General features: G+C 33.8%; 2 protein-coding genes across 3 annotated transcripts; one reads left to right on the forward strand and one right to left on the reverse strand.

Moving 5' to 3' along the window:
* The first annotated feature begins 14,124 nt into the window (after positions 1 to 14,124).
* LOC149530934 (ras-related protein Rab11A-like) lies at positions 14,125 to 48,246 on the forward strand. Of its 2 annotated transcripts, none has more exons than XM_089811445.1 (2): positions 14,125 to 15,044; positions 47,536 to 48,246. In XM_089811445.1, exons 1-2 carry the CDS (start codon positions 14,818 to 14,820, stop codon positions 47,981 to 47,983), a joined length of 675 nt encoding a protein of 224 aa, XP_089667571.1. In that variant the 5' UTR covers positions 14,125 to 14,817; the 3' UTR covers positions 47,984 to 48,246. The 2 variants fall into 2 exon arrangements, with proteins under 2 accessions (XP_089667571.1, XP_089667570.1); XM_089811444.1 differs by lacking the exon at positions 14,125 to 15,044 and adding an exon at positions 45,628 to 46,254.
* Positions 48,247 to 76,649: 28,403 nt separating this feature from the next.
* LOC149530935 (uncharacterized) lies at positions 76,650 to 81,346 on the reverse strand. Its single transcript, XM_089811259.1, has 8 exons — positions 80,997 to 81,346; positions 79,194 to 79,338; positions 78,924 to 79,092; positions 78,441 to 78,711; positions 78,066 to 78,331; positions 77,748 to 77,963; positions 77,425 to 77,533; positions 76,650 to 77,297 (listed from the first exon to the last, which is right to left on the reverse strand). The coding sequence occupies exons 1-8, from the start codon at positions 81,145 to 81,147 to the stop codon at positions 77,233 to 77,235; spliced, it is 1,392 nt and encodes a 463-aa protein (XP_089667385.1). The 5' UTR covers positions 81,148 to 81,346; the 3' UTR covers positions 76,650 to 77,232.
* Positions 81,347 to 144,179: the final 62,833 nt, after the last annotated feature.

Below are 144,179 nucleotides of genomic sequence, written 5' to 3' on the forward strand. Positions count from 1 at the left end.
TAAGACCCTAGCAAAATCTCCACCAAAGAGAACAACAAGGGTCTATTTTGATACTTACTTCCACCAAGCCAAGGAGGCAAAGAAAGAAACTAAAGCTTGATGATGAAGATGATGATGATGATGAAGATAATACTCTTATCATCTTTCTCAAGAAGCCACCAACTACCTTTGAACAAAGACTAAAGATATTAAAAGAAGGCAGTGGAATGGCAGATTTTCAATATCTGAAATATGAAACAAGAAGCAAGGATGAGTAGAAGTAGATTGAAGATGCAATAGTTGATAAGATGGAAATATGAACCTTTTGAACTTAGAGGCCAAGCTCTTGAAACCCTACTAAAGGTTTTCTCTCACCATTGGGCTAATGTAGTGAAAACAAAAAAAGACATCAAAGAGAAAAAACCATAAGAAAATTTATGCCTAATCTCTCTAACAAAGAAATCAAGGAGGCAATGTCTAATCATGAAGGTAGACATACTCCTAGATTTAAAGTTTTCCAAATTTTGTCTAATAAAATAGAAGATGTTGTGAAGTCCACACAAAATATGTGGAAATTAATTTTTGATATCAAGAAGGAGAACATCTAGAGATTCAGACAATTGAGGATTATGATGCTGAGAAGATTGTTGTAGAGGTCATGGCATCACTTCCCTCCACTCCACCTAAGGAAACATTTGAGAAATAATTTGTTGAGTTGAACACAATTCAAAAAATTAGTGAAGTCAAGACTATCACACCTTCACTGACCTCTCTCCTAGAGGTAACCGAGCAACAAGCTCCGATAGTCTTAACCGAGCTACAACAACAGAAGGACTCAGTTGACAAAGGTAAAGAAATAATCCCTCAACAATCAAGAGAAAAGGCCAAAAGAAAACTATTGATGACATAGATCTAGATGAGGAGATTGTGATCCCAATCTAGGACCAATCCAATCTATCTATTGAAAAAATGGATATTTTGGGAGAATTCTGGAAGAAAAGAGCCAAGCAAAAGATGCTAAGGGCTAAAAGAGATAGAAGCAAAGTTATGGAAGATGTGAAAGAAATATTTGTGGATGCTCTATCTATAGTGGTAAATGATAAAGCCCTTATCATTGATCAATTAAATAATATTTTTCATAAGTTTAATGAGGACATTGACGGGCTATTTAAACTCCTTATGAAAGTTGAAAGGAAGTTTGAGAACAAAGTGCTGAAAAAAATAGCACTGAAGATAGCAATTAATCAAGTAGAATTATCTACTTTAATTTATGCATTAAAAATTAATGTAAACAATGTTCTATTTTTATTTGTAAAGTTAAGTGATTCCACTAACTTTACCAAGGAAATAAAAGAGAATTGGCCAAAGTTGGCATGGACTTGAAGGATAGTGCAAATTAGTTGGTACTCAATCCAAGCTCCATTTCCATTCATTTTGCAAAAAACCATATTTTTGACAGATCTTCAGGCATAATTGCTAAGGGAAGAGGCTTGAATAAGAGCAACATTGATTGATATAGAAAGTATGATACTTTCCCACATGGGCACCATGTAGAAGAGAATGGATCATGCAAGGACATTAGTTAAAGACATAAATATATTAGTTGCAAATCACATGCTTGAGTTATCAACAGAGCTTCAAATTGATGTACACATCTTGAAGGTGCTACAAGATAATTGGGACAAGACTATATCTATAATTTGAAGGTACACCATGATTTTCTTTCTTATTTTGGTTTAACCTTGTAAATTTTTGGCATTTGTAACAAAAACAAGGGGGAAAGTATACAAGGATAAAAGTACATTATACAAGGGGGAAAGTATACAAAGGAAGTATATGTACATACTTATACACATGAAGGTGACAATATGTACAGTATGAAAGATATGTTAAAAATAGAAAAAATAAAAACAATTTTGAAAAATAAAAAATAGAGCTTTTGGTTCAAATTGAGTTGTAGAATCATCAATTCAAATTGAGCTATAGAATAGAGCATATTCAAATGGGGAGTTTGATTGAAGAAATTTTGATTTCAGATCTTATGCATGATAAGTGTTTTTGTCACTAACACCAAAGGGGGAGATTGTTAATCTCATGTCAAGATATATTGTCAATTAATGTCAAAACACTTAGTCATAATGAAAGACAGTAACTGAGTTACCAATCTACAGTGTTAACCAACCTCATAAAGGAACCAAGCTATCAATGTTAACCTTGCAAAATGTAAGCAATGTCAACTGAGTTGACGGTTCCCACCAAATTGTAGTGTCAACCAAGTTGATAGTATCTATCGAGCATTAGTGTGAACTAAGTTAAGAAGAGTATTCTTGTTCCAATATAATGATCAAGATGATAGAGTAGTTTGAACTGAGTCTACAGTGTCTACTGAGTGATTAGTATGAATCGAGCATCTAGTATCAACCAAGTACCAGAGCTAGCCAAGGTGATAGTGTTGTCCGAGTATCTTCAACATTGCTTGAGTAAGCCATTGGACCCAAGTCACAACACTAGGCCTACTTGGTAATTATTTTTGGAATTAGTTATCTTGTAGCCAACCTATGAAGGAATTATTTGGATGGATATAAGTATGAAGTATTTTGTTTATCCAAAAACATTAGCAAAAATGGAAGAGCAAATTGTTTAAAGGCTACAAGCATTCCAAGGAAAGGAAGAGACTCATCTATCATAGTTAGGGATCAATTTACTTCAAAGGATCTTCATCAGCAATTAGACTTGCACATTAGAGATCAATCCACTAATTCATCCCAATAGGTGCATCAATCCCAAATCCTTTCACCTGGTGGACCTAATAGTCTTTTGTAGAAACTCCTAATAGAGTGCATACTTAATTGTATTGTATAGATCCTTTCACAAGGTGGACCTAAAAATCCTTATTACTCTTAACCGAGTAAGATCATAAAAAGTGATAGATTATCAGCCTTAATAGGCCAACTTTATTACTTTAGTAGTGAAGCATTGTGGGTGTTATCGCTACCCCAGTTTTACCTTCTACTTGGAGGGTTTTTGGGTTACCAAATATTGTGTTATGGTGTTGTTACTTTACCGCTTTATGTTTCTTGCAAGCATGTAGATTAGACAACTTAACAAAGTGGGTTAAGTAGAAGAATTTTAAGTGGTTCTTGATTCATGCCCACCCGCCCCCCCCCCCCCCCCCCCCCCCGGCCTCCCCACCCTCTCAGTCACGTAGTTTGCATTACATTTCCAATAAACAAGTCCTAGTAAATAGTGAAGCAAAACACATTGATCCCTCTAGGTATGTGGATCCTAAAAAAATTATTGTTGCAACCAAAGGAAAGTTGAAGATTAAAGACAAAGCTTGTGGAGAATACTTCATGTCTTAAGTATTTCACATTGGGAAACTACCACTTTCCCCCAAGTCTTATGGTAAACCATAGCTACTCCCAAAAAAACCATTTAAGATCAAGATACCAAAAAACCCCTCCATGACATTCGCCAATGGATATGGCTTGCATAAGGAACATATCTATGAGAACACATCCTTCTAGGTTGAAAAAGTTAAAGAAGGACAAGAACCCACTCCAATATCTCCTAACAAGTATGGACCTGGGTTTACCATCATACATAAAAAGGGATATGATGGACATAGAGACCTTGGACCCCCACCCCCAAAAGAAGGAATAATTGAGCCCATTATTGCAGCAAGACGAAAAGGTCCTCGTTTGGGCCTCGGATTTAAATCATTGCGAATAGGTCCTCTTGGTACTAAGGTACCCTCATGTGAGAATGTGAATATTTCCAACAACAAAAAGGCACCTGAGGATGCCTAGCTAGAAACTACTAATCCTGATAGTGTGTATGCACTTGACTATATCTTTGTTGATCTTGATAATCTACCCGTGGAGGATTAACATATTACCAAAATTCCACCTATATCCTAAACTCCTCATGAATCCTAGATTGATATACGTTGGGATCCAAGACCTCCCATTTTCGAGCACGGAACCAATGATATTGATGAACCTAATGTCCATATATTTACCCTTGACCAAATCTTGTTAATTGCCAATGATGAAATCCTTTTAGTTTAACTTGAGTAATAGATTAGGACCAACGAGGGCTATCGAGCTTTGATCAATTAAAAAATGATGAAGCTATTGCAAAATTCTTTGAGCTCCACAAATGCATACCACATGGTGACCATAAAGCATCTTTTTCCTTTGAATTAAACACTTTGGCATATTTTGGGGAGTCAACTCCATCTTCCACTCACAAAAATGAGAATTTTAAAAAATGAAAAGAAAAGGTCGAGCCTGTTGAAAATCAAAAGGCACCAATAGACTATTAAAAAAGTAAAAATAAAGGACATATCCAAGGGTACAAATGCCTCTGAGGTGTCTGAGGTTGGAATATTGGACATAGCCCCATTTAATGAGAATCCAACCTTGCTAATTGAGATAACATAAGAGATCAATCTGGGAACACACAACAACCCTAAGATCATACATTTTGCCTAATTATTGAAATAAGAAAAGGATGAATTTTTCAGATTCCTTCTACAGAGATAGATCAACTTCATCAAGTCTTATGCAGACATGTTGCGATTAGATCCCAAGTTAGGTCTTCACCACTTTCCATTAAAACTAGGGACTAGACCAATAAAGTAGAAGTTGAGAAAAAAAAAACATACTCAAGTAGATCTCCTTGTCAAAGCCAAATTAAAGAAACTATTGGATGCAAGGTTCATAAGACCTATTGACTATGTAGAGTGGATTTAAATTTGGTACTTGTAAATAAACACTTTGGGGGCATTAGAATATATACAAACTTTTGAGACCTCAACAAAGCATGCCCTAAAGATGACTTTCCATTTCCCAACATAGATATTATAGTAGAAATGATAACTAGCTATGAGATGTTATCCTTGATGGATGGCTTCTCAAGATACAATCAGATTAGAATAGCCCCTGAGGATTAACACAAGTCAAATTTTACACACCCTTGGGAAACTTACTGTTGGAATGTCATGCCTTTCAGACTTAAAAATGTTGGAGCAAGATACTAAGGAGCCATGACTACTATCTTCTATGACTACATGCATATACTAATGGAAGATTATGTGGATGGTCTACTATGTAAATCCACCAAAAGAAGAGATCACTTGGGCATACGAGACAAAATTTTCACCAGAATGGAAAGTTATAAGCTCAGATTGAATTCGAAGAATTGTGTTTTTGGAGTTGTTTCTAGAAAAATCCTAGGATACATTGTTTCTCAATGAGGCATTGAGGTTGATCCTGAGAAAGTAAAAGCAATGCTTGAAATGTCTCCCTTGACTACTCCAATAAAACTAAGAAGCCTACAAGGGAAGCTACACTCTATCCATAGATTCATCACACAACTAGCAGATAAGTGTCACTCCTTCCAACATCTTCTACATAAAGGATTAAACTTTTAGTGGACTAACCAGTGCAAAGAATCCTTTCAATTGCTCAAAGACTATGTCTTGATCAATCAGTCTTGATGACTCTTATTCCAGGAAAGCACTTCATCTTATACATATCAACTATTGAAACTCCACTAGGATATCTCTTAGCATAGAATGATGAAAAAGGAAGAGAGAGAGCCATCTATTATATTAGAAAAACACTTGTGGGATATGAACTAAACTATTCTTTGATTAAGAGAGCATGTCTGGATGTGGTTTTTGTAGCTTAGAAACTTAGACACTCCTTGTTCCATCAAAGAATAATACTTGTGTTTAGAATTGACCCACTGAAATATCTACTAAGTAAAGTTTCTCTCATAGGGTGCTTAGCCAAATGGATTATGATCTGTAGTGAATTTGACATCAAGTTTTTGGATAGAAAATCAATCAAAGGGAAAGTGATAGATGATCAGTTAGTAGAATCGTCGACACTAGTTAGTCATCCTATGTTAACAAAATTTCCTAATGAATCCATCTTTAACATGGAAGTAGATAATGAGTAGAAACTACACTTTGATGGCCCACACACAAGAAATGATTTAGGAGTTGGTATCATGTTCATCACACCTCGAGGGGATATGATTCCTAAGTCATACTAGATAACATTTGATTGTACAAACAACGTAGCAAAATATGAGGCTCTTATAACAGGATTGAAGTTAGCTATCCAATGAAACATACAACATCTAAAGGTATATGGTGATTTGCAACTAGTCATCTGATAAATTAATGATGAATATGAAACTAAAGATAAGAAATTACTACCATATAAGCAAATAAGAGATTTCTTGAAGTCTAAAATTTTCATAATCACTTTCCATCAACTTCCAAGGCTAAATAATAAGCAAGTTGATGCTATGGACACAATTGCTTTAATGATTGATATGCCACATAATACTGAACATTATGAGTTCTTAGTAGAGCAACTCTTTCTCCCTACATTCGAGCTCTCTCAATTAGAGTTTGTGTGTAAAATCATTGGTTCCAATTCTCCCTGGTACCAAGACATTTATGACTACTTACATGCCCAAATCCTACCACCTGACCTATCCAAAAATAAATGCAGAGCCTTTATCTGACAAGCGCTAGATACATCATCATCAATGACACCCTCTATAAGAGATCCTTTGACCAAACTCTCCTTAGAGGCCTTGATTTACAAGAAGATGACACTTCCTTACATGAGGTACACAAAGGTATATGTGGAGTCCATTTCAATGGTTTTATTCTAGCCAAAAAGTCGGTCAAAGTTGGAAATTATTGGCCCACTATGGAACAAGATGTTCATAATTTTGCAAAAACATGTCATAAGTGCCAGATACATAGTAATTCGATTCACATGCCAGCTCAAGAACTTCAACTAGTTATTCTCCATGGCCCTTCTGTTAGTGGGGATTTGATCTCATATGGTTGATTACTCCTTCATTTGATGACCACAAGTATATTCTTAGTAAAACTAAATATTTTACCAAGTGGGTTGGGGTCATCCTTATAAATTATACTACTGGTAAGAAAATTTATTCTCAATAATATCATATGTCATTATGGAGTCACTCTATCCATTATTATTGATCATGGTAGTTCATTCCAGAACATCGAAGTTGATAAGCTTTGTGATTAGTATAAAATCTACAATAGATTATTTAGCTTTTATCATCCATAGGGTAATGGCTAGGTTGAAGCATCTAATAAGACTACAATCAAAATACTCCAAAAGATTGTCAAAGACTCTGGGCAAGATTGACACTTAAAATTGAATCTAGTTCTTTGGGCCTATAGTACTAGTGTTTGTGTTGCCACTGGTGCAACACTGTACTCTCTAGTATATGGCATTGAGGTCATCCTCCTAATTGAAGTCAAAATCCTATCACAGAGAGTATCACTACATGACATTTTTTATGATGAAAACAATAGGGTATCCACACTACATGAACTTGAAATTCTAGATGAGTAGAGAATAGCCTCTTTAGTTCACTTGCAGGGTTACCAAAACTGACTCAAAAGAAGCTATAATAAAAAAGTAAAAGGTCATCATTTTGAGATCCATGACTTGGTTTTGAAAATGAATTATAAAACTCATCATCACAAAATAAATCCAAACAATTTTGAACCAAGTTGGGTAGGACCCTACATTGTCACTGCAACATTTGAGTTTGTAGTCTATCAGCTTGCAATACCGGAGGGTGAACCTCTGCCAGTCTCAGTCAATAGAATGCACATCCACCAGTATTACACATGATTTGTTCAGGACACGTCGAGTTCACCAAATGTAGGACTAGAAAAAGGGCGAGAATGCATAATAGAGGAACCACAAAACTCCATGAAACTATGCAAACAATCCTAGTCTACCATGAAAACCATTGAAATAAAGATGCATAAAAAAAAAAGCATAAAACTCATGAAATACCCATTCAAATAATGATCCCATGTTCTCCTTTCTTCTCCATAATATCGATAGTGTCGATGTAGGTCTTGATATTGACAATATGAACCTACAAAATGATAGCAAAAGGATAATGATATGATGACAAAATGGCTATGATAGCAAAAGGATAATGACATGATGAAAAAATGACAAGATAACAAGAATACTAGGAGAATGTGCTTTGCAATATAAGTGCAAAGACACTCAATTTATAGGATTTGAGAGCCAAAATGAAAAACTGGGAGGAAAAGTATGCAATTGATAATTATCATAGTTAAATTGCACAATTAAAAAATTTTCCATGATTAAAAGATTAAAATTAGCAAAATGTGTCATAAAATGGCACATTATGAGAAATTGTAAGGGATTTGCATAGAAATGTGAAATAAATTTTGGTAGAAGAAGTGGAAAATAAAAGGGGAGGTGCAAGAAAAGGAAAAGAAAGCACAAGAGTTGAAAAGATGAAGGTGAAAGAGTGGAAGTTAGAAAATAGGAAGTGGAAGCACAAGTAGTGGGAAAATGTAAGAGTTAGGATTTTTGAATTTAAAAACTCATAAATCCCTCTAAAATGAAAATTAGAATTAAGAAATTGGGAATTCTCAATATTCATGAAAATGGAACAATTAATTAATAAACATTGATTAATTGAGAAAATTAGTAAAGAGTAGTTTACAAGACGAAATGGATTAAGTGATTAAGACATGGGAATAAACCATGGGTTATTTATCACTATAGGGAAAATTAATAAAATGATTGACCAAAATGATGAAATAAAGCAATATAACCCTATTGGATCATGATACAAAATGTAGATCAAATGTGATGAAATTGGATGGATCAAAGCCATGATCAAAATAATGAAATAAATGATGTCGGATTGATTGTCACAAAAATGATGACTTGTCAAGGACACTTGACAAGGATTGGAAAAATATGATATTTAACGAACATTGCAAATTCCATGAGATTGATCAAAATTGATTGATAAGATTGATCATAATAACATCAATAGACACAATTATTGCTATTAAATTAATTAAACAAGGACATGATTAGACACTAAAAGACTCAACAATGTCAATAATTGAGTTGATGACAAAGGAAGACAAGGCACTAAAGGACATGATAGTGCTAATGATCGAATTGATAAAATGATGATGCATAGTTGATATTGGTACTTTATCTTGACGATATTTTGATTCTAGGGATCTCTTCATTTGTTATTTAAGTAGACAAACACTCTTCAAAAAAGATTTGATATTGACTTGGGGTTACTACACTAATTCCTTCACATTAAGAACTCTATTGTTTGATTAAGGGTTTACTCTTTCTCAACCCAAGTACTCTACTCATCTTCTTGCCTAGTTCTCTTTGAATGACTACAAGACATATCAGGATCCATTTCTTTCAAGAGTTAAGCTTGAGGGTATCTATTCTTCAATATTGGTTGATGCTACTTTGTATTTCCAATTTATGTGTAGTCTCATTTATTTGAATCATACTAGGCTCAAAATTATGTATGTGGTTAGCATGGTTTCAAGGTTTATGCAAGAACCTCATTAACTGCATTGAAAGAAGAAAATGTGATTCTTTCCTTATCTTTAGGCACTATGAGGTTTACAATTCACTATAAAGATGTAACACATATTGATTTAGTTTGCTATAGAAATTTAGATTGAGCACATTATGGTCTTATTAGTTGGTCCAACAAAAAAAAAAAAATTATCACTTTATCTTGTACAAAAGCCAAGCAGCAAAGATTTTTAAATCAAATAGTGGGGTCATTTGGCTTTAGGGAAGTTTCACCAAGTTTGGCATTTCCTTCAAAAAAATATAGTCATATTTTGGGAAAATCATAATACTATTTAGATGTGCAAGAATTTAGTCCATCAATCATATGTATTTCATCTTGAAGCTCATTCATGGTCAAATTCAAATTAGTTAATCTTTTATCAATCTTCAAAGTAGGTTAAGATAATATTTTATCCATTGGTGGGTGGGGGTCGTAGTCCTCTTCCTTTTTCCTTATTTGGAGGGGCATTTTTTTCCATTAGTTTTTCTCCTTTTCTTGTAGAGATGCATTGTACTTGGCTACCTTATCAAGTCGTATTGTTGGCACCCATTCTTTTATCCTAACCTATGTTGTGCTTAACCAAGGTGCAAGTCATTTTCACAATATCAATTGAGAGACATTTAGGAAACTTATGTCATAAATTGTTAATTATATACATATATGACGTATTAATAGTTCACACGATTTTTGTTTTTTTTTGAATTAAAAAGAAACCAAAACAAGGGGGCAACCCTTACAACAAACAATTTGGCATACAACCAACATATTACCACTAGACAAAATTACCCCCTACTATTGCTAATCCAAGCAAAAACAACACCCGAAGTTTTGTTAAATTTTTTTTACCAGGCAACTTACTACTATTGCTTGAAATAATACTACTTAAACTATTAAAGTTTATAAACAAAGGCAGAACCACCTCAAACCACACTAAGTTCAATAACTAGCAAACCATAAATATGAGAAACCAAGGGGAGCAGGCCCTAATTGGGCTTCTTCTCACCCTTCCCTTTAAGGAGGATGTTGGCCCAATCCTCAACCAGGAAGTCAAGAAACATTTTGGAGTCTTCATGAGTTAGGTCTCCCTCCTGATTATCCTTCAGCAGATGCAGAGTAGTGGTCGTTGCATGTGTCACCTTGATGGTGAACTTTGCCAAAAAGTCTAACTCTTTCCTCCAGAGTGTGCATTCTCTCCCTCTGATCTTTGTCAGCCAGCTTGAAAATCTCCTCAGGGACCTCCTGCTTACCTCTCAGATTACCTTCCACAATGTCCTTGTCAATTTCCTACAAAACTGGGGGGGTTAGAGATAATCTTATATTTAGGTATAACCCTAGTAGGTGAAGACATCGTCATAGGGGAGGGGGCTCTTTTCGCCATATCAGGGAATTGGTCCTTTATGAGGTCCACACACCCCATAGTAATTGAGGCCGAGACATGGGTCATCTCCTTACTTCCTTTAGTCACACCACTTGACCCAGACCTTGAGAAGTTTGAGACTTCCACCTCCTTTTCCTCATTATTCCCCACACCATAGTTTGAAGTCTTATGTTTTATTCATTGTTTGGGGAAGATGAAAAAGGGGGTTAATTATACTGTCCTCCATCCGAGGTTGATGTTTTGTCTTTACCAATTCCAACTGGCCCTGTTACCCCCTAGGATTGTGGAAGTTGATATCTCGGCTCTTTATAACCTCTGCTCCCATCATATTCCTCTAAGAATTATCGACCCTAGAACCCCTATCCCCCAACCTTCAGCTAGTGGGTCCCCTGAGGAGAAGAAGATTCTCCCCCGCACCCAGTAAAACAATAAAAACAAAGAAAGGGAAGGGGAAGGAGTTGGAAGACTCAGAGGATGAGGTGAGAGGTGGTTGGCAAAGATCTGGAAGAATTGTGTAAACTAATGCTAAAAGGAAGTTGAGGTCCACGACCTCGTAGGAGGAGGGTTCAGATTCTAAGGAAATGGCTCACCCCAAACAACAAATAAAACAAAAGATGTCAAACTATGATGTGGGGAATAATGAGCAAAATGAGGTGGAAGTCTCATACTCTTCAAGGTCTGGGTGGTGTGACTAAAGGAAGTAAGGAGATGACCCATGTCTAGACCTCAATTACTATGGGGTGTGTCAAGCCAATATAACACCTTTTTAGTTACAGGATTGGACATCCTTTACTACAAAAGTACTATGCTGATCTTCATTAAATATCAATTTGGGAGCATGAACTTGAGATGTTGTTTGCAATATGCTCTAGTTTTCGCTAAAAGTCACTGCTACTTTGAATACAATAACCATTAAGGAAATCTAGTTTATGAAAAGGAAAGACAACTATCAAATACTTGGAAGGAAACTTTAATTACTTAACTCTACATCTATCCACCTACTGCTTCAGGAACAACAGTTCTAAACTTAACTTAGAAAACTGAGTCTAACTCCTAATTACTAAAGTAAACTCCACCTTCCATGTGGGCCCCCACAAAAGAATGAAGAAAAGATTAACTCAGACGAAAGTATAAGAACTCAGCAAAGTCATGTATTCATTCAAATATGCAGTATTACATTTGCTTGGAAAACAAGATGTCTATCGACTCTATCAATTTGCTTACTACTCGACCTCATAGACACAGACAAGGTCTTATTTAAAAGGAAGGGAATAATAGACTCCTACAATTATGACTTCCTCATGAAGGATAGTTCGTTACAGCTCAAGATTTATGCAAGCATGCAATCATAAAAACATTAGTTATCTCCTTAAATTCCCATAAATATAGAGCATAGCGGATGCTAGATCTACTCTACTATTTGACTTAAACAGCTTCCAGGAATCTAGTTATCATGTAATAGTTCCTTGCATGCTCAACCGATCACTTTAATTCTTGCTTTCCCGCTTAGCTGCTTGATCAGGTCTTGCTTATTATTCATTAAAACAGGTCCCTTCTAGTTTTGTCGCCAAGTCTCCGACTGCAACAGTGCCATAATATTTCTCTTTAATACCAACAATTCCTTAACGCTAGTCCTTCATAGTTGTTTTGATTGATTCCAACTTGGCTTGGATACCTGCGGTCAACATTAAATACACACAAAACTTCTTACAAACATTTATTATATTTATTAATTTATAATGAAAAAACATTAATATTCAACTAACAGTTTTTGCAATCTCTTCGGCTGCAAGAAGATCTACCCATGCCAAACATTCATGAAGAAAGATTTTTACCAACAAAATGAACCCTTTTTTAGATATAATTCCAATTATCATTTTTATGCCATATATTCATACCTTATACATCAAAAGGACAAAATACTATACTTAAAGGATGATAAAGTTTAGTATGTTATAGACAAATGTTCACAAAAAGGGTAAAAAAGACATCTATTTCTTCATGTCATCAGGGTGTGTGGACCTCACGCAAGACCAATTCCCTGATATAGTGGAAAGAGCCCTCACCCCCACCCCCCCACCCACCATGACGATGTCTTTACCTACTAGAGTTATACCTAAAGATAACATTATCTCTAACCCCTTGGTTTTGCAGGAAATTGATAGGGACATTGTGGAAGGTAATCTGAGAGGTAAGCAGGAGGTCCTTGAGAATATTTTCAAGCTGGCTGACAAAGATCCGAGGGAGAGAGTGCACGCCTTGGAGGAAAGAGTAACACTTTCGACAAAGTTCACCATCAAGGTGACACACGCGACGACCACTACTCTGCACCTATTGAAGGATAACTAGGAGGGGGACCTGACTCATGAAGACTCCAAAATGTTGTTTGACTTCCTAACTGAGGACTGGGCCAACATCCTCCTTAAAGGATAGGATGAGAAGAAGCCCAATGAGGGCCTGCTCCCCTTGGTTTCTCATGTTTTATGGTTTACTGGTTAGTGAACTTAGTGTGGTTTAAGGCAGTTCAGCCTTTGTTTGTAAACTTTTATAGTTTAAGTAGTACTGTTTGAGGCAATAGTAGTAAGTTGCTTGGTAAAACTTTTTTAATGATCCTTCTGGTGCTGTTTTTGCTTGGATTAGTAGTAGTAGGGGTAATTCTGTTTGGTGGTAATCTACTGGTTGTATGCTAATTTGTCTGTTGTAAGGGCTGACCCCCTTGTTTTGACTGCTTTATAATTCAAAAACAATGAAAAATAGTGTCAGCTATTAATACATTATATATGTATATGTTTATATAAGCAATCCTTCACCTTATCTTTTACTATCAAATATAAGAATTTCTCTCTTTCCTACCACAATATAATATCTCAAATACATTTATTCCAAGACATTTTTATTTGAAATACTCTTTATAGATATTTGTCATGAGGTGGGTTACAACTATGCATTGATGGAAGCATATAGCAAGGATTAAGAGTCAGTACCTTTATCATTTAGAAAATCATTGACATTATGGTTGAACAAGAAATTTGCTGGAGTCTATAACCACTTCACATGGTGAGGTCCACTTGGGAAGAATTTTTTCTCTCTCAAAAACAACAGACATTATGATAAGCCCTAACGTTTTTGGATGTCCGTGAATCACACTCACACCCCACATAACACTCATACTGTATAATGCTAATGCAAATTTTAAGAAAGAATGATATCTACCACCACTCAGTGGTTTAATAAACAGCGTGGGCTCCATTATTATTATTATATTATATTTTTCCCTCTTGTCTATGCAGCATAAAAAATAGCTATCATGAAAATCCGTTTCATGTAGTTAGTGAGTAATTAAAGTTTAATTTATGGTTCAGCTGAAGATTGTTTGATAGGCTATATAATCAGCGGATGGGATGCTTACCTGATTCTTCGCAGAACTTGTTTCTGATTCTCCGCAAATAAAAAAATTCTGTTTCGTTTACTGCATGTTAATTGGAGTTAAATAAAATCGCTCTTTACTGTTGCACAATATTTTTGGTAGTGGTTGGAGTGGTGAGGCCCTGCTGTACCGCTTAAATTCGCTTTTTGGAGAACAGATGTACAATTTTAGGGTTGAGCAATTGAATCTTTTATGCTGAATTTTCTGGAAAAATCCGTACATATCGATGCTTTTCCCGTGAAAATCGGTGAGCTTTCTTTTTGGTGGAACAGACTCTAAATTTGGCGGTATTTGTGACGTTTTCGTAAGATACTTCCATTTCTGCATAGAGCTTTGAGAATTTGCAGAAATGTTAAATGTGTGCTTTCGGGCATGTTTTGTGATGGATATATAAATCTTTAGTAATTTTGGCTGCTGATCGTGTTTCTGGCGAATAATTTAGCTGTATTGTTGAGATTGCCAAAAATTTGAAATGTTCTGAGGTTTATTTATCTTTTGGCGGATAATTTTGGAGGTTTTGCTGGTGGAGAGTACTTCTGGGGGTTTTCTGTGGTTTGTGTTTTCAAAGATGGCGAGTGCATATGGAGATTATAGTCATAAAATTGATTATGTGTTCAAGGTCGTCGTGATTGGAGATTCTGCAGTTGGAAAGTCGCAAATTTTGTCGAGATTTGCGAGAAATGAGTTCAGCTTGGATTCCAAGTCGACAATTGGAGTTGAGTTTCAGACGAGGACGCTTGTTATTGAAGATAAAACCATTAAAGCACAGATATGGGACACCGCCGGCCAAGAGAGGTTAGTCATTTTCTTCTAAATTATCAGGTTTTGTATGATTTTTCTGCTTTCTTAAGCTGTTGATTTGTGTGAAGATTTTGAAATTTTCATAGGCTTAGAGTTGTTTTTAAGGGTTTGGAGGAGTATTTTGCAAATTTGAACATGAAAGCAGATTGTTGATGTAAAATTGGCGATCTCGTTTGTGTAACCGCACTTCCAAATGTTTTTGGAAAGCGTGTTTTTCTTTTCCTTCCTCTGTTGTCTGGTAGTAGAAAACTTTTGACAGGTTAAATATTTAAAAAAAAGAATTCACTCCAAATTCGCTATTAAGCTATACAGGTTATGGTCACGGCTTTAAACTAGTAGATTAATCGTCTCACAGTTGCTACAGTGGCTCGAACTTAAGACCTACGGCTGCCAAGTAGACAGAATACTAGTACCTACCCTTACCAGCTCATTGGATAAAAACCGCCCCAATTCTAGCTGCATATTTAACCTTAAACAATTGAAACTCAAAATAAAATTTAATTGTGAAATTTTGTGTAATTAATAAATATGTAGACTCCTAAAGAATATTGGAAATTTGGAATAGTATTTGTATTAATCTGATTATATGCTTATATACAGATAACATCCAAAAATAATGTTGAAAGATTGTATAATTGCTTATATAAAGATAATAATAAAATGATGATATTGCTACTAGGATTTAACTGTGTAGTTTTTGAGTCAAACTCATTAACCCATCTCTCGTGAGAATAAATGGAACCACTTAGGACTCATTGGATCTAGGTGATGCTTGAGCAGGCTTACCCTGGGTCCCATGGGGGGGCGCTTGGGTTTTATATTTAAGGAGTTGGAGGTCCCATGATAATATTTTGGGGGGGCTAAAGCTTAATCTCGAATCTTTTCCTATTAACTAGGAGCCCTTACTTTTTAGTTGAGTGGATGCAAAAGAGGGCGGGAGGGCTGGAAATAGCCCCTACTGTTTAGGGAAGAATTCTGCCACTTGGTAAGAACCTACCCTTCATTTTCCCTCCAAATTGAAATCATCCTACCAAAAACTCTAAAAACAACAATTTATATTTTTAATATTTCCTTCAATTTAGGAGCTAATTTTTTTAAGCAAATTTAAATGTCATGCCCATGAGACCGCTCCCATTTAAAATATTTTTAAGCAAGCGGGTGCCCATGGGACCCAGCCTTAGGTTGGGGTCCCACGGAAGGGGGCTTCCTATAAAATAGAGGGGAAGCCGCTCGCTACTTTTTAGGGAATATTTTAAAGCTAGCAGTCCCCCAAAATTTAAGGAAGGTATGCATTAAGAATAAGTTGAAAATTTAAATTCTCTCTAAAACAACATTTTAATTAAAAAACTAAAATTTAGATTATTGACAAGTGAAAAAACATTCCTAAGCTGGTGGGGCTATTTCCAGCCCCACCCCTTTTTCATTGGCTTCCTAGAATTTAGGGGCTTCTACTTTTTAGGAAAAGATTCTGATTATATTTTGCTCATGAGACCACCCGCTTGCTAAAAAATAGAGCTTAAGCCCCCCTCATGGGACCACACCCTTAACTACCTCTATGGTTAAACCCATTCTGCTTGCAACCTCATTTGCAAAACTTTCAACAAATGTTGTGCTTATAAACCATTCATTAGAAAGCCCCTTAAGCTCATCAATAAAATGAGTTTAATTATATAAGTATATTGTAATGTAAGATTTTTCTCGTTTGTTTACTATTGATGTTTAACGTGACTGATATCTTTTAGTCTTATTTTGAAATGTTATCTACAATTTTGAATCACCATAGGGAGTGTTGTTTGGTTATATAAAAAAAGGGTATTATGGTCAATCTAGTCTAGTGTCAATTTCTTTTGAGATGTTATGTGAAAAGAAACCAGTCCTTATTAGCATCCTTCCAATTGTGAAGTGAAAAAAATAAAATTTGGCTTGCTCGGTGGCAAAGCTAATTTTATAGATCGATCCATTTGACTTCTGATCTTTAATTTTTTTAAATTCTTGTTAATTAAAATATTATTGAATATATTTATTTATTTCATTTTATCTATGAAGATATATTAATGTATATAATGTGTTTTATAAGGTAGTTTATTATGAATTATTTGAGTGGTTGATTTAATATACTAATATTAAGATAAATTATTATAAATTATAAAATTTTATTGTTAAATTAATTTATAGTTAAATAATAATAATTATTTTTTATTATATATTTGATTTTGATAAAAGATAATAAGTATGAAAGATATTAATATAAAAATTCACATTATTATGTCTCTATATAAAATAAAACAAAACATCTTATCTTAATTTAATCTATTTGAAAATTTTATGAAAATAATCTTATTATATATATATATATATATATATATATATATATATATATATATATATATATATATATATTCAATTATTTGATATAGAACATGAAAAAAGATATATCTATATTTTATATTATGAAATTTTTGAAATCCTCATATTATAATAAAATATCTTAATTTTGATGGTAAAATATTTTTTATCATAATAATTACAATCATATCATGATTTATTATTAGAATAAACAAAGATAAAAACATATTTCTTATTTTACTTTATATAAAATGTAAAACTCTGGAATAATAATTTTTCTAACATAAAAAGAATCTAATCTTGTTCTTTTAAACTTTAAAGCCTTTTTTTCATTTAACATAAATATCTAATAGGGACTTTTACACAGAAATGACTACACAACACTTTAAATATATTAAGATATCAATACTCTTGATATATTATAAATACATTATACAAAATGATAAACGCTGAATACCCTTTTCCCCGTTACAGAACTTGTTCCAAATGCCCTATGTCTAACAAGCTACAATCAGTTAAACTTGCATGTCTTCAATAATTTGAAGATTTAGACTTTTTGGGCTGTAGCAGAGGGCACCAATGATGGCTTGCATATTCATAATGTTGTAACAGAAGTATCTTGGGCCTTCCAAAGTATAATTATGGAAGGCTCTGAGGTTTGAATGCTTTTGCCAGAACAAAACTAGATTGTCATTGTGGTCCACAATTCATACGGTGGTTCAGTATGCACAATAAAACTTTTGGCATTATTAAAATAAAGCTGTTTTTGTATTCATCAATTTCCGTAGGCAGCATGGAATGATCTTCCCGCAAATATTATTATTATTAAATGGTACTTTGGGTGGACCCAAAAGCAGTGAACAGCATACCTAAGTTTCGTGTTCCAGAGAGGGAGGTTCGAGGTACCATAATTTGTGTCGGTGGACATGTGACTGACAACCCCTCCACCATTTTTACATGGTCCAATGTCCTGATCTCATAAAAAGCAATAGATGCTCCGTAGAGAGAGGTTATCTTCGGTGAGTGGGACTGGGGAGATTGGGGAGGTTATACAACTAGTTATAGAAGATATTTTATATTTATAAAAATCTTAATATTTACACGATATCATCAAAGTTTATTTTTAATTTTTAAAATATCTTTATCATACTTATCACTTCTAGTTGCAAAAAAAAATTCAAGTCACATAGAGAGGTTATCTTAGACGAGTGGGATTAGTGAGATTGTGGAGGTTATACAACTAGTCAAAGAAGATATTAAATATTTAAACAAATCTCAATATTCACACGATACCATCAAAGTTTAATCTATTTCTTTAAAATATCTTTATCATGCTTATCATTCTTAGTTGCAAACAAAACTCATGTCACATAAACTCTTGGACTGTTATTCTTTTTTTTTTTTTGTAATTCAGCTATGTTTAATACAAAAAAAAAATTAAAAATAAAATAAAATAATAAAATAGTCAAATAATGACTATACAAAACTTTAGGTTTCCTTTTGTAATAATTTAATTGATTCTTTTATGTATATTGTTTTTCCCTTTTTAAGTCAAAAAAACAACATGTGATTTTGATGAGTAGTTTCGTATCTTATCATTGATTATAGTTAAATTATTTAATGTTAAAAATACAATATTTAAAAAAAAATTATGGGCAGTATCTTTTTGAGAGAAGTAGGGACCTTTCACAAGGAGTATCTATATTACTTAATTTTTTTTGATGTGTAGACCCAAAAAAAGAATGACTGGTATAATAGACTATAAAATGACCTTAACTTTCCTTTCTTTTGTAGAGACAATATATCTAATTTTACTAAGTTTTCTTATGTCCGCTTTTACTTAAATAGTAAAATAGGTACCAATAAAAATGTATGGAAGTTTTGAAATGTAGATAATGCATTACGTTATTTTTATTTTTATTTTTTATCCCTAATACGGCATTGGCCTTTTCATTACAAAAGTAAAATTTATTATATGAATTCATAATTAAAACTATGAGGAGTATTTCCAAAGTTAAACATGACTAAAAGTTTTAGAATTATCCAATATTAAAGGTTTGTGGAAAATAATTAAAGTCTTAGTGCCTAATAAAAGCCAATGGATATCTCTAAGACGTTACTAGTTGTTTCTTTATTAACCCCTATTTTTGCTAATTCATCTGCTCTCTTATTACCCTCCCTATAAATGTGGTTAATAGTTAAATTATTAAAGGATTTACATACGAGAAGATCTTTGGAATTAAATCTCTAATTAGGAGTTGACTGAGGTCTTAATGCATTAATGGTGATGGTTAAATCTCCTTCAATTTCTAATTTACGAATACCCATTTCCTTGCATAGCTCCAATTTTTCAACTAAGGGCAAGAGCTCGACCCAATTAATACATTACATAATTTTACTATTGAATTGAAGTTTACTTATAAAAATTGAAAAGTAGAAGCAGTATTGTTAAATTAATTATATATTTTTTATGGAGGTCATCTAAGGGGCGAGGGCGTGATTTTGACCTTATTCATTTTTTGATGTTAGAGCCTTAAGAACATTTCAACTTCACCAATACACCAAAGACCCATTGATAAATTAATTAAATAATCTTATTTTAAAAATTTAATTATTTGTTGAAAGACATATTTTATATTTTAATATAACTTATTTGATAATCTTATTGTTTTTATGTATAAAAGAAAAATGTTTAATTAGTATAACTAGTGAGGGACATTTTATTCATCTTGATTACATTAATGAGTAAGATTCAAATTTCATAGATATTGTATAAAAGATGAGGTTGGGATTGTGCCTTGCATGCCCTTGGCAAAATAACATACCTCAATATTTTGTTCTCAATGAATTTTTTTTCCAATTTAAATATCAAAGTTATAAATGAATCATTTGAGATATAAGGGATAAAATTGTACATGTTTTAACTTTGAGATTTTGTATTAAGTTAGTCTGTGCAATTGTCAATGTTTAATTGATACACATAATTTGAATTTTTTTTGTGCTTGAATTGATTCTTATCTATCATTTGTCATTTCTACACAATTGATAAGTAGGAGATATTTTCATAGTAAGTCAAATTGTGATATTGCTATCAGGATTTAACTGTGTAATTTTTGAGTCAAGCTCATTGACCCATGTTCCATGAGTAATGATTCACACAGAAATCCATCTCTCATGAGAATAAATGGAACACTTAGCACTCATTGGATCAAGGTGATGCTCACAAAGGTGAAACATGGGTCAATAAGTTTGGTTGATAAATTACACAATTAAATCCTAATAGCAATATCATAATTTCTATACAAGTTTGTTTTCCTTGCCTTAGTTATATCACAATTTATGCATATCATTTCTCTATTAGTGCCTTAGTTATATCATATTTGCATTTACATGATGACATTAGGATGTAATTTAAATTTTATTTTATAACAAGGACTTGATTGTCATTGAACAAGCTAAGGACTGTGTCTTGTCTTTAGGCAAGTTCTTTTATGCTTTAATGTACAACAAAGAAACAATATTAGAAGATAACAATGAGAAAATCAAGATGATTTATGCTATTTAAAGGCCTAAGTACACTACCTTGATCAATTGCATTATGAAAGTTGATCCACTAGAAAAAAATACTAAATTAATTGGCAGATTTTAAAGCTTCTATCATGTCATTTTAAATAATGCCTAAGCTTAACTAACTTCATTCACAACAATCATTTCCCAGGGTAATATGTAGTAATTAATTCTAATTAGAGAACATTTATTTTGCTTTCAGTATCATAGCTGATATTTCTTTAAAAACTTTTAGGTACACCAGAGAGTTGTAGTTTAATTGTTTGAGAGAAACCGGTGAGGGTGATGATATTTCACTTGATAGGCCATCTAGCAAGATGCGAACCCTTGGATAAGATCGAGATAATGTTTTAGAGATTACTTTGCTAAAAAGGATATCAATATATCTTGATACTCCACTTAATAAACCTAAACTCTATATTTGTAAATGACCCACCACTCCTCATAATTAATTGGGTTGAATAAGTGTGCTACTACTCAAACATACATCTTTCAAGCCATGCAATAGGAACTAAAGCGAATTCCTTGAATCTTACTAGGGGAAAGGACTGACTAGTTCAATATTTGAAATACTTTTAAAATTACTTGTTGATTTAATGCCTAACATTTCTAACAAAATTATACCAATAGTTTTTTTTTTATTGGAATAAGAATCAAAATACATAGAACTTTATAGTAGTAACATCAACAAAATAGCTATAATAATAGTGTTACAAAATCAAAAAGAGGACAAAATTTAAACATTGATGTCGAAGACATCATTACAATTTATGAACTAAAATTAGACATAATCATGGCTCTATCATCACAAGTAGAATAAAAATATCCATGGGACAACAATGAAGATGCAACATATGGTAGAAGAGTTGTTTGAAATGGAACAATTGTATAATAGAACATGAAAGGAGTGTTTAAAGTACTTGCAAAGTTGCTAAACGAAAAGAAAATTTATGCAAGTCCACTAAATACCCCCTTTTTTATGTGTCTTTCCGTCACAATCTTAGCCTTTAGTATCTCCATTAGAATTAGACATGTTTGGTTGCCCAGTCAATTTCAAATTTCCATTTGAGAATAGAACCTTCTTCTCGAGCTAGGATAGAATAATTTATGCCTATACCTTGATGCCAACATCTATCCAACCATTAACATCGAAATCTTACCAATGAGAGTTTAAAGAAACAAGTTCCTCCTTGGTAAGATTTTAGATTATGATGGCTAGATAGATGCCATGTACCTTGATATCAATATCTTCTAAATAGCTGATTATGAATGTCATTTGAGTTAGAAGGTTGTGACAAATGGTTTGAGTTTTGATTTGGTGAAAAGAAAAGGAGTGTGATAAAGTAGCCAAAGATCTAAACTTCCAAATTTGTTTGAGAATGGTGATGTGACAATAATTGGATACCATATGAGCACTTGATTATCCCAAGAAGAGAAACTTTCCAAGATCAAGGAAAGTGGAAAAGGGCGTGCAAGAAGGCAAAACATTGTGATGGAAATCCAAGGCTAAATGTTAAACCAATAGGTGTGACTTTAACGTCTTTAGTGTTGATGATGACCATTTGTAATTGAATGAAATGTGTACCTTAGATCTAAAATGAAACAAAACATGTGATTTCGCATCAACACAATAGTAAAACAAAACATAGTGCACATGTATTGGTCTCAATGTTTTTTCAACCTTTTTGGATACCTCAACTAAAACATGCTTGGGGAAAGGACTTGATACTTCCAATGACTATGATATTGGTTGTTAATATAATATTTATATTTGATTCTTATTGGATAGGCAAGGAAATTAACCCTAACCACTTACAGAACATGAGAAAACATAGGAAATATCAACTCCAAATAGAAAATCTCAATGAGGGCCACCAATACTAATACTAACAAAATCATCAAAAAAGGATTACCAAACCATATTATCTAATTGACCATAGAGATAAAATGAAATGTTTATTGAACTACCATCTACTAGCACTATTCTTATCACTTCGAAATATTAACATTTAAAACTATACTAATAGTCAACAAAAGTCCTAAAATAGATTAAAAAACTCCCTCAAGGAGCTACTAACAAGACACAACCAAGTAAACATGGATTAATATTTTGAGTTATAAAGAACCTTGATTAGGCTACAATATCTTTCCAACTCCCGAAATGTAGTTGTTCCAGTGTCGAACTTCCCTTTCTTGCAGATCACCAGACATTGCTCTAGTATTACTACTTGCCTTCTTTAGTTGTTTCCTGATCTTTGACTTGTCATTTGTAATGCCCATCCTAACCTTGTTCATGATATTGTTTTTAATATGGATGACAGAAGAGAAGGCTTTCTCGATTGTGAGTCTTTTATCATTTAACCTTTTTCTAATTGGTTGAGCCTCTCAATAGTTCCCACTAAAGGGTCCTCATGGGCAGTGCCATCTTCTAAAATCTGCATGTCTTGATTCCCTTCATCAACATCAAGGGTCACTACAATATCATTAGTTTATGTTAGGAACAACAAGGAAGCACTCACAAACTAAGGGGGGTGGGGAGGGCGGGATGAATCAATTGTGGGATAAAACTTGATGCTTCAAACAATTCACCAACATAAGATGAGCTTACAATTGAAAGATAAATATTGACGCACAAAAGATAATAACAACATAACACGTAACATCATTTTTTATTGCGTGAAAATCATGTTAGGGAAAAACCCATAGTGGGAATCAAACCCACAAGATAATGTACTCGCATGAGTACCCTATCAAAAGAAGAAGGGGAATGCACATTCATTGAAGCACATTGCTCAAAGATGCAAAAGGGCAACAAACTGAGGGAAATGACCTTGAGATTACAACAAGGGAAACAACACTAAGATGGACTACATTCCACTGTGGACAACAATCCATTGAATTATGAACTAATTGATAACATCTCTGATATGACAATACAGTTCTAATGAAGTACATCAAATCTCTATCTCAACAACATATTCCACTTTGATACAATCATGCTTGTACACTTTCCTTCCTTGAAATCACACACTCTCATCACACTTTATCTCAAGAATGATTTAATCTTTATGTAGATTACAAACATGTCCTTAATTGCAAAGATGAATTACAATTAACAATGTGATCCAAAATATGTGGACTAAGACATAGCTTAGGACGTAAACAATTTATTTCCAGCATGCCATGATCCATTAATCATGCTCACAGTCTAGTACAACAAACTATCGCACCAAATCAGCTAAGAGCACACCAACATGCTTGAAGAATTTTTTTGAATTTGATTACATAGCTCAAAGTGATTCACAGCAAGTATACGAGACAATTAAGAAATAATAACAAGAATTTTGAAATACCACATCAACAACAATAACATCCTTGCCTTAGAATCCATGAACAACTTTGCAATGTTCACCATGAACATCAAACATAAATATCTAAAATCAACAAATAGTGGCTTTCTAGTCTCTAAATTGTGAACCATTCCAGCGGAAGACACATATCCAAGTCTTAAACACACCCCTAGCCTAACTGACTAAGAGGGTTTACAAGACCCCCTATCATTGTAATCATTCTTCTCTTACGATAGATACTATTGCCCCTACCATAAACTTTATGTGAAAGTGACCATAGGTAGACTGTAAATAACAACCTCAAATGCTAAAAAGGGCTTATGCAAGAAGAAAAACATTGTTGCTTCATTCTTCAAGGCAATAATTACATTTCTAGGGAAAGTAAATATCTTTGTATTGTGAAGGTTTGGCAAGTATATAATTGAATGTCAATTTGCTAATCACCACTCTTGATTTCATATTTCACATAGGTGTCTTGCATGTGAAAATAATTATTAATGGCCAAAGGGAGCCCCCCTATAAGGATCACCAATGTGTAATACATTTGGGATGAGGATAGTAGTCAATCAACATAAATAAAAGTGTAAATGCCATCTTTTTAATAATTGTGATGCTCGATTAAACCATTAATGACACTATTCATCCACTTAAACCATATAATCTTAAGGATCCGACTCATTATCCACTTATGTTGTTGATTGATAGTCTACATCATCATTACCATCTTGCTAAATGTACACATTGGAGTGACTTAATGTTGACCTAACTTTTTTTGAAATACTTTTGTTTATATTTGATGGGACAAAATCTTTCTTCCAACAACTTCAAGCTTGAATGTTAAGGCCCTCAGTAGCAATGAAGCTGACTACCAGGTTCCCTTCTAAATAGATATGCTAGATTTAAATTGCTAAATCCCTTAAGATTTCTCAGGCACTCACTCATAAGAGACCTAATCTCCAGAGGACATATGACTTCTTCTTTCAAGACATCAATTATCAATTTTGTGTCTCCCTCAACAACCACCTTGTTAAAACTCAACTCCTTAGCTATCTTTATGTCCTTCCAAGTAGCGTTAGCTTCAAGAAAACTATTAGAATTAGTGCCTTGATGAATAATTGTGCATTAAATAAGCCTTCCCTCATGATCCTTGAGTATAGCTCCATCACCATCTTGGTGTGGGTTACCCTTAGAGAAATTATCAAAATTATAACTTTATCCATCTCAAATTATTGAGATCTCCACTGCGTATTCATTTTGCTTAATTTCCTTCACTAGTTGATATTAGTCATGTCTTTGTAAGGCCCTTGATTCATTTGAGCGTCATTTCTTGTAGGTTTGGCATAGTTTTAAAGGTCCCAAAGGAATCAACGTTTATATTCTCTATTGTATAATGTGTAATGGTCATAACTACCACTTTGCTTGACTGTGAAATCTCTCTTAAAACTCTATCATTACACTCCTTTCATATACCCCAAGTGACCATAGGAGGAATTTGTCTCCAAAGTTCTTTTATTACAACATGTTTGAAAGGGTGGAATCTTCAAGAATCGATCAATTGAGATAGGGAGGGAAAGACCCAATCCACTAGAGTCAAGTATTTTACCAAAGACCAAACCTCCAATGCAAAGGGGTAGTGAAAGAATAAGTGGTCTATACTCTCACTATTTTGATAACATAGAGAGCGCCTATTGATAAATTGGAAGTCTTTTTGGTTAAGATTATCCATAATCAAGCTTTTATTATGAGCAACAATCCACCATGAATAATTGATTTTGGAAATGAGTTTAGGAACCCAAGCCTCATTCTAAACAAATTAAAGAGGTCGGTGAGGAGCCAAATCCAATAAAAGGTAGGTTGATCTAACAAAATAATCTCTCAAGGGATTAGATCAACATGCCCATTTATCATGCCTACCTTGATCATGCAAAGAGTTGTCCCCAATTTACTAGTGATATCTTTGATCTTTTTATCCCAACTACTACTTGCCTATCTATTTGAAGAAAGCTTATCTTTGATATCAATCCAAGAAGGAATTCCTCTATTCCAAACAATATAGTTTTAGACTCTCTCACCAAACACCCTAATGCAATAGTTGTTAAGGCCTTCTATATTACATAATGAAGAGAAACACTCCACCCACTCCAAACATCATTCCAAAAAATTGTGTTATTCTCATTAGCAACAATTTTATCCACTCCTCTCTTTAACAACTCCTTACATTTCAGTAAATTATTCCAAGTGATAAAGCTATTTGGCATAACCTCATTGTATATGGAGGCTTAAGGGCTAAACCCATTTAGATATTTGGCACTTAAAATGACCACTTGGTCCTTAGACCCTTGAAGAATTGGCATCAATTTTAGATAGGAGGGACTTATCAAAGATTTTAAGCCTTCTTATACCATGACCATGTTGGAAATGTAATGACAAGCAAGTGACGAAGAGGGGGCGAGAGGGGAATCAAGAACCAATTAAACTTTTTCACTTAGATTACTTCTATCTTACTTCTTAGATTGTCTACTCTAATTTCAAGCACAAACATAAAGTAATAAAGAAGTCAATACCATTAACACTTTGACACAAAATTTGGTAACCCAAAAACCCTCCGAGGAGAAGGTAAACTAGGGTGCAGATGATGCCCACAATGCTTCACTACTGCAATAATAAAGTTGGCCTATTAGGACTTACAATTGATCACTTCTGGTGATCTACTCTATTAGGAGTCTGAAGGACTGTTAGGTCCACCTTGTGAAAGGATTTTACAATACAATGAAGTATGTACTCTTTTAAGAGATTCAACAAAGGACTGTTAGGTCCACCTGATTGGAAGATTTGACTGATGCACCTATTAGGATGAATCGTCAAGATGGTCTCTTCTTTGTAATTTGATTTGTTGAAATAGACCCTTTGAATAATATGATCATCTGACTGTGATGGATGAGTCACTGCTCTGCCCTTTATACTGCCTTATAGCCTTCTTACTTAATCTGCTCCATATTTGCTCCCTATCTTCATATATGTCTCCTATTATACAACTTATATCTTAGACAAACTAATTTGTCTTCCTTATATACCCTTCAATCAATAACTACATGCCAATTCAACTCACATAAAAGTTATCTTCATAATAATCAAATCATCCCTTAGGTCAGCCCAAATAGATGGCCAGGCAATATTGTGCACTTGATCTTATGTTGATGCTTAGGAAATACAGTGAGCTCGGGTGACACAGTTTATTGGATGCTCGGATAACTCTGTGATACTCAAGTGATACATGAGTAGTCTGACTTGAACTAGTTAGCTCGATTCAAACAAAGAATTTGGCTAACACTGTGAACTCAGTTCACACTGGGAACTTGGTTTCCATAGACAGCTTGGATAACTTGGTTTATATTGTGAGCACGGTTAACATAGTATATCCTTCATCTGCTCAGACTACACTAAATTTTTTTCTCTGATGGAAAGCTCAGTTGTAGTATTAACCAACCTTCCTAGATAGCTTAAGTGGTTTGTCACTAATTGACAATATGTCTTGTCATAGGATCAACAATCTACCCCTTTGGCCTTAGTGACAAAACACTTACCTTGAGTAGTTCTGTTAGCAATAAAAAAAAAATTGATCAAAAAGAATTTCTATCAAACTCCCCCTTTACATTGTTAGTATAACCACAGACAGAAATAACAATTACATGGAAAAATAACCAATATCAAAAATTAGTAAATCACAGAAGATAACACAAGACACCAAGATTTGACGTGGTTCACCCAATCTCTGGGCTACGTCCACCAAATAGTGAGTCCAATATTATTACTATCCAGTGATTACAACTTGATTGCAATCTGTAATCGTTTACAACTCAATACTGCCACAAGAAGCAATTATCGCATCACACCCTATGAAAAGCCCTAACCCTAAGCCCTTTTTATACAAGTATTTTTGTCGCTTTAGGGTTAAAATTAGTTACAACATGTCAGCCATAAAATGTTGAACCCTGCGGAGGAATTATGGAGTATGTACAATACTTCTCTGATCAGTCACCACAAACTAACATGCATGTACTTGGTGTTGCAACTGGTGTTATAACTTATTTGAATGTGGATTTTTCAAAATTGTTTTTGTTTGCCTATACATCTGATCATATATATTTTCTCTATACATTTCTCTTTCATACATATTTCCCCTTTGATTACATATTGTATTTCCCCCCTTGTTTGCATGTATAATTTCCCCCTTGTTTTTGTTACAAATGCCAAAACACAGATTTACAAGGTAATACCAAAATGTGTGAGGAAATCATTATGGACTTTCAAAATTAAAGACATAGTTCTATCCCAATTTTCCTATATTACCTTCAAGTGTGCAGTTCAATCTAGATTTCAGCTGATAGCTCTATCATGAGATCTACAACTGAGAAGTTGGTGTCATGTAATAATGTCTTTGCATGTGCAATATGTCTCTGCATTACATCCATGTGAGGAAGTATCATACTTTGAATATCTGATATTATTGCCCTTATTCTGGCTTCCTCCTTCAACAATTCTGCCTGTAAATCTATCAAAATTCTAACCTTTACAAAATGACTTGAGTTAGAACTTGGGTCAAGTGCTGACTAGCTGGCACTGGTCTTCAAGTCTTCATCAATCTTGGTCAGCTTGTCTTTTATTTCCTTAGTGAAATTTGAAGTATCACATAATTTTGTAAATAAGGAGACAACATTATTTACAACTCCTTCTAGAGTTCTAATAAGAGTGGACAGCTTCGCGTGATCAATAGCAATTTTCTTTGTTACATTCTCCAAAACTTTATTTTCAAATTTCCTTTTTGCCCTTTGTAGAAGTTTTTCCTGGCCATCTATGTCCTTACTGAATTTATGTACAATATCAACTAATTGCTCAATTATGGGGGCTTTATTATTTACCTCTATTTGCATAACGTATATGTCCTTGATGTCTTCAAGAACCTTTCCTCTTCCTCTTTCTGCCTTCAATTTACTCTATTGTGCTATCTTTCTCCATAGATCACTCAAGATCTCCATCTAATCAGTAGAGAGATTGGATTGATCCCAATTTGGAATCACAATCTTAGTATCAAGGTCAATCTCATCAAAGATCTTTTCCTTTCCCTTTCCCTTTGCACTAGGAGAAACTATGATTGCTTTAACATTTTCCTCATCCTTCTTCCCTTCTTCACTCGATTGATTCTTAGTTTCTTCTTTTCCTCCTTTGTCAACCTTGTCTTCATCCTTTGGTTTCTGCTTAATTAAAGCTGTCCCAGAGGTAGACAGAGTCCACAACTCGGTTCCTACTTGGGTGGATGGAAGACTATGTTTCTTCTTCTCCTTATATTTTGTACTTGATGGAATGATGGCTTGGCTCAATGTAGAAGGTAGAGAGGCAATCACTGAAGCTACCATCATCTCTGTATCAAACTCTTATATAGTTTGTACCTCTTGCTCTTCATCATTCTTTATTTTACCTTCTTCCTCAAAAATAGTTTTCCACAACTTTTTTGTGGGCTATACAACATATTCAATATTATTTGTCAAAATTTGAAATGCCTTGAACCTAGGAGTCTGCCCGTTCTCATGATTTTTCATGGCCTCCTTTATTTCTTCATTTGATAAGTTAGGCATGATGCTTTTCAAAGTTTGCTCTTTGACGTCCCTTTCTATTTTTACAACATCTTTATGTAATTCCTTTAATAGGACATTAGGGGCTTGACCTTTTACCTCATTAGGGTCATATCTCCATTTGGTCATCTTTTCTACTAAAGCATCCTCTATCTGCTATTGTTTGTCTTTGCCTTTGGATTCATACTTGATGTATTTGAATCCTACCATACCACTTTCTTCTCTTAAACTCTTCATTTGTTGCTCAAAGGTTAGTGGGGGCTTATTTAGTTGGGTGATAGGAGTGTTATCTTCATCATCATCATCATTCTAAAGTTTCAGTTTCCTTTTGGACTTTCTTGTATTTGTGATCATAGGGGTAGGTGCCTTCTTGGGTGCTCTTATGATCACTTTCCCTTTCTTCTTTGGAGGTTCTTGTTCCTTTTCTTCCTCTTCCTGTTATTCCTGTTCTTCTTCTTCTTCCTCATCTTCACCTTTTCCCTCAATGAGCATGAAAGGGTCTTCTTTCTTTTCAATTTCTTCTTCAAGGTTTCCATCCTCTTCTTCCCTCTTTTGAGGACATGAGGAATATCTCTAGAGATATCCTAGTCTTGGCTTCATCATAAGTACCAAAATATGTTGCCTAAGGATCAACAAGCTCATTTAGAAGAGTCCCTTGTATAATCTATATTTACCTCATGTCGTAAGGGGTTTACCCATGCAATCCTAGGAATGACTGCTTGAATGTGAGTATTATCACAATCAACTAAGAAACAAATACCTTGAGTATATTGCTCAATCAATTGTTGAGGTATTTGATACATGTTCTGCATCTTCTCCTTGAAATTCGGAGAGTATGCATCCATGATACCATCAAAAGCTTCTCTTAACTCTTCTATAAAATCATTAATCTAATAGATTATTGGTCTATCCTTACTCCATACCACACTATCCTTAGATGTAAAGAACTTTTGAACATAGAAAAATAAACAAACAAGGAGAGATCCAAACTTACACACATTCTTCTTTGATGCCCGAATGCTCTCCATGTTTTTACCTAATTGGCTCAACTGCAACTCGGCAAGGTTGAAGGATAGATTGTTCTTCACCACTTTGTAAGCCAAGTCAACTACTTCACAGGGAACACTGTTTGACATGCTTGAGCTGTAGATCTTGTGTGTTATGACATGAATCCAAAATTTGATCTCCATGTCAGTGACATTGTTCAACTTCATTCCTCTATCATCCCATTCTACTAGGGTCTTCTTGGCTAGTTCACCACAAGCTAGGGTTTTAGTTGTTTTGGGTCTGTCCAACATAGGGTAGCCTGTAACTCGGTGAACCATCTTCTTAGTGATCTTTATAGGTTGCTCTAACTAGAAAGACGTTGTGTACCCTACTCAGAATTTATTTGATCCACTTCATGTGAAAATTGCGCGACATATACATAGCATGTGTTAAACCCTTGATTTCCAAATGTCTATGTTTTGGCTTCAGTACTCCATTCTCACATAGTGCATTATAAGCTTCGTTCATCTCAAAAGAACCTAATTCCTAAATAATTTGATGATAAAATGACCTAATATCATTAATCAACAATATCTTTGGAGGTATAGCTGAGTGCACTCCCATTGGATCTTTTTGCTCAACCATTGTAGGATGGAGTTTGAATTTGGGTGCCTCATAGACTGCATTCTTCACCAACATCTATGAACCCTTCTTTGCCTTCGCGCTAGAGTTGGATGCCATACTGCTTGATGAAAGATGAATTCGCAACAACTGAATTTTTTTTCTGCAACTTCGCTCTTTAATCACTGGGTGGCTCGAAATCACTCTGAAATCTAGATGCAAGGTAAAGAAATAAATCCTCAATTTTGCCTTTTGTCAAAAATTTCAAAAATTTAGGGCCTCTTAAATGCATCGTACAGTGGTAGGTGAGACAACTCAATTAGAACTGAATTCTAACTTGTCTTTGTTCAGAGATAATAAGCAGCTCAGTTACAACTAAGTTGTAACTTGGTTAAAGCATAACTCCTTTACTTGACCTTGTGCATCTTACTATGTTGATTTGAATGTTCTTTTTGCACATCTGGAACTGGTCTAAGATCCTCTTGACTTCTCAGTTCCAAACATCTCCTTGACTACCTAGTTGGATGTGGATGCTTCACCCAACTCATTTGATTTGATGATAATAGCTTCATTGTTTTGCCTTGTGCTATCCTCTAATTTCCTTACCCATTTCTAATTCCTCCGAGTTCTAATTTCTTCAATCTTTGACTTTCTTTTGTTTTCTTCACCATTATTTGATGTATCTCTATTCATACAATTTCTTGCCAAGTGACCTATTTTTTTGCATACATAGCATCTCATATTGGCATTTCTTTTTCTAAAGTGAGTTTCTACACAATTTACTCCAATGTGTCCATATTCTCCATAATGATGATATCTTCCCCATGTATTGTAGTCCCAACCAATAAATGCTCTTTGTCTGGTTCCATTGTGTTGAATGTTTGACCTACACTCTGAAGATTTGTGACCTATTTGTTACATGTAAAGCAATTCCCTTCAAACTTTGATTTGGTTCTGCATTTATTTGCCTTGTGACCATACTTGTTGCAATTGTAACAGTGACCTTTGAACTTGGGTTGCATAACATTGCTCCAACAAACATTTGATGTATGACCCATTTTTCCACAATTGTTGCATGTGGGCCTTTTGTTCTTTTGTGCTCCATGCTGTGATGATTCTCCTCGATTAGTATACCCTAAGCCAGTAGTGTCTTTGGGTATATTCAAGGTTTGTTCATACAGTTGATTCACACTTTCTTGTGATCTCAATCTTCTTTCATTTAGTTCATTTTCAGCCCTTAGTTCATTTTGGAGTCTCTCATATTTTGCTCTTAGATTGGTGAGTCCTTGATTGGCATCATCTAGCTAATCTATCACGTCTGCTTGATGTTGAGATAGTTTTCGAACTTCATTGGTCTTTTCTTCTAATCTTGTAGCAAGTAGTCTTCTGTCTTCATTTGCCACTTATTTGTCATATATTGCTTTGTCCTTTTGTTCCATGACTTCACATAGCCTGACAGAGTGACTTTCTTGTTCTCTTTTCAATTTTCTTACTTCTTGTAGATTGACATTTCTCACTAGTAGATCTTCTATGGTTGCATCTGGTTCTTCTGAACTTCTTTCTTTGTGAAGATCTTCTATTCTTTCTTCTATGTAGAGATTGTCATTCATCTGTATAGTGCCAATTCCTTTCTTTTTTTCACAGAGTGGTGAGTTGCTCCTTGAGTTTCTTGACTTGTTCCATAGCCATGTGTAGGTCCAATTTTGCATTGTCAATAACTTTCTCTAACTTGTACACTTCCATTCCCATTGATCGTTACTCTCAAGTTGTTAAGCCTCTTATAGGAGAGCTAGGCTCTGATACCAATTGTTGGAAATGTAATGAAAAGTAAGTGACTTAGGGCGGGGGGGGGGGGGGGGGGGGAGTTAATTAGGAACCAATTAAACTTTTTCACTTAGATTACTTATGCCTTACTTCTTAGATTGTCTACTCTAAGCATGAACATAAAGTAACAAATAAATCAACACCATTAATACTTTAACACAAGATTTGGTAACCCAGAAGCCCTCCAAGGAGAAGGTAAAACTGGGGATCTTCTATTATTTCTTTTATGCAGAGATTGTCATTCATCTGTATAGCCAATTCCTTTCTTCTTTTCAGAGAGTGAGTGAGTTGCTCCTTGAGTTTCTTGACTTGCTCCATAGCCATGTGTAGGTTCAATTTTTCGTTGTCAATAGCTTTCTCTAACTTGTACACTTATGTCTCCTCTGATCTTTACTCTCAAGTTGTTAAGCCTCTAATAGGAGAACTACACTCTGATACCAATTGTTGGAAATGTAATGACAAGCAAGTGACTGGGAGGGGGGGTGAATCAATAACCAATTCAACTTTTTCACTTAGATTACTTATGCCTTACTTCTTAGATTATCTACTCTAATTTCAAGCATGAACATAAACTAACAAAGAAATCAACACCATGAACACTTTGACACAAGATTTAGTAACCTAGAAACCCTCCAAGGAGAAGGTAAAACTGGGGTGGGGATGACACCCACAATGCTTCACTTATGCAGTAACAAAGTTGGCCTATTAGGATTACAATTGATCACTTCTGGTGATCTACTTTGTTAGGAGTATGAAGGACTATTAGGTCGACCTTGTGTAAGGATTTTACAATACAATGAAGTATGTACTCTATTAAGAGATTCAACAAAGAACTGTTAGGTCCACTTGGTTAGAGGATTTGACTGATGCACCTGTTAGGATGAATCAACAAGATGATCTTTGCTTTGCAACTTGATTTGTTGAAATAGATCCTTTGAATACTATGATCACCCGACTATGATGGATGAGCCTCTGCTTTGCCCTTTATACTGCCTTGTATCTTGCTTACTTAATTTGCTCCATATTCGCTTCTTGTCTTCATATATGTCTCATATTATGCAACTTATATCTTAGACAAACTAATATGTCTTCCTTATATACCCTTCAATCAATAACTACATGTCAAGTCGGCTCACATAAAAGTTATCATCATAATAATCAAATTATACCTTAGGTCGGCCCAAATACTAATGCTTAGGCAATACTATACACTTGATCTTCAGTTAATGCTCAAGCAATACAGTGAGCTCGGGTGACATTGTTTATTAGATGTTTGGATAACTCTGCGACACTTGGGTGATACAAGAGCAATCTGAATTGAACTAGTTAGTTCAATTCAAATAGACAACTTGGCTAACACTATGAACTCGGTTCACATTGGGAACTTGGTTTCCACTAACAACTCGGATAACTCGATTTATATTGTGAGCTCAGTTACCATAGTATATCCTTCATCTGCTCAAGCTACACTCAAATCTATTCTCTGATGGAAAGCTCAGTTGCAGTGTTAATCGACCTTCCTGGATAGCTTAAGTGCTTTTTCACTAATTGACAATATGTCTTGTTATAGGATCAACATACCACCTTTGTTTTTGGGTAAACAGACATTATTCCAACTAGCTAGAGAAAGGTTTTCCTTCTCCTCCTCTCTAGTCCAAATAAATTTCCTTTGAAGTTTTTCGATTTGATCAACAAACATGGGAAAGAATTTTGAATATGGAAATAGAGTAAACAAGAATGGTTTTTAGAGAAGCTTTTAGGATCTGAACCTTACTTGCTTGACTAAGCATTTTCCCCTTCCAACTAGCAAGACTTTTATGAAACCTTTTAATTATTCAATTCCAAAAGGTATTGTTGAGAGCTTTAAAGATTAAAGGGAGACCAAGATAGGAAGTCCAAATATTATCTATTGACAACCTATAGTATTCTTAACTGTTTGAGCCAATCTAACTTCAACATTAAAAAGGTCTTTCTTTTGATGTAGTTTATGAACTAATCTGAAGCAACAACATAGTCATTAAGCACATTGTTCCAATATTTAACTTTAATAATCAAAGTCGCCCCAAAGAAAATGGTGTCATCCACAACTTATTGATGAATTTCAATAGGTAAAGAGAAAGCGACCTTAACCCGTTTGATAATACATAGATCACACAGTTTTTGAGTTATTCTTCCCAAGGTGACAGCTGTAAGAATGAATAGGTAAAGTGACAAGGGATCACCTTGTCTTAGGCCTCTACAATAGGAAAAGTATCCATAGGAGAGTCATTCACTAGGACAAATCAAGAAGGGGTAGTAAAAAAAGCCTCCAAGATCTTCAAAAATCTGTCTTTAAATAGGGCTTGGAAATATCAAGTTTAAGAATCGTACTTGACTTATTATTGTATTTTGCATAAAGTGAATCAACTCATAAGTAATAAACACAACATCCATTATTTGGCTTCCTTGAACAATTATCTTTTGATAATAAGAAAATAACTTATTTAATACCACTTTAGGTATGAAGACCACAAACTTGGACAAAATTTTGTGCATGGTATTATAGAAACGAATAAGGCGAAATTCATGCATGGGTGAAGCATTTGTGTTTCTTGGAATCAAAGCAATGAATATTGCATTAATCTTTTAAAGAAGTTTGCTAGATACAAAGCTTTGGTCATATTTAAGATATATTCTTCTACAATATCTCATTGGTCTTGAAAGAAGGCTAGAGGGAAGTTGTTGGGACACGAGGCTTCTCCTTCATGGTAACGAGTTAAGCATCTCTTTCAAAATATTGTAAGAAATTAAGTTGGGGATCATGTGTAAGACCTTATATATCTTGGCTCTATCAAAGTCAATATGTTGTTTTGGGTAGGACAAGGAGGAAACGACCTTAGCTGCTATATCCTCCTCTTTAGTAAGAACATCACCATAATCTATTATTAGTTTCATGATCCTGTATCTTGTTTTTTGCTTCATAGTTCTAGATTGGTGGAATAATTTAGTGTTATTTTCTACTTCCTTAAGCCATTAAATCCTAGACCTTTGCATCCAAAAGACTTTTTCTTTTTTAGAGATTTAAACATTGGGAACTCAACTCTCTTTTCTTAGTGCAAATATCCACATCTACTTGTCCTAGCCCCATCTGATCCTAGACTTCCTTAAGCTTAGGATGAAAAGACTTTTTCTTTTAGAAGATATTTGCAAAGGAAATTTTATTGCAACCTTTCACCGTATCTTTTACTATTTCTTTTAGTGTTTAGGAGACAACAAACATTAGGGTACCATTGTAAGGAGTATTCTACCATTCATCACTCAAATATATAAACTTTGGATGTTATGACCACATATTTTTAAATCTGAATGGGAAAGGTCCCATCTCATCTTATTATGTCTAGTAAGGAGAATAGCATTGTGATTAGAGCCAGATCTAGGAAGAGCATTAAGAGACAATGTTGGAAGGATATTCCAATTGTTATACAAAAAATTTCAAGTTTGACTTGAATCAGATGATCACCTTTTCTCCTATTACTCCAAGTAAACTTGACACTTTGTAACTCAATATGTATTAACTCAATAATAGATAAGAAATTGGCTAAATCAATCATGCTATTAGAATAGTCCTCCTAACCTACCAACTTCTCTGATGGAAAAAGTGGGCAATTTAAATTTCCATCTATCATGCATATTGTGATTTTTAATGATATCTACTTGATCTTGTCACAAAATAGCTCCACTTTCTAGTGTCAGGGACACACATCAATCAAGTTCCATTCATTTGTCAAGATAATTTCTTCCATTTGAACTATGATACTACTTCTATTTCTAAACATTAGAGGCCCACAACACTTCATGGAATTATGGACAACAACCAAAACCCAAAGGCGTGATCAACATCATAAACCAAAAAATGGGTAGTAGTGCAAATACTTTTTATAATTTTCTCAAAAAAAATTGTCATATCAGATTTGTGAATAAAACAGATGCCAAATCTATTTTTCAATCAAGCAACACAACACATGTTATTTTAGGAGGTGTATTGAGCCCTCTTAGACTTCAAGAAAGAAGTTTCATTAAAAAACAAAAAATTACTCGAGACAACATATTCATGAATTGACCAATGATTTCATTTTTTTTTTAACCCTAAAAAATTCTCAAGGGTTTTTAATTTTCCACTTGTGACATGTCTTGTTGCTTCTTTAATTCCCGGAGCTTTATTGGAAGGCATCCCAACTTTATTTTCTAATCCCACATCTAGTTTTTAGTCTTCTTTTGTTTGTCATTAACTTGGATCCAATCACTTTCCTTTTCTCTTCCCTATTTGGAGAAACAAAACTTAGTATAGCAAGAGATTCTTTTAAACATTTGTTGTAATACTAATACCCATATATGTTGATTTGATGCCTACACTTGATTTAATGATTAAGTTTTAAAGCAATATTGCATCAATAGTGGTGACTTTGAAGTTGCTTGCTATATTTGTGATGACTACCCATAATTGAATGAAATACACCTTAGTTCTAACAAGCAACCAACCATGTGATGTCATGGCCCAACTCACATTAGCTATGATGTGTGGGTATCCATTTCATACATCACCTTTTTTGGGGTTGTTTGGACTTGGAAAAAAAGTATGTTGATGTGACATATCATGGGAATCTTAGTTATAAATAGGAGACTTGCAAGTAAGTTGGAAAAAATTGAAAGTGATTTTAAATTTTCATAAATTTGATAAGGGCAAAGATAAATTGCTCATCTATTAGATCTTCACCCTAAAATAAGACTGTTTAAAAATGTAGCCCTAGCCCTAGAACCTTAATTATAAATATAAAATGTATTACATAAATATTATAGAATAAACAGAAGTGAGATAATATTTTCAGAACTAAGGTGCACAAAAGATCCTCCTTAATCATGTATTACGAAAATCACCTTCTATTGTAATATTCAGAAGTTGCATAGCTGAGGTCAACGCTCACTTGCAATATATGCAAAACAGTTGGCCTTTTAAGTGTTCAGCCATCCTTGCTCCCAAATTCTTTTTGCATTTCCGTACATGCTTATGCTTTTCCCGTGACAAACTGTCAGCTTTTCCTCGAAGCGGGATTATTTAGCTTTTGCTGGGTACTGGCCCCTGGGTAATTCGGGACTTGGAAGGGTTTGCTCTACGAAATTTATAGTGGTGTTTTTAAATTATGTTTATTATGTGAATAGTGGAGACTTACCGAGATTATTGCTATAAAGTTGACAGGACACAAGTGCAGTCTGTTTCCTTTGTTAGAAGAATGTTGGAATTTTCCTTACGTATGGCCGACAAGAGTAATGCTTCCTTTTATGAAATGATTTAAAATGACGACGTTTTAGATACAATAAATCAGGCGTGGAATTTGACAGTCGCCGTGCATATTCATAATAAAAATTGATTGTCAATTTTTTCGATCATTTTAAATTTAAATATTCTATAAATTAGAAAATAAAAATATTATTTAGTAATATATCTAAAATTTTGTATCAGTAACCTATAATTATAAGTTAGTACCATATACAAAAATTTCGAAAAAACAGATTTCTAAGTTCATTTATGTTACTTCAAGAGATTTTTTTAATTTATTATATTTTATTTTAACAAGATTCTAAATTAATATAAGTAAGCATTTATCAAAATAGAAACATAACTAAACATAAATAAAAAAATATAAACATCTATAATATAAAATAATATATATTTATCATAAATATATATTATACATATTATAAAATCACATTATTAAATATAATATTAAGTTACCTATAACAAATATTGATGGTTTAATAATAAATTTACTTGTCATATTGACGAGTCTCTAAAAAAATTAGCCTATCAAACCATACGGTCTTACAAGTTGTTATCCTATTATATACGGTTCAAAAGTGCAGAAACAACCAATACGACCATCAAATTCCAAACCTGTTATAAATTAACATCCACTAGTTAAGAGAGAACATTTTTTTAGACATGCCTAATGCAAAAGCATTTTAAATTTCATTTGGTTTAATGTGTGTATGGGTTTCAAAGGAAGTGCCATGGCAAAGATCACAATGCATATTGTCAAAATTGAGTGTGGCGGTTGCTTATAAATCAAAAGTAATATGCATCATCGGTAGTAGTTCATAAATTGTTGCAACCATGTCTTAGATTTGAAGTCATCCTCAACCAACAAGACATATGCATATTTGGTGCTTGTTTATATTAGGTGAAAATAAGCTTGAATTTCATCAATGCTTTGGTCATTTTAATACTTTTTATTTTATATTTTAAGAAAAATACTGTTAAAAAGGAATGTAAAATTTTAAAATATTTTTTGAAATATCTAGTAATCTTTTATATGATAGTGACACATCATTTGGTTCTACTTGAAGCACTTTTAATTCAGAGTTTTGAATCATTTAGGCCACAAAACAAGGATCTCATCCCCACATCTATTCATACTTTCAAGTTGCACCCAAACATAATTTAAATCTTGGTGGCTACTTCACCAATGAAATCTTACTACACATTACAAGATAAAATAAAAATTTCACAATCTATCTAAATCAAATATATAGTTTTTGGATTTAATTATGTAGTATTTTTTTTCTCTTCATTGTTTCTCTCTTGCACCTTGATGATAGATCATGTAGTCCAAAATGTCCATGCAAAAAATAATATACAATGAAATCCAAAAACTATATATCAAAATATAATTATAAATTTTAATAGTATATAAAATAATAATAAACTTACTAAACAAGTTTCAAAATTCATATGTTCTATTTTTCAATTTTTAAAAATTAATATAAATAGAAAATAAACAACAAAGAAACATATATAACATATACCAAAAAAGGGTTCTTCCCAAATATGTGTGTGCTCAGTTGCAATAATGAGGAATTAGTTAACCACATTTTCATTCATTGTCCTTTTGCTAGGGATATTTGGTCTCTTTTCTTTAGTAGATTCAATTTGGATCACTGATTCTCTAGTCTATTTTTTAGTCTTCTTCCTGGATCTAATGTTGACGGAAGCAATGAAACAAGTGGAGGAAGGTCTCATTTTTTTGTATCTAACATTTTGGTTACAAACATTGATAAGGGCATCCATATGTGTGTGATTTTTCCATCAGGGTTTGTCATCTTTATTTTGTTCTAGAAATATTTTAAAGAATTTGGTTGGAGATAGGGAAGAGTTCCAACAACAAAATGTATTGATTTGTAGATTCACTGAAAATTGGACAAAACTATGTGAATTGTATTCTTGTACTTTTTAGAATTGGAAAAATATTTGGAAAAAGTTATTATATCTCCTACTATCAAAGGTTTCTATATTCTTGAACTTGAATTTCTAGGAACGAAGGAATGGGTGTTGGAAAATGGAATATGGGTTTTTCATGGCAATTTCCTTTGCTTGAAATCATGATATCCCTCATTTGATCAATGACGTAAGACTTTCTCAACTGTATCTCTATGGGTGCTTCTTCCCTATGCATTAAAAATTTGGAAATTTGATTGTTTACAAGCCATAGATAATGGTCTGGGGAAATATCGTTGCAACTTAAGACAAGCTATTAATTATCATAACTCTATTTGTGCATGCATTTGTGTGGAAATGGATCTCTCCAATGACCTTCTAGTTGGGATTTCTTTGAAGGTGGGTGATCTTCGTTGGATTTAGAAAATATTGTATGAAAAAATTGCTTTCTAGTGCAAGAATTGTTACTCAATTAAGCACATTGTGTCCTAGTGCAAGAAGTTGCATTCTAGAGGAGGATTTCTAGAAAAAGGCTTATATGGTAGATTGGGGTAGATCATGATCACTATGTTGTCCCTCTTGGTTCTTTGTAGGAAAATGCAATACCTTTGGATCCTTCTGTCTCCCCTTTGTGTACACCAAAATCTTCTAATGTAAAGTCTCCTCCAAGCTTGCTCATTTCTAATTGCCCACACGTTTGATATTGTGGTTTTCAATGTTGTTCATACTTATAAAGACGATGTTTCTAATAATATAATTAATTCCTCTTCAACTCTTTCAACTTCCCCATCTCCACGGATCAACCCAATGATTTCATGCTTGGGAGGCTATAGTCCCTATAGAGAACCAATTTTCCTCATCTCAAAATGAGCACAAATGGAGAGATTTTTTGAGCAATTTGGAGGAAACTTTTCTTTTAGAGGAAACAAGGGACTAAGTACCAATGATTTGCCTTTTGAAGAGTGTGGGGGATTAGAACAAGGTTCCTTTTCTAGTATGGCGTATATGAAGTAAAGTCAAAAGGATTATCAGGATGCTTGGCACTGTAGGTAGGGTTATTTACCACTTTGATAAGAAACGGTTGGTAAGTGTGGGAACAATGAAAGGATCAAGTTTACGACCATATTAAACTAGTAACTTATGATAGGTTAAACTATAGCGAAGGAGCATTGACTTGCCATTTAGTAGGATCAATTTTATAGATTGCTCTAGAGATGAATGGATCTAGAATGTGAAATTAATCTCTACATTTTGCCTAAAATAATTAAACATAAGAAGTTGAGAATTCAAGAAAAAAAATGATAATTTAGTCTTTTGAAGCAACCTTGTAATGTGATACACCTCTTGAGAACTTGTTCAATATTCTTCAAAATCTTTAGGGTCCTTGTGATTAAACTATTTTGCACCCAATTAATCTTTTCACCTCTCATCAAGAATCTTTTTATGTCTTCCTATTTATTGCCTCTGGGCAAGTTCTAAGGAAATTGAGACCTTGAAGGGGAAGGAAAATAAGAATTGAGATTAGCTTGATAGTTACATTGAAATAGAGGCGCATGACATTAACTAACTCATCTTTCCAAGAACTAACAAACTCTATTGAGAGGGAAAGGTCATATTCATTTATAAATTCAATGTATTAAGCTAGGTTGCCTTTTTGGAGGATATACAAGACTTCCTAATTATTCTTTTGAGGCTCACAAATTTTGGGCTTCATTTGAATCAAGTATCTACCTATTGGGAATGTGTAAAAAGCATAGTGAAGTAGAACTTCCAAAGGTTTATTAACTTAATTGACAAGTAAAATGATTAGTTAGGATGAACTTAGTGAAGTCCACAAAAAAGACATTTCCCCTTTAGAGGATATAAGGGACATAACATCCAGACTTTCATTTTGAAGAGTGTGGGAGATTGGAACATGTTTCCTATTCCAATATGGGGTTGTTTGAACTGGAGGTGGAAGAGTTATCAAGATTCTTAGTATTGCAAGTGAGTTTCTTTCCCAATTGGATGAATAAAGGGTTGATAAGTGGGGGAGCAAGGAAAGATTCAGGGCAAGGGCCATATTAAACTAATAAGGATGATAGATCGAGCTTTGGGAAAGCAGCACAAAGTTGAACAATTGGCCATAATAGTTTTTATAGATTGCTTTAGAGATGAATGAACCTAGAATGCAAAATTCATCTTTACATATGCCTAAAATGATTAAATAGAGGAAAAGGTTGAGAATACAACCTTTTGAAGTTTCTTCCTAATATGACATACCTCATGAGAACCTCTTCGCTATTTTTTAAAACCCTTTAGAGACCCCTGCGATTAAATCCATTATAGAGTCGATTGATCTTTTCACCTCTTTAAAAACATCTTCATGTCTTCTTGGTAATTCCCTTTGGCTTTTTCAGGTAAATTTGTGACTTCAATGAGAAGGCTAATAAAAACTAATATTATCTTAATAGTTACATTGAAACAAAAGACCTTGACATTAACTAAAGTTTTTAAGAATTGGAAAACTCTACTAAAAAGCATAATTATATTTGTTCATAAACTCAATGCATTGGACTACATTACTTTTCTTTAGGATAGATGAGACTTCCTAGACATTCTTTAGAGACTTACAATTTTTGGGTTCCATTTGAATCAAATCCCTTCTCATGGAGAACGATCTAAAAGTAGCGATGAAGCAACAAACAAGCACAAAGAGGTAGAAATTCTAGATAATTATAAACCTTATCAATAAGTCAAATAATTAATTAGGATGAATTCCTTTATAATAATAATATAAGGGAATGGTGAAGTGACCCTTCCCCAAAACAATCATAATTAAGTGGCTTATTATATTTGTGAGCCATTATCACAAGGGAGATTTTTGTTCTTGTCTCTGACATCAGGGATGATGAAATATTTGATTTCATTGATAATCAAGGAACTCATTCATGCTTTGAGTTCAAATTTAGATTAGTCCAAACATTGATAGTTTGGGAGCCTAGTCTACCAAAAAGTTAATTGATGTGTTACCTTCATAAAGACATGCTAGTCTTCTCAAAGCTCATTATATTTTGATGAGATTATTCAATGAGGTCTCAAGAAATAGGCTCTAAGTGACAATACCATGCAACATTGTGATTACTTTTTTTGACTCTCCTTCAACAAGGACATTAGTTGATCCTTTTCGTTTAGCTAGTTGTATACCATAGTAGGTTGTTACCACCTTAGGGAAGGTGGAAAACTTAAATCCCAAGTTAACAACATAAGAAGAGACCAATGAACCCATCCTATCCCTTACGATACCATCTCCACCTACTTGACCTTGGTTCACTTTCGTAATGTTAAAATAGGAAAAAAGATAGTAATTTAAAAAGTTAGTTATTTGTCATTTATAATAAAAGGTTAAGATATAAAATAACTTCTTAAATATAGGTCCAATAAATATAAGTATCATATGTTTTAAACAAATTTACATTACATTATAATACATTTTATTTTGTATTTTAATTGATTTCTCTCTTTTTTGACAAAAATCATTCACAATATTTTATAAACTCAAGACTACAGTGTACAATAACGGGATCTTGGATTAGAGTGCAATATACAATTAGATCAACATGATATCACATCACATGGCTTGGTTTACCAAAAAAAAATCGTATTAATCCTTTTTTTTACAACTATTTATTAATTTGTGGCTCACATGCCAAATATTTCAAATTACAACCACAATCACATGCTTAGTAATACCTCATAGATCATTTGGGGATAAGGGCAACTACCACAAAGATATAAAATAATTGTAAGAGTTTTAAAGAAAGATCTCTACATTTAGGCATTTTGGATTTGTATAGTGTGTTTGATATGTATGGAGAACTTTTTCTTCAGTAAAAGTTTGACTCTCGTCAACATGAATGAGGAGGTTTGTCTTATGTTAAAAAGAATCTTTTTTATAGTTTAATACAATCAAATTCAAGAATATAGATTAGAATACAATTATACACAAATAAAAAAATATATCAAAAAATATATAAATTAGATTGCATGATTCAACTTACTCCAAGCAACTTTAGAATAGATATCAATTACACAATCATTAGAACTTTTGTAATCACAAATTCACACTTAATTCCAAAAATTTCAACATTAAAATCAATTAATATTAATATAAAGAATTAACATAATTAAGACAAAAAATTAATACCTATTCAAATCACTTGACCATAAAAATATATATCTTATATATAATTAGTTAGAGGAAGAATACGAATAATTGAGCTTGTGTATATTTAAAAAAAGACATTTGTTTAATAAGCAAATAATAAACATTATAAGGAGAATGAAACAATATTATAAAATGATTACATTTTAGCCCTTCCACAGATTTAAAAATATCTACATAAAACTTTATTAAATACTTCCAAACTATTGTTTTTTAAAATTTTAAAAAATTGGCAAAATCTAATTTAGTATTTAGAATATACAAACATACAAATTTAACTATACTAAATCTTAATATACTTTTTCTAAACCCTAAATAATTGTGAGCAAGCACTTTGTTTTTTTGTCGGATAAAGAAACTAACGTCACTTTAAAATCCATTCAGGTATATTTTTTCTTTTAATACGTATTACTAAAAAACTATGTAAAAGAAAAATTATTTTATATTTCAATTCTAATGACCCCCAAATGTTCTCTTCCCAAATACTGTAAAAGAACTTTAATCAATGGAACAACGTGGGGAGGTCCACCTTACTATTACATTGGGAATCTGTGTAAACCCCTTCACACTCCATCTCTCGAATTTTAAGGCCTTCAGTAAAAGGTTCCCGAGTAACCGGACGTGTAAGGTGCAGATTCATTCCAGAGAGATTGGAGTGGATATACACCGTCCCGTACAGGGAGCCTGACCAGAAATTTGAGCCTCTTCCGGCAATTCCAGATTTTAATGAATCGTACTGTGACCTTTGGTTACCAAATTTGGCCCACATAAACTTGATCCCCTAGCCTGTTAATAATGGTTTCTTTCTTCAAGCGCTCTACCGACTCACTCTGGGAACATGCTCCACTGGTACCGCCTTTTTAACTTGAACAAAAATCAATTAACCGTTTGATTTGCTCTGGGATCGGATCTTCCACGCTATAATTTCCTTGAATTACTCTTCTGGGTAGAAATGGCTATCTTTTAGGTAGAGTGCTTCAAATTGGGCAGAATTTACAGCCAGTCTTTTGGTCGAATCCCAGCCTGCGAGCTCGCTGTTCACTTTTTGGCGGAATTTGACCGTGGGTTATTGAAATTATTTTGTGGGGTTTTCAGATCGCTAAGTTCAGACGTCATTTGTAGAAAAACTTGAAGCTCTTTCGCATTTCTGTCATACTCAGGGTTGGGATTTTGGTGACCTGGAGAGGGTTTAGTAGAAGATGGCCAGTGGGCATGGAGATTATAGCCATAAAATTGACTACGTGTTTAAGGTAGTTGTGATTGGAGATTCCGCGGTTGGAAAATCGCAAATATTGTCACGGTTTGCAAGGAATGAGTTCAACTTGGAATCCAAGTCCACAATTGGAGTTGAGTTTCAGACCAGGACAGTCATTATTGACGGGAAGACTGTTAAAGCACAAGTATGGGACACAGCCGGTCAGGAGAGGTTTAGCACTTCTATACTTATCACCTTTTTATTTGCAGCAATGCTTTCTTACGAAGCAAAGAATATTGAAATAAGCAATTTTCTGGGTTATTATTTTGCTCAGTAGGCCTATAGTGTTTTAAGGGGTTGCAGTAGATTTGATATTTGAAAAAAATTTAAGGGTAAAAATGCAGTGTAGTAATAGATATATCGCTGACGATTTAAAAGTATGGATCCTGAAAAGTGCGCTTTTGATGAGATTGTTGAGTAGCATTTTTTGTTTTCCAATTGTTGAGATTTGTTGTAGATAGCAGGTAGTTCTTGCTGCTTAAAGTGCATTTTCGAATCGGATGGTTTGTTTATAGTGATTATAATAGAATAACGATCATTCCAGTATATAGATGATCTTCATCATGAAAGGCATTGAAGTTCTGAGATAAACTAGTTCTTGGTCAAATTCTAAGTACCCTTTGTTTTAAAGTATTGGGTTTTGTTCTCTATCCTATCACTGCGAGCTAGGATTCACAGTTTTGACAGATGGACGATATAATCCGTTTACAGCATTGTAAAATGTCATTGCGCTGATCTGTTATGAAGTACTTTCTGATAATAAGTCGCTTTTCTGTTCCCTTTTTCTTTCTCTTTGCAATAAATTTATAGCATTTTGCAGAATCTGGAAGTTTGTTTAGTTTCAAGGTTCTAATTGTTCTTGAGTAAATTTCAATCTTGTGAAGTACCCTAAATGCAAACCTCTGGGCTCAGCAGATGATATAATGATGAGAACACCTGTTGACTTACTGATAGAAACTAATTTGTCTTAAACCATGTTAACTATAGGATACCGGTGAAGCTATGCATTATTAGGGGCTTTAATTTGTCTGAATTTATTAATGGTCTACTTCAAGAGTGTTATATCCTAAACAAGAAAAGAAGTTATAAAATGTCCACTCATTTGGTACAGTACAATACTGTAAATGAGATTCATAGCTGACTGCTTTGTCACTGTCTGTAATGAGAATTTCCATGAGGTGAATCTTGTTATTGTATAGTGTGGAGAGCCTATAGAACCTTTTTCTCTTTCAATTTTGGCAGAGATACAAGTATATGCTTTTTAAAGGTTTCCACAGGTTTAGTTACAACAATGTAGATAAAACCTGAAGTAGACAGTTGGCAAAGCCCTGTAATCTGAATTTTGAAAGCATAGTGCTTGCAGATAAGATTTGTAGCGTACTTAGTCAGCATTTATCTTCAGATTTGAATATCACGTCTCATGTGGGTCTTGTTTCCTTTCGTCTGGAACAGATACAGGGCAGTTACTAGTGCCTACTACAGAGGCGCTGTTGGTGCAATGCTGGTATATGACATAACCAAGCGACAAACCTTTGATCATGTGGTGAGATGGCTTGAGGAGTTGAGAGGTCATGCAGACAATAATATTGTTATTATGCTGATAGGAAACAAATGTGATCTTGCTGACAAACGGGAAGTTCCTACAGAGGATGCACAAGAATTTGCTCAAACAGAGGGTTTGTTCTTCTTTGAAACATCGGCACTCGAAGCAACAAATGTGGAGGCTGCATTTATGACAGTCTTGACAGAAATCTACAAGACAATAAGTAGGAAAGTTCTCACCGCAAATGAAGAACAAGGAAATGGAAATGCAACTTCGTTGACTGGTACAAAAATTGTTCTTCCTAGCCCAGTGGAAGAGATCAGTGTCAAGAAAACTAGCTGTTGTAATTCAACTTAAGTATTCGTTTTCCTACTAGAAGTCTCAGCATACCATCATCCATATATATTGGCTTGCATTTCTGTCCTCCTTAAGGCAGAACCTACTTTCCAGAAAGTATCTTTATTTATGATGCTGATTTTGGTTCTATTTTTTTGTTCTGGGGAAGTCTCTGGTCCTATACTGGTGAGTTTGCATTGTAATTTGTTGTATTCGTCTGTTCCGCTTTTGTAAAGAGTTAATATAAATTTTAGTACACAAGTTGAAATACTTGTAGTAACAAATTTCCACTTGTTATTGATGTTTCCTTGGTTGCTGTATTGGGCATTATTTAATAATCCATGTATTGTCGTTAAAGAAGACCTTATCATATTTTCTTGGACATAACTTGAACGTTTCAGATCTGATGCATCATCCAGGTGTAGGGACTTATAGGATCTTCTTCAGATTGTAGAATCTTCCCTTTGAACTGTCAAAATTGAAAAAGTTTACTGTTCAACAAGATTGGTTTTGTTTTTATGTTTTAGTAATGATTTTTAAGGAACGCACTTTCCTGATTTTTACTTGAGATTTATCTCCAACTATGCAATATGAAAATTCTAATATATATCATAAAGGGAATTCTAAATTAGTAAGATATCCCATTTCATATTTACGATTGGCACAAGGGCAATAGGTTATTGTGAGGAAATATTCGCCATGAAATTATTTTCGTCCTGTTAAATCCAAGTGGTGAACAATCGAGGATACACGAGTTCTACCTATTTAACTCTAGCTACTGAATGTTGAACGATGTTTTGGAGCTTTCTGTGGGCAAATAATCTACCTTGAAATTTTCCAGGCCCCTGGAAAATTTTCCCAAAAATTAGATACTCGCGTAGGTTTTTCACATATTTACCATTTCAAACAATGCCTAATAATGCGAAGAAAGTCTAAAAATCCCATTTTATGCATTTTTCTCTGTTGTTGTCACAAGTTCATCGTTCATTCATAACCAATGTTGTTGCCCCACTGAGGTGTGGACTTCAATGATGCCGGAAGAGCATCCTTGAATTAATGGTAATAATCCCTGATTTTGTCCACTTCATCATAAACAAAGCTGGTTTAATCAAAACGCAGATCTCTTGTTAGATAGCAATAACATTTATGCAGAAGGGGAGAACTATGTTGCTGCCTTTGTCACCGGATGGTACACTATGGAGTGACAAAATGCTGTAAAACTTTGACATAAGGTGTCTTAAAATTTTCATAAATATGGATTCTGGAAAAATAATGCCCTAATGTTTTTAATAGATGATTTTAATAGATTGAAATTTATTTCAGATTTTGGATGAGGTTCTGTGGAAACTTTAGTGCCAACTGCCCCAAAAAATCCAAATAGAAGATTCACATAAAAATCCAGGGTTTCGGACTACGGCTATCGACCCATTTTGTTAGCAGAATGTTCTTCGCACAATTGAACTCCCTCTTCTATTATTCCGGTTTTAAGTTTAGTTTTCCTGTTTTTGAATTGTTATAGCTATTATATTGTAAAGTAAGCTTTTGAGTAAAAGGCTGTGTATTTTTGCTTCGACGTTCTGCCATTGTCTTTGACAAATTAACAAAAAGCTTAACATTAAAAATCATTTCCTTAACATGAAGGGCAACAATTGATGGCCTCCGTAGGTGGAATAGAGAATTGGAGCGATCGAATATTTCTCTGCCATCAAGATAAGAGAGGAATCGGCACAGGTATTATAATTCGTGATATTGGCAATGTAGATCTTTACAATTGCATTGCTGTGAACAAACATTTTGAACTAGTTGGTAGGTTCTTTTATTAGTGATTTGCACGTACAGTATTTTCTCTGTTATGTCCATATAGTATATGGGAACTAGCTCTATATTCTTGCGAGCAAGAAATATGAATTTATTGACAGTGTAATTCTACAGGTCATGAATTTTGGCTTGGGTATAAATACCACGCTAGATGAAGATTTTCTGTTTTTACTAACGTTTAAACTTCGTCCATCTTTTAATTTTGGCAACGGGGTATCAATCCTGGATGAAGAAAGTTAATCGAAATCGAGTTCTTTTATTGTCGATTATGGCGTTCCTAAAAAGAGGTAAAAGAGAGTCGCATGGGATGACTAAATTTGGTAAAGTGGTATAACAGGGCCTCAATTTAGTTATGAGCATATAGTGGACTGTAGAGAAGTATAGTACTTTGCATTGTGAAAGGTTTTCATGGATGAAGAAATCTGAAAAGAGGTGGAAGAGGGCCTCATAAACTGGTTTAGCAGTAATTTTAGACTGGATAAGGATAGCATTTGTACTCATAGGGTTGTCGTGGATGAGTTGATATAAAGAGGTGTGGTAGGTATATAAGGTAAATAATAGAAGAGAAAAAGTGAGGAGGGCAAAATGAATTAGAATTGAGCGACAGCAAGATGTTTGTGGTCGATGAAAAGGCAGAGTCACATGAATTTTGGTGTGAGGGTTAATATAATTCACGTGAACTTTGGTAGGAATGTCAATACAAGTCATGATCAAAAGAAAAGGAGAAAAAAAGTTATATAGTTCTTAATTCCATAACCAAACATGCACACCATTGATAATATTTGATGGATTTGATGGTTAAAGATTGATTAATAGAATCGTTATGGTGAAAATTATTTTAAAATGTCATTTATAAGTATTCTAGTCATGTCCACCATAATAGGGTGTACCTACCTAGATAATTAGGAAAATTAGGGTTGCTATTAGTATTTAAATATAAAACCCAAACCTTTATTCATTATATTTACAATCAAACACGAACAAATAAAATATTGATTTTTCTCAATTTTGAAGATTGATAGTTTTTAAAATTTCAAAAGTAGTGAAGTATTTAATGAAGTACATCAAGTTTTTAAACATGTCAATCAAATGAAAAATTAAGGTTCACAAATAATCTTAATTTTGAACATGAATGCCCACATAAGAACCATATCATCTTGGTAATGTTTTAACATTCTAACTTTTAATATAAAGTGTCACTTCATTAACTGATTTTTTGGTAGATAAGACATTTATTTATCACACATGTTATAAGATAAATTTACCTCTTTAATTTTTTTTATAAATATGAAAAGTAGTAATAAATTTTATTTATTTTTGCATGATATATGAGTTTAGAGATTAAATGTGTTTGGTCTTTTTCTTATACATTTCTTTCCCTAACACCAAAATCTAGTGCTTTTATCAATTATGATTTTATCTTTTTTTGATTGTTTGACACATTTATATTTCAAATAACCTCATTCATATAACTAAACACATTTTCCTCTTGACACATTAAACATCATCACACTTGTAGTCTTGTTGTCATCTTATTCTCCAAACATTACCATGCATAATCAAATTTATGCCATTGAATAATTATTTTTTCCTAGTTTATGATTTCACTTCATGCAAATCTTATCAATCCATGGATGGTCATTTTGAACAATTTTTTCTTAATGGTAAATAATAAATCTTTGCATCTACAACAAAGTGCACTTGAAATGCCTAGGCCTTTCTCCTTTTCCTTCATGTTTTAGCGGTGAACATTCATGTCAAGTGTCACCAAAGAGGGTACCTAAAAATCTTTGTGCCCCTTTTTTTTGTAGAGCCTCATTTAAGTGGCACATGTCCTTCGTGTTGAGGCAATAGCTTTTGCTTGCAAACCTAAGCCCCTAACTGGGTGTGACATGTGTTTTCCTTAAGAAATCTCTTAGTGAAGAGGTCAATTATTTGTAGCTTGCAATGTTGATTGGCCACATGTCATCGTCAACCAATCTAAAGAAAGCATCACGCAAATTGGTCATGATTACCACTCACAACTAAGCATGGAACACATGTTCGGTCAACATCTTTGGAGTCTCTTTCTACAAGTACTGATCACTTTGTTGGGGCATTGTCATTATCTATGGTGACCATTGGGCCAATTTCACCCTAACCATTGGAGTGGGTTGTTGCCTTTTCTTTTAGGGTCGACTGAGAAAGTGATGTTTCTTTCCCTTCATGTGAGTGGTGTTGTGACTTGTTAGGGTCACTCTCTTGTTCATTTTTGGGGGTTATCCTACCATGATATAAAAGGAAGAATGTTGTATGAAAAAAGGGAATATGTCTTTTTAAAGTTTTATCTAAGCTAATGTGTTTAAAAAAAGGCCTCTAGCCTTAAGCTATGAATGTGTTATTGGAACATTAATATCATTAATTATGCCTCCACCTCTTTGGTCTTGCTTAGTGTTACTCCTTCTATTTGTCAAGCTTTTGTGCAATTAAGAACTCTAGTGTTATACCTTGAGGTGGGTATATTGTTCATAGTATGTAATTTACAACATTTATGTTCAATTTATATGGTAATGCATGATCTTACTAATGTTTGTAGATTATCGTTAAGATCATAAGTTTAGATAATGCTTGGGTGGTTTCATGTTTAGCCTTGATATCCCAATATGGATAGCCTATGCAAGTTGTTTTAATCATTTTAGAATATGGGTGTATCACCTTTGTTTTTATGCATTTCTAACCCTTTCCCCATTAATATATGAAGCGTCAACTTCTCAATCCTGAAGGTTGCTAGGTACAAAGTAGTGTTGTCCCGTACTCATTGAGGCTTCTCATATAAATGGTGTTGTTCCCTTGAGAGTAATTTTGGAACCCAAAAGTTTTTTTTCTTTCCTAGCATGCCTAGTGGACACAAACCTAGCCCACAACTAACAGAAGTTCTAACAAGTGTATGAGTCGTAGATCAATTACTAGGTCTTAATCTATTAGAAATCCTCATTTATTGGTCTATACATTGGTCTTTGGCACTTATGGAAGCCCTAATTGTCAACTAACGACCCAATAAGATCAAGCCCAAGTTGCTAACATAAATACCCAAGTCAACCACAACCCACAATGCAAAGAAATGTTGTAACCTTAAATATTGAAAGTCCCTTAACTCCCCCAGCACTCCCAATGCAATGGGAACAGACTCCCACTTCTTCCTTGAAGGCATTGTTGAAGCTCTCAAGAAATAAATACAACCAGTCCCAAGCCAAAAAAAACTAGTTGGTCTTTGTTCCTTCCTCCATAAAAGTTGCCCCACTTGGTGAGAAGAGAGAAACGATTCCTAAACAAAATAACTTGGTGGAAGATAACTACTGGTGTTTCCCCTGTAATGATGGACATGATCCAAGGAGGAATTTGTAACAATAGATAGAAAAGAAAAAAGAAAAGGGGGTGACTTTTGATCTAGGTGTGCATGCCTCACCTGGTATGAAAATTGTGACATGGATAACTCTATGGAAAGAGAAGTTGAGATCTCTCCTAACCTTATACACCCATCTTAAAATCACTGTACTTCAAAAGGTAGTCATGATCAACATCCGTGCTACCTTCGGCCTCTATCTCTCATGGGATTTCAAAACCAAGATTGGTAGATACCTTTCTATGGACTAGTCACAGCTCATCTTTAGGAATAAACATAGGGCCAAGTTCAAAATTGTGAGTGAGGTTTTGCATTCTAAACATGTTGTACTTGAGGCTTTGGTTAATAGTGACTTTACAGAAGTATACTGAGTGGAGGAGCTAGTGGAAGGTGAGGCCATTCCCCAATTTGTGTTGGTGGAAGATCTTTCCTAATAGAGTGACAACCCTAGTAACCACCTTGAATATCAGTGCATCAGCTTAGGAACTTATATGATATACGAAGAAGACCAACCTCTTCCATGAGTAACCAAAGATGCACCCTAGAAGCTGAGGTGGTCGAAAGCATAAGTTTTGTTGTTTGGGCCCTACATTTTGATGGAGGGAGAAGTAGTAAAGGGTCTGGTGTGGGAGTGTATCTGACATCCCCTGAGGGTGAAAAAATTCTAAGAGTCTTTTGCTTCCAGTTCCCTTGTTCAAATAGTGAAGCATAATACAAAGGATTACTCCACGTACTAAACCTAGAAATATATATGGAAATCAAGAAGCTTAGAGTATTGGGAGGCTTTGGGCTTGTGGTACACTATCTTTATGTTCCTATGTGTATTTGTTTTAGAGAACTCTTCATTTCCTCTCACTCGAGGTTGACAAGTTGCAAAATAGTTGTTGGATAAGGAAGGAGATGGTAGGTTTGTGAGGATTGTTGGTATGTGGATTCTATAATCTAGCAAGTAGGTTGTGATTCCATATTAGAAGGTTGTGTTGTTGCATATGTGAACTATGGTTATTATTGTAATTGGTATTGGAGTTGATAGTGAGGTAACTATTGGGCTTGATCATACTCCGAGTATTGCTATGGATATTTTTGGGCCTCGTGCACATGTTGCATTTACAACTATTGGTGGAATGGTTGTGAATTTTGTTAGTTAAAGGAAGGTTTGCTTTTCTATTGTGATGTTGTGGATTTTTTTAGTTAAAGGAAGGTTGTTTTTCTATTGTGATGGTTGGTAAGTGGAGGATGCATATGTTTTACCTGTGTAGGGATAGGACATAGTGGTACTACTAAGAGGTACACAAATGCTTTGGATATGCATTGTAGTAGAAGGGGAAGCATGATAGTTTACAGTGGTGGATGCAAAGTTGGTATGAGTAATGTGGGGGTCCCATGTTTTGCACAATAGTAGATGTTTGAATAGCTAATTCATTGACATATGCGGGGACACATGTAGCTAGTTGTTGAGGTTGGATGGGTTGCACAGTGAACTATGTAGAATCTTGATAAATGAAAATTGGGGTATTAGTGACATGTGTTTGTGTTTGAATTTCTTGAGCCTACATTACATCTCTAAAATAATGCCAAGATGATGATGATATTTTTTATGTTGCATGAGGATCTTGTGTAGTATGAAGAGCCTAAAAGGTGTGGGTCAATTGTTTGAGTGGCAATACTTGGACAGAAGATGTACCTTCTTGTGTGGGTTATTGTGATTAGGGTGTGGCTTCCTTGTGCTATCAAGGATTGCAATATGGGTGATGGAACTTTGGTAATTGTGGGAGGTTTTGCTAGTATAGGATAATTAGTCAACCATGTGAGTGAAATCTCAGTGGTGTATTGTGGGGGTTGTTGCAGCTATTGGGAAATGAATTCTTGTGAAGGTTGTGTAATGGTTATTTTAGTTGTTGTGATGCAAATTAATATGATGGTTTGATGGTTGGATCACTAGAAAGGGTGAAATCAAGATCAAGGAGTTTTTGTATGACACTAGTCCATGCCTCAAATGGGACATGAAAAGGTGGCATTAGATTGGAAACCCTAGGAGGGATCAGCTCTCATGGAATAGAAGCACCTTCTTGTGCAAAATTAGCAATGATAATTTTGCAGTTTATGCCTATGATGTGACTAATCATGACAACATACCCAAGTTACTTCATGAACACCTCTATGGTGCTTGTGGTATGGAATTTATCATAGTCAACCATGAGCTCCTAAGGTTAGACTTGATTATTAAGGTAAAAGATGACAATAGTACTATTAGTGTTAGACACAATGCTAGATGAGGGATCAACACTAATATTTAGATCCATTTTCTCTGAGTCTAAAAATGACCTAAATGATAAGGATTTATGAAATGCACTATGTGATAATGACCTAAGAGCTATGCATTACTTGATACTCGTATGCTAGTTGAAAATACCTAGTGCTAGTACTAATGGATATGATGGTTAAGATAGAATAGACTTGTGTTCAAAGATGAAATGGTGATCAATGGTAGACCAACACTTCACACATACACTTAAAGGGGACCTAAAATATAATTCCTTTTGGAAATTAAGATTTGAGTAGCACAACCCAAGTAAAGGAAAGGGTGCTAATACAAAATCTATTGGCAAAAGGATGTATGATTCTAGGGTCCTTTTGTTCTAATGTAAGAGCATAAGAACATAAGTGTAATATACATTCAAGTAAAGAAAATACTTAAGAAGTGAAAAAAATAACAAGATATTAGATCTAGTGTATCAAAGTAGAAATACTCACATTAAGGGTTGTTAAAGGATGCAAGTTCAGATCTGCAAAATCATTGTCAAACTATATGAAACCGGTAAAAGGTCTGGATTTGGAACCTCAACAATTGAATCTACAATCTATGAAAATTGTTGTCCAAATTGTATTTTACATGATAATCTATAACAATTTTATGATAACTCATCAAGTCTAGGTTTGTTCAAATCTATGGGCATTATCTTTCTCATCTTTCACTATATACCAAGTCCTTATTGATTTGATGTTTTTCCATCTTGCTCAAGAAAATGTTCAATGATGACTTTATTTACTTCATCAGATTGAATGTTGATTAGGCACATGTGTCATGACAATGTAGAGGATAGGGTAAAAACACAAACATGTGTGATGTTTTATAAAGAAAAAAAGGATCTCAAATTGAAATTGTTTAACTTTAATGGCATAATAGTGGCATTTGTATTTAGAATTTGAAGAATATGTAAACTAATGAAATGTGTAAAATTGGATAATGTTCATGTTTATTATTATTATTTTTTTAATTGAGAAATATTTTTTGCAATTTTTTAATTTTTAAAGTCCATTTTTTATTTATTTTTAAATACTAAAAATGTAGACTTTCGTTCCCACCAAACAAATATATGAAAATGATCATATTTTGCTTTGATTTTTTAATACGTTGTAGTTGACATGTATATCTAATGGCCAAAATCATAAATTTTGATTTTTGGTATATAATTTTTAAGTTATAAGTATTAAAAGTCGAACTTATTAGAAATTGATAGTTGTTTTTTTCCACCAAACTTTTCCTATCAAATCTACATACTTTTTAAAACAAGTTACATATTCTTAAACATGGCTCTCTCCTCTAGAGGTACATATAAAGTTTTAATTTGTTGAACTTGATTTACTATATTTTTTTTTTCCTTTTTTGAGGTGACATCTTCTTGAATCTTAAAATACCTACTTGTAATATTTTAAAAGTATAACAAATTATAACTACTCAAAACACTATAGACTTTATATGACCATAATCTTGACTCTGAGATCTACAATTTAAGGGTATTTTATTTTTTGAAGAAATTTCATTTTTTATGGATAAATTATCCTTAGAAGTGAGAAGTTTTAAAAAAATTATATTTTTTGCTTGTGTAGCTACCACATAGACAAATTCGATCGAAAGGGTTTTCATCGAAAGCCAATGTGACTTTTAATACCCACTTATGTGGCCTCATATAAGTCATTAATTTTCAAATAACTATTTTGGCTAAAAGTGTTACGGTCGAAATCGTTTCGGAAATCATTTTGATCATCACCATTTTTTCATCTTTGCACCACATCGATGCAACTTGGCACCACATGGGGTTTGATTGTAACCATTTTGGTCGTTACCTCGTCGGATATCCTCAAGGGTGACACATTTTTGTGCTTTTACTCGATAATAAGGAAGTTATGAACACGATGTGATTAAATGGGACTATAATGTGGCACCATGACACCAAATGATAAAAGTGTATAATTTTAGAGGTCTAATGCTACTGAACTTTCAACAGAGATTCCATGGATGTTTTCAAAGACTGATTCTACAGGTGATATCATAAGAGTTAGTTAGGTAGAAGTTTCTTGATGAATAAGAAACAAAAAAGTTAGAAGTTAATTTTGTTATATTTAGGGTCAATCATGCCAAAACACAAAGTAATCCCACAAGAATTTGCAATGGTAGTGACTATGCTAATTTTACTAGAGTTAACTGATCAAATAACATTCCTCCTAGAGTGTGACATGACTATTTTAGTTGGTGACCCCACAAATTTGAGATAACAATTCTCTTGGAGTTTAGACAAAATGAGTATTATCAATCCCATGGTAGATTAGAGTGTGAAAAAATTGATGTAGACAAACACGAAAAAAATACAAAAAAATATAACCAATCGCTCCACAATCTAAGTTGGTAAGGGCAATACTTATTAAATCCCTTTACGTTAAATATTAATTTTGACCAAAAGATAGATTCTTGGAGATTCAAGCTCATACTTACATGACACACACTTGTCAGGCACACCAAGCATTGAATTTATAAAGATCGAAAGATCTTAATAAATTTTCTCTCTCAAGTTGAATGGTTCATGAGTAATATCTTTGGGATGCACATATCATAATCTTTGCATCAAAAAGAAGGATTTTGGTTCTCTATAGAAATTAGTTTTTAATATCGGCATCTTCTCAAGTGGCTATACTTGCAGCATATTAGCTCCATTAAGGAGGCCTTCTTGCCTACAATAGTTATGTTCTACACATTTTAACTCACCATACATGTATTAGGGAAGATTATCTTGATATACTAACATGTGTTTATGTTGAGTATACTTAATTCCACATTTTTATATAGCAATTGGAATTGGCTTGGCTTTAACTTATCACCTCTTGGTTTATTTCCTCTCACCAAGGTTAATCACATAAGAGGTAATGTCTTTAAATAAGAAAGGATAAACATTAATAAAACTTTTCTCTATGACACCCCACAATGAGTTCACTAAGCAACAATACTCCACCACCAATGGTACTCAAAGACAACTTGGGGTCCTTGATCACCCCAAATCATACCCTTCAGTTTTGGATAACTTTCAACGAAGGAAGAATGCATAGTTTTCCCTTAATGTTCTCCTTTGTTCCTTTTCTTTCATGTTTTTTTCTTTCTAGGTCACTATTTATTGGTTCTTTTGTTGGTAGTTTCCTAGTTTATAAGCTTCCAGTTCCTTAGACCCTTTGGTGGTCTCTTGTTGGACATTAATAAATTTATCTTATCTTATCTTGCATCCAATACCACAAAACCAAGGGGGAGGAATATAGTGTATGTTAGCAGTGGGACTACTCTACAAATCTAAAAGTGGATAAGACAAGAAAGAAATGGGGTTCTTTTTATGCCCAAACAAAGCGTCATATTTTAAAGGAAGCACTTGAAAGCATTAAAAAAAATATTAATCCAAAATAAAGGTTATTTTTAAAGCCCAAATGAATGATCTTGCTTAGTCTAATTGGAAAATGTAACCTTCATAGAAGAAAGGGTTATTATAGATCTTTGGACAAATGAACCTACACAAATGTTAGGAATAAGGCCAAAAAAATAATGAGAGTAGTAGGTTAGCTAGAAAAAAAAAAGACAAAACCTTTAAAATCCTTGCAAATAGAAATCCCACAAGAACATTGAGCATTCTTGCAATTTGAAAATGGGTAAAAGCATAGATCTGTGTCACCATTTATGATAACCAAACCTGTTTTGGTCAAATCTCATTTCTCTACCAAAACTCAAATTTTTTCAAAAACTAAAAATGCCCTTTTATAGATCTCGGATTCAATATCATCATTATATAAATTTTTGAGTGTTTTGATTAGTTATAATATGTTATAATCTCAAAATATTATAAGTCGATATTTCATCATTTCAGAAGATGCTCCCTCAAAAAAGGAAAAAAAATAGTAAATCATATCAAAAAAATAAAAAAATAAATATTTGTCTCTAGAGGAGAGAATCCTCTTCATGAATATGTAATTTTTTTTCAAGAAGGTATAGATTTTATAGGGAAGTTTTGATGGGAGGAAAAAATTGTTGGATTCTGATAAGGTCGAACTTGAGTACTTATAACAAAGAAAATAGACATCAAAAATAATTATTTCTTTTTTTGTTCACTAGCTATACATGTCATCTATAAGATATTTTCAAATCAGAACAAAAAAAAATGATTTGCATATACTTCTTTGATGGGAACTACACCCTATATTTTTTACAGTTAAAAAAGGGACTTCAAAATAAAATAAAATGAATAAATTCTTACTCAAAAAAATTTTAAAAATTATAGACATAAAATTCATCCAATTCTACACATTTCATCAGTTTACATCATCTTCATATTTTAAACACAAATACCATTTTTTTTGTCATTCATGTTGAATGGTCACATTCTGATATCTCATTTCTTTATAAAAGATGACATGGGTTTGTGCTTTTACCCAAATTACACACACAATTGCACCAATTCCAGAAAAATGCAAAAGCAACAAAAAGTATGGAGTGCTCATGTGAGGGATCAAAAAAATCCAATGGCAGTTAGTTTCTAAAAAAATGTATACAACAAAAAGACAAAAGTAAGAAAGTTTTGCAAGAGTTATCAATGTTCCCATGGAACCTATAAATTGTAAAAAAATAGAGAACCAAAAGTTTGACAAGATCCCAATCTCATGAACTACATAAGAGAACCCACAAGAGACTAGAGCATTCTTATGTATCCTTAAAAGAAGACTAGGGAAAAAAATTAAAATTGTTGTTGACATGCCAAGATTCAATCTTATGGTTTCCAATGTAACAAGTTAGAAACATGCAAGAAAAAACACAAAAATAAATATTAGAATGATGCATTGAAGTGAGTCCCATCGAGGATTCCAAAATATGTACAATGTATGTGTGAGTTCAATGTGGAATGCAATAAACAATTTAATACACTGGAACTACACTAATCAAGCTAAGACATAAATAAAGTATATAAAATCAAACGAGTATGCAAACCTTCCTAAAAACCCCAAGAAGTCTTTTTTATTGTGTGCATTTGTCCAATGATATTTGATATGGGTGTTTCCAGGTGTACTCAAGCTTCAATGGTGCATAATGATTTTGGCATTATGATAATATGATAATATGATAGATGATTGTTTGAACACAAATTGGCATTACAACTTTACATAGATGGTGAGTGATTTGTGAGAGAACGTGCTCTCAATTTATGGACTTGGAAAAGGATGGGTGGAGAGTTGAGATGGAATGTCCATTAAGGGTCAAAAGACTCTTTAAGAGAAGCACATGGATCATGCTTTCTTGGATACATGGCATGGTGTCAAGTATCACCAAGGGAGAGTTTGAGAATACCTTAGGGGTGGAGTAGATTTTCCACAAAGGCATTTATTACTTCACATCCCAAAGGACAACATTGGAGAATTTGAGGACTTTGGGGATTGTGGAGGAAATGTTGGATCATGGAAAAAGGGAATAAAATATTTTCCTTGGAAGGGACAAACATGTAAGAAACCCCTGTGGGCTCTTACATGTGGATTTAAGATTGATAAGAGAAGAGTTGACTTTACTGCCAAGTATTATTTAATAGGGATGTGTAAATGATTAGAAATAGGATTATACTTAGACTATAGTTAATTAGTGGGCAAGTAGGCTAGGTAGCCAAAGTGAGTTTAAGTGAGTGTTAATGTTAGGAGCCATGTGCTTAAATAGAATAAATATTATTTATTTAATCAGAAGTGGGGTAGTTAGGAAAAAGTGAATCATTACAAAATAGAATAAATGTATTTATTTAAATTAATAGAAGAAAGGGGGGTTAACCAATTTAAATGGTTATGTGTTTCCATCAAATTGATTGGGTTTCGATTAATTAATTAAATTAGCTTCTAATCCCTTACTGCCACACAACTTTAGAATCTATTTATTACTAAAATTAATTTCCAAAAAATATCATGTAGTGATATTTTAGTAGTCACTACCACCTGAGAATTAGAGTCACAAATAATCATTTTCCAACTAAGAACACAACACACTTTGTGACATATAAAATGGCTAGAGGTTCCATGTAATTATTTGAATGAAGACCCTTATATAAGTTGAAATGATAAATTATGCATCTCTAGAGTTGTCTTTTCATTCTTCACTGACACTAGAATAACCAAGATTCTTCCAAGAAAAACCCATTAGCATCAATTTTCAAAATTCTTCAAGGAGGAGGGCTCCACCAAATCTTCTAATTTATCTTCTACAGAGGATGTGTGAATCTATTTGTCATGATCTACGTACCACTCCATGCCCCAAAATAAGGATCATCTCCCTAAAGAGAAAAAATGAACTAGATATAAATAGCATCATCTGTAGGATCCACACTTCCAACAAAGTCAGAGTTATTTGAGACAACCTCACAAAGAACGAATAATTCTCTACCTTGATTTTTCAACAACTAACCTAGCATCACATGAAAAATCCTATGATCCCTCTCCAATCAATGTTCCATATAATGAAAGGTGGATCCCAAGACCTAAGCAACATGAAGAAGTCTTAATCAGAGGCTTAGCAGGCCCAAAACTTAAGCAAAGAGAAGACATGCCAACAAGCTTGATTTTAAACTCCCCACTACAAGTCACAAATATCCATAGAGAAGGATCATTGAAAGAAAAAGAAAAAAGATAAACACAATCCTCAATATTACGACACAAAACCCATATAGAGGTACCAAGGAAGCCTCATTTTCACAAATTATTCCATGTAAGACATCAATTTTTAACCACTAGCCACATGAAAAGTTGCATTGGAGCCAATAATTCTTTTTCCAACTTAAAACCTCTATACCTCTAAATAGTTATCTATGAATTTCCAAGTATATCATAGAAATAGAGTACTTACTTGACAAATTTCTTCCCTCTCTAGAATGTCATGCCCTACCAAGGAGTTGCACTCACACCAAGAAATTGTCTAAGACAACTCTTAAAAATCCTCCTTCAACCCACCTAGTGGGCATTCATAAGAATTTTTCCATCTGGAGCCAACAACCACTTTTAAAGTTTTAGCAATCTTATAATTCATGGGTGTAGTCCAACAAGATGACACGAAACTATCACAAAGGGGTTGCAAGAATAGGTATATGGAAAGAATGCAGGGAGGATTACCATTGCAAGAATCAAGCCAAAAAGAGCTTATAATCCCTTATTGTAGATTCTAAAAATCTCACTCTTTTTAAGATAAGCACCTTTTTCAAAGTGCGTCAAATCATAAAGCCACTTCCCTCCAATGAAAATGAGGAACATCCAAAATGTTAACTCTTCTAAATACTCATGTGTGTTCTTACTGGTACACCATCTCCAATATAATTTGGTTGCAAGAACTTTCCCGTTCAAGATTACAAAATGAAGACCATTCCCCCTCTTTCTTTGGCCTACACACAAACTCCCACTTAACTAAACTTCACTTAGAGGCATACAAATTACCACTCCACAAGAATTGGTGTGAGAGAGCATCAAGTTCCTTAAGGAAATACATGAGGTTTTCATGAACATCACTACTATTAAAATTGGGAGATCCTAGATTAGAAAATGAAGAAAAATCACTGTAGTAGTGGTGGATACCCATCGATGAGTTTGGCGATTGACTTTCTACATTGTTTATCTAGAAAGTCTTGTCAATATGGCATATGTTGCCTTTCAATATCTAGAGGGATACCCAAGTATAGAAAGGGGACATAACCAATTTGAAACCTAAAAATATTGGCAATCCTTCTCTAAAGAGGCCTGGGAGTGTTGAAGAAATGAATAGAAGATTTGTGTGCTTGACTTTATGATTCAAAGTAGCTAAATAAATATCGATCATCCACCTGAATGATTTGGCTTCATAAAGAGAGAGCATCAAGTTCCTTAAGGAGATACATTGGGTTTGCATGAAAATCACTCCTATTAAAATTGGGAGATCCTAGATCAGAAAATGAAGAAAAATCACTGTAGTAGTAGTGGATACCCACTGATGAGTTTGGTGATTGACTTTCTGCATTGTTTATCTAGAAAGCCCTGTTAGTATGGCATATGTTGCCTTTCAATAGCTAAAGGGATACCCAAGTATATCAAGGGAAGATAACCAAGTTGAAACCTAAAAATATTGGCAATCCTTCACTAAAGAGGCATGGGAGAGTTGAAGAAATAGATAGAAGATTTGTGTGCTGGACTTTATGATTCAAAGTAGCTAAATAAATATTGACCATCCACCTGAATGATTTGGCTTTATAAAGATGAGAAACCCTATAATAGTGGTATCTTCCACAAATTAGAGATGAGAATTCCTATGCATCCTATTACTACAACTCCAACCCTAAGTCAAGTCTTGAGAAACCTGATTCTTAATCAATTTGGTTGGACCCTTAGCCATAATATTAAACAAACAGGGAGAGAGAGGGTGCTCTTTCTGAAGACTCCTAGAAGCTCCAAATAACTCAAAAGGCTTGTCATTAAAATTAATAAAGAAGGACGAACAAGTAACATAGTTCATCATTTAGCTAGCTCACTCCTAGAAAAACCAAAGATTATAAGAATCATTTGCAAAAATATCACTTAACTCTATCATAAGTTTTGGCCATATCAAATCTAATGAGCGTAGATTTCTCCTTAGGCACTGCCACAAAGTGAATGACTTCAAAAGAAGCCTCCACCCCATCCAAAATTCATCTTCCTGTCGTAAAAACCCCTTAGTCATCTAAGATGTATAAAAAATAGTAGCCAAAATTTGAGCCTCTCTACAATCAATTTAGTAATGGTTGTGTACACCATGTTACAAAGAGCAACAAGTTGAACTAAATCCAACGAATTAACTACATCCTTTTTAAGACTTAGTATAATTCTATGTTTTACCTATTTATTTCTATTTATGTTTGTTAATTCTCATTTACTTTGAGATTCATTTTTGCAATAGGATTTAATGCACCTCAAAGTAGCACAAAATATAATACTAAAATTCCCATACCCATGTTATGTGTTGTTTGATTTAGGTCCATTTTGAGATAGTGTCTTAATCCAATTGCATATCAAAATTCACTCTCCTCACAAATTTATCTCATTGTTCAATCTTTTGCATGTGTCCATCTCTACTCTCCCCCATTCATTTGAGCATGTTTTATTTATGCCCCCGTATTCCATTTTTTTGTTGACATTTGAGCATGTTTTATTTATGCCCCCATATATAATTGCCTCTCATAGTCAAATGTTCATTCTCTACCCTAATATTATCATTATATTGTTCTAGTTAATGGTTTGACATGAGATCAATCTAATACCTCATGAAATTGATCCATGAATTTAGAATGTTCGAATTCAATTATTGCAACTCTTACTCATTATATTCACACCATTAACCAACTCTTTACATCTTCCCCATTATTTTTTAATTTGTGATGGAATTGAAAGACATTCATTTAAACATTGATTCACACACCAAGCACTTATTGAATAATCATTAACATACAAGGAATATTCATAATAGGAACATTTCAATTGACACACAAAAATGGATCTTATTTGCATAAAAAAATTGCATCATTGAACATTTTCTCATTATTTGGCAATGTCATAAAGTCAAATTACCTAAGAAAGTTTGACACTAGTGATTCGACAACCTCCTCAAGGTATTTTAAAAGGCAACCGACCATAAAGAAAAAATGGAATGAAAATTTCAATGTAAAGCAAGGAAGACAAAAATAAGATTATCAAATCAAATTTACAAATAATAGAATATATCCATGCTTATGGAGGTTGTAACGCCCTACCAAGGAACCCTCAAAATGATGACTAAACACTCAATAAAACATGCAAATTTTTTTAAATCAATAATTTGTGCAGTAATTAAAGAAACATTATATAATTCCATTTTTTAATCATGTAACTAGAAATAAAAAAGATAAAGAATATAGAAGCTTATTGTCATGTTCAAGTAACAAGAAAATTTTGCTACATACTTGAGTTTTGTCTTATAAATTTTCAGAGGGACCGAGATCGAGAGGACCTCCAACTACACCTATTTGGGCATTTTATTTTTAAGATCACATTTTAGCTTGAGACCAGCCATGATGTCGTGGGTGAATAACGGGTTGGGTTCATTGGCCTTTGCTTGAGCGACAGTGCTTCAGACACCACTTTCAGGATACTACGTCTAAGATGTCTATCTTAGACTCTTGGGTTAGACCTATTGTCCTTTATGGTTCGACCATCTAGGGGCCCTCCCTCCTGACCACTGATTGGGCCTCGATGGAGAGAGTTCAAACTCTCCTTCTGCAGCGCCTCATCTATTGTCAGCCGACTACTCCTACCAATATTATCTTAGCCAAGTTTGATGCTCATCCCTTCAGACTCTACATGATATTTGATCTAGTTTGGTTACTTCACAGACTCATGGGTTTTGTAGATTTTGTTGATGGAAGATATCAATATTCTTACCTGACATATTGTTCCTCAGCTTTGATTGCTGCCTCAGATCGGACTAGTCGTGCTCGTTGTTGGTATGCTCAAGTTTCTAGGCTCATCAACACTGTTGGTATTGATATTGATCACCTTCCCCCTTTTCAGTATTCCTTGGCTTCTCCTGCTCATCTCCTTCCTTCTTGATTGGAGTTGAATGAGATCACTAGGATGGACATCTACAAGGGGTATATCCAAGTGACTTGGGTCGATCCTCCAGGGGGTCTCTGTCCTTGTATGGCATTCTATGCGGATCACTTTATGAACATCAAAGACAACATTGTTCATCCTTACTACTCTCGACAATGGCCCTATGCCTTACGTATCCACTTGAGTTCTTTTAGAGTGGATTCTCACTAACTCTGTATTCAGACAAATCATCAAACTAGCAAAGTTGAGAGGATTTGTCGGTGTTGTGACATGGATACAGTCGAGAATGAGATACATTTTATATTCTATTATCCCATATACTATGAGATTAGAGGGAGATTTCTTTGCTTATTCAGAGAGTGCAGGTCCTTGTCCTCCTTTTTCAGGTATGATGACCAGCAATGCCTTGCTCTTTATTTATAGGAGGTTTTTCTTCTTCAAGATCTCACCCTTTAGGAGCTTTCTTCCCCTAGGTCTATGGATCTTCACCTGCTTATCACCTCTTTTTTCACTCTGGTTACCTCTCCTATGGGAACCAAGCGGCCTCAGTGCCCGTCCACGAAGACTCACACTAGATTGAGGAGACCATGTGCACCACCACCATTAGCAATGTACCTCCTCTCTAAGGCATTGGGTTCAGACTTCTCGGTGCATAGCTAGTTATCCCTCCATCCTAAGCTACTTTTCCATGGTTGCAAACTGCTAGTTTTGTGGTTTTGTAACCCCATTTTTGTTGGTTGGTCTTCTTTTCTTTTTGCTATGCTTGTCTCTGCTTTGTTTTGTTGTTTCGGACACCATTTGGTGATCCTGCTACCTTCTGGCCTCTGCTTGTATTCTCAGTCCCTTAGACCCATTTGTGGTCTCTTGTTGGACATTAATAAATTATCTTATCTTATCACCATTCCCCAATATCTATAGTTGTGCACATGTATATACAACTAGATGCAAGAAATTACACACATTTCCATAAATATTACCTTCATCAATAGTTTATGCGGATGAATTATCACCAAGAATGAGAAATAATATTATTTAAATCTTCAAAGACAAATTCTAAGAGTTGGACCCTAGTCTCAGGGACTCATCACTGATGGACTTAGTTGTCTCACATAAAAAAGACTTTGTAGTTTAATTCTTTCAATTAGAAACCATCTCTTTGTAAAATCGCGAAAGGAGGTATGCAACCCTTTTTATGGTCCAATTTCCAAACAATTTTCTTCGCCAACTAGTACCCATTTAGGTGAAGTGGATACAAAATATTAATTGGTTCTATTTAAGAGATCAAATACATGTAGATATCCTCACAAGTTTTCTCAAGGACATACAATTAATTGACAATATTTGATCATAGCCCCATTGAATGATTTGGGAACATTATCTCTTGATATATGATGACTATAGCGTATGCCTCGATTTGGGATTCACTAAGGAGATAAAAGCTTTACTTAGATCACAAGGTTGTGCAATACAAATGTTTCAATGTAACATCATAGCATATATATAACCCAAATCTAATACAAAATATTAGTTGACATAATAAAATCATACACTAAAAGTAAATAAAATTAGAGAGTTTTCTATTGATTAAGATTCAATTATCAATGAACATAAAATTAACACAAGGTTAATAATCTTAATTAAATGAATATCTATATGTCACTAATCTCTACCTATATTAATGGGTACAAATATGAACCATTAATCTCCTTTTTTTCTCCAAGCTTTGGTAATTACTTACTTATGACTAATAACTTCACAACTTGAAATTTTTGAGTAACAAAGAATGTAACACCACATTATTGGTTTTTATGCATATAATAATACGATTACATCATCTTATGATAGAGAAAATAAGATAGGATGGTATATATAATTTATCTTACATAACGCCAACGTTTTTTTTTTGGAAAAAAGGGGTAAAAATTTATTAAGATATAAATGATTACAACAAGGAGAGCTCAAGAAGGAGCTCTATCCTAAGCAACAAGTTAATCAAATTCTTGCACCATCTCAAAGGGAAGTTGTCTCCTATCTATAATATTATAGCTTGGAGCATGACCAAAAGCCCATTTGGCTAAACCATCAACATCTTTGTTCCATTCACGAGGAATGTAAGTAAACCTAATAGACTCAAGAGAGGTACAAAAGAGAAGAATTTGATTAACAACAATGGTCGGCTACCAACTAACATCCTTAAGCTCTTGCGAGGAAAACAAGTTCACCACCACTTAGGAGTCAGACTCACAGATAATCTTGTGCCATCCCCACAAACAACATTGCTCCACAACATATAAAATGGCTTGAACCTCCATGAGATTGTTAGTGTAATCACCCTTATGCACTAAGAAAAAGAATTTAACGTCCCAACACCAACAGGGCCTGGATTCCCCTGAGAAGAACCATCAATGTTAATTTTCAGAACTCCATGGGGAGGAGACATAACACTAACTTCACTAATATAGCTTTACCTAAAGAAAACTCAGGGTATGGAATGTCACCATTAGCCTAAGTTACTAAGGAAATGCTAGTTAGGAGAAAAGGCACATGGATGAGACAAAATGACAAGTGGATGAAAAAATGAAATATTAGCATTCAAGGTTGTCCGATTAGTAATGAAGAAATAAAAATGTTTGTTTGTGAAAGTTTCGAAGTACCATATGGACAAGGCACAATGTGTGGAAATAATGAAGGTACGCTCTGATACCACTGACGAAGGTACACTCTGATACCACTGATGAAGGGCCACACCACCCTTACCAACTCACAACCAAGAATGTAACAATATGAAGACAATTTTATTATACTTGAAAATCCAATATTAATTACAAAAATATTTTTGCAAGATCTCTCAAGATCCAATCCAAACTCAAGCTAGTCCAGATCCACACTCTGGTAGAAACCTTCGAGATCTCAACTTGTGCTCGCAAGCCACCAAGCAACCTCCTTGTTTCTAAATCGCAGTCACTACCTCTTCTCCAACCTTATCCAAGATCCAAGTGTAAACTGCCTCACATTCGACGCTCTGTTTACACACTCACAACTCCATCACAATCCTATTGTAAACCGCCTCACATTCGGCGCTCTGTCCACAAACTCAGAAAAACTCACTCTTCACTTCCTCTTCTCTTTCACACCTTCCAACTTTCACATATTCAAGCTTTTTCTTCCAAAGCTTCTCCTTCTCGAGCTTCTCCTTCTTGAGCTCCCGCTTCTCAAGCTTCTACTCCTCGAGCTTCCACTTCTCAAGCTTGATTAGAAATGCTCATATGCCTTGCTTAAATAGGCACTTACCACCCAATGCATGACTTATCCACAACCTTCTAGTATTCCACCTACACAATATCCACAACCTTCTACAACTTCCATAACCTTCTACAATATCCAAAACTTTTTACAATGTTCATAACTTTCTAGAATTCTACCCACACCTCGATAAATGAAATGACAACCATTTATTTTTTTATTTTTTTCTATTATGCCACTTATGCACCTCAAAAATAGAAATTTCTCGTTTTCTCCTTTTTTCCATTTTTTTAATTTTCTAGTATTTCTCCTCTAATTTTCGTCACTATCTCTCTCCTCCAGTTTTTTTTTTTTTTTTCTTTTCCCATTTTTTTTTTTTTCAAATTTTTTTTTTTTTTCCAATAATTTTCCCATGCAAGATGCTCCTGCATCAGGAAAAAATCTAATTATATCAAGGAATTTAATCCCACAACAAATCGTGAGCTAAAAAATGTATATAGGAGCAAACATCAAATGGAAAACAAAAATGCTCATAGCCCAACTTAGAACTAGCTCCCATCAATTGAGATGTGAAACAAGTAGATGATGAGTTCCAAAAGATGAATGTGAAAATGAGACATGCTTATTCTGTGACATGGGAGGTGTTGAAATGAAGCAGCACTTTGTCATGGAGTGCTCGGCATACAAAGACACCAGCTTTTAGATGATGGCAGTTTGAACTACATATTTGAGAAAAACTAGTTAGACAACACTACAAATTTGATTATCACGATCCATTGACCAAGAGACAAGTCAATAAAGAGGTTACAACTTTCTTAAGTTCTCTTCCTCATTTCTAGAGATGTCTGCCAGCTTGTAGGTCCCATAGACTATCGCTTCATAGAAGTTATTAAAATATTTCTCATTCATTCATTCTTATCAACTAAAGCCAAGAATCATAATTATCTACTTTTATCAACTAAAGCCAAGAATCATAATTATCTACTTTCTCATCCAAATAAAAGCGATAACGCATAAATTTTCAGAAAGAGAATAGCATTCTTTGAACACATAGTTTCCCTCGTACAAAGTCATTCCATAAAGCAATTTGATGATTTAAAAAGGAAATGATGAAGCATCATAGTTCGTCCCTTCAATAACATATGAACCAATCTCTAATCAAATTTGAATTTATATTTAGCAAGATAAGCGGATCTTTATTTAGTCCTTTATATCCTTGTACATTTCCATTCTCTATAAAGGCTATATGAAGAATGAACTAACCAATATTAAAGAAGATAGAAGGGAGAAAAAACAGGATATCAAGCATTAAAAACAAATCTAAGGGACACTTCTAAGATTCAGTAGAGTTTCCTGTATCGGACTAGATAAACACAATGTATTTGGAAAATTGTGGTTTTGATGAATTAAACACGAGTAGAAAGCAACATGCTCTGGCCTCATGGTGAAGTTAGCACAGTAGTTGGATATGTGAAACCTTGATTTAGTTTCCTAAGCTGGCTGGATATAGAGTTATGAGTAAGAATAAGCAATCAAGGCATTTAGGAATAATCACCCAATTATGAAAGATAAAGAGATCAGGCATTTACTAGAGAGGTGGAAATTTATATTTGCAGACAATGCTGAATGCAAGAGATAAACATAATTATGTTATTTGGTATTCGACTAGATGGACTCTTTTTGAGCATTTTACTAGGGTGAAGATATTTGTCGAGTGGAAGAATAAGGAAACTAAAGATGTAGAAGACATTCTTAGTATGCAGGGTTCTTATATGTGTAAATAGAAATGTCTGAGCATAGAATCTAAATTTATGAAGAGAAATGCCCTAGCATAGATTGTAACCATGCCTATGGAGGTGACCTTAGTTCTCTAGCATTGTACTGAAACGAATTACAAGCTTGTGAAGAATCCAAGACAAGGGACACATCTAAATTATAATTTCTCAATACCAAAGTACACAAGTTTGAATTACACTCAACTTATGCATCGACATTTATTATAAGATCACCCACTTATCTTCTAGATTTGATTTTACAAATTAACATTCAATTTTAGTTTTCAGTAATCTAATCTCACAACACTTGAAAGTCTAAATACATCACATAAATATCTAGTATTCAGTTTAGGGGAAGGTTAATTTTCCTTTACGTTAAAGATATCTCTCTAAATTTCCTTATTATTCTCTTTCAAAATATCTAATAGACTAAAAACCAAGAGGAATGCCACCTTTATAGATGGTATTGAAGTTCTCATTCCCCCACCGGAAGTCAATACAACCAACAAGTGTTGCATCCAACCTAGTACCTAGGCTTATTTCATTAGATTTCCTTTGTTTATATGTTATTGGAATCCAGCGAACAACAACCGTTAATAAAAGTTCCTTCATATTTTAAGAAGCCACCTTCCTGAGACTGCAACTTAAAGACACTGCTAAAACCAAAACTGCCACAGATTAACATTAAGATAAGAAAGCAGCTACCATGAAACAGTGGTTTAATTAGAAAATGGTTCGCTGGTGCCAACTTACAAGTTGTCATAGGTCAATGACAAGGCCATTACAGGGCATTCAAATATTTATGCACAAAAGCTAGTCTATCTATGAACATATTAAGCATGGCAGTAAACCCATTTGTTTCGTTTGGCGTTTCGGGATAGGGACATCAGGACACAGGGGATGCATTTCAGGGACTGTAGTCTGGGGGCCATTCTTTGGGGTTGTGAGGGACAGCAGCATCTGCGCACAGCCAAAATTGTAAAACTGATATTGATTAACATAGGATCAAAATTAGGATGAGGACAAATATATAGCAGCAATAAATATACTATGACAGCAGAAAACATCAGTGGAACAGAAAAATATTAATCATGACAACTGTGGCAGTACCAACAGTAGCATAACAGCAACAAGTATTAAATACAATAACAGAAGGTGGGCAATGCAGTGCTAAACTCAGTTCCAATGGTTGAGAACATGATCAGGGTTTGTATTGGCTCCTCCACATCCGCATACCAACCTACTTTGAAACAATATGGACTTGGATGTTCTTGCCATATATGATATAGTTCACTTGGTGCATTATTATCTTGTAATGAAAAGTATCATCGATCTGAAGAATGTTATAGTCAGATTTACCAGCCTCCATTCTTAATACTTGCGTATAATTTGAAACTCATTATTGATTGGGCTATACATAAGATCAAAGTTGCACCAGATTCGTGAAGCTTTGAAAGAAAAAGCACATTTGCATATTTAAACATATGAGGGCAATATTGTTAAGCATCAGTATCTAATCTGAAAACTGTGTGACTGTCATGTTAGCAGGGTAATTTATATGACATACTATATGTGAGAAGGAGACACGCCCAATATTTAGCAGGTGGGCTGATAATCAAGGTAAGATTAATTTGTTTGCTAAATATATCAAGATGCATGGTTGTATTCTAATAAAAACACACGAGTGTAACATAGGCTTTGAATACTCTATAACTGCGTTGTATCTTGAAAGATCTTGACATTATGCACTTCTACATTTGTTTTACTCTTAACTTCAGATATCATCGTATCCAGGATAAACAAACTGCCAGATGCTAATTCTGTAAGGCAAGATACCATTTTCTGATTATAACACAGAGATCTTCAAGGTTTTAAATTGGAAAAAATGGCAAGCTTATATATGAACATTCATAGTTTTTATCTCATCTATCTTCCCCGCAGTGGATATCAGGAACATCTGGCTGTCCCTTGGATAGTCAAGAGACACCTCGATGTTCCCAACTGCCTCTGGGATGGCCATATGTCCCTGCAACATTTTACCATTTTCCATTTCTGGTGGGATGGTTAGGGGATGTCCCATGCCGTCCCACTGTACCTGAACACTGTTAGAGACAGGAATGCATCCTCATAGAACACAGTAATTAAATAGTCCATTGCTTACATTAAATTGTAAACAAATAAAAAGGGAATCTTTTGATTGGAGTCAATCGTTGACACTAAGTTCCAAACTATAACTGAAGAAAATGAAAAGAAAAGTAGAAGAATATAATTACCTGGCATTTGTGCTCCTAGCCACTCCCCTGTGTATTCAGTTGGTTCAGGTTTTACATTAAATCAATTTAAACTAATAGCATTGTCGCCATAATTACTTGCTTCATTCAGTTATTATATCAGCTTAATGTCAAAGGTTTACACTCAACCTGAAACTATAAACATACTCAACCTATTCAGAACAGGGACTTTCGTCAAATAAACGTTCTTATGTTTGCTGGGAAAAAATAATAGTAAAAATGGTGATAACAATTCCTCCATGCTAGATCATGCCATGATTTTTCTGAACATAGTGAGACAGCAATGAGGCAGGAAGAGAGAAGCAAGATTTCGATATGTGACTGCCCCTACAAGTGTTTTTGTAAATGCAAATTTATATTTATGGAAGACAGATATGCAGCCACATTAATACAGTGATTACAAAGACGAGAAAATTTTAAATATAACAGAGAGGTGTACAGCATTGAAGCATATAAGAAGTTTAAAACAACATACTCTTTAGCTGCCACAGAAGCTCTTCACTGCATATTTGTCAGTCTGAATTTATGTTTTTCTCGTTCGGTTGCTATGTAAACAAACGATACAGCACATCACCAGCAGTTTGTGTCACAGCCTAATTTTTTTTTCCATTTACAAGATATGCCAGGCCGTGCATCAAAAGAAAACAGCTTATTGTGGGTCTACTTTCTGACAATGAGCATAGCCAAACTAAACATCAAGTCTTGTATTTTGATAGTAATCGTTCTCATTTTATTAAGTGGCATTCAGAAACAATTTCAAATGAATTGGCCTTTACATGCAAATTAGTGATCCTCAATCAACAACAAGACTGCCACTTGTTCATACACTAATTACATTATAGAAGTCTATTTATTGAATGGCCCAATAATTCCCTTGATTCAAGAAACGGTCCAAATAAGAGATTAAAAATTTTAGCCAATGGAAATCAGGTCAGTCATAATGATCAGTACAAAAAACTGAAGATATGGGTGGTTTGTTTACTCATACTAATTTAGAAGTGATGAAACTTGAACACAGTGCTCAATTATGATCTATTTGACCTCATCTGTTGAAATGTAAGACCAGTGAAAACCATGGATCCCTAGCAGTGTAATCTATGTGGAATGTTCCAGAAAGTTGTTTTCAGGCGAGACGAAAACCTGTGACTCGCCAGCTATTGAGTTGTGATCTGCCACAAAATTAGGGCAATTTGCACTGAAGTATCTAATAAAAAATCTAGTAGGCATGCGGCTGTTTCAAAAAGGAGGGAATCGAACTTTCTTACTGTACACACAAGACCATTGTTCATGTACAGAATACAGAGAGTATACACGGTATCTAAAAACCTGTTCAATCTAAACTACAGGTAAAACTTCTGCATGCAAGTTTCAAGTTTCAATACTCTCAGTCTATTCACTCCCAATCTGTGCGAATTCTCAAAGATCTTTGACATTTTAATATATGTAAGTATACAGTAGAGTATCCAACAGCTCTCATTGCCTGATCTAGTAGGTATGTTCTACCATTTTTGAGATTTATCTGTACCTTTGTTCATGTGTCAACGAGGCCCCTTAATAAACACAGTAGTGTTCAAATTGAAATTCTTTGTAGGAGTTATGTATGAATGCTAAAAGTTGCCACTGTCGTCCTGCTGTTGAATATTCATCAGAACTTCATCTCTCATTTTTCTTAAAGGTCTCCAAGCACAAAGAATGGTTATAAGACACTGATACATTCAGATTCGATTTCACAAAGATATAATTTCTATCTATTTCCACAGAGGAGCAGGAGCAGTGTTTGAAACTTGAAAGTCCCCTGCTTGTCCCCAATACGAGTAGATTTCTGGAACATATTTGGATCCACTCTGAGAGTAGTTGGGGAAGCAGGGGATGGCCAGAAGTCCCAAGGACAGGCAAGGGACTCCTAGGAGTTCCATGGCCATCCTAGAGACTTCTAATCATCTCATGCCAAGCCCACTCACTTTTGGACAACCAGTCTAGAAAATAAAACATAGTTTAGTTTGAGAAAAAGGCTGCATGGGCCCATTAGGACACCCAAATCACATTGAATATACCTTAACCTAATCAAAGCATTAATTACCAAAAACAAGAAAACGCAATACATGTTCACATTTGCAATGAAGGAGAAGCACAGCAAGAGAAGAGGGAATAGCTTGTTAAGGAGTGTACACCAGTTGAAAGCAAAGTTGCATAGACATGGATACGGATACAAATATGGATACAGTAGCAGATATGGATATGGCCATTTTTAAGACCCCCAATGGGAATCCGGCTGGATATGATATTAATAAAAGAACACAAACCCTGATATTTAACAAAAAAACAAAGTTATGAGAGGAGATTTTTATTACTTCAATAGCAATATAAAGGCATAAACACAAAATTAAGATAATTTTAACACTTTACAATATGCAAAAATAATAGAGTTGCATTGGGAAATAACTCAAAAAAAATGGTTTTCCAAGAAAAAAGTAAAAGATTTTTTTATGATGTAGGTTTATCTATTGCACGAATTAGGTGTTTAATTATGATTACATTTGGGAAGATTTACATCAATTTTTCTTTAGAGAAATCACATAGCATTCGGCATAATTGGAAAATTAGGGTTTTTTCAGGCACGTGAGGGTACAAGATTCAACATGTTTCCGAACTGTGTCCAGCACAGGAGTTTCCAGTAACTGTGGTTGAAAGAAGAGGTAAAGGCATCAAATCCACTTGATTTACACTCTTCGACCTACCATCTGCTGATTATGGTCAGAAATATATTATTTGTTATTTTCTTAGTTTGATGTTTATTGATTACCATTTTATCTTTATTTCATAGTTGAAACTAGGAGCTTTTCAGCATTTTTGTTATCACTCAAATATAATACCTATGGAATACCATGATGAATCACTTTTCTAAAAAATATGTACTCTGACAATTAATAGTATGATGAATGTTTTATCAATGTTATGATATGCACATTTGATATTTCTCTATATTGTTAAAAAAAACCCATTTTTTAATAGTCTTCCTCTGCCATCCTCCAAAAAATGGCCCAAAAGTACCTCCCTAAAGAAAACACATCCTACCATCCACTGTAGTCCCCATCCCCAAAACTCAGTGGAACATAAATTTCAAGAGTTTCCATATTGTGGCTCTCTTCATTGAGTATGAAACATAATTTTCTCTTTTAAGTACTTGTGATTATTAAGCATTTAATATATTCCATGTACATAAAATACAATCCACAAAGATAAACGCTAGAAAACAATTTTCAACTATAAGTAGATTACGAAAATTTCATATTATTGTGCTGGAAGCAATTGATAATTCAGTGCAATTACAAGACAGAACTCCGGCTATATCACCAAGTTGCCAAGCAAATGGAGTGCTCTAAGCAATTTGGCTTGACCAGCTTTCCAATTTGCAGGCATATAACCTATTTGGTACATGGCTAAGACTACTCACAAAAACCTTCCAAATAAAGCTGTGACTGTTACAGAATAATGCTAATGATTAATACTCTCTTAAGAGACCTCCACCAGCTAGACAAATAAACTAATATCCCCAAACTGATGTTTAAGAAGATGAATTCTTGCACATTCCTCCAATTTATGAATAAATCACCAATTGATGTATGTGACCAAATAATGAAGCCAAAAGACCAAATGGGCCAGTAACAAACTGCTTGGCCTACAAATATTTGCAGGGAAATTAGCTGCACTCATCCTATGAATATTTAACTTTTGCACAAAAAACTAACTGCTTGCCCAACAAATATTTGCATGAAAACTAATTGCTCATAACAGGCCCAAGCAAATACTTTAACATCCTCTCTGCATCTCGATAGGATTTTATATGTTGAGAGGTTCTCCCTCTGTATCATGCTCCTTGTTTCCAACCCATGTATCAAGAGATCCTGCAACCAACCAAACAAAAAAAGGTCGGGGAAAAATGTTATTATAAACGAGTCCAGTGAAAAAATAATTAGTGCCCCCTTTTCCACCTACTGCAACATCTGTGATATATGAATTTGTATAACTTACTTGTCTTGTGACTCTCTGCAACTACCATGAGCCGCCTCTGAAGTACCGAGGCCATGAAGAGGAAGATGGAACACATGCCAAACATGATTGTGATTGGGAAGGCATTGACCTTTTGAAGAAATAAAACAAGAAGAAATGAGTAAAATCTGTAAATGATGAGTTCTAAGAAAAATAGACCTTTACAAGTAATTTACTTCTGACAACTTCTGAATAATCATGACAAGACAAAGATTTCAATGGTTAAATGGTCTACTCTGCAATTACTGCTACTAATTGTTAATCTATATAAGTAAAAATAAAATAATAAGATACTGTAGGCTTACATTATAAAGAACAACACAAACAAAAATATTCAAAGGCATGCGGAAAAAGTTCATTATCGTGCTTCTAGACTCCTCAGGAATATATTGCGATCGCATTTTCATAATTGAAGGCCAGAATATTCCTACACAGCCCTCAAATACACAAAATCCAAGAAGCTGGAGACGTCCTCCTGCTGTCATGCTTCCACCTTTTTCTGTGCTGGGCTCAATGAAGAACTGTTTTAAGGAATAAGAAAGATCTTAAATATCCAATATGCTATTGTGTTATCAGAAACCAGAACCAAAAAAGACATCAAAAAAGGTGATGCAATGACATACAGTTGTTGCAACAGGAAGGAGTAAGGCTGCTCCAGAGACAACAAATACAATTTGCATGTAGCTTTCCACCTTAAGTGTTGGGCGGGCCATAAGTCTAGAAGCCAGGGAACTTCCCATCATTGAAGCCAGCATAAATGTTGCAAATATGAACCCATGAGGAATATCCTGCTCATTTGGGCTCAGAGCAGGTGTCCAAAGAAACACGAATGTGTACATTGAACCTTCAAATAATGACTGAATAGCTCCCAGAAGTGCGATCTTCTCATCTATTCTACAAAATCATTATAAGTGATCAATAAATGCAAAAATTTATCAACAATTCATAATTCAAAAGAAGCAAGATAGGTGTAAATGCTGCTTAATATAACAACTTGCCTGAAGCAATGGCCAAGGCAGCACCCTTAAATTGAGTAAGTAAATCCTTGCTCTCTGAGGGATCTCCATAGTTCTCTGTCCAGGTGGACAATATAATAGCCATACCTATAGCTAGGAAGCAGGCTGCAGCATCAAAAGGTGAAACTGGACCAAAACCTAGAGTGTCGGCAAGGGTATTAGCAAACAGTCCAGATAGAATTGCGACTAGACCATTGCCCAAGAATATTGCCTTTGAGAAAGTCAACGATAGCCACTGTGCATCGAAATTCCTCTGCAAACAACCAAACCTTCTAAATGAAGAGAAACTGATAAACAAGCCTAGGCTGTTCTTCTAATTCATGTTTACAGATCAAAATGTGTTTTACAATGTCACAGCAAGTCATTATTTTTTTAATTCAGAAATCAACATCTTGGTATGTATCATCACTGAACAAGGGAATGTTGCTTAGGATATCTGATACAAGATGGAATAGCATACATTACCTTGAAATGTTCAGCAACAAGCCATGACTCAAAAGCTGAAAATAGAAGAGATGTAGCAATGCCTCCTAGTATACGGCCAAGCATCAAGACTTTGTACTCAGGAAAATGCTTTGTAAAACAACTTAAAATGTAAGTTATGCAGTATGTTACACAAGCCCTCTTGCGACCCCTGTGGACACATAAAACAACTCATTTATGTGTGTATAGTTACACAACGTGCCAGGATACAAGTGCACTGCAAATAAACATTTGACTCTGTAAATATCTTACTGTTTATCAGCTAGTGATCCAACAATTGTTCCAAAAAGCATAGACGATCCAAAGCCTGCAATAAAGAGTCTTCCAATTTCTCCCTTGTTGAAGCCATACTGGCTATACAGGAAGTAAACATAAGGTCCTTGCAACCAATCTCCAGCTACAATTAGAAAAAAAAAAGCCATTAGAAGGAAAAAATTCAATTTAGAAATAGGAGAAAAACTAAGCTGATTCCAAATACTAAGTTCACACTTTACAAACTGGATAAAAACCTGCATGTCTTTATACTGCCGTGTCTATTAAAAAAATGCAATTGCATACAAATTGAAATGGTTCCCTAGTTACTGGTCCAATGAATCCAACTCTTAGAGGTCAAATTCAGTTTTATATGAATATTTTCTAGCATATAAACTTTGAGAAAGCACAAAGCAATGGCTTTGTCTTTGCCTTGCAAGTATAGTAAAAATCCACTTCAATTTATCTACTGGTCACACATGCAGATCACATGGAATCAAACGCATGCTTCCTTGAAAGAATCTTTGCAAAGAACTAGGGGCACGTGCACTTACAAATGCATTATTTCATCAATATGAGCAATGAACATACTAAAAGTAGCACTACATAAGGAGTCAATTGCATAAGATACATAATTATCCTACAGAATGGTCTGATCTAGATGTAGGTTAAATTTGGGCAATGTTCTGGTTTCAATGAATAACAACAGTGAAGAAGCTTGGTCCCTGGCATGTGTCCAAATGACAAATTAAAGAAAAACTTACGGACTACACTGCTCTAGCGCAACAAACTTTGAAGGACATAGAGGAATCTAGTCCAACAAGCAACTATATGACCCCAAAAGACCCTGAAAATAATACCTTGAAGCGCAGAACTTCTATTTAGTTGAGATCCTAGATATTTCACAAAATAGAAAGTGCGATTTCTTGGAAGATTATAGGATTTTCAGTTGCAATAATAATAAATGTATAATTGAAGGCATCTAAGAATCTTATGTACATTTCTATAAAACATAATAATTTATTTTTTGAAAAACTTGTTTATTAGCCAAATCTGTTTGTTGAATTTCAAGAGTAACCAATTCGGAAAAATTATCCCATGAAAAAATAGCCTGATAGCCATGTATACCCCCTGGTTCACAAACAGTTTGCAAAATGCTATTCTCGGTACCTAGACCAGCCAGATCTTGGAGTTCCTATACTATTTCTTTGTTGTACATTCAGAAAGATTTTCACAAAATGACAAACTAATTTTCTTGATAGAAAAATAAACTAGCTTCAAGCATAAAATAAACATGGCAGGGCATTTTTAAGGATCTGCTCAGGTAATCTGAAAGTTATTGATAAAGTCTCAAGTCAATAAATCAAAATGCTTTATCCCACCGAGATCTTAATGTTCGAAATGCACGGATCAGTTGATAAACTTGAGAAAAAAGCAACATAATCTTATAGAGACAAATTTTTAAAAAAATGTAAAAACATAGAAGTATAGTGACTTCAGTCTCCTGGATCTCGAACCAAAACCCTCGTACATTTCCGTTCTTCATGTTTAACTAAGGCCATACCACTTCAATCATTAAATTATCACAAAATGCTGGACAAATAAACACGCGTAAGCATTTTCAAATCAGTGATTCGTCTAGCCAAGCTAAGCACCATTCCAGATCTGAGATCTCTAGTTATGGAAACTATTTTACAATTACATTTTTCCAAACATTCAATTCGACCGCTCAAACTCGTACCGAAAAACACCTACATTAGAGCTCAAATTAGCTTACAACCGTAAAGAGCAACAGCAGCTTACCCATCATGAGACTGTACACCACAAGATAATTGTTCTTGAAGGAATTGAAGGCCCCCGAAGTAGAAATTCGATCTTTGTTGTTCTTGCTGAGCTCCAGAATTGCCACAACAGACGACATCACGGCAAAGACAGCATAGTAAAAGATTTCCATTGTGGATTCAGCCTTGGCAGCCGCAAGAAACTACTTCAAGTATTGAAACCCCCGATTTTCGTTCTCTGAGGAGATGTGATCTATGCGGCCAAAAAATCACATCGATTGAATCAGAAAAATGCAGAGAATGCAAATGCGATAATTTCACACGTCGATCTGAGACGGAAAAAGGAATGCAGAAAATGATGAAGAATGAATCGAGGGCTAAAGCACAAGTAGCTCACTAAATATAGGAAAATTTGCAGGCAAAGCGACTACCCAGTTTTACCCAGGTAAAATTATTTTAGTATTAATGTGGGTATTTACCAAGGGAAGTAATTATCCAGTCGGTATAACTGGCCGCGTGGACCCTACTTATAGCACTTACAAAAGACGAGTTTTAACCGGTTAAAAGCCAAAATGTTTGATAAAATTAATTTTATTTTAAATAATAATAATGTCTCCAGGTTAAAGAGCCGACATAGCAGTTAATTTAAATAGTTAATTTTTTCTATGATTATTAAATAAGAAAATATTTGGTCAGTTTCTAGCCTTTTTTATTTGGTCAGATTCTAACATGAAAGTTTATAAACACTGCTATAAAGTTTTAAAGCATTTATTATATTATTGAAAAATGTGGTGAAATGAATGGACTTTTAGTTTATTTGCGAAGTTTTTTTTTTTTTTGATGAATAGTCTTTTTCAATTAATAAGGTTGAAAAGTTTGGAAAGAAGGTTGAGGGCTGATTAGAAATTTGTGCCCATTGGAATCACAAGCTATATGTGGTAATATAACTTCTACCTTGTTGATTCCTGTTAGAAGGTGATTGACTCATATTGGAAGGAGAGATTAATTGAACTCTACATATGGTATAAGTTGTATTATTTCAATAATTCACGTGGGTCATTTCAAGTAGAATTGTATAGGCTTATTTGAGAAAATCATATATTTAAAATATGCGAAAAATTGATTGTCAATAGTACATCTAAAAAATAAAGTATCATTCTTATCTTTTCATGCATTGAACAAAATTCTCTTATGAAAGATGTAATATTTTGATAAATTTAGTAAAATGTCAAGATCAATCTTTAAAAAATTATTAGTTATGTTTTAAGAAAATGAGTGAGGGTAAAGTTACAAACTAAACTTGAGTAGTGGAGAAGAAAGTTAAAGGTCAAGATATAAACTTGAGTAGAGGAAAAGGAAATTTTAAATATCTAGAATTCCTTAAAAATAATAATTTGGTGTCATTTATATTAACTTATCTGAAGCTTTAAAATATATTATATTCACATAAAAAGGTGGAAATGGTCATATTTGAAAGACGATGTAATTTTAAGCTTATGAATTTATAAGTGTAAGAATTATAAGTCCACATTTTTTCTCAAAATGTTGAAAGGAAGAATGGTGCATGGAAATACTTCTTATACTTTTGAGGAGACTATTGAACTAAAATCAATATTTTGACAAGTAAAGAAAGTAAAAAATGTATTTAAGAAAAAGTCACTAAATGTGATAACACAAGTGTAGGTGAGGGAAATAGGCTTTTGTGAGAAAATCCCCATACTCAAGAGCAACTTAATGTACTATTTAGTAAACAACAATTACAATGCACTTGCAAGTAGACCTTAATAAGAATTTCATTGACCAAAAATTTGATGGAATAGTTAAACAATTGTAATGACCCTTTTCTCCATTTGAGTTTGATAAGATAAATTTTAATCCAAAATCATATATTTTTGTCCTATTCCTTTCCATATCCCCCCAATCCATATCATAATTATTATTTTATATCATAATTATTATTTTATATGGAAGAAGAGACCTTCCAAAAGCCATGACTCTTCAAAGTCATGACTATTTATTAAAAACACAAATATAATTTATATATTAATATATTGAATGCTACTTATTATTGCATATGACAATATAATAATATTATAACTATAATTAATACTATTATTAATGTTATGGTTAGTCTTTTTTATTAAATAATAATCTTTAATAATATTATTATTATTATTTATTAATAATATTTTATATGGTTAATACTATACTAAGACCTAATTAAGATGCATGCATGTATAGTAGTACATGATGATATTTATTTTATAATATATAATGAATTATATTAGTATTATTTATTTGTGTATGTATTATTTATTCTTTTAATATCATTAACTTTATATAATTATTTATTATTAAATCTTATCTCAAAGTGGGGATATCACAGTCCTCCCCTCTCGAATTTGCTTGTCCTTGACCAATTGATTTGATCCTCATTAATTCATAGTATGGATTCATTCTCTTTCATACATATGTGTTAGGCACTTGCACAGTAGACATGTTAGTATATAATAGCATATACAAGAACATATGAATGAAGACACAAGGTAGACACATAAATGCACGAAGACATGATGCAAACACAAGGGGGACACACAAATGCATGAAGACATGATGTAGACACATAGTATACATGTTAAAATCGTGCTTACATTTTGAAATAAGGAAAGGTAAGGAAATATTTTACCACTTTGATCATAAATGTTGTGCTCCTTTCCCTTGTCTCAAAATCAAAAGTTCTTGAAGATGTGTCTTTTAGAAACTTTTCTTTAAAGATAATACTATAATAGGCTGTCTAATTCCCTAGTGGATGGTAGATTTACCACTGCTTGAGTTTGGACACGCTCAGCTTTGGGCTCCCTTAGATCTTTATCCATATTGGGATCCTTTTGCCCCAACACAACCAATTCACTCCTCCCCCTATGTGCACTCCCTACCCACTAGGTAGATGTTTAATTCCATTGTGGATTGTAGATTTATTGTTGCTTGAGTTTGGACACGCTCAACTTGGGGCTCCCTTGGATCTTGATCCATATTGGGATTCTCCTGCCCCAACACGACTGATTTACTCCTCCCCCTATGTATACTCCCTATCCATTAGGAACATGTTTAATTTTGATGTGAATGGTAGATTTATTGCTTCTTGAGGTTGGGCACGCTCAGCTTGGGGCTCCCTCAGATCTTGATCCATATTGGGATTCTCTTGCCCTAACGTGACTAATTTACTCCTCCCCTTGTGCACACTCCCTTTGGTTCGTACCTCTCAGACCCACCTTGTATGTTTTGAATTTTTATTAGTATTTATCATCCAAGTACGCTTGCCTTCATTGCTATTATTTATTTTCAAATATCATTACCACTTTATCATTATGGCTATGATTTAGGAACTTTCTACGATGACAGATCTCATATAGGAGACTCTTTATGTCCATGATGTTGAGATAATGGGTGTTGCACACATTGCATAATATTGTTATTTTATTATTTTATTTTTATTATGTAATGTTGTACCTAGATGGACGTGCAACATGTAAAGATTCTCATGAAATATTCTTGATGTGTTGTATTGTAACATTGTGATAATATTTCATGTAATTATTTAATATTGGGGAAAAGAATTAAATGCCCAATATTAAATGTGGGGTCAGTGGGTTAGGTAGCACATGGTTTTAGCACATGGTTTATGTAAACCACTTAGTGGTTTTGTGGGACTTGCTACTATATAAGCAGCCATAAGGGTAGTTGTTGTATAGAGAGATAAAGAGTGACAAGGAGAAGACAAAAGGCAAGAGTCGAGTGGGACAAGGCTTGATAGGTTAGCCAAGGGAGCATTTGTGAAGGTTGAAAGCATGGCATGGGATGTGTGGATTCATGCTTGTTCACATAGTTTGCTCGGTTGTGGCTATGGCCATGAAGGCTTCTATGGTTGTATGGCAATGGTATTTTTGCTGAATAATATATGGTGATGGATGCTTTTGGAGGCTGGGTTTTTTTTCTCTCAATGAGGGTTTCCTAGGGTATATCTTGTGTCACAATTTTGTGAGTATGTTGTCTATTCTCTTGCATGTGGATTTTAATTCCGTGTTTATTTCAGATCTATTATGGGTTATGTGGAAACGGTTATATTCTTTATTGCCAAGTTTCCTTACAAGTGGTATCAGAGCTATGGTTTTATTATTTGTAACCCTAGATTGAATCCATGGGAATGCATGAGAGGATAAAAGAAAAGGGCAAGATATATGAATGATTTATTATAGATCTGAGGGTTTTGGGTTTGCTGTTATGATGGGATGTTAAAATATTTTGAGCATGTGAAATTGTTGGACAAAAAGAGTTTTTCGGATGTTTCATTTAAATGAGGGTTTTGGGGGGTAGCTTGCATAAATGACCTCCTGGGTAAAAACAGACCTCACCATTGGATCCGGGTTGACATTTCCATAAATTTTGATATATAATATGCCCTAGTTTGGCCATGTTCAGAGGAAATGAAAGAATTTTTTAGTTTCAGCCCATGATGGCCGTCAAATTTAATCCCATCAAAATTTTCGTCACTGAAAAAATAAAAACTGAAAAATCGTACTGAAAATGGTAAAAAGACTATCTTAGTAAAATGGCCATAACTTTCTCTCAGAATATCGGATTTCAAAGTTCTTATAGGCGTTGGAAAGCTAATTCAGAGCACTACAAGATGGTGTAGGTTTGGTTCTATGATTTTGAAATTTTGTCAAGTTTTAAGAGCCCTAAAGTTAGATGTTATTTATTTTGAGCATGGATTAGGGCATAACTTGGGCATACGGAGTCAGATTTTGGACTTCAAGTAGTCAACAGAAAGCTCTTGGAGAGCTCTACAAATTGGTTCAGATTTGGTGTAGGTTTGGCATGATTTATTTGGTGATATATTTATCTGAACAATTTATAGGTATATTTTGACTATGGTAACATTGTGAGTTTATGGCATTGAAAATTTAAGATTTGATGTCATTATATACTCAGTTCATATTTCAGATTGGTCTCATGATGATATGGTTATTAGTGTTTCGTTTGAATATGCATGATGACTTGTTGGGTCTACAAGTTGTGCAGTGTTGTAAGCGATCTATATTTACAGGTTGCATTTATAGCTTGGTTATGGGTTGTCTTTGCCCATTGATCTTTCATTATTGATGCATATTCAGATTGGTGGCTTGGATTTGGGTTGTCTATGCCCTAAGTCACATGATTTACTATTTTCTTCATGTAGAAGGGATGAGATGTTGTTACCAGGTACAATCATGGTGGAGGATTGTGGTTGACTATTTTATGCTGACAAGTTGGACATATTGAGAGCCAGATGCTCGGTTCATGGATGTGATCATGGTGCCATAGATTTTGGCATGACATGATTGGTTATACAGGTACATCCTTGATGTTCATTAGCTTGGATTTCTGATTTGGTTATGGTGGTATATCTTCTTGGTAGAGGATCATGGTTATTTGGTTTCTTTTGAGGAGCTCATGATGTGCACTTTGAGTTCTTTGATGGTTTAATGCCTTGGTTGATTCTCATGGTTAGAGGATGATTTTTTCATCATTATGTCATGAATAGCTTGGATACATGGTTTAGTGGGAGCTTGTGATAGTGATGAGGTGACAGTGCAGGATTAGTTTCTGGTTTAGTTTGGATCTTCATATAGGAGATGGATTTTATGATGCCATAGGTGGCTTGGTACCACGGTTGAGTGGGAGTTGTTGGCATTGATATATTTATTGAGTGTTTGCAGATGTTGGAGGTTTGTCTTAGGTCTTGTTGTTGCAGAAGCATCTTTGACATTTGCATGGTGCACTTGTTATCTTCATGGTGTATGAAGATGGTTAGATCTTGAGGACTCATGGAGTTCTTGGTTATCTTCATGGTATGTGGAGATGGTTCTTCCTGGTATGCGGAGATGGTTTTCTTCATGGTGTGTGGAGATGGTTGCATCTTGAGGACTCACAGGGCTCTTGGCAAAGGTGTGGTTTATGCTTTTATTTGGCATGTTATCCTTGGTATGAGGATGGTTTCATTATCATGTCATGATATACTCTTGATATGCATTTAGAGTTGTGACATGTTATGGTGTGTTCATATGGATCATGTTATCTCTTTAGTTGAGATGGTAAGATCATGTTGTCATGTTTATGTTCCTGAGGCCATGGTTGGAACTTTGACATTGATCTTGATTTAGTTTCTTGGTATTGAGTACACTGATCATAAGCTGGATACTTCATGATATTGCTATGTTGCATTTGGAGTTGGCATGGATTGATTGGTTACAGGTGCTCATGGATACTTAGAGACGGTGGTGATGCTGATTTCTCTTGGATTAGAGAAGTATTTGTTGGGATGGTTGATGGTTTCAGCAGGAAGTTCGAGGGGCAGTCACCTGATATGGACTTGAGAGGAGATTGTTCTTAGATGAGTCTTGGTTGGAGACTTGGGTATCTTGATGAGCATTCTCATTCCCCACTCTTGGTCTACTCGGCGGTTTGCTACTTGAGAGGTATAGCCCATTATTTTCTCTCAGTTGCATTATATTTATGCTTGTCTTTCATGGATATGGATCTTAAGCTATGGTACATGAGTTAGTTCTAGAGGGTTCATTTGAGAGATGGTTTAGCATTGGTTATCTCCATGTGCATATGTTGTTATGCTGTTTGAGTTTGGGAGATGGTTTTATTGGGCATATTCCTTGGATTAGGAATGGTTTTATTGAGTTTGATCTTCTTGTGAGAGGCTTACATCCATGATGAGTTATATGGTATGGTTTGGGTGTTGTTGAGGCTTCTTGTTGGGGTTTTATGGAGGAGATCATACTTGCACAGTTTACATCTAGAGGTGTGTGTAGAAGGACATGATACAGGTTTGATTTGCATGGTTTCTCTGGTCTTGGTTATCTTCTTGGATGTTCAGTTTTGCCTACATTGGATTTGAGATTGGTTGGAGATTGTGATCACTGGTCTGTGCTCATGTATGTCATGTGAGAGATGACATGGTTATTCCTTTATCTCTTTCCTCTGTTGGTTGTGGAGAAATTGGGAGACTATTGGAGACTTGTTATGAGAGTTATTCTTGCAAGATATTGGATTATGTATTGTGGATGTCCTTGATACTACATGGATTCACTTCTTTGAGATGTGTTGAGTGGATTGGTTATAGATTTTACATTATCTTTTGCAGTGGGAGCTTCTTGGTATATATGTGGCAGGTATTGCTCTTGAGGCTTGTGATTGCAGGTTGTAGATTGGATATGTCGGTGATATAAGATTCACTTGTTATACCTTTGAGGTATGGATAGTTGGATGGGTTGGCACTTGCTGTGGGTGCTATTTCAGTTATGGATATTTTGACAACTACGGATACATGTGATTACCTTTGGATCAGGTTTTTTGTGCTTAGAATTTCAGTTGGTACAGGATTTTATGATCTTCTAATGCGACAGGTTGGGTGGTTTTCTCTTTGGATGGCTTCTATGTATGTCCAGTGGCAGTGGCATAATAGGAGGTGAGATCATTCATGTTCGAGATGCTGGATACTTTGATTTTGTCGTGGGTACCAGGATGAAGCACTTGGTGTATTTTGATCCATGATGGTGGATGTGCTGGGAGGGATTGTTCATTTGTGTGGCTACGGATTGACCCTATGCAATGTATACAACAAGTGGGAGATTGTTGAGATAATGGGTGTTGCACACATTGCATAATATTGTTATTTTATTATTTTATTTTTATTATGTAATGTTGTACCTAGATGGACGTGCAACATGTAAAGATTCCCATGGAATATTCTTGATGTGTTGTATTGTAACATTGTGATAATATTTCATGTAATTATTTAATATTGGGGAAAAGAATTAAATGCCCAATATTAAATGTGGGGTCAGTGGGTTAGGTAGCACATGGTTTATGTAATACCACTTAGTGGTTTTGTGGGACTTGCTACTATATAAGCAGCCACAAGGGTAGTTGTTGTATAGAGAGATAAAGAGTGACAAGGAGAAGACAAAAGGAAAGAGTCGAGCGGGACAAGGCTTGATAGGTTAGCCAAGGGAGCATTTGTGAAGGTTGAAAGCATGGCATGGGATGTGTGGATTCATGCTTGTTCACATAGTTTGCTCGGTTGTGGCTATGGCCATGAAGGCTTCTATGGTTGTATGGCAATGGTATTTTTGCTGAATAATATATGGTGATGGATGCTTTTGGAGGGTGGGTTTTTTTTCCCTCAATGAGGGTTTCCCAGGGTATATCTTGTGTCACAATTTTGTGGGTATGTTGTCTATTCTCTTGCATGTGGATTTTAATTCCGTGTTTATTTCAGATCTATTATGGGTTATGTGGAAACGGTTATATTCTTTATATTCTTTATTGTTGGGTGATGCGACGCGCTCCCCTGCCCACAGGTGGTTAATTATGTGGTGTTCCATGTTCACTAACAGTCATGGCTTTTGGTGCAATGGCAAATGGGCTCAACAATTGGTATCAGAGCCTGGTTTTGGCTTGGTCATGGGTTCAAATCTCCCCGGTGCCTTCTCGACCTGCATAAGCACCTGGTATGCGCATCGAGGGGGAGATTTTTGGGTGATGCGACGTGCTTCCCTGCCCACAGGTGGTTAATTATGTGGTGTTCCATGTTCACTAACAGTCATGGCTTTTGGTGCAACGACAAATGGGCTCAACACATGAGTATTTTGTCAAACACTCGAGTATTTTGTCAAACACTCGGTTGGATTTCCTTCATATTTGTTATACTTTGGGACAAATATAAATGCAACTTGAGGCATTTCCTTTGATTCCCTGTATGAATCTCTTCAGGTGCATTGATTGGGTAGCAAAAAATACTTTTGATGAAGCCTTTCTCATCTCATGTTCTCGAGGGATTTGACTATTGATAAACTCAATGCTTCTTTAGGGTTATTCTACTATAAAAGCATTTTCATTTGAAAACTATCCTGACATATTCGTCTCAACTATTGAACAGATATCACATCACTATTATGAGTCATTCCTGACATTCGATCTCCTCCTTTGGACAATTCAAACACCTCTCTCTACGAAGTCCCCTGACCATATGTGTCATTTATTTTTTTCTGATGTTTTAGATGATGCTTTAGCATCATAATTTCAGGATTCTTATTCATAAACTGTTGACTGCCTATTTTGCATTTGACAAATGATATCTTTATCCTTGATCATCTGATAGTATTATTCTATTTTTATTTGATGATTTGTGGTAATACAAATACATATCGTCATAGTCCACAAGGTTTTAATAAATCCATCGTGACTTAATACCTAGTCTCTCTATGTAGTCTACTATCATTAGTAGTTGGCCAAGAATTAATTTCCAAACACATGTATGAAGTGACATTGTATCCAACATTGTTATTGGTGCTTAATAAAATTGAATGGCCACACCATACGATAATGGCATTATCGCCGTAATGATTGCCTTTTGAAAATGTTTAATAAGATAATTGTGTATCTTACTTAGCTTATGACATGCTTTTAGAATACATAATTGAATTTTTTTTATTAAGTTCAATCCTACTGTTGGATTTAAGTGGTCACCTCTTAGCCAATAAACAACTGTCTTCAATTTTTTTTGGTTTTTTTGAAGAGGGAAAACATGATTATGTACTTTGATGGAAAACCACATAATTCCTAAGATTTATTTTTATTACATTGAATGATCCACTTAATTATTTATTTTGTTTAGGTCTATGTACATTTATTCATATGTGGCAGTTTCCTACAATGTCACTCACTCCTATTTAATTTGACTCAAACATGTTAGTTTTCCCTGTTTGATGTAAGGGTCTCAAGGCATTCCCATTGATTACCTAAGTGTAAAGCTCTGTCCAGACACTATAACAAAAAATTAAAAGAAAGTTCAAGGCCATGAATGCACTATTGCTATAGTCTTGTTATCCCAAGACTTACTACACAATAACAACAAATGCACATTATAACATTCTCTACATATCAATTCAATCTCACCATCCCATGAACACCAAGTTATAATTTTTAGCATTAAATAGATGGTGATAGAATCTAATGTTTGTGAAGGTAAGATGTTTTATTCAGGAAGCTTCAAGTATTAAATGAAATTAGAAATTAGGTTTGGACTTTGGAGGTACATATAGTTGTTGGGTTGTATGTATTCAAGGTTTACCTCAATTGTATGAGACTTTTAGTATGTTTTAACAGTAATTAACTTTGAAGTTGTGCCTCTATTCCATTTGTTGAAAAGAGCATAAACTATGAACAAGTCTTTGACAATGCAAACCATGTCACAAAAAGGAAGGTTGAATAAATAGTGGGCAAATCATTCCTTCAGACAGACTAATTTAGTTCACCCAATGGAGTAGATCACAGGTATATTCGTGGTCAGTTTGGTTCTTGAACATGAAGAAATAGATTTTGTGTCTCCTTAGAAATCAAAAGTTTTTTGGAATGAGGTACATCAAATAGTTCCTCTTTTTTCTCAAAAATTCAAATTGCTTGCAACAAATGCATTGAAGACAACCCTACTTTTCTAGATAATGGTAGCTCAGCTCAGGGTTCGATTCTTAGTTTATCTCTGTTGTGAAATATGTTTTGACACTAAGTTTTGATATTTTGCAATCATATTGGATATAATTGTGGAAGTGGTTGCTTCTGTAATGTCCCCAAATTCAACTCTGCATTATAGCTTCCACAATTGTATATTATATGCAAATTTCTTCCACTATGGCCCTTCCCTTCGATCTCATATTGATATTGCTGAGGGAGCTTGTAACCACTGCTTAGGATATGTTTACTAGTTCTATCTTTAAATATCCACAATGGATTCTAAATGTTGGATGTCAAAAATTGTTTTCTTGGTGGTAAATCGTTTAGTGGATTGTGGTGCTTAGATTGGAACAACTTACTTAATACGTGACACATTCACAGCTCTAGAGCATGCTATAAGGTGTATTGCAGACGATGACAATGTAAACTAGGTTGCAATTTATTTATTTTTAAGTGCAATGGAAAAAACAATAGTTGGTGAATATTCCAAACAAATATGAATATGGAAAGACTCCTCTTCATTTTGCTTCTAGAAATGGTCACACAAAAATGTTTCATTTGCTTTTAGTATGATGCTCTACTAAATGTTCAAGATATTGATGGTCGGACATCTCTACATATTGCAATCAAGTGGAAGAAAGATGCCATTGTAAATTTATTTATAGAATATCCACAAATTATTGGTGTAGTTGTAATTTTCCTTATCATGTCTTCCAATTGATTGTAGACTTCTTAGAGGTTTCTATAACTTTATCTGATATCTACATAATGATAATTCTACAAGTCTGCCTTTTACTCAGTTTTCAGATTTCCCTTCTTCCTTTTCCACAAATCTCTTTTGTACTATCTTGTATAATTTACTCATAGGCTTCCATAATGTATCCACAATATTTTTACCATTTTTCATATACTTCACTTCTGATAACAATCATTATTTAATCCTCACCCTTCAGGATGGTAGGATCATGCTTTGATACCATTTGTAATGACCCTTTTCTCCATCTGAGTTTGATAAGATAAATTTTAATCCAGAATCATATATTTTTGTCCTATTCCTTTCCATATCCCCCCAATCCATATTATAATTATTATTTTATATGGAAGAAGAGACCTTCCAAAAGCCATGACTCTTCAAAGTCGTGACTATTTATTAAAAACACAAATATAATTTATATATTAATATATTGAATACTACTTATTATTGCATAAGAAAATATAATAATATTATAACTATAATTAGTACTATTATTAATTTTATGGTTAGTCTTTATTTATTAAATAATAATCTTAATATTATTACTTATTTATTATTAATAATTTATATGGTTAATACTTACTATACTAACACCTAATTAAGATGCATGTATGTATAGTAGTACATGATGATATTTATTTCATAATATATAATGAATTATATTAGTATTATTTATTTGTGTATGTATTATTTATTCTTTTAATATCATTAACTTTATATAATTATTTATTATTAAATTTTATCTCAAAGTGGGGATATCACAACAATGTCTACGAAGCTCTACACATCACCTCCATATAGGAGATACAAAACTTTAAAAACATCAAATGGTATTTTGAAACCCATGAGCTAAAACTTGTTAGCATAACTAATCATACATGGTGTTGATGAATAAAGGAACTTATGGATTGTATGATAATTAGTTATATTGTTTGCCATTGATGTCAAATTGTTTGGCATATTGTTTTAACTTGTTACCATCTAGCATTAGTAGTATACTATGAAAGGAAGTTCCAGGAAGGGCACTTTGGGATGATAGTAAGAGACTTCTCGAGTAATAGTTGGAACAAACAATGGGAAGCAATTTTAGTGATTGGATTACTTATTAGAATATTGCAGACTTTATGTCTTATCGGTGAAAGGGATCATGCACCCTTATTATAATAATGAATATCTTATCAAATTCAAGATGAACATTGAATGGAAAGACAAGGTCAATATTAGGGTTTGAAAAGAAAATCAAGACAACATGTGAAGAATATGTAAAAGAAGATTGCTCAAGAAGTTTCTACAAGAGACAATACAAGGCAACGATGCACTAGCAGTGAAAAGATGAGATGATGGAGTTGTGATCGTTGGATCTAAATTTAGGGTTTTCATGATTTGATGATCTACTTAAGAAATGAAAGAAGAAGAGTTATACATATTATGACTAAAGGTATTGTGGCAGAAAAGGATGAAGACTAGAAGCAGTAGATAGAGCTATCAAAATGTAGCAACAGTAAGTGGGTTATGATCATAGTTGAGAATAGAGGATAGATGATGGTATGTAATTGTGTTATGGAGCTTTAAAGGACCTAATATAGCAAGTCAAGTGCAAACTGCATATAATTTTTGTTGTTACTTTCTTACCATTGCGATAGTTGAAATCCCTTAAAAGGGTGACTGTAATCAGTCTATTTCAAAACTTTTAACATGGTAGCATTGTAATGCCCCACTAGGGAACCCTAAATAAATTAACCTATTATGTCACTAAGTTTTCCAAACATAATTTTTTTGAAAGATTAAAACAATAAGAGATAATATGGCAGAAGGAATAACTCACATACATACATAAGCAATACATTAACAGTTACATCTCTCAAGAGTTCCATGACATTGAATTGCATACATAAGTTTCATTAAGATTAAATTTGATACATAACAAAGTCCACATCATATGATAACCTTAAATATGAAATCAAATGAAATAATATACAAGTATGATATGATGCTACATGGCATAACCAAAATGCATAATCATACTCTGTACAAGTCACGCTCTAGTGCCTGCCCCTAGTTTACATTTAGTTATTAATGCCAAACTTCTTTAGGCTAGTTTATGTTTATGCTTGATGATTAGTAGCATTATTTTCCATATTATTGGATATTGTTTTCATACTCAGTTCATTATATGATGACACTACTTTGGTACTAGTTATTTCATGTATGCATGATTATATCTTGATGATGATTATTTACAGTGATTTCAATTATTTAATAATGTTAGTTAGATGGATTATTTATACATGTTTTATATGGATACTTACCTCATACTGCATGTCTATTGTGTGTGTGTGTGTGTGTGTGTGTGTGTGTGTGTGTGTGTGTGTGTGTGTGTGTGTGTGTGTGTTTTCTTTATGTATGACATCTCTGATGTAGTTAAGGAAGGGAGTCATAGTCATCTGCTAGGCAAGATCTACACGATGCACCATTTCCTGTCATTGTCTGTTTAGTTTAGAATATATGTGTTTGTACATGTGTGGATTTTATGCAGATTGTAGGTCCTGGTTATTAACTTCCCTGAATTGCTAGGATGAGCATACCCTATCGCAATATCTCAATGGTAAGAGAGGGGAGATAAATTCTTGAGTCCAAATCCTAACCTTTAAAACCCATTGTCCTAGAAAATTAGGACAAGTATCTGAGATGATTACCCTTCTAAATTCATCATATGACACAAATTCATGATTATAACCCTTGAGTTTGATCTTGTATGTGGTATTTTATGATGGATTTTCATATTTCGTCTTGTAGGTCTTTAGTGATTTTTATGTTAATTAAGTCAAATTAAAAGATTAATTGATGATTTAATTTAATAAAAAATTATTAAGATAATTTCAATATTTAATTATATTTAATTAATTGGGAAATTAATTAAATAAAAAGAATTAAATTTAAAGAGAAAATTATAGTCTAATTTTAGAGCGTAATAATATTAATTTAATTTAATAATAATATTTAGGAGATCATTTTTAAATAAATGTTAAATATTATTATTACTTACGTTAATAAATATTTTATCAAAAAATGTTTCAAAAATTAAATAAAGAGAGAAAGAGAAATTAATTTATTGAAAATATTTTAATTTACAAAAAGTGTGCATGAATATCCAAAAAGTAAATAAAGAGTTAAAAGATTATGATTAACGAGTTCCCTCGTTTGATTGCACAATCAATGCCCCAAATTTAAGGGAGAACTCTATATCAGAGATTGAGAGTTCTTTTCATAGGGACCAAGGATTTTCAAAGAATAGATTTTTTAGAGAGAAGGTTTCAAGAGAAAAGAGAATTCTCTCGCAATCTTCGAGTGGTTGTATATTAGCATTAGATTTTGGTAGAATCTTATGCTTTATTCGCATAATGAATTATGTAATTTAATATTCATGTCTACATCATGTTTGTTAATTTGTTTTTCCAAATTTTGTTTGTAATGAACCTTTCAATCTTTCATTTTGAATTTACTGGTATTCATATTGAATTCTATCTGTTTATGAGGATTGAAAATTAGGAAACCCTCATTATATAAATTGAATAGTTGTTATTTAATCAGAATTAGTTTTGAAAAGAAATCAAATTTAGAATAAAAATTCAATTAGTTTTTCTGGGTTTCCCTATTAGACTAAATGCTTGTCTTGAAAAAAAACTTTATATTAATTTATAAAGAATAATTTAAAATAATAAACGAATTTGGGAAGGAGGTGGGTTTCATACCCCACTTCCCCTCCCAATGACATTTTGAGCCGCAACTGCTCGCAGTAGTACTACCGTAGCAACCACCATTGAAGGCCAGTCATGCGAGCCCTAAACACATTATGTAGTATTATTTTTAAAATTTAATTTTATTAGAATTTAATTTAATAAAATTTTAGTATCATTTTTTAAATTATTATTATTAAATGTTATAAAAATTAAGCTTTTATAATTAGTTTAAAATTAATAATGATTAATTTAATAAGATTATTATTATTAGTTTTTAATATTTAGTTATTATATTATGAAATTTAATATTTATTATTATTAATGATTTAATATTAAGTTATCATTTTATTAATAAGATAACAAATATTAAAATTGATAATTAATAATAATTATTAAAAGTTTATAATAATGGGATAAGTACTTATTTGGTTAATAAATATTTTATTGAATACTTTATTTGTAATATTTTAAATGAAGTAATTTGATGATTCTAACTTTACTAGGAAAATCGATCATTTTAATTAAACTCAAAATTCTTTTGGTCTAGTTGGGTTTAGTGTGATACTTAGAATAGATTCCTTTTTCTAAAGAACTTAAATTAATTTGAAAACTTTAATATTTATGATACTTGGGAAATGGAAACTAAAACCCTAGTTTGGAACATCAAGTCTTGTGTTTGAAAATGAAAAGGAAAAACTTGAAACCTTTAATGAAAATTAAATCGTGTGTTTTCAAAACGTAATGAATTAGAAAATGACTTTTGTATGTACTCTTTTTATGACATGTGACTTTATTGGTGGTTGTTGGGTTGACTTAGCTTTTTACCAATCAGGTTGTTTTACTAAAGGCTTGGGAGTTCTGTGCTTGTAATGTCATGATGATGATTTGATCTCGATCTTTATGCCTAACCATGGTAATGTGTTTGGTATGCTCTATGATGAGTTTGGTTCTATTACTCATTTTTATTTTTAGTGTTCCTATGTGATAACGAGATGAATGTTATGACTTTTTTGACTTAACCTTTGAGTCATCGATCAGTTATTTTTGGATGCTTTCTAGTTGCTTGTAAAGGACTAGTGTGTTATTCTGAATTGTCTTTTGATGCTTTCCAGTCACTTGTATAGGGCTGAGGTGAAAATTGTGATTCTTTGATTTGTACTTTTATGAGCCTAGGGTAGGTAATTTGTATGTTAAGTTGGGAAGTGGCTTGCAATGGAGGCTGAGGCCGTAAAGAGCTTGAGGTGTAACCCATTGTAAGTAGTTAATAAGTGAAAACACTACATTAAATAAGAGTAAAATGAACTTAATAAGAGTCTTGTCTTTCCTCATCCATGCCTTGAGTGCTAGTACAAATTAGGATGGGAGTAGAGAGGACGCTTGGTTGCGACCATGCATCATTAGTATGCCTTGTTAGTACAAAAGGATACTAGTGCCACATAGAGTCACTAGGGGGCTAGAGGAGTAAAAGATTAGTCGAGTAACCCTAGAATTGGTTCATCTAATGACACTTGCCCACTAGCAGTATAGATTTCCTATGTATCTTTGTTTGCCTCTGGGTTTAGATGTTGTTGTATCTTGGAACCTTTTGGTTAGATTACTTTTAGGGTTTTCCTTGACCTAGATATTAATTTGATTTTTGTGGGATTGATATCTTGTTTGGGACTTGAGACTATCTCCTCAGCGTAGTGGGAGTGGACCTTTTCGGGTTATCACAAGGTCGAATGGTAGTGCTTTTTAATTTTACCATTAAGATATGTCTATTGATGCTATGGTTGGAGTTCCTTGTTCTGCTTTTCCTTTCATTCTATCTTTGTGTATTATGGTGGATGGTTATATTTATATGATGGATGGATTTACTTATTGTACTATATTTATTTTCATGGATTTGAAAGGGATGATGTAACCTATTTTATAAATGTATATTCTTTCAACCTTTCATACCCTATGACATGTATAGTGGATGATTGTGCATTTCGAATTAATGCCAAGTGGTATTCGAAACAAATGTATATTATTTAAATGGATTTGAACTTATAGTTATTCTTTCATGTGGATGTGTTATCTATTGGACTTAGTAATTATTTAAATTTAAATGTGACTCAACATCTTGAGATCCTTAAGGAATGTAATTTGTTATGTTTGCTTATGTATGATTGTATATTATTGCTTCTACTACTTTATGATTGTTCTACATGTTATTCTTTAAAAAAAAAACTATTTGGAAAACTTAGTAAAACTTTAGGTTAATTCTTTTGGATCCCTTGGTAGGGTGTTACATGTGGTATCAAAGCTTGATTAGTTCTACATTGGGAGCTCTAGGCATATTGGAACACCACTAGTTGTTAACTAGTTGAACTAAAATGACATTTAAACTGTTATGTATATCTATTACAAATTGAAAACTTGAATTGCCATATATATCTATTTCAAACTAAAAACTTGAACTAGTTGAACTAAAACAAAACTTAAACTATTAGTTGTATATTCTCAAACTTGAACACTTAAACTTCAAAACTGAAATATACTTAAACCTAAACTAGGAAAAATTGAAAATGAACTTATACTATTTTCAAAACATGTGTCTTTTATGTATGCCTTACAGTAGTATGGTTTATGGTTATTATAGCATCTTGTATCTCAGATATTATTGTAGGATGGTATCTAGGATGAGATCTTCAATTAGAGGTCATAGCCTAGGTTGTGGTAGAGGCCATGGATGAGGCAGAAACATTAGTGTACATGAGTCTATCCATGAAGGCCTTAATCAGGAAGAGGGTAGCAAAGAGTATGTCAGTGAGCATTAGGAAGAGAACCATAGAGAGCATCAAGCTAACCTAGAGGAGGTTGACCTAAGGAAAATGATGAAGACCTTCATTGATCACTTACCTCCTCTTCAGGGTGTTGGTTAGGATGGAGCACACTAGGTAGCGAATGAGCATAGACTTAGGTCTGGGAGCCTTCGGAGGAACTGAAAAAGGTTAGTTGTAGCTACTTAGATGAAGGACCTTTAGAGGTCCAAGGTCAAACCCTTTAATGGGTCTAATTTAGGTTATGTAGCTGAGCAATGGCTTATTGCTCTTGATACGGTTTTTGCTATTCGGGACTTTGACACTAATGCCAAAGCAAAGTTTTCTATTACCAACCTAGAACTCTTTGGAGCCACATGGTGGACTATCGAAGAGAAAAAATTGGGTATAAACATGAACAATGTCACATGAGAGTTATCCCTAGAAAACTTTCATGAGCAATTCCTACCAGAGGAATGGGACTAGCAGAGAGTAGATGAATTCCACAACCTGAGACAGTTCACTATGACCGTAGTAGAGTATGAGCACAAATTCTATGAGCTCATGCCCTATGTGGAAATTAGTGATGACCTAACACAGTTGGCACAACATTTCATTAGAGGCTTGAACAACCATCTAGTAGGGATTGTAAAGGTATTTGAACCTAAAACCCTCAAAGATGTGGTACATCGATCCATACATGTAGAGCAGAGTGTTAACCTAGGACATGGGGATTTTGTGGGAGCACCTACAGTATTAGGATCTAAGGGTAATATGGGAGCAAGTGGTAGTAGGAAATCTCCTTCTAGAGGTAATTAGTAGTAGGTCCAAGAGCTTACACTCCAACATAGAGTGGTGGCGGTGGTTCCAATACTAGACACTATCATAACGCTTAGCACAATAGGTGAAATAAGAACACTTAGCCTAAACAACACAACCAGTATGACTAGTCGTCATAGAGTATTCCTTCTTATGTTAGTGGGGGTAGTGTTCAAAAATCTAGTTCACCTAGAGTGTAGAGGAGTTTTGACAGAGAGTGTTTCTCATGCGGACAACGCAAACACAAGTCATCTCATTGCCTTCAAGGGAAATCACAATTCTCAGACCAGAGACCTTCAGCTTCAAAACCTATGGTTGGAGACATGGGTAGGTCCCAGAGAGTGTTCTCAATGGAGTAATATCCTCCTACAAGGGGAAAGGGTCCAATGGGAACCACATAGTAAGTTCTTTAGTTTTACCTTACTTGTAGGCTTCCAAGACTAAGCCTAAGTCTAGGGGGGGTGGATGTAGTCCCTGCCCCTAGTTTGCATTTAGTTATTATTGTCGAACTCTTTTAGGCTAGTTTATGTTTATGCTTAATGTTTAGTAGCATTATTTTCCAGATTATTGGATGTTGTTTTCATACTCAGTTAATTATATGATGAGACTATTTTGGTACTAGTTATTTCATGTATGCATGATTATATCTTGATGATGATTATTTATAGTGATTTCACTTATTTAATGATGTTAGTTAGATGGATTATTTATACGTGTTTTCTATGGATACTTACCCCATACTATATGTGTATGGTGTGCGTATATGTTTTCTTTATGTATGACGTTTTTGATGTGGTTAAGCAAGGGATTTGTAATCACTTGCTAGTTGGGATCTACATGATGCACCACTTCCTTCCATTGCATGTTTAGTTTAGAATATATGTGTTTACACATGTGTGTATTTTATGTAGATTGTAGGTACCAAGTATCGACTTCTCTGAAATGCCAGGATGAGCATACCCTATTGTAATATCTCAACGATAAGAGAGGGGAGATAAATTCTTGAGTCCAAATCACAACCTTTAAAACCAATTGTCCTAGAAAATTAGGACAAGTACGTGAGATGATTACCCTTCTAAATTTGTCATATGACATAAATTCGTGATTATAACCCTTGACTTTGATCTTGTATGTGGTATTTTATGATGGGTTTTTGTATTTCATCTTGTAAGTCTTTAGTTTTTTTTTGTTAATTAATTCAAATTAAAAGGTTAATTAATGATTTAATTTAATGAAAAAAATATTAAGATAATTTCAATATTTAATTATATTTAATTAATTGAAAAATTAATTAAATAAAAAGAATTAAATTTAACGAGAAAATTATAGTCTAATTTTAGAGCATAGTAATATTTATTTAATTTAATAATAATATATATTAGGAGATTATTTTTAAATAAATGCTAAATATTATTATTACTTAGGTTAATAAACATTTTATCAAAAAATGCTTCAAAAATTAAATAAAGAGAGAAAGATAAATTAATTTATTAAATATATTTTAATTTGCAAAAAGTGTGCATGAATATCCAAAAAGTAAATAAAGAGTTAAAAGATTGTGATCAACAAGTTCCTTGCAATCAGTGCCTTGAATTTAGGGGAGAACTCCATATCAGAGATTGAGAATTCTTTTCGCAGGGACCAACTATTTTTGGAGAAGGGATTTTTCAGAGAGAAGGTTTCGAGAGAAAAGAGAATTCTCTCACAATCTTTGGGTGGTTGTGTATTAGTATCAGATTCAAGTAGAATCTTGTGCTTTATTCGCATAATGAATTATTTAATTTAATATTCCTATATACATCATGTTTGTTAGTCTATTTTTCCAAATTTTGTTTGTGATGAATCTTTTAATCTTTCATTTTGAATTTATTGGTATTCATATTAAATTCTATCTATTTATGAGGATTGAAAATTAGGAAACCCTTGTTCTATAAATTGAATAGTCGTTATTTAATCAAAGTTAGTTTTGAAAAGAAATCAGATTTAGAATAAAAATTTGACTAGTTTTCTCAGGTTTCTCTATCAGACTAAATTTGCAATGTTTATAATATATATAATTTTATTTATTTATTTGGGGGGGGGTGTGTTGTTTAAAAAATTAATTTATAAAGAAATAATTTAAAATAATAAATGAATTTAGGAAGTAGGCGGGTTCCATACCCCACCTCCCCTCCCGGTGACATTTTGAGTCGTGACTGCTCGAGTAGTACTGTGGCAACAACCACCATTGAAGGTTGATTGTGCGGGCCCTAAACACAATATTTAGTATTTAAAATTTTTTTTTTATTAAATTTGAATTTAATAAAATTTTAATATAGTTTTTTAAAATTTATTATTATTGATAAATGTTATTAAAATTAAGTTTTTATAATTAGTTTAAATTAATAATGATTAATTTAATATGATTATTATTATTAGTTTTTAATATTTAGTTATTATATTATGAAATTTAATATTTATTATTATTAATGATTTAATATTAAGTTAGTATTTAGGCCAAAGCCTACAACACAACAGTAACTTGTAAGCCTCTCATATGGGAGGTCTTGGGTTTGAATCTACCTTCGCTTAACATATAATAATAATTAATTCCAAAAAATGATAATAATTAATCTAGGCTTCAGTCATTTACCCATCAAAAAAAGAAGTTATTATTTTATTAATAAGGTAATAAATATTATAATTGATGATTAATAATTATTAATAGTTGATAATAATATATGTTTTTTATCAGTAAAAAGCCAAGGCCTTGATTATTTTATTAATTCAAAAATAAAATACAATAGCTTTCTCCATTCAAGCAGGCACTGGTAGGAAAGAACGGAGAAGAAAACCTCCAATCTAGCCCGAGACAAACATCCTTTATTATTACAGCTTAAAAGGGGCATACCCCAGTCAAATCACATCATATTTAATTACATCTTATTTAGTTAAATCATATAAGAGGGATATCCCAGACAAATTACATCTTATCCGTGCTCTTGTCAAGAGCTAATATGCTTGCTTAAAATAGGTACAAAAGACACCTTTGCACTGACATTCTTCCCAATCTGGTTAAAGCATTCATCCCTCCTTTTTGTCTTATCAATCAACATGGTTAGTGAAAATTCTTAACATCTATACTAATTAATGGTAGCTTTTCAAAGTCACCAAAAGATCATGATCTTTATATCTACCAACATCATAAACATCAAAATACTTCTACTAGCTAAGTAAAAAGCCAAATTGTGATTAGCAATTTTTAAAACCAAGCTTACAACAAAGAACTTAAAAGTATTCTGATCATAACATATATGCCACTAGTATTAAGATGATTAGACTTATAATAGAAAGTCATAATTTGCCAGAAGATAGAGAGTTTTATACTATACTAACTTCTAACCAAGGAGAATCCTGAGATATTACATGCAAATCAAAATAAGAAAGAGGAGCCACACTCAGTCAGAAGACAAAGAGCTCCATTACCTGTTCTAAACCCAAGCACCATGTATCAATAAAATTTTAATTATTTCTTAACAACAAAACATCTCCACTAATCACAATACCACAGGTCAACAGACTTAACCTTTGTCATAAAACTAATAGAGTATCTAAATTTAAACCATGCCCGTCCTACTGGGAGGCTAAAAAATAGAGAGTGTACTACAAAGCAACTATCCCTGGCTCAATAAAATGAAATCAGAGAATAATAAATGCTCATATCTAATAGACTAAATAAACTTAAATTATGAACCTCATTGAGTAGATCAAATAGAAATATTAGCCATAGATAAATGCTTATCTAGATCAACCCAAACAAAACGAGGCCCAACCAAAAATAATAGATATACAACCTAATAGCTAATGAAAGGAATAAAAATACAGAAGGCAGATTATAAATCCAACTAATAGAGCCACATAAAAATAGAATAGATCCAAGTTTCTATAATAAAAACAATACTAAAAACATCTACATAATGCCATATATGATGGACAACTATCAAATAAATAGAAATGTCAAATACAAAGCCCTATGAAATTAGGGGAAAAGAACATGGAACTCGATTTGTATGGGGACATAAATTCCAACTAGGTTGGATCATGGCATCCAAACAATGTTCATTATCAGATTAAATATTTGCAACCTGACTATCTTATCATAGAAACATCAGAGTATCTATAAGAATGAACAAACGATAGCAATAAACAAGAATTCAACCAGAGTTGACTACCCAAAAACCATACATAAAAAATATCTCAACTATGATTAAACCAAACAGGAAAAGGATAAACACAAGCCATAAGACCTTTAAAACTAGAGCTATCCATAGGAACCATATATTGAATATTATTATCATTACAATTAGCCGAACACCAAAAAACCACGACACTAATGGTAAGGTTAAAAGAGAGGCAAAAGATGCCACCTATCCTAATGATAAAAAGGGCAATCAATTAGGTCATACTTGAAAGCAAATATCACCGACATAGGAGGCAGACATAAACAACATTAAAGTCACCACCCCAAGATATGGCCAATCAAACTAGTAGTATGCTAAAAAGGGGGAAATGAAACCAAAATAGCAGAAAACAAAACAAACATAAAGGAAGAGGATAAAAAGACCTAGGAGAATGAAAATAACTAAGATAAAATATAAACTATACATCATTATAAACCTAAAAATTAACCCCATCAGCTCCTTTTTTTGCTAAATAGTCCATTTTTTGATTACCTTCTCAGAATATGTGACAAATTTGAATATCATCGAACTAGTGTAGAAGATCAAGAACTTCAACTGGTTTAGAGTTAAGGACCCAATTGGGGGTAGCACGCTTCCTAACTGCATTTAGGATGATCTAAGAGTCACCTTCTATGATGACCCTTGTCAATCCTAACTCATGGCATAAATGTAGACCTTTGTCCAAGGCTTCTAGTTTTGCTAGATTATTAGAAGTAGGCAGAATAGACATGGCTTTCTTCGCTACCCATTTTATCGTATCATCATTAATGATACAACCTATTCCTGTCGTGCCAGGATGCCTCTAGCTTTTTTGTCAAAATTGAGTTTATACCATCCATTCGGAGGAGGAGCCCATTTGCATCTATCCCTAGCCTCCTTTCTTTTCTTGAGGTATACAAGAGGTGGATTAATCAAGTTGATCCAGTTCTTCTTCATGAGACCATCCCAAATAGAGAAAGATCATTCCTCTTTCATGGAGTTTTTGAGATGGGAATCAATTACTTCCACTATGCTAGCCTCAATTTTTAATAAAAACTCTTCTAGTTTCATTTCAATTTCATGAAAAATGCATCTATTCCTCTCCTTCCAGATTTCCCATGACATAATAGAAGGGCATATGTTCCACAGTTTATTGTAGATACCCTTAACCATGTTTGTGGGCCATCCTTTAAGGAATCTAAGGAAAGATTTCAGCAAAGGTGTTGACCACCCTAACCTAAGTCTAAGCCATTCCCAACAGGCTTGGGAAAAAGGATAGCTATATAAAAGATGATCCGAATCCTCACTATTATGTTTACATAATACACACCAGGATGGACCTTGAACATCAAATTCAGATAATCTATTAGCTGTCAAGATTCTATTCTGGAATGCTAGCCATAAAAAGAAACCTACCTTGGGAAGACAAGCAACATCCCAATAGAGATTGAGACTCAGAATTTCAACTTTGTCCAAACTTTGTGAGTGTACCAAAGCTTTGTATCCATTTTTCACACTATAAATTCCATCATTCGATGTTGCCCAAATAAGTTCATCTTTCCTTTCAGATTGCTTAATTTTCCTATCTAACAAAATCTTAGCATAAGCCTTAATAGTCAAAGGGTCCACCCCCAACCCTTCCAAAAATTTCCAAACCCATCGATTATTACCTTTCAAAGAAATTTTTGTCTTATAATTATTAACTTTAACACCCTAGAGTGAGACCAATTTATCTTTGAGATCCTTAGGAAAGGGCCTATAAACAATAGGAGGGAGTCCATCCCAAGAGTCTTCCCAAAATAAGGCTTCATCACCCAAATCAACATCCCAGGTTATAAGCTTGCAAACTAAATTACGATATTTAGTCATAAAATTCCAGCTTTCAAACCATCTAGGAAGATTTTTCATTTTCAAAATTGACAAAGGATCATCCGGATTAAGATATTTGTTATAAAATATCTTAGCCCATTTGTGGTCTCTTTCTTTATAAAGACACCAAATTAATTTTGCACCTAAAGCTTTGTTTTGCCATTGAAGATTCTTAATCCCCAACCCTCCCATATCCTTAGGTTTACAAATATTCTCCTATTTGATAAGCGCTAGTTTTTTTATCTTCTTCACAATCTTTGAAAGAAAATTTCTAAGTTTGGCTTCAAATTTTAAAAGAGAACTCTTAGAGAGAGGAAGACAGGAAAGAGGAAAAGAGGAATGGCGGATAAAATAGATCTAAAATTTGTAGTCTTTCATGCCCTAAGAGCCATTTATCTTTCCAACTTCTAATCCTAGAGTCCAGCTTTTCGAAGGTGTTGTGCCAAACCTTGGTGGATTTCGAGCCCTTATCTAAAGCAATACCTAGATATTTGCAAGGAAACTAACCTTTTTTATAACCCATAATCTTACAAATCTGATCTTTCATTTCTTTTTTAGTATTTAAGAAATAGATCTCAAATTTGAGCTCATTAATTTTTTGATCAGATGCATCCATATATGATTTAATGATGGATTTTAGACCTAGTGCCTGTGAAATTGTACTCTTGCCAAGCAGAATCATATCATCTGCATATTGTTGATGCGTGATATTGGGCATATTTCTAGAAACAGTAATGCAAGAGATTTTTTTGATTATGATAGGTATCTGATATAGCTCTCCCAAAGGCTTCTGCCATAATGATGAGGAGGGAAGGAGATAACGGGTCTCCTTTTCTAATACCCCTTGATATTTCAAAAAAACCTCCAAGCATCCCATTGATAAGTATGGAAATTTTAGAAGTAGAAATGAATTTAAACATGAGATTAATCCATTGATGAGAGAATCCAAAAGATTCAAGAACCTTACAAAGCAATCACCAATCAACCATATCATAAGCTTTTTGTATATCTAGTTTCATGAACATGCATGGCTCATTGCTTTTACAAGAAGAATGAATAGTTTCTTGAATTGTAAGAATGCCATCAAGAATGGATCTATTAGGGACAAAACATGTTTGTTCCTTAGAAATTAACTTCGGAAGGAAACCCTTAAGCCTATTTGCTAGTATTTTGGAGAAGATCTTATAAATTGTGTTGGAAAGAGCGATAGGTCGAAAATACCCAACAGTCTTTGGTTCGTTCCTTTTGGGAATAAGAGTAAGAAAGAAATAGTTGATTTCCAATAGTAGAGCTCCACCATTCCTCAAAGCTTCAGTGGCTTTCCAAAGATCTTCACTGATAATATCCCAGCATTTCTAAAAGAAGAAGGCCTAAAAGCCATCAGGACCTGGAGATTTATTCGGATTCATATTTAAGATAAATTTGAGCAACTTAGCTTGTGCCTCTCTATTTGACCCTTTGTAATTATTTAATATATATTGGAAATGTGCTACGAAGTTATCTACAATTTCACATGGTTTCTTAGTTCGTGTACCCAAGTGGTTTTTGATACTAGTTATTTTACTCTTTGATCTATTGTATAGGGTGGAATTGTGAAAAAAAATTGTATTCCAATCTCCCTCATCTAACCATTTTTCTCTTGATTTCTATCTCAAAAAAGCTTCTTCTTTGGATAATATATCCTCCTATCTAGCGAGTAATTCTTTTTCTAATAGAAAGCTTTCATTAATCATACCTTTCTTAATTATCTCTAGATTTAGATTTCTTAGTTTATCTTCTATATCTATTTTTTCTTTAAAGATATTGTTGAAGTGTTCTTTATTCCATCTTAGGATCCTTTCTTTTAGCATTTTCATTTTGGAAACAAAGATAAACATCTTGGAACCTTCAAACTTATCTTGCACCCACCATTCTTTAATATTCATAATAAAATTGGGATCTAGGAACCACATTTTTTCACATTTAAATGGATTCCTAGCAGGTTTGGTTGGCTTTATAAATTCAAATCAAACTAGGTAGTGATCAGACCTAGTAATTGGCAAAATGGTAGATTGAAAATTTAAATTATAATCATCTAAATTGCCTATAGTAAAAAACCCATCTAATTTTTCAACAATGAATGCAAAATCTTTCCTTCTATTATTTGATGTGAAATTCTCATTATTGATTGGAATGTCAATCATATTATGCTTATCAAACCATACTTTAAAATCCAAAGACGATTGTGAGAGATGTTGAATACAACCTACTTTTTCCTCTAGATTTAAAATAGTATTAAAATCTCCTCCTACCAAGAATGGTCTATCCTTAAAATTATTTATAAAAGTGTTGATTTCATCCTAGAATTTTTTTTTCCCCATATGACTAATTGAACCATATACATTAATTAAAATGAACTGTAGATTTGATTTCAGACTCTAGACATTAACATTAATCCACTTGTTAGTACACTTTAGCCAATCTATGGATACCTTTCTAGGGTTCCAAAATATTCCTAGACCCCTTGACACACCTACTGACTCTTGAAAGATGGAGCCCCATAGACCTAGCATCTTATCTAATTTCATTCCTTCTACCTTATTTAACTTTGTTTCTTGTACTAAAATGATTTTTGACTCAAAAGATTTAAGGATTTTCTTTAGTAACCTTTTTTGGCTAGGGGCATTTAAGCCCCTAGAATTCCATGTAGTGATCTTCAGGACTCCTTGGGAAGGCACTTCCCCTTCTAGTTATTCAGTAGCTAGTCTATCTTTTGTTGTTCTCTGCTAAGTCCATCTGCTTCCCTGAGTTCCTTCAATGATCTTTTGCTTCTTTTACTTTCACTTTGCCATATTTGGGTGATCTTAGACCTTCCTGATTCATTTGGATCCTGAGGTGCTCTAAGTCATTTTTTGCATTCTGAACAATATAAATCTTATTGCTGACATTTCCTTTCATATCTTTAGTTTTGAGTTTTCTTATAATCTGGTTTATTATACTTGGTTGATCTCCACCTTCTAAATCTAAACATTTCATATTATCTTTACCAACCCCTTTATCTTTTTGCTCTGTCACTATTGCATTTTCACATATCTGAATTTGACCCTTGATATTATCCTCAACCTCTATGTTTAGTAGATCTCTTCTTAAGTCTTCAGCTGTGTAGTTCTTACCACCTAATTTAAGAATTCTCTAAATTAAATCTTCCTTTTGAGTCTCTGTACTATTATCAATTTTCTCAAAGTAGAATACTTGGACTAATTCATCAGTTAATTGATCAAGATTCTCATCTTTTGAGTTCAAGGTTTCCAATATTGGATCCATAATGATATCCTTATTTAAGAAATTTTGTACTTCTTTTAATAGGGAACTATCTGTCCTCTTTGCATTGCAATCCTCATCTTTTTTATTACTGATAGGACTAAAAGGGGAACTTCCAGAAGCTGATGGAGTTTCCCAAAACTTGGATGGTTTGATAGAAACCTCTCTGCTAGGAGTTATATTTTTGTCTTTTGTGACTTGCAGCTGACACTATTCCATTTTGATTTCTTCCTCCATGAATTTTTGAATTCCACCTCTATCTGTATTTGATTCAAATAGTAGGGAATTCTCCAACTCCTTTATCTTGTCTTTTCCAGAATCCCATGATGCCTTGTTTTGTTGTGATATTGATATCACTTTGTTTAGGTCTTCCTCACTTGTAAGATTTATATGTTTATCCAAAGAAGCTCTACTAAGAGTAGTATTCAGATCCTATTGTTCAATGGCACTGGAGCTAGATAAATTTAATCCCCTTACACTGGTATCTACTTGTTCTTGAGCTCGTTGTGACTTAGTCTCACTATTTACCATATCATTACCTTCATCTGATGACATAATCTGCCCTAAAATGCTCTTTGAGACTTTCTATTTTCTTTTAGATCTTCATTTTATTGTTACATCATTATCTTCTATGAATTCAAGACTCGTCTTGTAATCAGCCACTATGATAGAGTTGATTCTTACATTAGCTTCTGGACTATTCTTATTCTTTTCATAGACAATCCTTTCAGTTTCTCGAAGATCAGTTTGAATCTCACTCTTTTCATGAAATTATAAAGATGTGTTTAGATTTGAGGATCTTTTTCTCAATCTCTTTTTCTAGGTTCTTATCCTGGGAAACATGCTCTGAAAGTCTGAAGTGAGAGGTAAGGTTTTAAAACTGATTTTCCTGTTCTCATCTAACTTTATAATTTCTGATATTTCTCCTTTGAATGTTTGCAGATTTAAATCATAAGATGCTCTTTTTGTTATCACTTTTCTTTGCATATGAAGTGGATGATCAAACTTTGTTCTAATAAGTAATTTCACATTATTGTAGTACTGAAAGGAGGCATCTATCCCTATGAGATCTCCCAAAGCAGACCCTAATGATCTAAGTATCTCTATCTGGTTCAACTCAGGCGGTAAAGACTAAATATTGAACCAAATTGGACACATAAAATCTAACCCCTATATTCTAAAATTTGGACACCATTCTACAAATTTAATAGCATGACCATTGAAAAAGCATTCAGATACACAAATAAATTCTTTTTTAATAGATTCATCCATACAATGCAAATATAGGGTTTTATCTGAAAAGTAAGAAATACTTATCTAATCATCGCAGTTTTCTTCTAACCAATTGGAGAGAAAGAGCAAGTCTTCTTTAGGGCCACTCCACACTGCAAAGATTCTGACTTTTTGACATTCACACCATGTGGCTTCGAATTCCTCATTGTGAATACAAATGGAATTATCTTTGCAAATTAGAGGTGCCTTAGAACCTAGATTTCCCTTAGGGCTTGATGAATTCGTATGAGCCACAGCTGCAAATCGCTGATGCAAAGGAATATAAGAGCATGTATAAGAGTTGGCATGGAACACAATAGATTTGGACCAATTGGAGTGAAACAAAGCAAAGGAAACTATACTATCAACCTCTAATGGATGTTGAAAAGGCTTATAGAAGTTGGGGTGGTCGTACTTTGTAAGGTTGAAAATCCTAAATTGATTATCCAAACTATCTATAGTGAAAATTGGCTAAGGATGAAATTTACCTATCAATCCTGATGTAGTGTGAGGGGATTCAACCTGGGAAAACTTTGGCAAGGCAATCCTTCCATTTAAAGCTTCTTGCTACAGAATTGCTTCATGGAGATGCCAGCTCTATCTTTCTCCTCCAAATTTTCCAAAATGGAAAATTTATTTGTTGTCTTCACCGCATATTCTAAGTATGATAAATCTTGGTTGCCCCCGAAAGACTGTCTGTAGCAATACTTCACCTTAGACTTATGCTTGATGTCTGCATTATGATTCGTTTTAGGGTATGCTTTTTTGTTTTGAAAATTGAGCACCTGCTCTGATTTTTTTGCATGTTTGTTGTAGTTTGTCATTTTTTTAATGCGTTTGTTGATGTTTAGGGTCCAATTAATAACTTTGATAAAAGTTGATAATAAAGGGATAAGTACTTGTTTTTTTAATAAAAATCTTATCAAATACTTTATTTGTAATATTTTTAATGAAGTAATTTGATGATTCTAACTTTACTAGGAAAATCAATCATTTTAATTAAACTCAGAATTCTTTTGGTCTAGTTTGTTTAGTGTGATAGTTAGAATGAATTTTGTTCTCTAAAGAACTTGAATTAATTTGAAAACTTTAATATTTATGATACTTGGGAAATGGAAACTAAAACCCTAATTTGGAACATCGAGTCTTGTGTTTGAAAATGAAAAGGAAAAACTTGAAACCTTTAATGAAAATTAAATTGTGTGTTTTCAAAACATAATGAATTAGAAAATGACTTTTGTATGTACTCTTTTTATGACATGTGACCTTACTGTTAGGTGTCGGGTTGACTTAGCTTTTGACCAATCAAGTTATTTTACTAGAGGCTCGGGAGTTCTGTGTTTGTGATGTCATGATGATGATTTGATCTTGATCTTTTATGCTTAACCATGGTAATGTGTCTGGTATGCTCTATGATGAGTTTGGTTCTATTGTTCATTTTTCTTTTCAGTGTTCTTGTGTGACAACAAGATGAATGCTATGACTTATTTGACTTAACCTTTGAGTCATCGATCAGTTATTTTTGGATGCTTTCCAGTTGCTTGTAAAGGACTAAGGTATTATTGTGAATTGTCTTTTGATGCTTTCCAGCCACTTGTATAGAGCTGAGGTGAAAATTGTGATTCTTTAATTTGTATTTTTATGAGCCTAGGGTAGGTAATTTGTATGTTAAGTTGGGAAGTGGCTTGCAATGGAGGCTGAGGCCCTAAAGAGGCTAATGGGTAACCCATTATAAGTAGTTAATAAGTGAAAACACTACATTAAATGAGAGTAAAATGAACCTAATAAGAGTCTTGTCTTTCCTCACCCATGCCTCAAGTGCTAGTACATACTAGGATGGGAGTAGAGGTGATGTTTGGTTGCAACCATGCATCATTAGTATGCCTTGTCAGTATGAAATGATACTAGTGCCACATAGAGTCACTAAGGGGCTGGAGGATTAAAAGACTAGCCAAGTAACCCTATAGTTGGTTCATGTGATGACACTTGTCCACTACCAGTATGGATTTCCTAAGTGTATTTCTTTGCCTCTGGGTTTAGATGTCATTGTATCTTGGACCTTTGAACTAGATTACATTTAGGGTTTTCCTTTACCTAGATATTTATTTAATTTTTTTTGGATTGATATCTTGTTTGGGACTTGAGACTATCTCCTCAGCATGGTGGGAGTTGACCTTTTTGGGTTACCATGAGGTCGGGTGGTAGTGCTTTTTAGTTTTACCATTCAGATCCATCCATTGATGTTGTGGCTGGATTTCCTTGTTCTGCTTTTCCTTTCATTCTATCTTTGTGTATTAAGATGGATGGTTATATCTATATGATGGATCCAGATTTATTTATTGTACTGCATTTAATTTCATGGATCTGAAAGGTATGATGTAACCTATTTTATAAATGTATATTCTTTTAGCCTTTCATAGCTTATGACATGTACAATGGATGATTGTGCATTTCGAATTAATGCCAAGTTGCATTCAAAACAAATGTATATTATTTAAATGGATTTGAACTTGTAGTTATTCTTTCATGTGGATGTGTTATTTATTGGACTTAGTAATTATTTAAATTTAAATGTGACTCAACATCTTGGGATCCTTAAGGAATGTAATCTGTTGCATTTTCTTATGTATGATTGTATGTTATTGCTTCTGCTAGTTTATGATTTTTGTACGTGTTATTCTTTTAAAAAAAAATGTTTGGCAAACTTAGTAAAACTTTAGGATAATTCTTTTGCATCCCTTGGTAGGGCATTACACATAGGGTATGAAATGCTAAAAGAATATACATCAAGATAAGATATAACATCTCATAGGATCTCAAATAATTAAAGTACAATAAATCAAACTATGACCATAGAACAAAATCAATGGTATAAGAAACACTACCAACCAACCTCACGGAACCTAAATGGTCTACTCCCATGTGTTGAGGAGATAATCTCAAGTCCCAAATGAATAACAATCCAAAAGTTATAACCAAATTCTAGGTCAAGAAAATCCTAATAGCAATCTATCTCAAAGGTACCAAGTACAAAAATAACATCTAATCCCAGAGTCAACAAAGAAATGTAGGAAACCTACTATGTAAGTGGGCAAGTGTCATCACATGAACCATCGCTAAGGTTAGCTTGGCAGCCTCTTTGGATTGCAGCCCCCTAGTGTCTCTATGTGGCATCAGTATCCTTTCTTACAAACAAGGTATACTAGTGAGGCAAGGTCACAACTAAGCATCCTCTCTACTCCCATCCTAGCCTGTACTAGCACTCAAGGTATGGGTGAAGTAATACAATGACTCTTGTTAATTGTTTTTTAACCCATTTAATGAAACATTATCACTTATTAATATAATTTACAATGGGTTACCTAGATAGCCTCTTTAGGGATCCTGCCTCCATTGCAAGCTACTTCCCAACATACATAAAGATAGCCTACACTTAGCTCATAATAGAGAATCTCATAAAATCATAATGACCACATCAGTCCTATATAAGCAACTATAAATCACAATATATACTAATCAATACCTCAAAGGTTAAATTATAATAATCACCACATTTCATACAACATCATAAAACAAGTCACTTTCCAAGCCTCTGCTAAACATACCTAACTAGTCAAAACTAGGTTTACCCCAAACCCCAACATTGAATAAACATATCATCTCTTTAAGTAATTAGAACAAGTGTAGATATCTAATCATTTCTAGTTTTCTATAGTGATACTCTAAGTTTCAATTTTGAGTAACATTGGAGTTTATTGTTTGCAAATGTTCTTAGTGGATAAAATTCTCCATTTTAGTTTGATCAAATTGAAAATTCCATTTTAATAGTTAAAACCATAATTTTCTAATAATCATGTATTAATCATAACAAATTTCCACAATCCATGATATTCTACTTATGCTTTTGGGTGGGATTGTGTGTGAGTTTATCAACATCAACATTTTGGATCATACTCAATGATACATCATCAGTATTCAAGAGCTAAGAAAGAAAAGAATTAATGATGATGGATCATTGAGTATGATTTGAAATGTTGATGCTAATAAACTCACACACAATCTCACCTAGAATAGAAAATCATGTATTAACCTCTAAGTGTGATACTCAAATACCTACTAGAAGAACATCCCTTTTTTTTAAACAAAAGTCGCCAAGTAAAGAACTATCATATTTAATTATATTAAATATTGATCATCTTTAGTTACTAATTTTAATAAGCATTTAAACAATAAACAAATTTCAATACAATTAAATTTTAAAATTTTAGTAATACCAATTAAACTAATTTAATATTTAATGTTATTTTGAATCAATAATAATTATTACTATTATTTTATAATATTTATTTATATTATATTATTTAATAATAATTATTTACTAAAATTTATTAAATATTTATTTTAAAATAAAAATGAAAAAAGTGTTCATCGCTAAAATTGAAAAACACCCCCAAATAGGGGGTGGGTTGCCTTGGTGGTCATGCTATTTTGGCAAGGTTCACTACCTTACCAATGTCTGCTGCTTTGGCAACATTCTCTGCCATTGCAGCCGGGGGAGGGGAAGGTCACGACCCCTCATCTTATATATATATATATATATATAAGAAAAAGTGCAAAAATGCCTCCTATTTAATATATATATAGTTTTACTAAAATTGTTGGTAGAGGCCTGGTATGCAGCTTTTCCCAGCAAGCCCTTTTTTAAAAAAAATAGAAATAAAGACAACAATGATTTTCTCAAATCAAATTATCAATTGAACATCAATCAATTTTCAAAACAAACCCTAGTTATGTTTTGTTTCCAACAATCAATTTTGAACACAAGGGTTTTAATTAGTTTTTTTGTTCATAGACATTTCAATAACGAAGAGCAAAGTTTTTCAAAAGAAAATAAGGGTGTTTCCATATAAAATATGATTTCCACAACAAGAACCATAAATAGACACAAAGAAGACAAAGGAAATTTTGAAAGGATTTCCTATGATAATCTTAATAGAATTCCTACCTCAATCTAATGCCAAACCTGATGAACACTTGAAGAATGCAAATATTTGGGTCTCCTGAAACCCTTTCCAAAAATTGCTCCTCCAAACCATTGTGTGGAGAAATGAGCTCCAATCTCCTAATAAAGGATTTTCTCCTCTTAGGGTTTTGGTTTCACGAATATACAAAAGCCTTTTCTTTCTTTTTTATTATTTTAATTAATTTAATTCTTTGTACATATTTTTTGTGTTTTAACTATAATAAAGTTTATTTGAATTATTGTCACTTACTTTTATTAAATAATAAGACTTAATTATAAAGTATATTTATTAATTTAACTAATAGTAATATTTAGAGTTCATTTAAAAAATGAAACTTCTAAATTAATTATTATTAAATTAAATAAATATAATTACCCAAATTTAGACTTTTAATTAGATTTTGAATTTATTTCCTCTATTTAATTAATTTCTCAATTAATTAAATATAATTAAAAAATGATTTTTCTTTACAAAAAAACTTTAAATTAAATCATTTAATAATATCTTTATTTGATTTAATTATAACTAAAAATCACAGCAGACCCACAAATTTGAATAAGAAAACTCATCTACAAGACAAAGTACGAACTCAAACTTAAGGGTCAACATCTTGAATTCATGTCACTTGACGAATTCAGAAGGGTAAATAACTTAGATACTTGTCCTATATTTTAGGACAATTGACTTAGTTTAGGATTTGAATTTGAGAACTATCTCCCCGCTTTATCATTGAGATATTGCGATAAGGTATGCTCATCCTGACAATTCAGGGAAGTCTATGTCTAGTACCTATAATCTGCATAAAAGCTGAACATGTACATATACATATATATCTAAACTAAATAGGCAATGGTGGGGAGTGGTACATTGTGTAGATCTTGACTAGCAAGTGGCTATGACCTCCCTCAACCACATCATAAATGTCAAACATAAAGCAAAACATACATGTACACCATACACATGCAAGTATGGGGTTAGTAGCCATAAAAAATTGTATATAAATCATCCAACTATCTATCATCATGAAACAACTGAAATCACTATATGAACATACAAAGCATCATCATCAAAAGAATAACCATGAACATATGAAATAACTAAGTATTAAGTAGCTCATCAAATATGTAATCTAAGTATGAAATAACATCAATCAAATTAGGTAACCAAGTACCAATAAATCATAACACAACCATAAAAGCCAGCCTAAAATAATTTGATGATATAACATGAAAAGTAAACTAGGGGTTGGCACTACATCCACCCCCCTTAGACTTAGGCTTACTCTTGTAGGCCTATAAACAAGTAGGGATATAAATATCATAATCCAGATGCATCCTCCCATGTAGCTAATGACTCATTAGTAGGGTCCCATTGGACCCTTACCTGCTCTATGGTTTGACCCCTAAGGGTCAAATCCTACTGCTAAAGAATGTGCATTGGCTCCAAAGCTAGATGCATGTCCTCCACCTATAACACATTCCAATAAAGAACATGTATCACATTAGGAATATACTTTCTAAGAATAGAAACATGAAAAACATCATGTACACAAGCTAAGTTGGACGACAATGCAAGACAATAGGCAACTGGACCTATCCTCTCAAGAATCTCAAATGACCCCACAAACCAAGGTGCTAGGTTCAAACCCTTTCCATAATGGATTGGACTCTTCTACAAATGCACTCTCAAGAAAATTTTCTCTCCCACTACAAACTACTTATCTATCCTATGAGCATCAACATACTTCTTTTGTCTATCCTGTGTTGTAGACATATGCTCACAAATGCACACTACCTGTTGCTCCATCTCTGGAAGCATTTCAAGACCCAACATGATGTGATCCTCTAAACTATCCCAACTCAACAGTGTGCGACAAGGATGACCATACAAGGCTTGAAAAGGTGTCATCCCAATAGAGCTATAATAACCATTATTATAAGAAAAATTTACTAGATATAGATGGAATCCCAAAGAATTTATTGATCCATAACATACATCCTTAACATATCCTAACTAATTCACTCTCTTAGTGTGATCATCTATCTCTAGGTGATATGTTGTGTTGAAGTTCAACTGTGCTCCAAGATCATGTTGCAAGGATGTCCAAAATGTAGATGTGAATACATGATCCCTATCAGAAATGATCTTGTGGGGAATACCATGCAATCTCACAATATGGCACATAAAGACATTGGCTATTGAAGTTGTTGTGTAGGATGAACTCATTAATGAGAAGTGTTCCACCTTAGTCGATTAGTCAACAATGACCATGATTATATCATGTCGATGAGAAGTCAGAGGTAATCCCACAATGAAATCCATAGAAATACTATCACAATTCCATGAAGGAATGATATTAGGTTGTAAAAGTCCTGCAGGATGCTGGTATTATGCTTTAACTCTTTGGCACTCAAGACACCTAGCCACAAAATCAAAAATATCACGCTTCATCCTTGTCCAAAAGTATAATCATCATAAACCTGCATGCATCTTCTTAACACCTAGATGTGTCAAGTAAGGTGCATGATGGGCCTCAGATAGGATAAATGTACAAAGATCATCCAACAGTGGTACATAAATCCTCACTATATAACGTAAAAGGCCATCTGACTCTAAGACATAGCCTACAAATTTTCCCTCCAAAGATCTGCATGAATCCATCTCAAGGCTCACCTCCTAATACCAAGTATTTGTGGGAAGTGCCTAAAGTATACGAATCCTCAAATCCATACTAATCTGTTAAAGCTAATGTCTCATGTCTCCTACGACTCAAAGTATTAGCTACCACATTCTCCTTCCCCTGAATATACTTCACCTTGAAGTCATACTTGCATAGAAAATCCATCCAATGCCTCTACCTAACATTCAGATTAGGTTGTATGAATATATACTATAAATCAAGATGATCACTATGAAGTTCAAAATGATGCCCCAATAAGAAGTGTCTCCATCTCATTAAAGCATGAACAACTGCAGCTAGCTCAAGATCATGTGTGGGATAGTTCAACTCATGTTTTTCCTTCACTAGGAGTACTCCAATCCCTTTTAGGGAAGCATCAGTACACACCATAAAATCACCTATTAGATCAGATATTGCTAGAATTGGTGCACTAGTCAAAAGTTCCTTGAGCTTCTGGAATGCTTCCCCACATTTCTCTATCCAAATAAACTTATTTGCTTCTCTCTAGATGGAAGTAATGAGGTATGCAACTCTAGAGAGGTTTTGAACAAATCTATGGTAATATTTGGCCAAACCCATGAAGGTATGAATCTTAGACATAGTAGTGGATGCTGGCCACTCTACCATCGCTTAGATCTTCATAGTGTCCACTGAGATACCATCTCCTAAAATGACATGTCCTAAGTAATGTACCTCAAGTTGAAAGAAGTTACATATTTTCTAATTGGCATAAAGATGATTTTTTGAAGGACTAACCGTAGGTGTTCCTCGTGTTCTTCCTAAGATCTAGCATATATCAATATGCCATCCAAGAACACAAGTACATAAAAGTCTAGGTAAGAATGAAATTACATTGAAAATAAATGATTAAATTTGATAAACTTATGAAAGGATATGAGACATTCTCCCCCACCCTACTACTATGACTCTCAAAACCCTAAACAAATTTAATCAAGGTTTGGTTACAATCTAGTATCTAACCAAGGTCACAAAAATTATAAAAGATCTGTCATTTGGTAGAATAGACCAGAAAAAACTTATTAAATTTTAAAAACATTGCTAATCGAAATTGACACTCTCATGAAATTAACCAACACAGATATAGGTAAACAATGTCATAGTAAAATGCATTCAAAGCTTGGAGTTGCAGGCGAAAACCAAAAAATAGTCCAATCTAAATTTTTTACACTCCTTAAAAAGTGTAACCAAGTTATTTTCAATTCCTAGTTGCTAGTGGGAAGTCTAATAATCTAGTTTTGAGGCAAAATTCGAAATCTGGTATTCTAATTCCATTTTGCCAATTTTGAAACAAACAAAAAAAATTTCAATTCCAAATTATGAAAAAGATGATTCCCGACATCTTCTGTGAAATTGACCCTTAGGGAAGTCGATTCCTGGTACATATAATCTTGCATAAAAAGATAAAAATGTACAAATATACATCTATGTAAAAAATCATGGAGGGGAGTGGTATATCATGTAGATCCTGATTCGCAGGTGACTATGACTCCCTCTCTCAACCACATCAGACACACTAAACACAAATTTAAAATATAATGTGCACTATACACACACAAGTATGTGGTAATTACAACTAGAAACTATGAATATGAATAACATCATGTCCTAACATATGAATTCCATCATCATGAAGATAATTATAGTCATCAAATGAAATCACATAATATAAAATCTTCATGAAAATAACTACAACCTTCAACAAACTTTTATCATCCTTTGATTGAGGATTTTGAGGATATGACTTTTATAGAATTTTGTAAATAGACTTATGGTGTTTTTGTAGAGAATTATTGGATTAACAATGAGTAGGTAAATATTGTCGACATTAATCATGATTTTTCTAGCATCTAGTTGGCTATGAATTCTTATAGGCTTTATCCACAAAAAGATGATACTATGGTTTGGGTGATTGAACCTAAAGGATGTTTCAAGGTATCTTCTGTGTTTAGATCTAAGGATAAGGGAAACTCTCCAATGTGGGCTAAATCATGGATCAAAGGACTTATTCCTAAAATGAATATATTTTTTTGGACTATGCTTTAAAATAAAATTTTAACTCTAGATAATCTGCAAAAAAAGAGGGGTTTATTTGGTTAATAGACACTGCCTATGCAAGTTGGATTAAGAAGATAGGAATCGCCTTTTTTTTAAATTACAGGTTTAGTTAGAACATTTGGAGTTACCTCCTTCACTATTAGAATATCGATTCGGTTCAACATAATAATATTGACCAATGTTTTCAGAGCTGGATATGTCCTACAAAGGATGGTGATATTGGTTTTCTTTGGAAGATATATCTTCCTCATCTCTGGTGGGGTATTTGGAAAGAGAGGAACAATAGAATTTTTAGAAACAAGGAAACTCCTTGTAAGAATTTTCCTTAAGGAAAAATCACCAAAGACCAAGAAGCACAATAACTAGCACAAAATAGACCAACAGAGTATGATCAGAATAACAATATGATATTCAATTCATTGTATAGTGCACTAGAGGTGCTTATATATAAAGGCCTCTAAGATGCATCTAGAATTTCTAGGAGTTAGCAATATGATAAGCCTCACAACTAAGCATATGTCCACATGATGTGAGGATAAGCCTACAAAGGGGTGTCACATAAAATGATGTTGTAGACACCATGTGCTTAATTAAGAGTGTGAACGACTGTGTTGTCTACATGATGAATCAGTTGTTTGCAAACTCTAGTGTTGTAGACATCATGTGCTAAAATAGAGTTGCTTAATCCTATGTTGTCAACATGACAACTCATATGAGTACACAAACTCCTAGGTGTCTAACCTAATAAATAATAAAATAATGCATTTATCCTAAGTAAACTTAAGTAAAGTGTAAATAATAATTATTTACACTAACACCCCCCCTTAAGTGCAACTTAGGAGAATGCACTTAAGCTCACAAAAGATATGATGAAAATGCATAATGGGTTCTGGCTACTAGGCCATGTTAGGTACCCAAGTACAAATGCAATGCTAAAATACAATGAAATCTCTCTACAAATGGAGAAAGAGGAAAAACCTCATGGGAAAAACCCTCCCCCAAAAAGAGGGATATGTACAATATAGAAGAGAAGGATCAAGTGACCCCCCTAGTGAAAAATGCCTCACCCCAAAGAGATCTCACAAATGAATATACTTGACCTCCATGAAGGGCTTGGTGAAGATGTTGGCTACCTGCTACTCAGTAGGACAATACTGCAATGCGATGACCTGCTCATGAATCAACTCTTGAATGTAGTACATATGAACCTCAATATGTTTGGTGCATTGATGTTGCACTGGATGTTTTGAGATCTCAATAGCACTCTAGTGATCATAATGGATGATTTTGGGTCTAGGTAGATCAAAACCAAACTCCTTTAGAATCTACTACATCCAAATAGCTTCTATCACCACAATCATAGCTCCTCAATACTTAGCCTCAGTCAATGAGAGCAATGGTGTTCTACTTTTTACTCTACCAAAAAATGTGGCTAGAACCAAGATGAAACATATATCTTGAAGTAGACTGGTGACAATCAAGGTCCCCTGCATAATCTAAGTATGTATATCCCACTAACTGAAGTCTTGTACCAGCTGCATAGTGTATCCCATGTGTATGTGTACCCTAGATATAGTGCAAGATTCATTTGGCTACCTTCCAATGAAGTTCATGTGGCTCTCACATGAAGCTAGAAACCATACCAACTACAAATGAGGTGTCAGGGCGTGTATGTGTCATGTAGATAAGGCTTCCAACCAACTATCTATACAAAGTCACATCAACAAGTGGAGTGGAACACTTTGTTTCTAACTTAACACTTGAAAGGAATGGGGTAGTTGTGGCCTTGTAGTCACTCATGCAAAATTGAGCAAGAAGATCAAGAGCATACTTGGGTTGTGATAATGCTATCCCTGATGAAGACTGATGAATCTCAATACCAAGGAAATAGTGTAGTAGACCCAAGTCTATCATTGAAAACTTATCCTACAAAGTAGCCTTGATGCTATCAATAATGGATGTTGTGCTCCTTGTAACGATAAATTCATCAACATAAATCACAAGAAGAAAATGTGAATCATCCCTTTGAAGAATGTAAACATTTGAATTAGAATGACATCTGGTGAACCCTACTGAGAGAAGAAAAGAATCCATCTTGGCGTACCAAGCTCTGGGAGCTTATTTAAGTCCATAGATAGACTTCTTTAATTTCCAAACCATTCTAGAATCCTAGATGAATCCCCGTGGTTGCTCCATATATATCTCCTCATGAAGATCCCTATTCAAGAATACACATTTCACATCCATTTGATGAACAACCCATCGCTGAGTTGCTGCTATAGCTAGTGTCAAATGAATGGAATTCATCTTTTCCACTGGTGTAAAGGTCTCAGTGTAATCAATGTCAGGTACCTGAGAAAAACCTTTTGCAACAAGTCAAGCTTTATGTTTATCAACACTTCCATCCACTACAAATTTGGTCTGATAGATTAACTTACCCCGAACCAATTTTCTTCCCTTAGAAAGAGAGACTAAGTCCCATGTATCATTTCTCATAAGAGAATTATATTCTTCCTCCATTGCAGTATCCCATTCTGGAATACCTAATGCTTCTTTGAATGATTGTGGATCTGAAGCAACTTCAATATAAGCATTTGGGAGTGAGTTGTGTTGTGATCTTGTCCTTCTTGTATCAGAAGGATTCCCTACCAATGGTCATGCTGCATCCAATGTCTAGTTAGCCCATCTAGGTATATTGAAAGAAGATGTAGTAGGAGTATCCTTAACCTCAATTGGTTGATGCCTCTATTTTGGTCAGGGATCAACATTTTCCAAGTCACTGTTATCACTATCACTCTCTTTGATGAAGGAGGAAGAAGGAGGAGTTGAAGAAGTAAAGCTTGGACAACTTTCTTCGAAATGAACACTCCTCTCATAAAATATATCATGTGTCTTTGGTTCCATTAACTTGTAGGCTTTATGTGAGTTTGCATAGCCAACAAAGATGTAATGTTTTCTTTGTACTTCCAATGCCTTACATTTCTGTGGAGGTATTCTGGTCCATGTCGGACAACCAAAGACTCTGAAGTGCTTAACTATACGTTTCCTACTAGTCCATGCTTCAAAAGGAGTTACACCATCCAAAGCTTTGTGAGGACTTCTATTTTGGATATAGTTAACAAAATTCATTGCTTCAGCCCAAAAGACTTAATCAAGAGACTTGTTTAGTAGCATGCAAGTGGTAATCTCTTTGAGAGTTCTATTTTTCCTTTTAGCAACACCATTCTATTGTGGCATATATGGTAATGAATGTTGAAGGTCAATTCCCTCTTGAGTGCAAAATTCTATTAGTCTTGTGTTCACATACTCCCCCCCATTGTCTGTTTGAAGAACTTTGATGGCTTTTCTTGACTGCTTTTCCACTTGAGCCTTGAAGCTAATAAATTTTTCAAACACTTCACTCTTATGAGCCATGAAGAAAACCCAAGTAAAGCAAGAGTAGTCATCTATGAAGGTGAGCGCATAGTGAGACTTGCCAAATGATGGCACTGGAAATGGTTCCACCGCATCACTATGAACTAATTCAAGAACACATTGTGCTCTCCAAGAATTCCCCTTTTCATACAATTTTTCTAGCTATTTTCCAAGTGAGGAACCTGAACAAACACCTTCCAAAAACTAGACTTGAGGTAGACCATTGACCATTTTCTTGCTGCCAATTTGCTAAAGATATCTATAGTTGAGATGTCCAAATCTCTCATGCCATAGTTTTCTTTCTACATTTGAATGTAATAACAGGGCTTGTGCATTTGATTGTGGCACAAAGGAGGAGAAAGTGTAGAGCCTTGAATCATGATTGGCTTTACCTATTGTGATCATTGAGTCATCCTTAATGCTTTTCACTACCACTAAATTTGGAAGAAATTCAACTTTATTTCTAGCTCCATACTAAGTCATTTGGTAGATTGAAAGAAGGTTGGAGGTAAAATTAGGAACATATAGAACATCCTTGAATGCTCCATTGTTCATCTCAACTTTTCCTTTACCTTCAACTTCCACCTTAGTATCATCACCTACAAAGATGTGTGGTACCTTTGAATGTCTCATTGAAGAAAAATGTCACTTTGATGCACGCATATGATGTGTGGCACTTGAATCAATGATCCAATCTCCCCCAATAATAGTGTTTGTGAGTAAAGCATGCCCTTTGCCCTTAGAATCTAAGGATGAAGATCCTTTCTCCGATAAGTATTAGGCAGTGGAACATTGTGTTTCTTCATGATGTTCTTCAACTAATCAATATGTTTGTGATAACATTGATGTTTTTCATGATCCATCTTCTTACAATAAGCACAGTTTTTCTTCTCCTGATTAGTGTCTCCCTTCTTGTTTGTATTTGAGGAAGACTTGCCTTGTTGATTTGATGTTGGTTTTGTCTTTTCTATATCCTCTTGTTTGTTGTTCTTCCACTTCTTCTTCTTGCCCTTTCCTTTGTTTGAACTTTTACTAGATGAATTTTGAGAACCCTCATTATTAGCCACCAATGACTTATACTTTGAAGACTTGAGAATCCCCATTGTTTGCAACTTAGTTTATTCATCCTCTAACAACTGAGCATAATCATCAAAAGTGATTTTCTTATAGGAAGCTCCTAAAGTAGTCTTTGTGGTGTTGAAAGAAGAGACAAATGTGAAGTACTCAAATGATAGATTATTATGAATGAGATAGATTAACTTGTCATCTTTAATAGGACTGCCACAATCATCAAGTTTTGTTCTTAATTCATTCACCTTAATGATAAAATCCTATATTGAATCAAAGGTCTTAAGATCTAGGGAGACAAGCTCATCTTCAATTTTGTAAAAATACTCTTCAGTCACTTTACCATATAGGTTTTTGAGGGCATCCTAAGTTTCCTTAGATGTATCATACTTCATGATTTGATAGAAGATCTTGTCTTCAACCCCCATCCTAATGTCACTTAGGGCTTTCCTATCTACCTTTACCCAAGCTTCAATATCACTTTGAGATACTTTATCACCTAATGGTTTAGGAAAGGAACCATCTACATATTGAGAAACTTCATCATGCATCAATTTACACCATATTTTAATAGACCATGTGGCATAGTTAGGTGGTGTTAATTTTGGAATGTTAAGATTTCCCATGATGCAAAAAATGAAAGATAACAACAAGAAAAGAGGAACACAACACCAAGAGACACCCCCCCTATTCACTCAATCAACCCCCCTACCCCCCCACCCCCCGCCCCCAAATGAAAGATTTTGGCATTTTATACTTAGTGTGATTATAATAGCCACTTGCCAATTTTGGCCTTAGTGGTCTTCTAGTTTACTATTTATAACCTCCTTTTGGAGTTCAAATCTGGATCTAAGCAATGTACAATAGATATACAACAATTCTGAAGCAATATAATGCAAAGAAAGGACCTAATTCTGAAAGTGGTACTTTTTTCCACACAAGCCTATAATCTGATTATAGATCTAGAAAGTAAATGAAAAATTATTCACTTCAAAAAAAAATAGAACCTAATTTAGAGACCAAATGAGCCCATGCGGAGCAATTGAAGTTGCAAAATGTAGCATTAGATAGGTACAGTCACCAAAAACTACAATTTCTAACAAATTTGTGCACCAAAACCAAAAAATAATAGCACCACTAAAAAGTTTAGGAAATTCTAGCCAAAATAAAATAAAAAACAATTGCACTTGATTTGGAGCCCAAATGACTGAGATATGGCCTCCCAAAGTCGGACTGTCAAATCAAAACTAAATTTGGAGAGGGGTCTGATCAAAAAATTGTGAGGTTAAATTTGACATCCAAACGATAGTCACAGTTGTTTAATTTGGCCTACGAATGATGGTCAAATGACCATCAAATTTAGGCTCACAAAAATGATGATGTCAGTGAAAACAACCTCCCTGGCTGACGTGGCCATGACGTCAGTGCTAATGTTAGTAGTAGTGACATTGTATAGACTTGCAGATTTGTCTTGTACAACTGAGTGAGGTGGTAGGCTATGTGGCAATACATGTGGATCTGAGTTGTCTTCGAGTTTTGATGACATAGACAATTGCAAGTCCGATGTAGTAGGTGAGTCAGATCTGTGCTTACGTTGATTGGGATGGTTAGCGAAAAGTTATCACTGTGGAGGGTCGTTGAAAGGGAGCCAACGAATGTGTTTGGCGGTGGCTGGCGGGGTGGTAGGTTTACCAGCTGGAGAAGTAGAAAGTTCAGTGGTTGGCTACAGATCTCATGTCGGCGAGAGTGATAGCGGTCACCGAAGAATGTATAGGAGTAGTTGGTGTTGGAATTTTTAAAGGCCAGCAAGATAACAATCACACATTGCCACAATTGTGGGGTTTGGTAGTGTTTAAAAAAAAACTCACTATGGAGGTAAAATAAAAGTCATGCAAACATTGTGTGGAAAGCTGGTGCTGGTGATTTGTTGGGTGTAGTCCATCGGTTCCCAATGTGATCGCTGGAATTTGTTGAAATTTGTTGTTGAATAAATAGAATATGTCAAAATTTGAAGAATATTCCACTCATAGGGGCTAGGATTTCACCACTCGATTCCTACAAAAAAAAATTCTCTACAGGCCTAATGGCCTAAAAAAAAACTTTAAAAAATGCTCTAAAAATTCCAAAAATTACAGAATAATGGCAGAGAAAAATAATTGCAAATCTAAAAAAATAAAAAATATATAGGTCTAATAGATCATACCATACTTGCAAATCGGGCCTTTAGGTGCCGATTTGCAAAAAAAATTTGCCTCAAATTTGACTATGGCCCAACATAGGTGAATTTATAGTCAATTTTCACTGAATCGATGCTCTGAACGCAATGGTGAGGTTTGGTTTGGCTCTAGACACTCCAAATAGCTGCGAATACTCTAGATCCATGTTAAGGTGTCCTTAGAGAGGTGAAGCAAGAATGTTCTCCAATGGCTATGAAATGACGCTCCCATGGTTTTGATACCATGTAAAAATTTGCCTTAGGGAAAAATCACCCAAGACTAAGAAGCACAATAACTAGCACAAAATAGACCAACAGAGTATGATTAGAATAACAATATGATATTCAATTCATTGTATAGTACACTAGAGATGCCTGTATATAAAGGCCTCTAAGATGCATCTAGAATGTCTAGGAGTTAGCAATATGATAAGCCTCACAACTAAGCACATGTCCACCAAGAGTGGGTTATCCTCTATTAAGCATAGGAGTTAGTTTTATGATGTGAGGATAAGCCTACAAAGGTGTGTCACGTAAAATGATGTTGTAGACACCATGTGCTTAATTAAGAGTGTGGACAACTGTGTTGTCTAAATGATGACTTAGTTGTTTATGCAAACTCCAGTGTTGTAGACATCATGTGCTAAAATAGAGTTGCTTACTCTTGTGTTGTCAACATGACAATTGATATGAGTATGCAAACTCTTAGGTGTCTAACCTAATAAATAATAAAATAATCCATTTATCCTAAGTAAACTTAAGTAAAGTGTAAATAATAATTATTTACACTGACACTCTAATTGGGTTTTGGGTCAAAATATCATTAGAGCTATCAAAGATAATTTCAAATCTTAGAGAATTTTTCTTGTTAGCACCCATATAAGTAATCCTATGAATGGTAAAGGTACTACAATTAAACAAGATGATCAAAGATTGTATGTGAAGTGGAGATCTCCACCCTTGGAATGGGTTAAAGGTAATTTTGATGGTTCAGCTAAAGGGAATCCTGGAAAAGCTGGATGTAGTGGTGTTTTGAGAGACCACTACAATAGAGTAGTGGATGCTATTGCAGTACCTATAGGCTAGTCTACTAGTCACAAAGTTGAGGCTACAATTTCTTTGTTCATGGTGAGGATGGCCATAGAATCTAGATTTCAAAATTTATGGTTGGAAGGAGATTCTCTTAACATTGTCAACATGTTGAATAATAAGAGTCCAATAACTTGGAGTACATAATGAAAAAGTTTGATAATATTTTTATCACTCACATTTCTCGTAAATGTAACAAAGTCGTTGACTGGACTACGAATCAAGTACTCTATAGGGAAACAAATATGAGTTGGCAAGATGACCTAAGCAAGGATCATGAGCTGACAACAATTGTTAATTATGATATGATACATGCTATCAAAAGAAAGATCACTCAAGATTGAGGAATTTATGATGAGAAGTGATGGGTTTATGGTAGATTTTTTGTGTATCCCTACAAGCTACCATTGTGCAATTATGGAATGTACTTGGCGCATATGCAGGGTTAAAAATTTTATTGGAAATCAAATACACTTTACTTTTCTTGTTGGTTACCATTTCTAAGATTAATTGTAGGTGTAGAGATGAATACGAGACGGGAGGGGAACATAGAAAGCAAGAGTCGACTAGTTACAAGGAATGGAAGGCAAGTTCGGCTGTGTGGGATATTCTACAAAAATGGAAAGTTACAACGTATATTGAGAAGCTTCATGGGTATAAACCCCACATTACATAGTATTTTTTCAAAAACTAGATTGAAAATAGGGTTATGATGCAGAGGGTTACTATGAAATTGTCTGAAGAATTTATTACTGAGCTTATGGGTCTTCCTATGAAGGGACTTAAGTTCAAAAAGGAGACTAGTATTTCAAATGCTACCTTCAAAAAATTCCCAAAAAGTGATGAAGAGGAGAAATAGCTAGAGAAGGTTGGCAACTTTTATGACCTAAACCAAATTAAAGTTATTTGAAGGGATGTTTTAACATGCATTCATGAGTATTTCATCCTTGATGGTAGATCTAAGAGGGTACACAAATTTTATTTTGTGTTTTAAAATCACTTTAGGTAAAAAGATAGAGTATCTTTCCTATTTTATTTGAAATACTCTTTGATTCAAAGTCTCCAAGCCCATATGAAGAAGGATTCACGTCCCATGCTCCATGAGGGGTTAATTCTTCTTATTGAAAATTACTATAAAAAAAAGGTTGTTAAACCCTCTTCAATTATGGAGAAGAAGTGAAAATTGACTGATAATGACCCTCACTCAAAGAAAATTAAAAGTGAGGAAGCAATTAGCGATAGTAGGGGTATCAAAAAGGGCAACAAAAGGGAGATTAAGAAGAAAAATGTGGAGGAAGTGATGGAGTTCGACAATCTTGTTGAAGATGATGATAAAATAGAAATGAGGGACCTTAGTTAGAATTTGGATGGTTACTTTGGGAGCAGATACATTTCTACCTGCAAAGATTATGTGGATGGTAGTAAAGATAGGAAAATTGAGTCTAATGCAGGGTCAGAAGCTTTAAGGGATGAAGAGGGGAAACACAATGCTCACCCTACTTCTACTAAAAGGAATTCTAGTGAGGATAAAATGGAATTGGAAACCAAAAATAACTATGAGGGATAAGCCCTTATCATGAAAGAGTAAAAAATGAGTAAGGAGAATAAAGAGGAGCTTAATGAGAAGCAAGACACAAACACTGAGATCTAGGTCAATATAAAGGAGAATAACGATAATACTATTGACTCTGTGAATAGGGTTGATGATAGGTGTAGGGATTATTCTAATCAGATGAATTTATCCTTCCTTCATACTGCCAAGCTTAAAGATGATATGTCTCTTCAAAGTGATTTGTGGCTCTACAATGATATTATGGTGCTTAAGAAAAAAGTTGGGGGTATGGAAAAAGAGCTAGATCATGAATGTGTAATGAGAGCCCATCTAGAAAGCCAAGTTGGTAGTATTCCCAAAAAAACTTAAGGAGTATGAGCTAGAACTCCATCCATTAATCAAGGATAGTGGGAAGAGGATGAAGCTTGTTACTTCTAGTTTATGTGTTGCGGTGACCAGTTTGGGAAAGAAAAGCAATGAGGAGATTATGTCTCCAGATATTGTTGGGGTGAAGAGTCCAAGTGGTCCAAGTAAGAGAACTAGGCATAGCATGAAGAAAAAGGCTACTAAGGCTCCTAAGGCTATTGGTTCTACCACAATTGACATTATCCAGAGTACTGCAGAGGTAGGAGAGGAGGTAGTGAAGATCATTAAAGAGCTACTGTAGGTGTTGGTCGGGGTCACTGGTGTGTTGGTTGCTAGTTCGTGCTATTTTGCTAGTTTTATTTTTTACTTCTAGCTTTTTATTTAAATGTTAGGTTCCAAGTCCTTGTAAAACCAAGGTTTTTTTCTATTTGTTTTACAGTTGAGGTTTCAGGTCCTTGTAAAACATAATTTCTTGATGTTATTTGGTAAACTTTAGGTTTCAGGTCCTTGTAAAACCTGATTGTGCTTAATGTTGATCCTTAGGTTTTGATAAAGGGTTTTAGGTCCCTTCAAAACCTATTTTTTCCTTAATCTAAAACTACAACCTTCAATTGAAAGCACATAATATATCATTATCATAAGAAAGTAATTATCACTATCTACTAATGTGATAACATCAAATACTTTATATATCAAGGTATTACATTGCCAATATAATTGAAGAACTAGCATGCTCATATTAAGGGTCTATTAGGGTTTAACAAAATAACCTACAATTATGGAAAGGGACGGGTATTACATGATGTCAATTCATTTTTCCACAGTTCTTGATATACATGAGTTATCATATGATCTTATTGACCTCAAAGTTAGTAGATCCCTTTGTGCTATATATTTTTTCATTTACCTTGATTTGTCCTTACTTGGGGGTATATCATGGTGGAAATGTCTTGTGAGTGCATGCATACTTTATTATATTTATTTCTCCAATTAAGATATTTATAATCACTTTAACATGGGGGACTTAACTCCACTCCTTGCTTTACATTTTGCACACACATACACAAAAAACATATTTTAACTCCAATGTCTTAGAAATGTTTCTAAGGAGATATTTATTTCTTTAGATTAATCCTTTCATTAAATACTTTCCCCTATGAATTATTCAGTGGATTCCTTTGGTGAAAATGATTTCCTTGTAGACAATGATTTGTTTGGTTATCCTCTTTGATAAGTTGACTATTACAACACACCTTGCTAAATTATCGATCCGATCTTTTGTATCAATCTTTCTCTCTCTTTTCATGACCCATAGTATGTCAAAACCTTACTAGGATAGTTGATGATGTCCCTTGTTGGTCCCATAAATAAGCTCCCAACTAGATGAGGGTATCTTAGAAGCTTTACATGAGTAGGATAGAGATTGTACCCTATAAAGAAACCTTTAGATTTTAATAGAAGTCAACTCTTCTCTTAGTGCATTTGGGAAATGAGAAGGATAATTAAACAAAAACTAAGATGATGTAGTAGAGATTTTAGAAACCCTTTGATTTTCCTTTCAGAAATAGCAAGAACATACAGTCCCATAAATGAGCACAAAACACCACATACTCTTCATTGTTGGAAAGGGAAATGATGGAAAGATCTTGGAAACAATTCAAGACATTCATATCTTTCTATGATAAGACCACACTAAGGATTGAAGGAAATATTCCTATTATCCCACTAAAAAACTATTATAGGATAGATTCATTCACCACATGGCATGATATAACCCCATATTAAAAATATTGAAAGAGTAACTAGACATGGTTCAATAATTTCCAATCTATGATGAACTTTAAGAGTCATAAATAACAAATTATAGATAGATTCTTATAGAAATGATATAGAGCTTTAGGATCCTACACAAAATAGAAGAAAAAACATAATTAAAAAAAAATGGACATAGTTTAGTATGTCTCCTCTATTGATAATATAAAAATTACAATACTAGGGTTTGAAAAATAAAACTAAATCTATTTCTAAGTGTTCTTCTATTCAGTGAAAAAAATATTCCAAATCATAAGTTATAGATTCAAAAGATTGAAAAGAACATTCAAGATTGTGATCCTTTATTACAATGTGCCTACAATCTTTTGTAGAATGAATTCCTTGAATTGAATCTCGTAAATTCAACTATAAAGGGTTCTATATTAGTAATGTGTGGAAGCCTTGTCATGGTGTTTGTTGCACTGCCTTAGGCATGTTTATTTATGCATAATTTTTATCCTTTCATACATGTATTACAAACACCACATGCTCCTTTTACAATGTCCTCACCATCATGATGGAATAAATCCCCAAATTCACTCATAGCGATTCCTCATTTTTTTGTGTGCTAATGTAATCATATTTTTTGGATCAAATTTGCCTCAAGATTTCTAGTGGATAAAAGTGGCATTTTTTTATTGAAGGAGGTGGACCTTATAACCCTTTCAAATAATGTGATCATGTACTAGACACATGTCACAATGAGAAAACTTGGAGGGGAAGTCCTGTGTTGAGGTGTTTAAAACTCTGTGGTGTAGACACGTGACACTCTAATGGGATTTCTTGAGCTTTACCTTTCCTCTAGCCTTCAAAAACTCTATAGTTCGAACATGTGGCACTCTCTATAATGAGTGAACTTGAAAAGTAAAGTATTTAAAGGAAAAGGGACTCAAATTCATAGTAAAAAAAAACCATTTTGACATTTAGCTATCCCAACATTGCAAGGTCATAATATTCTAGTCATTGCTCAAAATTTTGAATGAAATACGTCATTAGAAAGATTTCCAAGAGATATAAATTGTTCTGTCAATAAATTTCCTTCGATAAATTCTATTGAGGGATGGAAAACAATTTAAACCAAAAATTCCACTTCAAAACCCTCCAAAAAATGCATTGTTATGGAATGTCAAAAATATTTAAAAATTAGATCTTCACATTTTTGTAGTTATTCTCAATATACTACTTTGTACTATCGTAGGATGCCTAAATTTCCTTCAAAATGAATTGGATGGAGATCATGGTGATAATATCTACATGTATCTTTTCCCATCACTCTCTTTTGAGTGTTGCTTCTTTTTATCTTGGTTTTGGATTTGATGAGGACCTAAGTCACTTGGGGGCTTAGTGTCTCCTTGATAATGTTTCCTAATGCTTTGACCTAATTTAGTATGAGCATGAGGTAATCTTACACTCCTACTAAAGTGGGGGGGAAATATACACCATCCTAAACTGTAAGTTTGACTATAACTTGATGCTTGCCCATTTTAGTTTGATTGGATTTTCATCTTTTTAATGCTCAACCCACCTTGATTTTGCTGCTCATTCTAGCATCTTCTCTACATTATCAACACCTAAATCAAATTTTGAAGTTTTTTGGGGAATAGTTCAACTAATTCAACCTATTCCTGTAAATATGTCAACCTAATTAATGTATTCCCTGAGGTTTTCCTCAAGATTTAAATCAAGAGCCCATCTCAATGGTTAAGAGACAAATCTAGAACCTTGTTGGGTTTCCTAAAACTTTGAGCACCATAATTATTGATAAGTGGGAGATATTTTCTAGAATAAGTTAAATAGTGATATTTCTATCAAGATTTAACTATGTAGTTTTCAAGTCAAACTCATTGACTCATGTATCATGAGTAGTGATTAACAAATGAATCCATCTCTAATGAGAATAAATGGAGAAGTACTAGGATGGGTGACCTCCTAGGAAGACCCAGTGCTTCACCTCTATGAGCATCACTTAGATCTAATGAGTGCTAAGTGTTCCATTTATTATCATGAGAGATGGATTCATGTGTGAATGACTACTCATGATACATGAGTCAATGAGTTTGACTCAACAACTACATAGTTAAATCCAAATAGAAATATCACAATCCATAATTATTGTGAATGGTATATGAGAAACCCACATCTCCTTATTGGGCATTTTGAAATCAGAATTCAAGATCACTCCTATATTCTTTCATCAAAGAAATCTCAAGAACATTTAAAGCATCCAATTAATATTTTGAAGGAAATGTTCCATTTATTCTCATGAGAGATTGATTCATGGGTGCATAACTACTCATGATACACGAGTCAATGAGTTTGATTCAAAAACTACATAATTAAATCCTGATAGCAATATTACAATTTAACTTGTTGCGGAAAATATCTCCTACTTATCAAGTGATGAGATTAAGGGGCCTTCTAATGAATGGTACATAAGGTACAACACTTGGTGAATATTTTTCAAATAGGGTTGCAAGCAGAATGAGTTTAACCATGGAGGAAATGTCGTAGTTAAGCGTGCTTGAGCTGGAGTAGTACTGGGATGGGTGACCTCTAGGGAAGTCCTGATGCTTCACCTTTGTGAGCATAAAGTAGATCCAATGAGTGCTAAGTGTTCCATTTGTTCTCACAAGAGATGGATTGATGTGTGAATCACTACTAATGATACATGAGTCAATGAGTTTGACTAGAAAACTGCACTATTAAATCTTGATAGCAATATCACAATCCATAATTATTGTGAAAGGTATATTAGAAACCCACATATCCTTATTGGAAATTTTGAAATCATAATTCAAGATCTCTTCTATATTATTTCATCAAAGAATTCTCAAGAAGATTTTAAGCATCCAATGAATATTTTGAAGGAAATCTTCTCCATTTTAATAAGATTATCTCCCTCATGAAATCAAAGTAGAGTACACCTCAATCAAGAAAGCAAATCATTCTCTCAATAGATGAACATAAATGCAAATATAGTTCTTCTTCTCATGTCATTAATATTCAATCAAGCATACCAACATTAGAGATTTGAGGATTATTTATAGATCTATGCATTTTTAAAGGGATTTCTGGATTCTTCTCTATATTGTAAGATCCAAAAACTACATAAAATGAAATTCAAGAAAATTACAAGAATCTTGATAGAAATAAGGATGTTGAGTCTATTTGTGAATATATAAGAATTAAAATTTCAAATCTGGCCTCTACTTTACATTAGCACTCTTTCCTTTGATGCATATTTCAAGGTTGATTCCTCAACCTAGGATTTATTAAGACAAACCTCTTTATACACAATATTTCCTCTTTTTTTCATGTGCATGCATAAGAGGATCTCACATTAAATCAGATTTAGGAAGTTCACAATGTCATAGATAGTTTGCAATTGAAAGTAGTGAAAAATACAAAGAACAGGTCAACCTAGTTGATCTAGTCGTTAGAATAGTTTGACCATGTCACCATAGTTGCTCTAGATCCTCTTCAAATTCATTTCATAATTCATTAAAAATCTATGGGCTCAATTTATTCTTACAAAATTGACCTATCTTCTTTTTGTGAGTCTTTGTCAATTGAAACTCGTTTTCTTCCTTTTTATCCTTAAGTATTACGTTGCCTAATTATATTCACCTACTCCAACCTTAGTTAAAAAAAATGGTCATTTCAGTCATGTAGTGGGTCATACTCCTTCCAATTTAACCAAGGATTGGTTTAATGACATATTAGCAAGTGACTCTAAAAGACCTTACTATCACATCTCATACCAATATTTTATGTTAAAGTAATTTATGTTGTTTACACATTCCTTTTTTTATTACCTTATGCACGAGTTTCATAACCTTGAGCTCTACATCATGTAGATTTTGAATGAGAATAAGTCATGGACTTATGGGTTCCTTTGATCTCAAGTCCTCTAATATGTTTCCTAGAAATGTTGATGATACCATTATACCCACTAATGAAATACTAAACTATTGTTGAGAACCCTCTTCCCATTCTTCTCATGATTTTAAAAAGTTTGAGAAATGTTTAGGCCAAGAGAAACCTAACAAGGAAAGTATTTATTATATAGAAGCATTTAATAGGTTTATTCACAATGACAAGAATGGTGTTGATTTATTGCATTTCATATCTCATCTTGTTGATGAAAATCTTAAGATTGTAAAAAATCGAGCTTAAGATCTTGGTATCTATACCCTAATACTAGTGATTGAGGCCTTTGATTTCTTATTTTTACTTCATTACCCAATGTTGCTGCATATACTTCACCTATAATTAGTAATTCTATTAAAAATATTAATCCTACAAATATTTTAATTGGAAGTGTTCCTAGTCTTATCATTCCTACTTCTACATTCATTTTTTGTATTTTCCAACCATCACCTATACCTACTTATAAAAATTACCCGCGTTCATTCCAATGCTACTCCCACTTTACACAATGTTCCAAACCATTCACTTTCACACATATTTAATACCAACATATCCAATAAACAAACTATTAATATCCTTGTTCAAATTGTATTATCCTTACAACAACAAGTTGCATCCATGAACCAATCCAAATTCAAGTTTCCTACTAGTGGCATTGCTAGCCTTTTGCTCATTAAAATAAGTCATGTTGGTAGCCCTCAATACATGGAAATACCTCATCGAGATATCTATATTGAATAAGGTGATCCCTTGATGCCTTGTCACAACTTCTGTCATTATCATAAACTCGTGATGTTATGGTTTACTAGAACATTTAGAGATAATGCCTTACAATGGTATTTTTATTTTCCTCCTTATTCGATTGATTCATTTAAAAAACTTGCTAATGCTTCAATTCAAAATAAAATTGATCCTAATATTTCTTTGATTGATTTGATTCATTGTAATCAAGCTGTTAAAGAAAATTTGATTTATTTTATTGGTAGGTTTAATCAACTCCATGCTCAAATTTCTTATGTTGTTCTTGATGTAGATGTTTAATGTATTTTAATATATAATTTGAAAAACAAAAATAGAGATTACTTATTGTTTTCTAAGTTTTCCTCTTTCACCAATTGTGTTTGATGTTTCATAATTATCACCTTCAGGCAAGCCAATTTGAGACCATTAATCCAGTTGAATCGTTTGATAAGAGTGGTGCCACTTTGCAATCCTTTTAGATGTTCTGAAATCCAAAAGGATACACCAAGATCAAAAACTCATCAAGAAAAATTGATGTGCAAGTGGTAGCCACAACTATAGGTACGGATCCTTTCTCATATGTTTCTAAAACATCTCTTAATATTACACTCCTATTTGAATCTTTGCATAATGTGATGTTGAATGTGATTAATGATATTTCATAACATTCCTCCCAAAAAACCAATTGACCCTACATCTACACCTTTTCCTAAATCCTATGATTCTAAAGAATCTTTCCAGTGCCATTGTCAAACCAACCATGATGTTGAGAAGTGCTTATGTTTGAAGAACATCATGCAATACCTTATTGAATCCAATGTTATAAATTTTGAGGATGTCAATGATCAAGGAAACAAATTTATCCTCTCCCAATGAAAATTTAAAAATCTATACCAATCCTTTACCTTCCCATTCTACCAACATAGTTGAACCTACACATTCCTTGCCATTCTCTTCGTCCAATGTTAGTGTGTCTCATGAAATCACTACTATGAATTTTGATAATATGTTTAATATGGTTAATATGAATTTTGATAATATGTTTAATCAGGTGAAAAATGTTTTCAACTTTATTGATCAATCCAAACCTAAACCTAAGACAAAACTTGAACCTTGCATTGCCTTTGATCTTAAGTCCAGACGATTAAGATACAAGTTATGGTCCCCTTTTCATTGTTGCAAAGATTAATAGTATTCCCTCTCATGGAGTGTTCATTGATTTCATTTGCATGGTGAATGTTATAACTAAGGAAAATCTTAAGACAAAAGACTTTGATAAAAAAACTAATGAGAAATTAGATGGAATGATTAATAATTTCAATGATTTTACTTATCCTACCCATGGTTTTTTAACATTTCTCATTGAAGTTGGTAATAAATATTTGGGTGTCACCTTTGTCATCATTCCAACTTTTGATCAATTCCAAGTGAGACTTGTCCTTCCTTGGATCAATTCTATGAAAGCTATTGTCTCTCCCATCCATAACTGCTTGAAATTTCCCCATAATATTTTGAACTCTCGATGATATATATTTTATTTTTCTACAAGGATGTGTCCTACTCCCACTTTTGGAAACACTTGTCTTTTATGCCACATACTACCAAGTTTTGTATGCATATATATTAGTGTATTATCGTAAACGTTTTCTAGTAAATCCATTCTAGATAAGTTACACATTGTAAGGAAACTTAGGTGCGGAAATAGCTTCCTACACTAATCGCATAAGGAAAGTATTGTGCAAAATCCTATTAAATCCTTACAACTTTAGATTTGATATTATTTAAGCAATAATATTGCAGTCAACCATGGATACAAAAAACAGATAGAGAAAGAAAACACATAAGCACAAAGATATCTTGGTGGGGAAAAACCTTTCAGTAAAACAACCCCACCCCTCCAAAACCTGCACAATGTATTGTCTTCAACACAGAAGGTTACAACACACTTGCAATGCAAGTTCTTTCAGGAGAACGACGACATAGAAGACCAATCTAGTAGCAACATACCATACCAACAATACACTTTCTCACTCTCCAAACTGCAACCCTAAAAATGCTTATTTCATGCGCTTTCCCTTTTAGGGCAACTTCCAAAGAACAACAATATTAGGGTTTTTACCATTCTCCGAAAAAATAGGAATCCAAAATTATTTTTTCGGGCCAATGCCCCAAACCCCATGTGTGAATTGGAGACTCAAGTGTATAGTACTCAATAATCAATTGCCACATATCTTCACATCTTCACTTGTCATCAAATCTTCCATAGATAACTCTTACATGTCATAGGAATTCGTCAGAACCATTTTAGCCATGATCTCCTTACACACAATTCAAGATGCTGACACATACAAGTGGAGTGACACATCAACATGCCAACTATACATGTACACACACTTAATTACACTATTTGCAAAAAATACATTTACAAAACAAATAATAAGAATAGGAATCATCCAAGGTTGAGACAACTTATTCCTAACACACAGGTTCATCGAGCTTATGCCAAATATCCATTTTCAACATAGATTTGTAGTAGACATGCGTCTAGAAATGAATGAGACTGTGTATGCTTCTACATTTGTTAAAGATGAATAATATATTATTTTGTCAAACAAACCAATCTAATGAATTATTTTGACACTTCAATACTTTTTTTGAAGTTTAAATTATAGTTTGCCACTATTTTTAATGTTTTAATATTAATTTATTATTGAAATGGTAAATTGACTATATCTATGTGATATCATGATGGGTATGTCTTACTTTAGTAGCATATTGACAAGCACACATATATTATTGTGAATGAATATCACCATTTACTAAATATTATGTTCTAACTTATATTCATGTGTCCACTCTTTACTTCAAAATTATCATCATGTCCTAATATTCTTATTAAATATGAACAAAATAATAAATTCCATCCCCAATAAATTTATATCCATAATATTATCATATACGAACCAATCCATCCATTACACCTTGCACTAATACTAATTTATACAAGAATGTTTCATCTAAGAAACTATGAACCATCACTATAGTGTTGCTCGATGAATGACCTCTCCAAGAAGTATTGTCACCCAATAGATGAAATGAGCACCTAAGTGTTCTATTCATTCTCATGAGAGCCGAGTTCATGTAAACCACTACTCATGAAAAATGGGTCAATGAATTTGACTCAAAACAAACTACACAATACCTTTGTGAACATCAATCCAAATGAAATGAGTCATAAAATATAAATTAATAAATTTGAATAATAATAATATCATAATTTTAACTTATTATGAAAATATCTCCTGTCCTACTTATCAAGTACGAACTATCCCACGTCGAGTTATACTTCAAACCTTACGAATGGCAGCGACATTTCTCCAACGTCTTAAAATTTAATGAATTAATAAATAAAGATCAAGTGCCCGTCCAAAATTACAACAGACAACATGTCGGTTAGTAGCCTTTGTCAATGACTTCGATTCCTTGAAGCACGCGTTCGAGTCCCCGAGAGAGCAAATAAATAAAGATTTACAGTCTAAAAGATACATGGGGGCCCGAGCACCGTCAAGTATGAAGCCATATAAGTCGTCTCGTTCGAAGAATTTGTAACTACACGATTGTCGTAATGTACAGCCAAATATTCTTCCAGACAATTTGTCAAACAATTCCGACTATCATAAAGTCGGCATTCATGAAATACGGATTTCTATATACGGTGGAATACGAGCTAATATCTTACTATCTGTATTGTGTCGGCCGCCTAATGTGGAGTGATTACTTGGGAAATAGTTATGATCTTTTATTTAGGTTAAATGATGTTCAAATGTTTTGTGGCAGTTAAGTATATTTTTAACATTTGATTTTCATGATTTGTATATTTTGTGATCGGAAATAAGAAAAATTTCGAGAAAATTTCACTGTGTTTTTATGAATCTGAAAAAGAATCATGTTTGAGTTTTTTTTTTTTGGTCTTTGGTGCATTTTGTTTGGAGATTAGCCACTGCCCAAAATTATAGTGATAGGTTATAGTACAAAATCTCTTTCCAATATTATTTTGCGCTATAGACCTATAGTTCAATTTTTAAATGATGATTTCATTTTCATCATATTTATTGATTTTTATATTAGATCAAATTACATTTCCAGTCTTTGTATTTAGTATTGAAGGTGTTGTATTTTATCATATGCTTTTATTTGTGAGTGCTCTGTGATAGGTCTTCTTTTTCTCATTTCTTATTTTAGTTTGTGTTTATTATAGTTCTTATTGTGTCGTCCTTCATTTGTGTGCAATATCTTCCTTCTCACCATAGATCTGTAATAGTCCAGTTTTCTACTTTGTGAGCTATGCATTATCCTTATGATGGATCATAGAGTGTCATCTAATATGTTGATGTAAACAAATGTATACAATCTATACAAGAAACAACAACAAGAACTATTATGGATCGTGGAAAACTAATATTCTTGGTTGATTTCAATGTTTTAATAGTCTCGTATATTACATAAGTTTATTTTTGAATATTTAATAGAGATTTTTTTTTTTTGAAGATATGTGTATTTATGCAATGTTTGAATATAAATATTTCAAATTGAATCATATGTATTTTTTAAAAAGACTAAAATTTGTTAAAGGCTTTATTATATAAATATTAAGGATCATAAATCATGTAGGAAAATTATTATACAACTACTATCTAAAAAGATATTATCATGTAGATAGAAATAACATCTAACAACCCAAAACATGACCGTGCTATAAAGAGAAAATAGAAACCATAGAGCCCATTGCAACCATGATATCTTCTACCACCAACATATATGCATCCACTCTTGTTAATTTCAGTGTTCACATTAGTCAAGATTTAATGTTCCCAAGAAGTAAAATCTCTATTCTTTATTTTGTGACAATCAAATTACTTAAACCACTTATCTAGTTAAATGATTTTTTTATTGAAATTTCTTGTTATTCCTTTGTCTCTTAAATCATAAAATTTTGAGAAACACTCCACAAAATCCTAGAGTATGCAACCAAATATGTAATTAGTCACTTTGAAATTACTATAACACCATTTCAAGAAGAGCTTCACTCAATGTCGAATGAGCACATAACTAGAGTCAACATTTCATCATGAATGATCAAAATCCAAAAAGAGATTATTGATGAATTCAATCTCATCATCACATATGACACACTTAAATGAATGTAATAACCAAAAAAAGAGAAGATTGTTCCTACAATAAATCTTCCATGAAACACAATCTAGGTGAATTAATCTACCTTCAAAAGATGTATCTTATCTCAACAAGTATATAAAGTCCATTCCTTAATAAGATCTTGTCAACAACCCATAATATATCTATATTTGAAAAAATTGTAAGGAAACTTGGCAACAAAGAATATAACCGTTTCCACATAACCCATAATAGATCTGAAATAAACACGAAATTAAAATCCACATGCAAGAGAATAGACAACATACCCATAAAATGTGACACAAGATATACCTTGGGAAACCCTCATTGAGGGAAAAACCAAGCCTCCAAAAGCATCCATCATCATGTATTATTCAGCAAAAAATACCATTGCCATACAACCATGGAAGCCTTCATGGCCATAGCCACAACCGAGCAAACTATGTGAACAAGCATGAATCCACACATCCCATGCCATGCTTTCAACCTTCACAAATGCTCCCTTGGCTAACCTGTCAAGCCTTGTCCCGCTCGACTCTTGCCTTTTGTCTTCTCCTTGTCACTCACTCTTACTCTCTCTTTACAACAACTACCCTTGTGGCTGCTTATATAGTAGCAAGTCCCACAAAACCACCAAGTGGTATTACATAAACCATGTGCTAAAACCATGTGCTACCTAACCCACTGACCCCACATTTAATATTGGACATTTAATTCTTTTTCCCAATATTAAATAATTACATGAAATATTATCACAATTTTACAATACAACTCATCAAGAATATTCCATGAGAATCTTTACATGTTGCACGTCCATCTAGGTACAACATTACATAATAAAAAATAAAATATAACAATATTATGCAATGTGTGCAACACCCATTATCTCAACAATCTCCCACTTGTTGTATACATTGCATAGGGTCAATCCATAGCCACATAAATGAACAAGGGAACAATCCCTCCCAGCACATCAACCATCATGGATCAAAATAAACCAAGTGCTCCATCCTGGTACCTGCAACAAAATCAAAGTATCCAGCATCTCGAACATGAATGATGTGACCTCCTATTATGCCACTCCCACTGGACATACATAGAAGCCATCCAAAGAGAAAACCACCCAACCTGTCGCATTAGAAGATCATAAAATCCTGTACCAACTAAAATTCCAAGCACAAAAACCTGATCCAAAGCTAATCACATGTATCCGTAGTTGTCAAAATATCCATAGCTGAAATAGAACCCACAACAAAGTGCCAAACCCATCCAACTATCCATACCTCAAAGGTATAACAAGTGAATCTCATATCACCGACATATCTAATCTATAACCTGCAATCACAAGCCTCAAGAGAAATACCTGCCACATATATACCAAGAAGCTCCAACTGCAAAAGATAATGTCAAATCTATAACCAATCCACTCAACACATCTCAAAGAAGTGAATCCATGTAGTATCAAGGACATCCACAATACATAAACTGATATCCTGAAAGGAAAAACTCTCATAACAAGTCTCCAATGCTCTCCCAAGTTCACCACAACCAACAAAGGAAAGAGAAAGAAATAACCATGTCATCTCTCACATGGCATACATGAGCACAAACCAGTGATCACAATCTCTAACCAATCTCAAATCCAATGTAGGCAAAACTGAACATCCAAGAAGATAACCAAGACTGGAGAAACCATGCAAATCATAACCTGTATCATGTCCTTCTACACACACCTCTAGATGTAAACTGTGCAAGTATGATCTCCTCCATAAAACCCCAACAAGAAGCCTCAACAACACCCAAACCATACCATATAACTAATCATGGATGTAAGCCTCTCACAAGAAGATCAAACTCAATAAAACCATTCCTAATCCAAAGAAAATGCCCAATATAAAACCATCTCCCAAACTCAACCAGCATAACAACATATGCACATGGAGATAACCAATGCTAAACCATCTCTCAAATGAACCCTCTAGAACTAACTCATGTACCATAGCTCAAGATCCATATCCATGAAAGACAAGCATAAATATAATGCAACTGAGAGAAAATAATGGGCTATACCTCTCAAGTAGCAAACCGCCGAGTAGACCAAGAGTGGGGAATGAGAATGCTCATCAAGATACCCAAGTCTCCAACCAAGACTCATCTAAGAACAATCTCCTCTCAAGTCCATATCAGGTGACTGCCCCTCGGACTTCCTGTTGAAACCATCAACTGTCCCAACAAATACTTCTCTAATCCAAGAGAAATCGGCATCACCACCGTCTCTAAGTATCCATGAGCAACTGTAACCAATCAATCCATGCCAACTCCAAATGAAACATAGCAATATCATGAAGTATCGAGCTTATGATCAGTGTACTCAATACCAAGAAACTAAACCAAGATCAATGTCAAAGTTCCAACCATGGCCTCCGGAACATAAACATGACAACATGATCTAACCATCTCAACCAAAGAGATAACATGCTCCATATGAACATACTATAACATGTCACAACTCTAAACACGTATCAAGAGTATACCATGACATAATAATGAAACCATCCTCATACCAAGGATAACATGCCAAATAAAAGCATAAACCACACCTTTACCAAGAACCCTGTGAGTCCTCAAGATGCAACCATCTCCATACACCATGAAGAAAACCATCTCCACATACCAGGAAGAACCATCTCCACACACCATGAAGATAACCAAGAACTCCATGAGTCCTCAAGATCTAACC

The sequence above is a fragment of the Cupressus sempervirens genome, chromosome 11 (genome assembly GCF_028749045.1).
Source record: "Cupressus sempervirens isolate cs-2001-9-10 chromosome 11, ASM2874904v1, whole genome shotgun sequence".
Lineage (NCBI taxonomy): Eukaryota > Viridiplantae > Streptophyta > Pinopsida > Cupressales > Cupressaceae > Cupressus > Cupressus sempervirens.

Excerpts from the sequence above, each read along its gene's own strand:
- LOC149530935 (XM_089811259.1), bottom strand. The coding sequence starts at position 81,147 with ATGGAAATCTTTTACTATGCTGTCTTTGCCGTGATGTCGTCTGTTGTG. Across the intron at positions 79,093-79,193 it reads GGATCACTAGCTGATAAACA|GGGTCGCAAGAGGGCTTGTG; the intron begins GTAAGATATTTA and ends ATGTGTCCACAG. Across the intron at positions 78,712-78,923 it reads TTGTTGCTGAACATTTCAAG|AGGAATTTCGATGCACAGTG; the intron begins GTAATGTATGCT and ends GGTTGTTTGCAG.
- LOC149530934 (XM_089811445.1), top strand. The coding sequence starts at position 14,818 with ATGGCGAGTGCATATGGAGATTATAGTCATAAAATTGATTATGTGTTC. Across the intron at positions 15,045-47,535 it reads GACACCGCCGGCCAAGAGAG|ATACAGGGCAGTTACTAGTG; the intron begins GTTAGTCATTTT and ends CGTCTGGAACAG.